The 144,179-nt window shown below is 32.3% G+C and overlaps 1 protein-coding gene across 1 annotated transcript; it reads left to right on the top strand.

The window, feature by feature from the left end:
• The first annotated feature begins 57,608 nt into the window (after nucleotides 1–57,608).
• LOC147079440 (proton-coupled amino acid transporter-like protein acs) lies at nucleotides 57,609–125,642 on the top strand. Its single transcript, XM_085960466.1, has 9 exons — nucleotides 57,609–57,762; nucleotides 89,895–90,007; nucleotides 105,122–105,214; nucleotides 111,560–111,710; nucleotides 113,323–113,529; nucleotides 115,598–115,870; nucleotides 117,127–117,305; nucleotides 121,896–122,071; nucleotides 124,175–125,642. The coding sequence occupies exons 2-9, from the start codon at nucleotides 89,946–89,948 to the stop codon at nucleotides 124,414–124,416; spliced, it is 1,383 nt and encodes a 460-aa protein (XP_085816592.1). The 5' UTR covers nucleotides 57,609–57,762; nucleotides 89,895–89,945; the 3' UTR covers nucleotides 124,417–125,642.
• The last annotated feature ends 18,537 nt before the right edge of the window (nucleotides 125,643–144,179 follow it).

Raw genomic sequence — 144,179 nt, 5'->3', positions numbered from 1 at the left:
GACACAGGACGCCAACATAAGAAACGGGTTTTTCGGCATATATATGACCGATCGTCATAGAGTCCATCTTCAATTTATATTCTTAGTTAAATAAGTATAACTGACAAAGTTTATTGTGTACTATTTATATTGGATTTCCACAGCCTATCTCCACTCTTCGCCACTGCTTTCTGTGTACGATCGTCTATGTGGTCTACATAGTTATTAACATTTTACCTGTGCGGTTCTCAGTAGATTGAATAATGTTCTGGTCGATCGCATTGTTTGTCTAGAAATTATCAGCATTATTGAAATATTTCGAATAAACCTGCAATATACCTTCAAAATACCTTTAAAACTGTTATGTGGTTTTGGTCATTCAACAATGTATATGGAAATCCTTTATGCATGCAACATTTCATTATGCACATATTATATAATTTTGAAAAACACTTTCTGAGAGAGTATATTATAACCAATAGAAAAGTAAGCGTCGGGCTGGCTTACTTTTTTCAAAAAAAAAAGATTTTTTTTCTATTGGTTTCTCTCAGAAAGTGTTTTTCAAAATTATATATGTTCAATTATCAGAATGATACCTTCTTAAATCTTGTGAATTATTCGTTGAATAAAAGAAATAGTTAATTACATTTCATTATGCATTTAAATGTAAATGAAATAAACAGATAGGTTATTCAAACATAATAAATTGTTCACCATTTAATCATAATTCTAATAATTACACGATAAAAAGAACTTTTTATATACAACGTTTTAAAATTTTCTGTTGAATCATTTGTAAACTTGACTTGACTAGCTTAAACGAACAAAAAAAATGTGTACTTGATAGAAATAATACTGAAATGTAATATTGATTTCCATAGTAACGCACGTATATATTAATATTAATAATTTAGTTGCTAGGACCCACTTAGCACCAAATAATAGTTTTACTTTTTACGGATTTCTTCCGAAATAACTTTTCATACAAAACAGAATTAACTGAAAATTAAATCAATTCTACTTAAAGATGGCTAAAAGTGTTTAAAAATGCATTGGCATCGTGTTCTGATATATTATTCTAAAAGTTTCAAATGTCTCTAGCTAGTCGGGAAGTTAGTTAAAAATCGATTGCGAGATTTGTACCGGATAAACAGCCATCAGTCAAATAAGAATACAAGCTAAGAAAAACGTTGTAAAAAGATTAAGAAACTTACCAACGTATATAGAAATCCTAGAAAAAGTTTTAGACTGAGTAGAATTCGAAAAAACACCCATCCCTTGATTGACGAGTGCTTTAATTAAGCTAAGTATTCAAGTATTTCTAAATTATGTCGAATAAAGAATACCTACTACACCGTGAAAACATAATATATTATTCAGTCTCGAATAAAAGAAAAATAATATTATTAATTACTAAACATAATTTTATTCGTTGAATAATTCACAGGACTATCAGAAACATACTTATTATTAGAATTACAATATCATGTTCGATCGAAAAGGGATCATAAAATATATTGGCCTCTCTCCACAGTGTGAAGGTTCTATTAACAGATTTTTCTACACGATAAATGAATATTACCCATTTGCTCAAACTATTAGGTCCATACTCTGGTTCCAAACACACATTGAAAAATAACATGTGAATTTTCGCTAGACCCGGGATTTGCACCCACTATATTAAAATCGGGCATCGTGAACGTGTAGGTGTTACCTAATTTAACAATGCTCAAAACAGATTTTCACCACTCTGAAATATGAAAGTATTAACACCTCCTCGAAAGATGGTCAATATATAGATCCGGAGTATGGTCAATTAAAAAAAATAATAACAAGTTAGAGCCGTTTCAGACGGGACACCCGTGTCGTGCTCGTATATAATAAGGAGGTCTTTGTATTCGAATAAAGGGGCCTTTGTATTATGTTTATGAATGCCCCAGAGCTAATGAGTCAACGCGTGTCCGGTACACTTTTCCGTCGGCCGCTACATTCTCAACTTGTTTTTATTACCGCAGCCAGTTTTATGTTATAATTTATAACGCGAAATTATGCGTTGACTCATTAGCTCTGGGGCGTTCATAAAGATAATACAAAGGCCCCTTTATTCGAATACAAATGCATCCTATATTATATGCGAGCGCGACACCAGTGTCCGGTCTAAAACGGCTCTTAGCCTCTACATAATTCTTTCGACATTCAAAGACATGTGTATTTACATTTAGGGGTACGTATTATTAGGCTACATATTTTCGGCTTTAAAAATCGGTAACTATTATTGAAATATTATATTTATATTGGTTGCTTTGATTTTTAATGGGAAATATCACCTTCAATCAAAAATAAACTATTTTTACCGTTATATAAAAACATAAAATATACTCCACGTGCCTAATAAATTAAATGTTTTACACGACTGTGTTGCATGGCAACCCACTTTTATTGACGAGACAAACAAAAACTTTACTTTTGGGCTTATTTTTTACTTATCCGAACTTCAGTGTTACTGCTGATTACACTAATAATTCCATTGTGTAATAACCAAAAAATAATATTTGTTTTCTTATATACAACACTGTTTCGTTCTTAGGAAATTAAACAAGTAACATTACATCACACACGCTGACATTTTCCACGTTTATATATTAGTTGTTTTAGTTCTGGTGTATCATATAAGGTTTTTGCTGAAAATCAATAAGTAAATAGTAATAATGTTTGTAATAAAAACGCAAATTTTATCGCACTGATTCCACTGAACCGGTTCAGTTATTTAATAAAAAAAATGTTCGTTTTTATTTAAATTAATAATACAATGCATTTCCACCATGAATCGATAGTTAACACAATACAATTAAAAGGTTATATAATATCACATAAATAATATACCAAATTGACTGGTAACAGAGTTATTTATTACAAAAATATATATTTGGTTTTCTTAATACTTTTATAATAGTACTTATGTATCAATCTATTGAAAATATAAAGTCAATAACATTTTTAATTCGCTACAGATCAGACTGTTTTATAATAACCAACTAGGATTGCAAACTTTTCCAACAAGACAATATCCGGAAGTATAAAATATTTTTTTGTATTGAATGACAATCTCTATATATATATAAAATCTCGTGTCACGATGTTTGTGGTCGAACTCCTCCAAAATGGCTCGACTGATTTTTATGATTTTTTTTATGTATATTTGTTAGGTATGAGAATAGGTCAACAAGTATATTTCATACCGCTAGGTCAGTGGTCGGCAAACCACGGCTCGCGAGCCACACGTGGCTCTTTGGCCCCTTGAGTGTGGCTCTACCACAAATGACCACGTATGGACTAAAACAGTGAAAGATAAATCAGTCAAAATGTCATCGATTATAACCAATCAGCATATCGAAGATCTTAAATTGGTTTCAACTTTATTAATAGTAGTTGATACAGGACAAATTTGCACGATTTATTTCATCTACAGGTAATAAAGAAGAACTTTTAGGACTATTGCCTCAAAGGTCAAACACGTGGAGAGGATATTGCAAATGCTGTAATTGAGTGCATGGAAAAATGTCATATTCCACTCGATAAAATTGTGTCAATTTCAACAGATAGGGCGAAAAGTATGACCGGTGTAGGAAAAGGGTTTGTTACTATTTTGATAGAAAAAAATAAGCATATTGCATCATTCGTCTAAAAGCGCTTTGTACGCAGACATTTCCGAAATAAATTTGCAAAGTTAGCTCTTAATGATCGCCTTTTTTTTTAGTTAGTTTAGTACGCAGATCTTCTGCTGCATAACAAGGTACTTTGGTTATCAAGAGAAAAATGTTTTAAAACGTTTCGCTTCCTTTTTAACAGAAATTAAAGCATTTCTCCTTGAGAAGGGTGTTTGTTCACTATCCAGAAATATGGTAACGGACAATCAGTTGATCCAAAAATTACATTTCATGGGAGACGTTACGTCTCATCTAAATTAGCTTAATCGTAAGCTGCAGGGGGAAGGAAACACATTTTTTCGATATCAGAAGAAGTTATTTCATTAGAAAACAAAATATCCTTTTTTGCTTAAGATTTAGAAAGAGAATCTTCGATTCATTCAAAGCCTGCTAAAACATCGCTACAAAAATAATTCTGATTTTGACATTTGCTATTTCAAAACAACGATTTTAAATATGAAGAAAGCTTTCCTCAACAGGTTTCAGGAATTCAGAAACAGCAAAGCGACGTTAGCCTTTGTTAAAAAAACCTCTTAATGCTACGGTAACAGAATTAAGTTTTCTCCCTTTGATGTTGACATTGGCAACTTTGAAATTTTGAAATGCAACTGCTGAATTTAAAAAATGAAGAATTATGGAGCTCTACATTTCAACGTCTCTGTGCTGATATAGACATATTGGAGAAAAACAAATATGAATATGGTTTATAGCACAAGTACCTAGTCTTCTTTGAAAGACCTGGAGAAGGAAGACGTGATGATTTTTAACACCTGGAATAGTATTCTTGACTCATAATATGTCCTATTGAAAAAACTAGCGTTTGCTGTTCTTTCCCTTTCCGGTTCTACATATTCGTGCGAACAATCTTTTGCAAGCATGAACCTTATCAAGAGCAAGGTCGTCTTATTGATTAAAACCTGGAATCGTGTCTAAAATTAAAAACAACAACATACAATCCTGACTTACCCAAACTTTTCAAGGAGATGGAAGGCAATTGTTAATTTAAAGAGAATTTATGACTTATATTTTTATCAATAAATTAGATCATTAATAAATAATACATCAATTTTTTTTCAGTGTACCTACCTATAGTTTAATTAAGACTTAAAACTTTAATTAAAGTTTATTAAGCTAATAATCAGTGTACCTACATCTATAGTTTAAGTTTAAAAAAATTGGCTCTTCAAAGAAATCGCAATCGTTGTACTGTTGATATTTGGCTCTCTTGACTAATGAGTTTGCCGACCACTGCGCTAGGTGATTAGGGTATCTCTATCCAGAAAAAATTTCTTTTATTTTTTTGACAATTTTTTTTTTGTATTTTTTTTATTATTTGGCATAAAAAATACTTATTACCCCAAATTTTCACTTTCCTATCTCCACCCTCCCATTTTTTAATCGCGATTTTATTATTTTTGTATGAACAAATTTAACCATCGTTTGTATTTCAAACAGAACGAAATTATTTATGTTGTTGAATGACAGATGGCGCTACGTCCGAGAAGAATTCAAGAGAAGCGTCGCGTCATTTTGACATTTCATTCGGCATATCACAATGCAATGCGTGCAAAATTTTGTATGATTTATTTTAATTTATCTATTTTTATGTGCGTGTATTACAGTGTACAATGCCAGCAAGACGCAAGGGGGGCCATTTGGGCCGTCGAACTAATAAAGCAACAAACATGCAAAATAGTAGAGTAGAAAGAACAGACGAACAAATCCAACAAAATAACAAAAACGTGCGTGTAAGCATGTCGCAATTGCGTGCATCCCAATCACAAAAGGCACGAGCTGAACGAAATCAACAACGACAATTGGAACGGAGCCAAACGCACCGGTTCATAGTTAACACACGCAGGGCAAATGACCGACATCGAACATTTACATCCGCTTCGTTCCTTCGTCTTGCATTCGAGTACAAGCCAGATATTGAATATTCCGCTCATCCAAAAGTGCTGATTGGTGCTATGGACAAAGAATGTCCCCATTGTCATGCGCTCAAATTCAAACATGAGTCAGCCGGGATGTGTTAAGCATCAGGAAAAGTGCAACTACCAGAAATTGAGATACCACCAAAACCATTGAACGGCTTGCTCATCGGCACGGTTCCAGATTCAAACCTGTTCCTGAAGTCCATTCGCACATTCAATTCATGCTTCCAAATGACTTCGTTCGGAGCAACAGAAATGGTTCACAATACTGCGGCAAATGGTCAACAATTCCATTATACGTTCAAAATCAAAGGCCAAGTATACCACAAAGTAGGCTCATTGCTGCCAATGCCAAACGAACCACATAAATTTTTACAAATCTACTTTATGGGCGGTGAGGACATCAATCATGTGGATGCACGTTGCGGCTACAGTAGCCTCAATTTGCCTAATGCCAGGCGCATCGTCGGCGAACTGGACGCCCTGTTGAATGAGCACAATGAATTATTGAAATTCATCAAAGCACACATGCACGAATTGCAAAGTGACAATCCCGCTATTGTCATCAATTCTGATAAAACACCAGCTGGAGAGCACGTGCGTCGATTCAATGCGCCTATTGTTGACGACATTGCTGGAATCATGGTTGGCGACCGCACATCGACGCGAAAAAATCGTGATTCGAAGAAGAAAAAATAATCTGGAGTTCATCGCTGACACACACCGTTCATACGACGCTCTCCAATATCCGCTAATTTTCTGGAAGGGACAAGACGGATATTGCATAAACATTAAGCAACGAGATCTTGTCACAGGTAATTCATTCATTATGAACATCATTACTCATTTTGAATTGAGAAAATGAATGGTTGATGTTTTTTTGTTTTTATCGGCGGTCATCGCCTACAGCGCTCTATTCCTCTTTCTGTCATATATCCCATCCCCACACACTTACGATACATTCGTTATTTCTTATTTAACAACCAAAATATTCACTAGAAATAATTTATATGGCAGAACAACGTTTGCCGGGTCAGCTAGTATTATCATATTTTAGATTTTTTTCAGAGATATCATTTTTCACCCAGAGAGATTTTTCCAGCTTTTATTACCATTTTTCTATTCCACCGGCCTTTCTGTGTGAATTTTTTACAACGTTTTTATTAGCTCGTATTCTAGTTTGTCCGGTGGTTGTTTATCCAGTACAAATCTTGCAATCGATTTTTAACTATTTTCCCGACTAGCTAAACATTTGGAACGTTTAGAATATATCAGAACACGATGTCAATGCATTTTTTTAATACTTTTAGCCATCTTTAAATAGAATTGAATTCATTTTCAGTTAATTCTGTTTTGTATGAAAAGTTATTTTGGAAGAAATCCGTAATCCAATCCACTATTATTGGTTGCTAAGGATGTGGTCCTAGCAACTAAATTATTAATATATACGTGCGTTACTATGGAAATCAAAATGACATATCAGTATTCTATGTTTGTTTGTTGCAAAATAGCAAAAAAATGATTTGTTGACAATTGTCTTATGTGTCATAAATTATTAATACATAGAATAGTCTAGTTTATATGATTCAACAGAAAATTTAAAAACGTGGTTTATAAAAAGTTCTTTTTATCTTGTAATTATGGTTGATTACTTCCTGAATTTGTTGTCCGTTCAAGCGGTTTTACTCCCTAAAAATCACGTTTTCATTTATTTAGATTTCTTTCCAAAATTATCAGGTGCTTCGTTTTGTTTTTACCTGTATATTAAGAAAAAATCCGGTAATATTCTAAAATTCGAGTTGAAGTTCCTGGAAACAGTAGCAGAGTCTTCTTTTCTGAAATGATTAGCAGCCCTTAGCCTTATTAGTATATAAATCACTGATATTAATTGTCATATTTTTACCGTAGTCACATTTCTTATCAGCGAGATTGTATCTACATTGTAACGTATCCGGAAATTTGTACGTAAACAGTTCACCGCAAGACATTTATTCGTGCGCCGCAGTACGTGAAACATGAGTTCGTGTAACATTTAATCAAATGATGAGTTCTTCGTTGAACATTTCACCGTGGAGTATATTTTGTACGTATGCTACAACATGTGGTGAATTTTATGAGATGTCTTTACTAGGTTAGGTAAGGGTTAATCTAATTGGAACAGTACTATTTGCAAACTATCGCCGCGTTTTGTAAGATACGTATAAATGTATTCCACGATTAAATATTCAACGAAGAACTCGTCATTTGATAAAATGTTATACGGACTCACGTTTCACATACTGCGGCGCACGAATAAGTGTCCCACTATGAACTGCATACGTACAACTTACATGTAACCACATTGTAAATATTGAACATTTGCAGTTAACTTGTTTTACAATATTATAACACTAGCCCTATGTTTTTAATTTTGGCCATTAGTGTATTGGATTAACAATGCAATCGATTATGCATAGAATATATTAATTGCATATCCACCCCGGTAAATCGAGAGTCAACAATAATGTACGTGCAAATAAGACAATGTGTTTTATTGTAGTCTGAATAATGTCCCGATCAGTATTGCCAACTGTCATTCATAAAAACATTATGGATAAAATGAGAAAATAGGCTAGATGGCAGAAAACATTTTGTCACAATTCAAGTGTCTAAAAACTAACCTTACAAAAAATGTGTCATAATTATTTACATTTTTTAAGCAATACAGATTTATTTATTTACATTAGAATTGAAAATAAATAGTTGAGAATTACATAGAGAATTGAAAAATAGTTAAAGTATAATATTAAAACAAAGTAAGTGTGAAAAGGTGTAAAATTAAACTATTTATTATAAAATTACTTTTATACTTACTAGGTATCCCAAATTATATAAAATACCTTCTTCAGTCCCCTGAATATTTCAAGAGTACTTAAAACAGCGACATTACCTCTTTGGATTTATATACTTAATCGTCGTCTCAGGTAGGTACTTAGTTGAACGGCACTCACCTGTTTTATCAGTTAAGCGAAGATCGATCTCCGGCTCAGCCACAGTCTTCAAATCATATTATTCAGATATTTATTGTATTTTGGTAGAGAAATTTCTTCTTTTACAATTACTAATAAAATAAATCACAAAATTAATACCTGCGTAGTTTTAGTAGTTTTTTTGACCATATCTGATACTAATAAGATCATATTATTGGCCTCCATAGAGTGTAGGTTTGTATTAAAAGATTTATCTTTACGAGAAATGGATGTTAGCCTCTCCCTCAACCTATTAGGTCCATACTCTGATTCCAACCACAAATTGAAGCCCACAATGACTGAGCGGCTTAAGCATCGATTTATAACGTCGTGGATCTCAGGTTCGAATCCTGGATCTGACAAGTAGTTTAGTCATCATATGTATTCTATTTATAAAATAAAACAAATCAACATGCTAATTTTTAAGAAAATCAGCTTTATTGGAATATTAGCTTTATTGTAAGAGTTTGGGGTGTGAAACACGCTAAATTTAACACCATACGCCAGATGTAATTTTTGCAAGCTAGATAGATGCTGGCAAAAAACGCTAAGTTGGCAACGCTGGAATCCCGATCGACATCGCTATTCTTGCAACAAGTTCAAATAAATCAAACGAGATGTACGTTTTTCACGACCTCTATCAGAGTCATAATACACTACTACCAACGATTGCTTACGCCGTCTTCGGTTATCAAAATATATCAAATAATAATTACAAGATAAAAAGAACTTTTTATTTAGTTACCACGTTTTTAAATTTTCTGTTGAATCATATAAACTTGACATTTATTCTATGTATTAATAAAAACTTTTTTTTATAATGTGTGAAAAATGTGATCAGCATTTCATGTAAAAGCTACGAGTTAACTTTGTCGTAATTAAGTACGACGCCAGTAACTTAATAGATAAAGCACATTGGCGCGAATCCAATGGTAACAGGTTCAAGTCCCGTCGAACGTCATATAATTTTAAAAAAAAATGCTTTTTCTAGTATATATCTTAAGTACTTTCAAATGATGTATATACTTGCGTATTTTAATGAAATTAAAAACTATTTAATAACGTTTTAGCCTTACACGCAAGATCACACTTAGCTTACCAAACGAGTCGTAAAATAATCAACTCATGACAAACTATGGTCACTCATTGAGAAAACACATAGGCGTTTAGCAGTAGCCAAAACGCAGACCGTACTGGCCTAAGCTATATTTAGTGCTAGTATAATATTTTCGACTATTATCTACTGACTACTTGCTAGGAACAATAAACCATATTGTTTTTCATATTTATCACAATTATTACTCAAGGATGACAACCCGGAAGGGATGTCTCAGGCGCGACTCATCGAATCGACTGAATGTCTCATCTCAGTACAAACGTAATCATTTTGAAGGTAGTTATTAAATTTTCGTAAGGTCAAAGTGAACACTGCAGAGTTTACTGTTATGTTTGGGCCAATAAGAAATAAACTACGGATTTCGGTTACGTTTATAATATGGGGAGTAATTTGATTGTTTGGGGGGGGGGGGGGAACGCGCAAATCAATATTATTTATTACATATTTTTTTTGTGAAAAATTTTTTGATATTGCAACCCTTACTTTCCGAGAAAAAGGTGGCAGCACTGTTATATTTGTACTTTTCCTAATTATTTTAAGTACATTGGGTAAAATGGCTAGTGACGTAAATGACAGATTTAAAAGACATTACTTTCCCACCTTGGACACCTCAACCGATGCTATTAGATATAACTGGGTCGTACAGTATCAAGAAGAAATATAAGAATTGCAAAATGATGAATCTTCTAAAACACTATTCAACATAAATAATAACAAGATAAAAAGAACTTTTTATAAACAACGTTTTTAAATTTTCTGTTGAATTATTATGCTCAATATGCTCAAATTTCTACTTGATAATAATATGAAGTAAATAAAAAACATACAAACAAACAAATATAGAATACTTACTGAAATGTCTTACATAGTAACGCTATGATTTACATAGTAACGCACGTATATATTAATAATTTAGTTGCTAGGACTACCCCCATAGCAACCAATAATAGTCTTTTACTTTTTACGGATTTTTCTGAAATAACTTTCCATACAAAACAGAATTAACTGAAAATGAATTCAATTCTGCTGAAAGATGGCTAAAAGTGTTTAAAAATGCATTGACATCGTGTTCTGATATATTATTCTAAAAGTTTCAAATATCTAGCTAGTCGGGAAGTTAGTTAAAAATCAATTGCAAGATTTGTACTGGACAAACAAGAATACGAGCTAATAAAAACATTGTAAAAAAATTACAATGGAGTGGCTTTGTGTCGAGACAGAAACAAAATAACCAATTATGACAAACTTAGCAAGTAAATTATTGCGGTTGCCATTTTCATCATCATAATATTATTAAGATGAAAAAGAAATCGTTTTGATATCACAAACCGTGGTGATAAAAGATTAAAATTTGCCAAATTAGTACATCACATAAAAACGTGCTTGATTTTAATCATGCACAAGGATCGCACTAATTTTCTTCCGAGTTGTACATGTAAATAATATACATATTTTACTTACGAGAGATAAATTAAATGTAATTACAAGGTAAAAAGAACTTTTATATACCTATCACGTTTTTAAATATTCTGTTGAATCATATAAACTTGACAATGCTATGTATTAATAAATACTTTTTTATTTACTTGATAGAAATACCGAGATTTGATTGATTTCCATAGTAACGCACGTATATATTAATAATTTAGTTGCTAGGACCCCCTTAGCAACCAATAATAGTGTTTTACTTTTGAATGAAATAACTTTCCATACAAACCAGAATTAACTGAAAATGAATTCAATTCTGCTTAAAGATGGCAGGGTGGCTAAAAGTATTAAAATAATGCATTGTCGCCGTGTTCTGATGTATTCTAAAAGTTTCAAATGTCTAGAGCTACTTAGTCGGGAAGTTAGTTAAAAATCGATTGCAAGATTTGTACTGGATAAATAACCACTGGACAAACAAGAATACGAGCTAAGAAAAACGTGGTAAAATAGTATTGCCTGTGCGCATTTTTTATTTGAAGCAATTCATTTATTTTTCAGAATTTGTTAGCTTACTATAAAAATTTTGATAGGCGGTTAATAAGGTTGCTAAACACTTCAATTAAAAACAGCTCATCTTAAAAACCGGGGATTAAGCAGAAAGTGAAATGTAAAGCATTTTTTTTTTATTATAAATATAAATATTTTTACCAACATCATTCTTTTATTTAAGATTTAGTAAAAAAAATACTCTTCTTTGACATAATACTGAAAACTTGGGATTAAGATATATATTTTAATCACGGGATTTTTGGAATTTTCAAGTTAAAACTTTATTATTTACATTTTTAAAATAATACATAAACCGTTCGAGTAAGTCAAGCTTAAGTCGGGTACGAGTTTGGGCAAAATTATTATTTCCCTTTCAGTGTCTAATCTCGTTCTTTGTTACTACGCGACGTATAGGGATTGCAATACCGGTATTTCAAAACCGGTATTCCAGTATTTATTAATACCGAAATACCGGTTTTAAAAATCCAAAATACCGAAATTTTCGGTATAAAGAAACCACACTCGTTTACGTTTTTGACGATGAATTTAATGTTATTTCTTCATTAGTTTGTACTGTATTCCTTATGCAATTTAGTATAAAGTTATGTGCTGATAAAATGCAAAATATTGACTGAATACAATATAGGTGAAATAGCAATAAAATACAATTCGTTAAAAAATATACCCATTTATAAAATTGTCTCGATAAAATAATTTCTTTTATTTTGTTAACTGGCAATTCATGGTGGAACTGCATTGTATTGTTGTTTTTATTTATTAAAACACATTTTTTTGTAGTACTTATTCCAATTTTAATCAAGAGATTAGGACTGGTTTCGTCCGCCTCAATGTCCCTCTAAGACGGACGAAACCGGTCCTAATCTTTTGATTAAAAGTGGAATAAATACTACAAAAAATTGCGTTTTATTAAATAAAAACAACAATTCGATAAAATAACATAAGTAATTATAATATTTCGAAATAAAAAACATTCGTGACAAATGTTCTATTATTATTATAAATGTTGAATTGAAAACGCTTTTCCTGTAGCCGCGCATATTTTTTTGAGGGCTTTAGTTGAAATTATCAATATTTTCAAAATATTGGTAAAAATTCTACAATATTGTGATTAATACATATTTTTAAATGTCACCATAATAAATGTAGATAATGGTTTTTTCCATAACATAATGTTTTTAAAGAGATTATAATAGCTTTATTTACTGATAAGTATATACTTGCGTTTTAACGAATACTGGTATTAATAAGAAATACCGAAAAACCGGTATTGATATTTTCATTCAGTATTGCAATCCCTAGCGGCGTAATTCTACGACCTACGCGAAATGCTACGGACCTTATGATACAATATCATAATTATTATTGTTGAGTAAAGCCGGACTTCGTGCAATCACTTTTTGGTTTGTAAGTGTTCGTAATACAGGATGAAATTTAAATCGCGGAGAACAGAAAGACTACAGGCTTTGGACACATTTTACCTCGTTTTTATTAGCTCTTATTCTTGTTTGTCTGGTACAGATTTTTTCTTGTTTGTCCATGATTTGTATTAGACGATTGAAGATTTTTAACAAACTTCCCGACTAGCTAGACATTTGAAACTTTTAGAATATATCAGAACACGGCGACAATGAATTCTTTTAATACTTTTGGCCATCTTTAAGCAGAATTGAATTCATTTTCAGTTAATTCTGTTTTATATGTTTCGGAAAAAAATCGTTAAAAGATATATTTACTGGTCACTATTATTAATAAATATGTCAATGAAATTATTATTATTATTATTAGTAATATAACAATAAACATAACATTAAATGGACGCGTGTTGACTTTGTATGACAAAGTATGTTGTGTTCTGTACGCGTCATTTGCACAATAGTTGCGTCGCGTAGTCACGATCGACTTAGACCGTGCCCCAGCTGAAGTATAGCCTTAATATATACGTGCGTTACTATGGAAATCAATACGATATTTTAGTATTACAAAAAAAGTATTTATTAATACATAGAATTGTCAAGTTTATATTATGATTCAATAGAAACGTGATAGGTATATAAAAAGTTCTTTTCATCTTGTAATTATTTCATAATACGGCTTTTCCAGCTAGTTAACACGATAACACATTTCTGTTATTTTTCTTGGTCCATGATAACACTAACATCGCTCGATTGAATTCTGTATAGGTAGGTGGTTGCCCAGGAATTGAAAAATTACAAGTTATTTAGGCAAATGGTGGAAGATTACCTATCTACTTAAGGGTTGAGGCATGAAAAAGATCGTGACTAGGCGATGCGCGGATTATGCAAATAACGCGTGCCGAACGAAATATTATTTGTCATAAAAATTCAACACGCGTCCGTTTATTGTTATATTAGTAATAATAATAGTATATTCATTGACATGTGTTCTTTTTAAAGTACATACGTAAAGTTTTTTAGTCATCTTTACACGATTTAAGAATTTATTCCTCCGACGCCATAACAAAACAAATTGACGTGCTCACATTTCGAGTGTCGGTCTCCGTTTGGCGACGAGTGCAAAATTTCGTCGCACCTACTGTTAAAATTATTTTTACTACAACTACTATTATTTGTACTAGTACTACTGTTAAAATGTTCAAACACGCGCGTTACCATGATCTTACTCCCTACTTCATTTATCGTTTGTCAATTTATGGTTACGGCCGTATGTTGTAGCTTAGCCACTGGGAAATGCCAATAGAAATGACGTATTTCAAAAAAACACTACCTTATTCTTAGGTCAATAATTATTATAAAGCAAACATTATTCGTAGAATGTTTATCACATTTGAATGGTCAAAGACATAGCTTATAATCAGTGTCTTTAGAATTATCTTCAAATGTGTTAATCTTGCCGATTTTATGAATAATAAAATGCATAATTCCTGTCAAACTTGGGATCACAGAGTTTATCAATATAATTTTTTATTGTAAATATTTCACTATAATAATGTCAACATAAATTTTACTAATGGTTTTATAAATGCTATTAAAAATTAATAAATATAAAAAATCTTAACACCACTTCCACGTTCCACATGGACGTACTGAAATATGACCATATTCTAAAACATCAGAGCGAGAGGTTTAAAAGAATACTATTTTATGTAATAAAAATACTTTACGCAGTCACGAAATATTTAAAATAAATATAAAGGATAATAAGGCTTTAAAATTATGTAAATAGATTATCTACAACGTTTAAGTAATGTCCAGGATCATGCTTTGAAAATAGCATAAAAGCTCCATTTTGATGTACGCTGAGCATGTCCCCCCTTAATTATCGAATAATCATAAATATGTGTTTGGTGATATATTGAAATATTATTGTAAGTGCTTATTGCTTCATATTTTGTTTTATGTTAATCGTTTTAGAATACTTTGTTTAGTGTCCTTAATGATATAGTATGAATAAATTATTAATATACAATTTCACTAATTTTAAATTAATTGTTATTGGCAAAGTATTATTGGATAGATAATGCAATTTATTGCTAGATTATTTGTATCGCCTTAAGAATTTGTTTTGGTAAATATCTGTTTTATAAATATTATCCAGTTGAAATTGCCCAATACTATTTCAAAACAAAAACAAAGATATACATATACTGCTTAATTTTTCCAGCTTGAAAAAATATAAATTTTTTGATGAGAATTAAAATATTGCATTAAAAATAAATAAATTTAGAAACAAACTAAAATTGTTGAAGTTAAATAATTGATTTCATTTTGAATCTAGCAAAGAGTTCTGTGAAGAAATGAAGGAATGTAATATATAAGTGAATTTCGATTTTTTTTTTACCTAAATTAGATACCCTGATTGAAGATTTTAATACAAGATTATCTCAATTTGATGACCGTGATCCATTCAACATCGATATTAGCTCTGTTGATCCTAAATATCAATTGGAATTATGTGACCTTTACACTGACCCAATTATTGCATCTAGTGGAGAAACTGGAATAGAAGTATTCAAACTTTTGGATTTAGAAAAATACCCAAAATAATGAGAGATTTTGGACTTCAAATCATTTCTATGTTCGGAAGTACATAAATTTCTGCGAGCTGAAATATATAAAATCAAAATATAGAAACAGCTTGAAGGACTCCACGCTTGAAAATATAATTAGATTTGCCACAAAAAATGTTGATGTTGACATAAAAGAAATTGTTGCTCAACAACTAAGGCCACAATACTCCCATTAAATAACTTATAAGTACGTATAAGTATAATCTTTGTTTTGTAAACGTAACTAATTTATGATGAATAAAAAAATTTACAAAAAAATCAATAAATAACTTAATATTATTGTTTTTATTATTTCTAGTCATGTGTTATTTTGGATTTTTTTTTATGAAAAAATTACTTTGACTTTAACTCATTTACCTATCCTCTCTGGCCCCGAAATGTTTTCTAAAGAAAAAAATGGCCCGCGGCCTAAAAGAAGTTGGAAACCCCTATCTAAAGCATTTTTTATTCAACGAATAATTTGTAAGATGTAGGAATTCAAACATTCTTTATTGAACGTACATAATTTTCAAACACTTCAAAAATACACAATATATTAAGGAGGAAAAAATGAAAACTGATATGTTGCTGGGTGGGACTCGAAGAATGTAACATCGTTTATTGAATATATGTAATTAAATAAATTAAACGTAACGAAAAATACATAAGTATTAAAAAATATATATGGTGCTAAACGGGACTCGAACCCACATTCATTTGATATCGAATTATGTAGGTATATTCAATAAAGAATATTAAATTCTTAAATCTTGTGGATTATTTTGAATAAAAAACAAAAGTAATTAACAAGTAAAATTTAGAATGACCGAATCAGGAGATCCGATTGCCATTATTAACTAAATTTGACAAATCATTCAATATCATGACTATTAGTTAATTTCGTCGTAATTATATAGGTTGCAGATGGCTAAATTTTTAAATCAAAGTGGCCAGAATCACATGAGTCTTACCCAAAACCATATTTTTTTCAAGGTAATTTGTAATATTATATTTCTGAGATATTTTCGAATTATGTAAACGAATTTTCATTAGAATTATATAATATTATATATATAGATCTTTACATTGTATGATATGTATACTAACGTATGTAAAGTATACGTCAAGTTATGATGATAATCACCAGCTTAAGCAGACCTCATTAAAAATGCATATGTTTATTTCATAGATAGACTATCTGTGTCTTAATAATTATTGATTCCATCCGTTGAAATTAATACGAACTATTTTTATTGTAAATTCGATCTCTTAGATTATACATGACCTACATATGTAATTTATTATCTATCTGATTTGTTTGTGAAATGGGTATAAGTGTCAATTTGCAACGTTACAGGAGAATTATTATTAATAATGCCAATTGGGCTGGCAATAACTGCATTTTAAAATATTGCTTTGGATATTGATGTATTCGAGGTTTTGGCATAATAACTGTTGTTTTATAGAATCTTAAAATAATGTATACTTATCTAATGTATACTTATCTAATAATGTATACTTATCTAATGTATACTTATCTAATATACTTCCATTTTACAACGTTTTTCTTAGCTCGTATTCTTATTCGTCACTGTTCTGGCAGAAAACACTAATTCGAAAAAATGACATATTGAGTTAGTACCAAAATGTTCATTATTTCAAACTTTACAGTCTGGAAACCTTCTTAATAAATAAACAGTCTTTATTTTAAAGTCACCCTTTTTACGATTACTTAATAAACTCACATGATAGACCATTGTTTCAAACATTTTAACAACTTCGAAGTCAAATTACTCAAAACTAGTATTCTCCAGTTAGTGTGTTCTGCCAGAACAGAGACGATTGTCCGGTGGTTTTTTGTCCGGTGGTACAAATCTTGCAATCGATTTTTAACTAACTTTCCGACTAGCTAGACATTTGAAACTTTTAGAATATATCAGAACACGATGCAAATACATTTTTTAATACTTTTAGCAGTTTGAATTCAATTCATTTTCAGTTAATTCTGTTTTGTATGAAAAGTTAGGTATTTCGACACCATTATCGGTTGCTAGGGGTCTGGGGTCCTAGCAACTAAATTATTAATATATACGCGCGTTACTGTGGAAATCAATATTACATGTCAAATACAAATTTTTTTAATCGTTTAAGCAAGTTTGATCGTTAGTCAAGTCAAGTTTATATGGTTCAACAGAATTTCAAAACGTTGTAAATAAAAACTTCTTTTTATCTTGTAATTATTTCTAATACTGCTTATATTTATTTATTTTTTTTATGACATGCTGTGAACGTATTGAATTTGAAGCCTCGTATTTGAAGAACAATTTGATACAATAATTTTATCGGTTACGTCATATTTATATTTTTCACTAACATTACCAAAGAAATAGTTGTAACTGCGTTACAGAAAATTCTTACTGACTCACTTTTGAAAGTGGATTACAATGGCGAATGGTGGAGGTGGGCTATGGAGATAGATAGGAAAGACTTAAATAGCGCACACTGAACGTTGTCAGTCATACGTATTTGTTTTCATTTAATGATCACTACAATATTATGTAGACAGTGTTTGTTAGTTTTTTTTTTTAAATTCAATTAAACCCTGCCTAACCTATGCTATAGTAGATAATACTAAAAAAATCGTTTATCTATAAAATATCTAAAATTGTGTATGTTTTAATGGCATAATTTAGATATTTTATAGATATAAAATATTTTTTATCGATTATGGTTAGGTTTAGGTCGGGGGCCTTTGTTTTTTTAAAAACTAACCAACGCCATCTATGAAATGTCTTCATTCAACAAATACAGTAAGTCTGACTGAAAAGTTTGCACTATTTCTGTCAGATTGGCCATAGCATATCTAAACTATAATGGTTTGGTTTAGGCACGGTTTAATGGAATTTTCAAAACTAGCCAGCACCATCTGCAAACAGTTAAGTATGACTGACATGGACTATTTTATTTAACAGTACACCACTGGATGTAATCGACTGTTATTTATAAATTATCAAAGTAATACATAAGTAGGTAACTATTATTTTGTGGTAAAACGAAATATGTCGTTTATTTATTATTATTTTCGTCAATATCACAGTAGGACGGTGGCATTAATATTAAGTTTGTTAATCTAGCCGTGTATCTAATTACCCAAGTACGGAAAATATGTATTATATTCATTATGTTATATACTTACATGATATTATTATATAAACATTATATTCACCTTGTTATTCGTTTGGGGTAATGTTTATGACCGTATTAGCTTTGCACGTGCGGTGAGGTATTAGTATAAATAAGCATTGTCACCTCAATACTACAACTAGATAACTTGATTTTTACTGTTTTTGATATAGCTATTGAATATGGTTCTACATATTTTCCTTCTCCACAAAAAGATAAAACCAGGTGAGTCAGAAGTTAATGGGAGCTGTATTAATTTTGTGTAAAATATTAGATAACTTTAAAATCTTAAATGCATTAAATAAATAAAATATTATATCTATAATATTTTTTTATACAATTGAACAATATTAATTAATTGTTCCCGATTTGATAAGCACAATTTCCCATTTTTATTTAAAAAAAATAATTATAGTCTAGAATTATGTTAATCAAGTCAAGTTTAAATTTCATTTTCCCAACAATGACCAAATCAGAGTTATCTAGTTGTAGTATTGAGTTGACGGAATTATTAAAATATACAGTGGCGATACTTGATAGAAAATGAACTCTAATTCATATGAGTATCTTTTTCGTTCCGTATAGATCTGTTTTAGCAAAATAGGAATTTTACACAGTTAACACAATACAGGCCGACAAACCACGGCCCGCCAATTATTTCTGTAGAGCCCGCGAGCTTTAATAGTATTTCTGAAAAAAGTTTACTTTTTTTCTACACTTTAACACCTTTTTAAAAATAAAATTTGAATATGCATAAATATTCAATAATTACACCTTCTAAATCTGCAATTTTTCTTAAACACTCTTAATTCGAACAAATTCAAACAACTGTATTCTGCACGAAAAATGTTATTACAACGTTTTTCTTAGATCGTATTCTTATTTTTCCGGTGATTGTTTGTCCGGTACAAATCTTGCAATCGATTTTTAACTAACTTCCCGGCTAGCTAGACATTTGAAACTTTTAAAATATATCAGAACACGATGCCAATGCATTTTATTATTATGATTATTCATTCTTATAACTATTATAACATTCTACACTGTTAATTTAAATTCATAAAACTTTATTTATATTGTAGTGTATATTTATTTTTCATTTTAAGGATTGTGTATAAAGATTTGAGGCTATATTTATTTATGAGTAAAATTATATATTAATAAATAAATAAATTTTGTGAATGTTGAGTTGCTAAATAATTCAAACAATGGTATGTTATATGTATTCGGACACTTCATACACAAAAATACATATTTTTACAGCTTAGGATAATATTTGTCATATATCCCATGTCAAATTATTTATTAGCGGTTTATTGAAGACAATAATAATTATTATGTTTCATCACGAAAGCCAATATCACGTTTCAGTTAAACCATGAAATAGGCTATTTTTTACTTTTGCTTTGTAAGGGGGAACGTTGCGCCGCGTATGTCAAAATGGAGCTTTTATGATATTTTCAAAGCATGATCCTGGACATTCCTTAAACGTTGTAGATAATCTATTTATATAATTTTGAAGCCTTATTATCCTTTATATTTATTTTAAACATTTGATGACTGCATAAAGTATTTTTATTACATAAAATAGTATTCTTTTAAACCTCTCGATCTAATGTTTTAGAATATAGTCATATTTCAGTACATCCATGTGCAGTGGTGCTAAAATTTTTAACATTTATTAATTTTTAAACGCATTTATAAAACCATTAGTAAAAATTATGTTGACATTATTACAGTAAAATATTTATGATAAAAAATATATTGATAATCTGTGTGATCCCAAGTTTGACAAGAATTATGCATTTTATTATTCATAAAATCGGCAAAATTAACACATTTGAAGATAATTCTAAAGATACTGATTATAAGCTTTGTCTTTGACCATTGAAGTGTGATAAACATCCGACGAATAATGATTGTTTTATAATAATTATTAAACTAAGGTAGTATTTTTTGTAAGTAAGTAATTACCCATGATGAATTAATAAAAAATCAAATTTGATTGGCGTGTTATTATGATTATATTCATTTCGATCTCAGGGGAATTTTATCGATATAGGGACAGTCAGCAATAATATTATGTATGCGAATAAATAATTTTATTGCAGAATGTACCTACTTTGGAAGTTACGTCGATTACGCTACATCGATTATATCCACTGTATGGCAAAGATGAGTTTTGGCCTAATACAATAATTATTTGTTTTGTTACGCCAAAGAAGTATAACTTCTGACGCGCATACATAAGTACACACACCGAGTTTTATTTTCAGTTTCACTTTCATATTTTTAAATGTCGTATAGGACAAATCATATAACCAAACGTTTTGCTTCTATTATTTCTAAAAATACAATTGCACTTCACCAGTCAGGATGAATTATCATATTGTTTAATATAATACAACTCAATTGGTACACCCACAAGTTTGTATCAAACGCCAATCATAATAAAACTTACGCAATACTAGCAATCAGTGTTGCCAATTGTCATTCACAAAAATATGTCAGATACGATAAGAAAATAAGCTTGATGGCAGATTTTATCAAAACTCAAAGTATCTAGAAACTACCTAGTATTTAAAACCAATATACTATAATTATTAATATTGTTTTTACAATGAAGAATTTCATATTTTACAAGTAATAAAATAACAGCTAAGACGTTTAGTTTTCGTTTTGTATGTAGCATTTATTTTAAGGTACAAAAAATCAATATGTTGGTTTTCAAGCGCAAATCTAGTATAATATTCTAGCCGGTGGCGAGGGATGGAGGTAGGCTGTTAAGATTCAATAATACACTTAGTAAACTTTGTCATTCATACTTATTTGTTATCGTTGAAGTAAGAATACAAATTGAAGATGGTGCTGGTTAGTTTTGAAAATAATATTAAACCCTGCATAACCAAACCATAATAGTTCTGGTATGCTATTGGCAATCCAACAAAAAAAGTGCACACTTTTTTAGTCATACTTATTTGTTTTCGTTGAATTAAGAATAAGATGGTGATGGTAAGTTTTTTAAAATTCATTAATTTCTACCTAAACCAAGCCATAGTCGATAAACGATTATTTTGATTATTATTTACTGTGACTTGGATTAGGCAGGGTTTAATTGAATTTAAAAAATTAACAAACACTTTCTATCTACACATTGTAGTTTTCGTTAAATGAAAACAAATATGTTTGACTGACAAAGTTCGGTGTGCACTATTTATGTCGGATCTCCACAGCATCCTCCACCCTTTGCCACTAATTATAACTTTGTGATGAGAAGTTTAACTGTTTGCTATGTCGAATGCTAGATTTAACGATATACTCGTACATCAGATACGACTTTTGGAATTTAGATGTCTATTCAAAAATGTTAGAGCTGGCAAAAAGTTGGCAACGCTGAAGTAATATTATATAACGATGCATTTTATTAAAACTATTTTAAATGTAAGAATTAATGCAACCAAATTGAATTATTTTATTAATATATATATATATATATATATTATAAATAACTTTGAAACTAATTAAATGTTATTGTGTATTTTATTTTACCGTTTTACAAATTGCCTACCAATTTTAATTCCCAAATAATGTAATGGAAAACGAAATCAAAACTTAGAGTTATGATTTTTCCCCTCAGTTATAGATTTCAACACCCACTGTAGCCGCGCGGCCTAAACGTGAACCTATGAGCCGTTTCAGACAGGACACCGGTGTCGCGCTCGTATATAATATAGGAGGCCTTTGTATTATGTTTAGGAATGCCCCAGAGCTAATGAGTCAACGCATAATTTTGCGTTATAAATTAGAACATAAAACTGGATGCGGTAATAAAAACAAATGTATCGGCGGCTTGAGAATGTAGCGGCCGACGGAAAAATGTACCGGATACGTGCGTTCACTCATTAGCTACGGGGCGTTCATAAACATAATACAAAGGTCCCTTTATTCGAATACAAAGTCATCCTTATTATATACGAGCGCGACACCGGTGTCCAGTCTGAAACGGCTCTATAACGTCGTGGGTTTCAGGTTCGAATCCTGGGTCTGGCAAGTACACATATAGTTTTTCAATTTGTGTATGAGACAGAGCATGGAACTAATAGGTTGAGCAAGTAGCGAACATCTATTTCTCGTAAAAACAAAATATTTTAATATAAACCTCCACTCTGTGGAGGCCCATATGGCCATATTAGAATCGGATATGTTAAAAAACTTAGTTCTTCATGAATGAATAAATTATTAAATAATATAAATACTTACTAAATCAATGTATATTGGAATGAAACTGTAACTATTTTGAATGGGAAGTAGGTATCTATCTACAAATAGATTAACATTCAAATCATCTGTTGTATTGTTTGTCTAAAAGGCGTTTTCCTTGAATCATTTTTGATTATGATTAGATGTAGGTGCATTCATGAATAAGCTTTGTCACAAGTTCAAGATGGCCTATTGTGACTGCTTGCGATATGTTATTGCATTTTTGTCCTTAACCTTGTCCCGTGTTTTAGCTTAACTATCAGAATAATCTGGAATTCATTTGTTTATTACATGCACCAGTGGTAGGCAGTTGAGATCTGACATAAATAGTGCACACTAAACTTTTTCAGTCATACGTATTTGAGTCCATTAAGCATGGCCCCTTCAAGGGTGGGGCTGACAGGGCTCAGAAGGGGGCCCGGCATGGCGGATTGACCGGATAAATGAGATAAACACACATCATACATTCGCTCTAAGAGGGCTCGCACATCAGAACTCGCCGCATGCATCTTACGACGAATTCGTCGATGTGACGTCATCGTAAACCAAGAAACAAACGTTATCAAATGGAGCGTCGCAGATTGGCCGATGCAACTGCGACGCTCCTGTATGCGACGAATTGCGTTTGCTAGAGCCTGCATGTCGATGTCGAAAAATGTCGACTTCGCGCATGCGCACAGCCGCACAATCGGCCATTTCTGTCTCTGTCTCTTTCTACACTGTCATTGCTCGCTCATCGATGGTCACCGCGTTTGACGTTTGTTCATACAATCAACACAATAAAAATGGCAGACGAGAGACTTCTCCTTTTTCGCGTTTGCCGTTTGCCGCTAGACAGATGTGCGAGGTTGTAGCATGCAACATTCGCCGGCGGTCTTGGAAATTTTGATTTATGGCCGTCAGGCACACAAGGCGAGTTGTGATGTGCGAGCCGGCTAATAGTAAAAAAGTCGCTTCGCTTCAAAGTTGTTACCATTTTAAAATATATCGCTGTGCGATGCATTGTTGTGTGTATACTCGATAACTGCATAATTCGATGTGTTAAAAAAATGCTAAAAATATACTGAATGCTATTTGACCTCGAACACCATTTGAAAAACACCACTGTAGAACGACATGCTGCCATTAACGTTAGCGATAGGTATGGGGGGCGCCAAAGGTCCTGGCCTGGGGGCCCGCTTCAAGATGTGGTGCCATGGATCTAAGACTACCAATAATTGCAGACAGTGTTGGTTAGTTTTTAAAATCTAATTAAACCCTGCGTGAATCTATAATAGATAAAAAACAGCAAAAAATATTCATCTATCACGGTCTATCGATATAATATCTAAAATTATGCCATTAAACCATACATGATTTTTATATATTTTATAGATAGAAAAATATTATTATGGTTTGATTTAGGCAGAGGTAACGAGCATTTTATCGGATCTCCACAGCCCAGCTCCATCATTCGCCATCGATATACATCAATCTATTGCTTACACGATTTTATCGTTTCTTTTATAACTAATGAATTTATTATTATTTATTAATCATACTTTTCACATATTATCCGCCGGAAGGAATGTCTTTAAACATTTTTTTCTCCTGAATCACATTTAATACAAATTACTATTCACATTCTAACCAACAAATTGTATAAATAATATATATATTGGTTTGCCACGGATTAGCAGCCAATTCCCAACGCATTATAATATAATACAGCTACTCTATACTATATGCATAAGCTTATTAGGAAAGACCAGTGACGTCCCGTGGGGGTAAACAGATTGACCGTCTCAAATTAAGAAAAATCATTAGGTATACAATATGGAAATAACTACCTAAACTTAGTAATAACGGAAATATATTTTCATTAAAAAAATCACCTCACTAGTTTTAAACAAAATGTATTAATTAACACACAAGGTTTAACAGGACTGTATTTTTTTGTCTGGTTCGCGATGTCTAGTTTACTTCCGTTGTCTTTGGAGGTGACGTCCTCGATGACCAGCAATGACACGTGTAGATTTTTGAACTACCTATAGGTATATACACACATGCCTAATTTAAAATGTATCCAAATATTTTTGCCGTTCACTCGCGAGTTTTGAAAGTTGCCAGGTGTATTTTTAAATGTATCTGAATTAATATTTAAAAAATTTAATTAAATTAATAAATGAAATTAGATTTAGTACTATATATTTTGTTGGTAATGTATCTACACAACACTTTTCTTAAATATTTTAGTCATGAAAGGGTGATGAAAAATACTGTATAAAAAATGGCGCGGTATTTTGGCGCTGCCTAGGGGCGGCATTTTGTTTAGGGACTTCACTGGGAAGGACCTACTCCCACTTGGTTTCTACGCTGGAAAATGTCTCACGTCTCTTTTCATCAAGGCTTGATAACAATTGATTAAGTCTGAATATAAATTACGCGCAGTGGAGTGCACGCCAATCAAGAATTTAATGGTTGCATCTGGGACACTCTCAGCTCAATTTTGATGATATGTTTAAAGCCAATTGCATCGCAGTAGCCAAGCCATTTCTAGGAAGACTCTAGGAGCATCTCTCACGGGCACGAGAAGTAGTAATATTTTAAAGCCCAGCTAATTTTCCTTGGGCCACGGTATACAACCGCGTAATATATCGGGAGATTTTTATATACGACATTTAAATAATAAAAAAATATATTTGCTTAGTCCAGGGATCAAAATATACAGGAACGCTGCTCCGGTTAATAAAATCCGCGAGATTAGAATACATTTATTTTTATAAAATATACATAAAATTAGATTTATATAAGTATGGAAAATTATCAAACGCTCCGGATTCGTAAAAAAATCCATTTCAGGCGTTGGCTTTGTCAATCTTTATAATTATTATCAACAGTGGCGGCTCGACGACTTTCTAGGTTGTGGGGCTTAGCCATTCATTATTAAATATACATACCTACCTACTTTCTCATATTATACATTATGTACCGAGTTACTTATAATAATATGATTTTAATAATGAGGAAATGAGTAATTTTTGAAAATAAATAATATGATTATCTGAGTCGTTACTAAATCACATCTAAAAAGCGTCCTTAAAAATATTAATTTCATTAATAATAATTAGTATAGACTTACCATTATCAGTTTTTAACAACGACATACAGCGAGCGTTTTCACTCACCTAGGGGTCATTTGATTCGTTCCCCAGTATGCGTATACTAACGCTATGCATTCACATCCTTTGTAGAACGAGATTTGTGCCGCGGCGACGGGATGGGACTGAGTGAACCCAGTCAGCACAAATAGATGACATAGGTTACTTAATTTGTACCTACATAGGTGTCCTTTTTTTAAATAGGGCATTTTCAATTTAATTGATTATTTTAATACCTATTGCATAATTTACAATCATTGCTTTATTTATTTGTAGTAAATATATCTATAAAATTGCGACTGGTTTAAATGGATAAGATAAAGTAATCATGTAATTAAGTAGGTATATTATGACAATGATAAAAAATATCGGACCTGTATTTTTGACATGATAATAATGTGGGGATGGTCCCTAAGAACCCTTAAGGCAGAGCCGCCCCTGATTATCAAGTCCTTGGATGATTCTATTTTTAATCAAGATTCTTAGAAAATTGCTCACCACGTATGCTTGATCCCACGCTTATGTTATTCTTTATTTAACTTCCATGATTTGTTTATCATTTGATTGTCTGCTTAATTCATATAAAGAAAACTCCACAGTAACTGTTGTAAACACGTGTACGTAATTGGCTGTAAACACGAACTATTCAAAATTCTAAAGAAAATACTCCAATCCAAATAAATTTAATTATCAAACGCTATTTGTGACGAAACGTGTTGTTATTTTGTTGATTTTAATACCATGATTATTACTTACTTTCAATACTTACTTAAAAAACGCACTCGATTGGATTCGAACCACCGATTGTTCGGTTATCAACCGAACGTACTACCTTTACGCCACAGTATGATACTGCAATCGTGACGATTATACAGTACAATATTATAGTTTAGAGTTGTTCCGTTGCCTAGGCAGCGAATATATTATTGTTGACCATTTGCAATTTCTTACGTAAACAAACATTATTGGTACTTTAAAAATAAAGACAACGAGAAACCATTATACAATTTAGTAATATAAGTTAAAGTGTATAAAAATAAACCAACGGCGTTCTAATAAGCGGTCCTTTTTCTTGAGTGTGTAATTTAACAAGATAATTAAGAACTAGTCAAAGGTTTATAAAAATGAGCAAAAAATATCATAAAGATGGAAATTATCTTAAGTAGCATCGATTTTACAACGTTTTTATTATCTCGTATTCTTGTTTGACCGGTGGTCGTTTGTCCAGTACAAATCTTGTAATCGATTTTTAACTAACTTCCCGACTAGCTAGACATTTGAAACTTTTAGAATATATCAGAACACGATGCCAATGCATTCTTTTAATACTTTTAGCCATCTTTAAGCAGAATTGAATTCATTTTTAATTAATTCTGTTTTGTATGAAAAGTTATTTCAGAAAAATCCGTAAAAAGTAAAAGACTATCATTGGTTGCTAAGGAAGTGGTCTTAGCAGCTAAATTATTAATATATACGTGCGTTACTATGGAAATCAAAATGACATTTCAGTATTCTATATTTGTTTGTTTGTTTGTTTTTTATTTACTTGAATTACAAGTTTGAGCACATTGAGCATAATAATTCAAGAGAAAATTTAAAAACGTTGTACATAAAAGGTTATTTTTATCTTGTAATTATTTCTTAATAATCTTGTGAATCCGCCCGTACGTTAAATTATAATACTCAATATACGATTTTTAAAATATCATTTATATTAATGAAAATTGATTAATTTTAACATGAAAGTGATTTTAGCGTCATATTTCAGTATTTTTAATTCGTATAATATGTACTTATAAATATAATCAATAACGTGAATCAAGACTTTCCCTCGAAAAGACAAAATATGAGCTCTTTTCATGCATGTCCGATCCCAATAAGATCATATAGGATCAACAAAAAATATACACAATATTTGATAATGTACATATTAATTTGGAAACACAGATAGCAAGATATTTAATATAAGTTTAAAAATATATATATAACGCCGGATAGGACTCGAACCTGTATCCATCGGATTCCGGCCAATGTTACATTCACAAACTTGTAAATTACTCGTTGAATAAATAAATAAAAAGTTTTTTAAACTTTTAAGCCGACGCGTAAGCCGCTCAGCTATCGTGGGCGCTAAAGCATGAGCAATAAATAAGGACAATCAGTAGAAAAACAATATAATTTAAAAAAAAAAATCAACGAAATTCAGATGATTTAAGAATGTAACATTCTTTTTATTGACACTTCTGAGAAATATAACCATTAGAAAAAATCTTTTATGAATATTTATATCGTCGCCTCAATACTACAACTAGATAACTCTGATTTGGTCATTGTTGGGAAAATGAAATTTAAACTTAATTAACAATATAAATCTAGGCTATAATTTTTATGTAAAATAAAAAATGAAAATTGTGCTTGTCTGATTGGGAACAATTAAATAATGTTCAGTTACATGAAAAAATATTGTAGATATACTATTTTTATTTATTTAATGGATTTATGGTTAGCTATCTAATATTTACAAACACAAAATTAATACAGTTCCCATTAACTTCTGACTTAGATAGATTTATCATTTTGTAGAGAAGGAAATGTAGAATCATATTCAATAGCTATCTAGTTGTAGTATTTAGGTGACGATATTATATATTTCCAAATAATCTTAATTTGTTTTATATATTACTAGCTGACCCGGCAAACGTTGTTCTGCCATATAAATTATTTCTAGTGAATATTTTGGTTGTTAAATAAAAAATACCGAATTTATCGTAAGTGTGTGGGGATGGGATCTATGACAGAAAGAGGAATGGAGCGCTGTAGACAATGACCGCCGATAAAAACAAAAAAACACCAACCATTCATTTTCTCAATTCAAAATGAGTAATGATGTTCATAATTAATGAATTACCTGTGACAAGATCTCGTTTTTTAATGTTTATGCAATATCCGTTTTGTCCCTTCCAGAAAATTAGCGGATATTGGAGAGCGTCGTATGAATGGTGTGCGTCAGAAATGAACTCCAGATTATTGTTTCTTCTTGGAATCACGATTTCTCACGTCGATGTGCGGTCGCCAACCATGATTCCAGCAATGTCGTCAACAATAGGCGCATTGAATCGACGCACGTGCTCTCCAGCTGGTGTTTTATCAGGATTGATAACAATAGCGTGATTGTCACTTTGCAATTCGTGCATGTGTGCTTTGAAGAATTTCAATAATTCATTGTGCTCATTCAATATGGCGTCCAGTTCGCCGACGATGCGCCTGGCATTAGGCAAATTGAGGTTATTGTAGCTGCAACGTGCATCCACACGATTGTTGTCCTCACCGCCCATGAAGTAGATTTGTAAAAAATTATGGGGTTGGTTTGGCATTGGCAGCAATGAGACTACTTTGTGGTATACTTGGCCTTTGATTTTGAACGTAGAATAGAATTGTTGACCATTTGCCGCAGTATTGTGAACTATTTCTGTTGCTCTGAACGAAGTCATTTGGAAGCATAAATTGAATGTGCGAATGGACATCAGGAACAAGTTTGAATCTGGAACCATGCCGATGAGCAAGCCGTTCAATGGTTCTGGTGGTGTCTCAATTTCTGGTAGTTGCACTTTTCCTGATGCGCAACACATCCCGGCTGACTCATGTTTGAATTTGAGCGCATGACAATGGGGACATTCTTTGTCCATAGCACCAATAAGCACTTTTGGATGAGCGGAATATTCAATATCTGGCTCGTACTCGAATGCGAGACGAAGGAACGAAGCGGATGTAAATGCGCGATGTACTTGTTGGCGTTGTCAGTCATTTTCTCTGCGTTTGTTAACTACGAACCGGCACGCTTGGCTCTGTTCCAATTGTCGTTGTTGATTTCGTTCAGCTCGTGCCTCTTGTGATTGAGATGCACGCAATTGCGACATGCTCACACGCACGTTTTTGTTATCTTGTTGGATTTGTCCGTCTGTTCTTTCTGCTCTACTATTTCGCATGTTTGTTGCTTTATTCGTTCGACGGCCCAAATGGCCCCGTTGCCTCTTGCTGGCATTGTGCACTGTAATACACGCAAACAAAAATAGATAAATTAAAATAAATCGTACAAAATGTTGCACGCACTGCGTTGTGATATGCCGAATGAAATGTCAAAATGACACGATGCTTCTCTTGAATTCTTCTCAGACGTAGCGCCATCTGTCATTCAACAACAAATAATTTCGTTCTGTTTGAAATACGAACGACGGTTAAATTTGTTCATACAAAAATAATAAAATCGCGATTAAAAAATGGGAGGGTAGAGGTAGGAGGGTGATATGTATTTTTTGATGCCAAATAATAAAAAAAAATACAAAAAAAAATTGTCAAAAAAATAAAAAATAAAATTTCTGGATAGAGATACCCTAATCATCTAGCGGTATGAAATATACTTGTTGACCTATTCTCATACCTAACAAATATACATAAAAAATCATAAAAATCGGTCGAGCCATTTCGGAGGAGTGCGACCACAAACATCGTGACACGAGATTTATATATATATAGAGATAATCAAACAATAGTGTCTCAATACACTGCCATTTTTTTTGTATTTTCCTCGAGATTCTTCTTCAGTAATATATTTATAAATAGATAATAAAATGGGCCTCCACAGAGTGGAGGTTTTTATTAACAGGTTTTGTTTTTGCGAGAAATGAATGTCAGCCACTTGCTCAACCTATTAGGTCCATACTCTGACTCGTACCGAAATTAAAAAACAATATGTATACTTGCCAGACCCAGGATAAGAAACCTGGGACCTACGACGGTATAGTCCGATGCTTAAGCTACGCGGCCATCATGGCCAATATAATATTACACTATTGTTTTTAATTATTCCAATACGATAGTAGTTATAAATTAGTTTGATAATCAATAAATCAGAAGGGCAATTTAAGGATTAGGAGTACCTAAGTGGTACTTGTAACTGCCGATGAGAGAAAATCCCTTGACATTTGCGTGTCTGTAACCATTATTTACATTGAGTCGATTACACTAATGAAATCAGTCTAATTTTGCAGCTTGGGTTTATTAAAACTAGATACTCCACTCTTATATTCTGTGTTCTCACTTTTACAAACATACAATATTTAACATGGTACAAATCCGTTTTCAGAAATCTTATGTATAATATGCACAAATATTGAAACATAAACATATTATATAATTTGAAAACACCTCATATATATACCTACTATAAATAATTACAAGATAAAAAGAACTTTTTAAATACAACGTTTTTGAATTTTCTCTTGAATTATTATGCTCAATATGCTTAAATTTGTACTTGATATGAAGTATATAAAAACAAACAAACAAATATAGAATACTGAAATGTCATTTTGATTTCCATAGTAACGCACGTATATATTTATAATTTAGTTGCTAGTACCACCCACTTAGCAACCAATAATAGTGGATTATATTACGGATTTCTTCCGAAATAACTTTTCATACAAAACAGAATTAACTGAAAATGAATTCAATTCTACTTAAAGATGGCTAAAAGTATTAAAAGAATGCATTGGCATCGTGTTCTGATATATTCAAAAAGTTTAAAATGTCTAGCTAGTCGGGAAGTTAGTTAAAAATCGATTGCAAGATTTGTACTAGATAATCAACCACCGAACAAATAAGAATATGAGCTAATAAAAACGTTGTATAATACAACGCCCGATGGGATTTAAACCTGTTAAGCTACAGGCATACTATCTAATAAATAACGACACAATTAACTAGTAGTTTTTACATGAAACACTTATCAAATTGCTTTATTTTTGGCTATCGGTTTTTGTGTTTTAAATTGAATACATAGTTAATTACTTTAAAATGATTTAGACAATCTTAGACTTAAATACATTTAAATTTTAATAAACTATTCTTTTATTCAACGAATAATTCGCAAGATTTATAAATGTAACATTCTTTATATGGTGCCGGTCGGGATTATTACTCGCTTCCATCGTATTTCGGCTAATATGAAATTAGCTAATAGTCATGTAACTGAAGTTTCTTAAATTTTGTTAATATTGGCTACCGGCTTTTGTGGTTTGAATCAAGGTACTAGTAAAATAGGTACTGATGATTCCTAGCCGGCATCCGGATCTCTTCAAATTTGTAAAGTACATTAGCCGGAATTCTGAATATGTTTTTGGGATATTACCAAACTATGTATGTTCAAAAAGGCTATAGTATAATTGTGTCGCTACATTTCAAAATCAGTCCACCTTTAGGTATTTTTTACTTTTTTGTGAATTACTGAAGAACTACTTGCTTTCTAAAATTTCTGCATTATCAAAATGTGGAATTTATTAATTTTAAATATTCTATACTCGAAATAATATAAACTTTCACTCTTGTGACTGTGTATTTGAGAAAACAAAAAGCTGTTTTTCTCTTATTCATCCTATTATGGACTTAGCTAGCGACTTACTAGCGACACAATTATTATTCTTTATTAAATCTGCACAGTAATAAATTATTGTATTCTAGAAATCTAAAGGTTTAAGGCTAGGCCACGCCCTGGGTCTCAGGTTCGAATCCTGGGTCTGGCAAGTACACATATTGTTTTTCAATTTGTGTGTGAGTCAGGGTATGGAACTAATAGGTTGAGCAAGTGGCTGACATCCATTTCTCGTAAAAAAACAAAATCTGTTAATACAAACCTCTACTCTGTGGAGATCTATATGGTCCTATTAGGATCGGACATGGTCGTAAAAAAGAAATCTAAACCGTATTTTTGTAAAACTAGGTTGGCAGACATACATTACTTACTTACTTATGTATGTATATTATGAAGTTAAAGAAAATCAGCAGGGCTATTCTAAGATAACACTTAACACTCCAAAATCATTAAAAAGGTGATAAATATAATGATATGTCGTATTCATACAGTTAATTATCCCGGAAAGTTAACTGTCAGGCGTGATATTTTTTAACACGGCCGCTCATGACCGCGTTAACCACGAGCTGTCAAATGTAGTTGAGTAGCACAGTTAACACGTCTTACTTGATTTCAAATTCATCCCATTAGAATCTCCATTTGATTTTTTTTCATCGAATTGGAGATTTTAATGGAATGCATTTATAATCGTGTAAGGCGTGTTAATAATTTTGTGCATTTTTTATTAACATTTTTTATCGCTTTGTTTATAGAATTGCTACGGATGTCCGTGTTATTTTGGAGCAATACAAATAAAGGAAACGTATTACCGTGTTAATTATTTAAAATAGCCCTGCTGATGTTGATATTGCCGACTTAACAACTTGAGTCTTCTCTCACAATTACACTAAGGATCCATTGATTGATTGATCCTTATTGCACTCTTGTGCACTCTCTCCATCCATATTTTTCGTATGCATCTGTCAAGTGCAAACTGGAGTTACTATTGTGGATAATGTGAGGATATCTCGACTTCTCGTACCTTATACGTAATCTTCCCATAAAAGTATTCACATGTTATAACGTTTGTTATGCAAGGCTAAAGAAATTCAGATACATTCTAAGAGCTTGGATTATAACTAGACTGACTTTACAGTAGTACAAAAACCAATGCTAGGTTACAGTAAATATTTTTAAATTATGCACATCAACGCTGTCTTAAAGCGTGGAAACTTGTACATATGCAGTTCGCCGTATCACACTTCATCGTGAAATGTTGTATTGGAAATATACGGCCGTATATTAAAGACTGTTCAGCCTCTTTGGATCGTATAGCACTGACATAAAATTAATATCTAAATAAAACATGGTTCTTGAAGGTTTACTCTTTACAGGAAGCCAGCAGCAAACAAATTTTGAAAATAGCCGATGTACTGGATTATTTGTTAAGTTACGTTAGGTTAGGTTTTCAATAATGATTTTTTTCCAATTCTTGTGATTAACACAAAAAATGCGTTTTTTAGTTGAGTATGCAGAATTGTTCTCTATAATCGGTTCTATCTGTAACACAAAGACGTATCTCCGTATACACTATGAGTAAGGAAATAATCTAAAAAGTACCTCAGAATTTAATCGAAAAAAATTAACACAAAAACGTATCAGCTCATACATTTTTGTGTTTATGTATTTTTTTCTCTGTCAGTTTGGAAACACACAAACGTATCGCCTTGTTTTTCAAATGTCAAACTGTTTCTTTTTCATTTTGAAGTCATTTTACATAGTTTGTATTCAAGAAATACTACATAAAAATAAAAAGACAATATTCGGTAACTCAAAAACATGGGATAATATTCTATTTTTTATAAATAATGAACATCAAGTAGGTATGATGAATCTCTAAAAACTTTTCACTATATTGAAAGGGAAAAAAATCATTCCGATGCATAAAAAAACTTTATTATCTATAGTAGTTTTTCTAAAAAGTCTAATCTTGAAAAAAACTTATTATTCCACCCATTAAAACTTGCCAATTTGTAGATAAGTTTTTGTTTTAGGTAAATAACAAACTACAAAGATAAATTGAAAATTTATTGGTAACACAAAAACGTAAGTGGGTCGGTTTTTTAAAACGGTATTTTTTTAATATAGATCATCAAAATTACATTTATTTTTCAATTGATTTTGAAGAGAAATTATTATTCTTTAAGAAGTTGAACATTTAACCTTTTTATCATTTTTAGTTTTGTTAAAAAAAACCTCTTGAAACATAGTTTGTTTTGCCTTTCCTGAAAAATCGATTTTTTGTAGATAGGTTTTTGTGTTAATCACACATCGATTGAACCGTATAATCTCTTCCCGATACGAAAGCTCACGGCGAACTGTGCCACGGTGAAATGTTGTACATACAATTAACATGTAACCATCTTAAAGGATATGCATGCATTTTAAATAGGTGCTGGAGATTGGCTTTTTTTCAGTTATTTGAAACACTGCTATTTTATTTAGATTGTAAAGAAAAAATGCATGCGCAATTTACTCCACTGCAGTTAATTTAACCAAGTTAAGACTGGGCTTCATTTGGAACATATTCTGCAAGACTGTTGATTTATTTTAATCTAATTTCTACACCCGAGCATATGCTAATAGTGTTAGCATTGTCATATAATATGTCTCTGACTTTGAGTTTTCAATTCATATTATCAAAAATTAAATTTTATTAGGTATTTTTCATCATGCTGTTCGATTCGAATATATTTCTTAAATCTATCAACAATATCTTCGTCTCTCTGTACTGATAAAGCAGCAACATAACATAAACAGAGAAATAGGCACTGCTGTTGATGATGGTGTGATGATTTTAAACTACATAGATAAAACACGTTTAAAAAAAATACTATATACAGTACATTGGATTTTTAATGGCCTATTTACCATAAATACGCAACATGGACTCTTAAAATATGTAAGATAAATCCAAAAATTACGACTAGCGCAACGTGGCATGGAAAGGTGCATGTTGGGCATAACACGGAAAAACCACTAAAGTAATCAATGGATAAGGAAGCAGACAAGAGTACGCGATGTGATAACGGTCGCTAAGCAGCTGAAAAGGCAATGGGCTGGACACGTCGCTCGGGTAGTGGAACACTCCTGGACAAATACCGTCATACAGTGGTACCCTAGAGCAGTACTTCTCAAAATCACAATCTCGATGTTGAATTTTCACACGATCACAACACTTTATCCGATATGGAAAAATAATCTACTAATATTTATAAATTATTTAGATTTTTAGTAGTTAAACAAAATATTACTTATACAAAAATTATATTGACATAATTGCGACAACATACCTATGCGAAACAGCATTTTCATCAATACTGGTAATAAAAAATAAACACAGGTCATGTCTTTCAACGGAGACTTTAGAGCCAACCCTACGAATTAGCATTTCAAACACTGTATCGGATATAGATTTATTATGTAAAAATATGTAATGACACCCCTCTCATTAATTTGTTTTTCTATGCTATAGCTGTAATTTTTTCTTAACTTTTTCTTTACACGCAAGTAAATGATATCTCTAATTCGTAGTAGATTTTTGGGTTTCTACCGTGTGTCCTTCTTTACTCGACGTTTCAGGCTCGTTGCAGAGGCCATTATCAAGATATGATTTGTTATATGATGAAAATGTAGTATAGGTATGTGAAAGTGCTCTAAAAATGACAAAAGAAATCCGTTTAGCTAAGAGCAAACGTTGCTCAGAGTAATCTGTCAATCGTTACGACCAGAGATACCGGCTCGAATATTGAATTTTACTGATAGTACCGGAAGCCATGACGTTTTTAACCGTAATCCATCATCCCTATTAATATTTTCAGGGTTTCTATGGATTTCAATGGCCTTCTTTACCAATCGTGCGAAATATCTTTTATTCCGACCCAATATCTTTCAATACCTTTTGACATTCTTAGAGCAATGTTTACATTCACATACCTACACTACATTTTCATCATAAAACATATCATCTCTTGATAATGGCCTCTGCAACGAGCCCGAATCGTCGAGTAAAGAAGGAAGAAGGACACACAGTGGAAATCCAAAAATCTACTATGATAAAAAAACAACCGTGAAAGCCTGAAACATTAGATATCTCTAATTATTAAAAAAAATGCACCTATAATAATAATTAATGGCAAATAAAATACTGTTGGTTCTTCTTCTTCTTTCACCCTGTCACGTCCCAACGTTGGGGCATAGGGCAAGCACAAGTTGGCGCCACTTCCCTCGGTCCATCGCCAACTCCTGCGCTTCCCGCCATGTCAGACCTGCAGCACGTAGGTCACTTTTGTAGCATCGCTGCAGGGTGAGGGAGGGCCGGCCACGGCGACGGAACCCTTGAGGCTGTGCCACAAGGGTACGAAGTGCCGCACTCTTTGGCGGCATCCGGAATACATGTCCCAGCCACGTAAATCTTCTCTTCGTGATAACTTCAATCACCGAAGGCTGTTGTGTCTGCTCACGAACTCAGGTGTTTGTAACGCGGTCGTACCAATGTACCCCTAAGATTCGGCGGAGACATCGATTCTCAAAGTTCAAAAGCCGAGACTCTTGAAGCTTAGTAAGATGCCATGTCTCACAGCCATACAGGAGCACAGGTTACTAAAGGTTAAAATTTTTAGGGAGGGCGGCCTTGGTATGAAAAAGTTGTATAAGCACTGCCCTAGAGGCACTAAATATCCACGTTTTACTATGTCCATAATTTACCTTAAATATCTATGTATGTAAAAATCTTGGAATTTTTATGTTATTTTATTGCTGTGTGACTGTTTTCTATAAATTTAAGGTGAATTGTCCTGCGACCAGTGAATTTTTCTGTATGGATTTAGAAAACATTTTTGTATGAAGACAGCGTGTGTGACATAGTAAGAATATGGGTTCTATTACTTGTATTAACAGGGTTTTGCTTTTTTTTTACGAGAAATGAATATTATCCACTTGCTCAATCTATTAGGTCTATACTCTGGGTCTGAAAACACATTGAAAAACAACATATAAATTTGGGATTCGAACCCGACATTATGAACGTGATGCGTAAACATAAAAACACGTTAGGGCTCAGACACACAGCACTGCTGTTGCAGCGCATCGACGCAGGTCTTACTTGATTCCAAAGGCAAGGACCTGTGTCGATGCGCTGCAACTGTAGTGCTGTGTATCTGAGCCCCTTACACCATGTTAGAGACGCTAACTCATATTTTCCGAAATTGTGGACTGACTGCTTTCTGCATAACTACGCTCAATTGTCATCTCACCAGTATGACTAATGTCTGGAGTTGAGTAAATACTAATTTAGTATAATATATTCAGTGACGAAGGGTGAGGGTAAGCTCTTAAAATCCTACATAAATAGTGCACACTAAACTTTATCAGTGATACATATTTGTTTTTATTAAACTAAGACTATAATTGGGAGATAATGATGGTTAGTTTTTAAAATTCAATTAAACCCTGCGTTAACTAACTCAAAAATATATAAAACATCTCAAATTATATATTTATAGATATGTTATAGATTGAAGAATATATTTTTCGGCTGTGGTTTGGTTTAGGCAGGGTTTAATGAATTAAAAAAAAATTAACTAACGCCATCTGTTAGTAGAGTTACTTAAACGAAAATATAAGTATGATTGAAAAAGTGTTTGTTTATGTCATTATTTTTGTCGTATCGCTTATCTTATATACCAAAACTACTATGGTTTGGCTTAATCAGGGTTTACTTGATTCTTTAAAACTTTTTTTCTTTCTTTCGACCATGTCCGATCCTAATAGGATCATATGGGCATCCACAGAGTGGAGGTTTGTATTAACAGATTTTATTTTTACGAGAAATGGATGTCAGCCACTTGCTCAACCTATTAGGTCCATACTCTGACTCATACACAAATTGAAAAACAATATGTGTACTTGCCAGACCCAGAATTGAAACCTGGGACCCTCGACACTATATACCGGCGCTTAAGCCACGCGGCCATCGTGGGTGTAACTAACCAGCACAATCTACAGTGTGTATTCTTAGTTCAATTAAAAGAATGAGAACTTACCAAGTTTAGTGTGCACCATTTATGCCGGATCTTAAGAGTCTAACCCACCCTTCACCACTGATATGTATTATGATTTCAGATATTATCTGATTTGAAACGTCAGGTTCCAATGTGTCAACGAATTCTTCAAATATACCTACAAAACAGAGATAAACATAATATAATGTTCCCATTTCTTCGAATTTGCTTGTTCTGAAACAGATTATAATAGTTACACAAAATAATTACAAGATAAAAAGAACCTTTTATATACAACGATTTTAAATTTTCTGTTGAATTATTATGCTCAATATGCTCAAACTTGTACTTGATATGAAGTAAATAAACAAACAAACATTTATAATACTGAAATGTCATTTTGACATTTCATTTTGATTTCCATAGTAACGCACGTATACATTAATAATTTGGTTGTTAGGACCACCCCCTTAGCAACCACTAATAATCTTACTTTTTACGGATTTTTCTGAAATAACTTTCCATACAAAACAGAATTAACTGAAAATGAATTCAATTCTGCTTAAAGATGGCTGAAAGTATTAAAAAAAATGCATTGACATCGTGTTCTGATATATTCTAAGAGTTTCAAATATGTAGCTAGTCGGAAAGTTAGTTAAAAATCGATTGCAAGATTTGTTCTGGACAAACAAGAATACGAGCTAATAAAAACGTTGTAAAATCGATGCTACTTAAGATAATTTCCATCTTTATGATATTTTTTGCGCATTTTTATAAACCGTTAACGCATAAGATCGCAAGTAAATTGTTCAATATGAGTGTCATAGATATAGTAAATACTGAGACGGAGTGTTTATATACAGGAATGCTAAAACAAAAAGTCGGTCTGTGTACTTATGTACGCGCGTTAGAAGTTATACTTCTTAGGCGTAACAAAACAAAAACAAAACTTGTGATTAACTAGATTCTTTGACTAGCTCTTAATTATCTTGTTAAATTACACACTAAAGAAAAAGGACCGCTTATTGGAACGCCGTTGGTTTATTTCTATACATTTTAACTTATATTACTAAATTATATAATGGTTTCTCGTTGTCTTTATTTTTAAAGTTCCTACCAATAATGTCAATCTGACGTTTAATCGTTTGTTTACGTAAGGAATTGCAAACGACCGACAATAATAAATTCGCTGCCTAGGCAACGGAACAATTCTAAGCTATAATATTATACTGTATAATCGTCACGATTGCAGTATCATACTGTGGCGTAAAAGTAGTACGTTCGGCTGATAACCGAACAATCGGTGGTTCGAATCCAATCGAGTGCGTTTTTTGTAGTGTGAAAAAAAAATGTGTTACATGTCACACGCCAAAAATACACTCTGATCTGATTTCCTAAACGCGCCAAAAGAAGTATAACTTCAAAAATTGTAGGCCATGAGATTGCTTTTATCGCTGAGATCTTCGAATCATGCGAGTGTACTAACATCCTGTTAATGCGATGTTCATACTAAAATTTGTGTAATTTTCAATAAGTATATTATGTTCTATGCTTGAAGAGCAATACAAGAATTGTATCGTGTATGGCTCTACTATCCCCCTCCCCCTTGTCATCACGCCGCAAATTAAGCCATGGAACTGAGACTTATTTGACTGCAGCTCGTGACCGTTCGTTGCATACGAATGAACTATGCACACAGCAAACAGTGGCGGATCCAGGAATTGAACAAACGATAAACTTTCATTAAAAATACTGTGGGACTCACAAGTAAATCACTTACTTACTTAATTATTCACTGGGTAAATAATTTTGGGACTCACACTTAATTCTTTCATTTTCCGAGTGAGTACTCTATCCTTTAAGTTTAAAGTGAAGCATATTAGTTCGAGTCGCGCTCGGTCCAACATTTTTTTTAATAGAATTTTCGGTTATCAATAATACAGCGGAAAACACATTTTTAAAATAGCCGAAAAACTGTATTATTTGTTAGGTTAACCTAACCAAACCTAACCTAACCTAAACTAACCCAAACTAACAAATAATCCAGTATATCGGGTATTTTCAAAATGTGTTTTCCGCTGTATTCCTCATAACCGAACAGTACCGAATTTTCTAAGATTTTTAAAATTTTCAAATCATTTCAATTTTCTATGAAACTAATAACAATATTTTCTATACATATTCTATACATGTTAGGAATAAAACAGTTATAAATTTTCATACAAAGCACTTAAATGTTTGAATTTTTTTCACTCACAAATAAATCTATCGTAATGTAAAAACTGTTTCTACCTCATATTACCCACTCGTTAAATCCTCTGCACCTCAACAACGAAATAAAAACTCAACATGCTGGTTCAATTCATTCACTCTCCACTACGGGCGACAATATTTTAATTTTCAAGGCCAACCAACCGTCCATGAATTGATTTAAGTCAATTTAGTTATATACTTGGAGTAAAATGGTTTGACACCAAGAAATTTTAATTTTTTTTTTATTTTTTGAGTGACAAAAGCAGATTGTGTAATTAAAAACAATCGTCGTGATATAATATACAGACAGGGCTGGCATGTTAAAAACTATTTTGTTACTGTTTTGAAAATGTGGATAAAGGATTTAACAAACGGTATTTCCGGGTTAGAATCACAAAATGAAGAAATATAACAACTATATATTTCTTCATAATCAAATCCATAATCCATATTGATGCAGGGTTTTTGAATGTGTGAGTGTCCTACGAAAATGAAGCACGCATTAAGCACGTGCAATAGTGTGTAATACACCAACATTAAATGAGCGTAAATGCATAAGCCGACATTAGTTTTCAGTATTCGATGTACAGCGCATTTTTGATACGTGTGTAAGTTTAACCCGGATTCTTCCTTACTCGAGTCGGTTACCTGCTATCGCCTTACCCGTCAGATATTTCCGTTCCCATTATTTCTGAGTTCCCTGGTATTTGCAGTATGCGCCGTAGTTTTCTGTTTCAATCGGATCAAAGCCCATGGGAGACGCAGCATGTTCAATGTGTAGTAAACACAAAAGTCGCAATGACTGGCTTTGGACCATAGACGTTGGGAAGAAAAAAAACATTAATTCTATCTGTGTTCTATCACTTTCATACGAATTTATTTAAAATAGATAATAAATAATAATGATAATGATAGATTCCTGTATAGTTTTTTCAGGCGAGAACACATTTTTAACTGCTCTTCGCCCTTCTCATAGACATTACGATCGGAAGTGTAATCAGATTTGATATCATTTCCGAATGAATAATCACCTATCTACATCTTTCACAAAAATTTAAAATAATAAAAGCTCTCCAAATACTCTCAATTCCAACAGTCCAAAAAAAGCTTAATAAAGCTTTCGCATGCAATTATTTTAAAGGGAAAAAAATGATTGACAGGCCAAGTCTACACGTTGCTAGCATGTTTGCTAGTAAATAAAAATCGATTAAACTCGTAGATAACCCATAATTGTATTTTGTATTATTTCTAGTTATACACATATACTATTAAGGGCACCGAAAAATCAAAGAGTTTGAAAACTACAGCCTTAGTCAGTAAGAGTCCGGCTCATCTATTCTATACACAAGGCTGCTATCGGCAAATACCGAGGGTAGTTTTTCAAATGTTTGTATCGAAGTATTATAATTGTTACGATAAGTTAGCCGTCTAAACAGTCAAAACTGTGTATCTCGCTCTAAAATTTAGCACACCTAAGAGAGGTGCTGTTAAAACATAGCACGTATTGTAATAATTACAACTAACAAACGTATTGTAATTGTTATATGATAGCAGTCTTGTGTATAGGTATAGAATAGATGCGCTGAATGTTGAAACATATAGCCATGGCCCCCACACCCTGAAGCGGGCCTTTTGATCTTTGACGGACCCCCTACCTATCACTAAAGTAGCTCCAAATGGTGTACGCGGTAAAATTAATGTGTATATTTTGTGTTTTTTGTATATTTGAATTCATCTATTTGAATTATGGAGTTGTCGAGTATCGATACACAATTAAGCATTGTTACAACCACATAATTTTAAATAATAATAATGTTTAAGATACGACTTTTATTTACTATTCGAGAGAATTTGTGATGTGTGTTTAAATCACTAATCTGGTCGATTCGCCACGCCGGGCCCTTCCTGAGCCCGGGCCCCGAGGCTAGAGCCCTGTCAGCCCCCCGCATTTGTGGGGGCCATGCATATAACACTCGCATTATATCGTTGTAGAAACTAGATGCATCAAGTTATCGTGTAGTAAAATATATAATTAAGTTATCTCAGTTCTTGAAATTTTCCTATAGAATACAGATTGTCCTTGAAGTTTGATAAACGAAGTAGGTTAACGATGGCTTGTATGTTTGGCACCCCTGCCACTAGCTACGCGGCACCATGTAATATTTTAATGGGCGACAAATTGGCGATCGCTCACGACGGCATTAATTCCAATCAGAAGTGATAACGCTCAAAGTTTCGTGAGGTTTGAGGTAGGAGAGGCCCGCATTTTAAAATATTAATTCTCAGTAAGTATACTATCACTCTCTGAAGACAGCATTCCGAATATTCGGATGGAAAACGGCATGATACAAGCCAGTGGCGAAGGGTGGAGGTGAGCTGTTAAGATCCGCCATAAATAGTACACATAAGGTAAACTTTGTCAGTCAAACGTATTTGTTTTCATTGAAATAAGACTACAATTTACAGATGGTGTTTGTTAGTTTTTAAAATACAATTTAACTCTGCGAAAACCATGCTATAATAGATATACTCGTCTATCCATAAAGTATCTATAATTATGCACTTAAATCATACATAATTATCTTTGAATATTTTATAGATAGAGTATTATTTTCTTTTTATATTATCTTTTATGGTTTGGTTGAGCAGGGCTTAATGAATTTAAAAAAATGAACCAACAATATGTGTAATATGTATTCTAAATACAACGAAATCAGATAGGTTTGAATGAAAAGGTGTGCACAATTTTGTCGTATTGCCCAAAATATACCAAAACGATTATTTTTTGGTTTATGCAGGGTTTAATTGATTTTTTAAAAACTAACGAGTACAATCTCTAAATTATAGTCTTAACTCAATAAAAACAAAGACGTATGACTAACAAAGTTTAATGTGCACTATTTATGGCAAATCTTAACAGCCTACCTCCACCCTTCGCTACCGATACAAACTGATAGGCGTCCGAAGAAAACTTTAGATCATGATGCCGCATCAAATTCAGCATGCTTCTTTCAAAAATAAACAATATATAATACCTACTTATAGATTTACATGAGTACTTATATAATTTTTGATCAATAATATTTTAATAATAAATTTAAAACTTTAGCTACTTTGAAAAAAAAAGTAATATTTTGCGATCTACCACTATTAATTTCCACTTTATTTTTATAATCTTTATATAAAGAAAAAAAAATGTCTTTCTTAGACTATTTTCAGCTGCCAGACACTGCAGTTTGCCTACGTCTACGCAGGTCATTACTTGAGTCCAAATGCAGCCAATTAGAATCTTAAATTAAATTGTTTTATCCATAAATAATAATTAGAGATCGGATTATATGGATTTGCATGTTTAGCCCATTCTCACCAGTTATTGCATATTTTACCTAAAATCTGGTGATAATCCATATTTTCGCTACATTTTAAATTTCGAGGCCATGGCGAGTAAATTACTTCGATAGTGCAGCTGTAGAGGCTATGGCAGTTTGTCAGTCCAAGTAAGCATTTAACGATTCTAGTACTTACTTATATAAAAAAAAAAACGTAGCTGTGATTAGTACTAATTTTTCACACATACCTGCGAGTATTAAAAAGCTAAGGTTTGGCGTTGACTGAATCTATTCAGTTAATGAATAAAATCCGCCAAATGAACTCCGCATTGCCAGAGGTATTCCCGCGTAAACTTGGAGGAAAGTTTGAAAACATTTTGAATTATAATCAAGGCTTTGAACCTTTGTGTCAAATTGACAGTGGACTTTTACCAGAAACAATAAGTGCTAACATAGCACCCAAATTTAAATACTGCCCAGTTACCTATCTACTACCTAATGTGGAACCATCCTTATCCACTTAAAAAAAAATTTGAGTGATCGAAGACACAATCTTACCACCGAACATTTGGAACAGTACCTTGTATTGTTAACGTTTACAAGAGTAACAAAATGTTAAATTTTAATTAATTACTTACGACTATGTACTAATTGTATGCTGATTTTGAAATAAAAAAACTAAAAATTACTATATTTTTTTTTTATTTAATGTTGCATATTTTGACACTTTTCATGCATATTTTAAGCTTTTTGCATACATATTTTTATGAATATTTAAAGCTTTTTATGTTGCATATAATCCGGTCTCTAATAATAATTAATATTGACTGCACGGGTTCAGTTAAATCTCAATGTAATGACTATTTTCAATATACGGAATGTCTACTGGAAGTGGATGAAAAATAAAACACGATTAGATATCTGTTGATGACGTGTTTGCAATGACAAAACGAAGTAACTTGCTCACTGGCTACTAGCCGCTGGAGACTAACTCTCCAGTAATAATAATTGTAATCCGAATCCTTCGAATTTATATATTTCAGATTAAATATTACACCTCAAAATGACATCAGGTAAAAGGTTAGGCAGTAGAATAATTACAGTTTCTCCGGCTAATAAATCCCAATATGTTTTATATAGACATTTCAATAAATAATATCACATTTTCAAATCTTGAATAATAATAAAAAAAAACGGTGTGTGTACTTAAGTACGCGCGTTAGAAGTTATACTTCTGTGGCGTAACAAAAGAAAAACAAAACTTGTGACAACTTAGATTCTTCGACTAGCTCTTAATCATCTTATTTAATTATACACTCAATAAAAAGGGCCGCTTATTGGAGCGCCGTTGGTTTATTTCTATACACTTTAACCTATATTACTAAATTATATAATTATTTCTCGTTGTTTTTATTTTTAAAGTAACAACAACCGTCACTCTGACGTTTAATCGTGTGTTTACGTAAGGAATTGCAAATGGTCGACAATAATAAATTCGTTGCCTAGGCAACAGAACAATCATACTATAAAACTTGCGTTTGTATACAGCTGACTGATTCGCAGCTAACTTCATACTGTCGCGCACTTTCGTAACGGTGTGCGCGCGCAGCTCTCAATTTCACTCTCTACCAAACGCCCAAAAGAAGTTTAACTTCAAAAAAGAGTTTTATACATTAAACATCGTTTGGCAAATACAAACATATTTCGCAATGTATACCCATAAACGATAAACAAGTGTTTTCTTTGACTTTTTTTTACTTGGCCTTTGATATGAATATTATGGATCATTAATTTTGTTTCAAATGTACCTATATACGTTATGATTAAATACTTTAGAGCAGTGGTCCCCAACCCTCGGTCCATGGATCAAATGGTACCGGGCCGCCCAAGGAACATTAAATTACTTCCATTTTATTTACTGTGCTGTATTTCTCCCGGGTTTGTGCGACTTGAAATGTTAAATCACTTTATATTCATTTTTTGGTGTAACTGTAAGTATTTTATTTTGAAGACATGTTTAAATACAATTAAATTAAAATTATTAAATCAAAACAATATAAACCCCCTCTATAAGTCCCCCCTTAGTGGGCCGCTGTAACATTACCAAACGTTGACCGGTCCGCGGCAAAAAAAAGATTTGGGACCACTGATTTAGAGTTTTTAGACCATAAGGATAATGAGAGGTCACTTTTGAAGAGACAAACCAAGTGTTCGAATATGCTCCATAAGAGATTAGTTCCTAATCACATATATATATATATGGATATTTTCACTCTGTTTATTTATAGTTGTCCCACTAAGGACAAATAATATATCGGAATAAATATTTTGTTGTTAAGTTGTCACCTATATGTATTACATAGATCCTTCCGTACTTGGAAAATAATAATCTATTTCTGAACGTCCTCGATACCTCGATATAAAATATCCGGGCCGTGATAACAAAGGATTTCTTTAGAGATACAATATAAATCCGGTTGTTTCCTTATTTCACATGCATACCTACGTAAACACTGACAACACATATTGATTTAATAATTTACGCTTCGGGCGTAACAGAATTACGTTTTAAACAAAACTGCTATTCAAACTATTTTACTGATTAATTTTAAATAATCTGGTGGCGCTTTTTGCAGTGGACTGTATAATTTTGAAGGTTGATGTGGATTACGGATCTAGGGGTGGGGGTGATTTAACCGGATGCCAGACACTGACCTTATATGATGCCGATGATGGCTCCGTGGTCTGGTTGCACTGTCACTCGCGCGGTACCTATTGTTTGATCGGATTACTCGGTGCGCGGCACTTGGCGGTACACAGTTATAATGAGGTTGATGAATGATGATGATTGGTTTTATGAATTATGAGAGCCGGTATCACGGCTTGACAGGTGTTCAGAAGTATCCGACGGTCATGCTATATCAAGCTGACGAACTACTTCTGAATCACTCTGTATTATGAATTGAATTACTAACGAGTAGCTTTGTGTTGATAGGTAGGTAATGGAGTTTTTACCTACTTTATTGTATTGATTTATTATATAAGCTAGAGTTAAAGAGTGTTCGTTGTCAGTGTGTGTTTACCTTTGGTGAGTGTACACGGCGCCTGAAGATGCCAAAAGGCGAAACCCAGGTCGCAAAAAAACGACCTAAATGGAATAGTGCCAAAACTTAAATCCATTAGAATTTAAATTCAAATTCCATAAAGTACCTTTGGTCGATAGTATTAATATTAAAATATTATGTGTTGTAACTTTAAAAAAACTTTGCGCCCACGGTGGCCGCGCGGCATAAGCGTTGGACTATAAAGCCGAAGGTCCCAGGTTCGAATCCTGGGTCTGGCAAGTACACATATTGTTTTTCAATTTGTGTGTGTCAGGGTATGGACCTAATAGGTTGAGCAAGTGGCTGACATCCATTTCTCGTAAAAAAACAAAATCTGTCAATACAAACCTCCACTCTGTGGAGGCCCATATGATCCTATCAGGATCGGACATGGTCGAAAAAAAAAACAAAAAAAAAAACTTTAATGCCCTATTATGAAACAAAGGTAAGTACATAATTTAAATCATTTGGAATTGAAATTCCTTTTTCATTAAGACCCCGAGTCGATAGTTTTAATTTTCTAATTTCTTAGTTAAGTACTCAATTAAAGTAGTTAATTTTTTTTGAAAACTTTATTTTATTTACACATTTTTTTGTATTAAATGATCAAGCTGATAAGGTCATATTCTGGAATTGTCGATCGCAAAAAATCAGCATGTGATCATTACTCACGGTGTTCACTGCAAGCAATTTTGCTACACTTTAAGTGTGTAGTGTATTTTTGTCACTATACATGAATATAGTGCGTGTAAGTTGCATCTACACTATTCTAAACTCCACAAACTATTATGCTCCCACAGCATTAAATCAGATGTCCTATGGAGTCAAAAAGCATAGTGTTGTTGTCTCTATTCAGTTACACAGAGATTTTCAAGAAACACCTTTTTTTAAGTGACTCTCAATCATTTTGTTTGTCGGAACCCTTCATTATTTTATACTGATTGATACATAACGATTAAGTTTACACATTATGTAAGTCAATATAGTAGGAAATGTCATTTCCTTCCATTTTCGAAAGTGAAAACATGCTGTCACTTTGCATCGTTGTATGGATTTTCGTCTGGATTCGGGACTTGGAGGTGAACAAATAACACACCGGAATTGTGTTGGAAACGGCAAGGTATATTTACGTTAATCTATTCTAAAGGTTACATTTTTATACAAATTCTTTTCAATTTATGGTTTTGTCGGATAGCGAGGTTAACACTGCTTACTGCGTTGCTGTCAAAAATCTTCTCCCGCTAAAACAAATGACCGCTTACGAGCGGTACAAATGCGACGTTGCCGTTCGTATTTTTTTAACGGCATTCAGACAATGTTGCCGGTCAGATATTTAACATTATTTAAATATTTTCGCAATCAAGCCTTACTATTTGTTGGATTTGATACCGACTCGGGCCTCTCCAGATACACAGAGACATTCCTAAATGGGGACTATTCGGGGGTGTAACAGTAACTAATACATTTATAGAGTCTGTATTCTATAAGCAGACGTCACATGGAAAGCATTGTGCCATCGCGTTAAACTGGATGCTTAAGCGGGAGGGGGGGGGGGGGGGGGAACCACACGCCAGCTTATAGAAGACAGACTCTAAGTATGAAATATTATATTGGAATACACGATAATATTAAGGTATTTTCATATTATCTATGGCTATCAATAGTTCTGTGAGAACCAAGCAGTGTCAGTAGAATCCATGACAAATGAATCGCTTTCAAATAAATGTTAATGAATCAATTAGTTTTAATAATTATTGTTTAGTATGTGTAATTTCTTTGTATACATTTGTATACACAATCGAATTACTACTTGGTAAGCACTTTGTTTACCTCGGTGATATTCATTAAGCGTGTATTATATTTTCTCACCAAATGGCTGAGATACTGCGGTAAGCATTTTCAATCGTGAGAGGTTCAATGAAATTCTGTCGGAAGGAAACAAATCAGTCCCTCCATAGTGCCGGGTCCACACTGGCAACATGTCGCGCGATAACCTCGTTAAATTTTACTATAATCATGATAATTGCTTAAGAAATTTTACGATAATTATCATACTTATCGTAAAATTTAACGAGGTTGTCGCGCGAGATGTTACCAGTGTGGACCCGGCATAATATTCACTTGATAAACTTGTATCTTGCTAGAGAACTTATTGCCTCAGAAAATAACACCTACCTTTGTTATATTGTACCCAGTGACGTCCCGTGGGAGTAGGTAGATTGAGCGTCGCTTGGAGGCGCCAGTTACTCGAATGGCGGAAAATCGAAGAGAATAATTAGGTATATTTAGAAATAGCTACCTACCTAAACTTAGCAATAATGGAAAGATCGTTATATTAAAAAAATCAACTCACTGGTTCGAAAGAAAATATATTAATTAACATACAAGATTTAACAAAACTGTATGTTTTTGTCGGGTTCGCGATGTCTAGCTTACTTTCGTTGTACTTGGGCGTTACTTCTTGATGACCAGCAATTACATGTGCAGATTTGCAAATTATTGGTAGTACATACTTACCTAATTTAAAATTTATCCAAATATTTTTACCAGTCATTCGTGAGTTTTGGAAGTTTTCAGGTTTATTTTTAAATGTATTTGAAACCGTGGACTCGCAGATTGTCTATTGAAGGAAAGATGACATTTAAATTAGATTTAGTAATGTATCCATACAACACATTTCTTAGATTTGGTTACTGATTGTACCCTTGTATTTATGTAACCATAAATAAACTCTCACTTCTCCATCATCACGAATAACCAAGATCGTCTTTCATCTACCACACCATTGACCACGCCCACATATCCAAAATAATTAAACAGTAAAATAAAACACACATTACATTTTTTTTAAATATACCAATAAAGCGATAGTGTAATGTCTGTTTACTAATTCGTAGTGCCGTGATAGAGTGTAGTTAGTATTCAGCGACTGTTCATCAATACCTTTTTGCTACAAGATTCGTCCTACCATGTAAATCTCTCGCTCAGATTTTCTCCCCATATATCTACCATTTTTATAACATGCATTTAGCTTGTAAAATATTTATATGGCTCATGGTGTTAAATATAACGTTTTTCGTCACTGCGAATAGCTTATCTAATAAAAATACTATATTACACCAGATTTGTTTAAAATCAACATGCTAGTATTTTATACCTTATTTTTACCGATAAAATAATATTTACCTACAATATTTAATTGACTACCAAATTTCACACTTCCGCCAGTATTAATTGCCAACCGTACTATCATTATAGTATTTGGCTCGAAGAGGTTTCGATGGTTTCAGTCGGAATTTAACATATCAAAATAATTTAATCTTTACTTCGATAATTACTATGACGCGATATCTAAACAAGTTAAACTTTCAAAAACCCTCGTGGTTGAATATTCGTTACATTTTTGCTGCATTACATAAAAAATTCGTACTCATTTGCGAATTCTCCCGGAACACCGATTCGGAATCACTGTTCTATGCAAATGGAGCTTTTATATAATGAAACTGAAGCTATACGGGGATTACTAATGCTAAAGTATTCTGATAGTCATCTTGCAATGTCGATGGCGATGCAATGAGATAAAAAGTCTTGCATTTGTTTCTTTGCACAAAAAAGTTTTTAAATTTAAACTTTTTTATATAAATCCTGTATATATTTAAATTTTCCCTGCCTCATACCGATACCAGGTAACAGCTTCAGAAACATTCCCAGATTTTAAAAAAAGCCGATGATGCTTCAAATTAAAACGTAGATTTCGTGATACGCCCACTTATGACCGGATGTGATGTGGAACGCTTTGGTTTAGAGTAGTGTTTCCCAACGTGTGGCGTACGCCTCACCGGGGAGCAATTTGAATGTTTTGGGGGCCAATGTACGAATCGTTAATATTTGATACATATTTTTGTTGTTGAAAAACGCATTTTCGAAATATTTTTTTTACTCAATATTTTTACTGAAAAATGGCAGGAATATTAAAGAGAAATTTGAAAAAAGGTCAAGAATATATTCATTATTCTCTTGTTAGGAAACAAGAGAAGATTTTTGAAGCGTAGAAGTGGGGCATGGCACAAATAAGGTTAGGATACACTGGTTTAGGGGGATCTATGCCTATCTGTGTTGTGCATAGGGATTGAAATATCGAATGATAAAATGAATGAATAAATACCGTTATTTCGGTATTTCCAATTGATACCGGTATTCGTAAAATAATTGAAAAAAAATAGAAGTATCTACCAATACATTGAATTAATATGTTATAGCGCGTAAGCCAGACATCCTGTAACCCTACAAAAAAATACACTCCTGTTAAGCTTTTTATGTTAATTAATAAATTTTGTTTGGACTTTCAATACCGAATATATCGGTATTGTCTGATTTTTAAAAAAGATATTTCGGTATCGAAAAATACTGTTATACTAGTTATGAAATACCGGTGTTGCAATCCCTAGTTGTACATGATGTATATAGTCGCGGAACCAGAGCCTGTATGTCATGTTATTGGTCTTCTAATGTATATATATATCATTATTCGATGCATAAGCATAATATGTATTCCTATGTAATCCTATGGAAAATTTAAATACCCAATTAACGTCGCACGCAATGTGATATTGATATGATATAATAAATATACTGACTCGTAGTACGAGCTACATGACCACACTTATGATCAGATTTTACACATTCATAATATAATATGACCGACATCGATAATGAATCACAGACAATTTGTCAAATGACAAGGCATCAATATTTTTTTTATTCGCAGTTCTACTTTAAGAACACCGAGCAGGTCAAGTGTTCTATATAATATACAAGAATTAAATATAGAAACCATTTTATAAATAATGTACCTACTCAACTGCCGTTTTTTTAACCGTCCCATTGTTTTTTCTCAGGGATTATATTTTAAAGACATCCACCTTTCTCTGATAGGTACTGTTTGCCGAATGGCTCATACGTAAACACTGAGCACAGGAGATATTTTGGGATTCTTTGTGCTGCCCCGGTTCTTCAGAGCTTTCAAAAACTATACCCCGGTTATTATTTAACATAAAAATCTTCAATTGTTATTATGCGTATATTTTCAGATAATATTAATTAATCAATAAAATATATCAAAATAGCCCATATAAAAATATACAAATAAAACATATCTCAACCGGACAAAACAGAACATGACAAAACAGAACAGCCAGGGGAAAATGAAACATTAATTTTTGTGGAATCTATGCAGGTTAGGTTAGGTTAGGTTAGGTCATTATTTCGTTGTACCTAGTCACTCAATCAATTTGAACATATTATATTGATTAAGATGAGATGTCCTAAGCTTGCCGGCAACACTATAGGTATATTATATACAGTAAGGCAACACTGTATATAATTTGATTTATTATGGCGTATTGAAAATTTCTGCTATTAAAAATCTATCAACATAATAGAGAAAGGACAATTTCAATACTAAATTTATATTTTTTCTGAAAGAGCATAGTAATATTTATCGTTGTTCTGTTTTGTCACTGTTCTGTTTTGTCATGTTGTGTTTTGTCATGTTCTATTTTGTCACTGTTCTGTTACTCGGTACTGATATAATATATTATTATAATATATCACAACGAGATTAAGTAGTTTGTAGTAACATGTAATTAAATGCAGTAAATGCAGCCTATATTGCAACTTTTTAATATTAATACATATTAAATCTAATTTATTATAGGTAAAACGTTATGTCATATTATTAATAGGTATTTAAATGTAAAAAAGTTTATTTATATTATATTATAGATATTGAAGAAACCTTTATAACTACTATAGAGATGTACCCTAAATATATAAAACTAATAAACCATTTCTTTTACTCAACAAATAAGGCACAAGATTTGAGAATGTTACATTCTATATTATAATATATTGAATATACATAATTAATTACTTTGAATATTTGATAATTAGTAGAAAGGATTTTTTTTAAATACGACTTCCGACAGGACTTGAACAACCACTAGACTCGTGAGTCGTGAGTGTGCTTTTTGTCAAAAGAACCTTTTGGATTGATTACTTTGTTTTATCAAATGAAATTTATTTATTTTGCATATAATAACAAATTAAAAATTCAAAGCGTTCACGACATGACATAAAATAAGTGTTAACAATTTTTAAAATAAAAATACAGAGAAATGCGACTTAATAATACAATAAGTAATAAAATAAGAAACAAAATAAGAAAAGATATAAAATAAAGCAATAAAGATAATAGTCGATGGAAGCACACAGAGTGAACTATCGATTGACCCTATCATAAAAACTTATAAAACAACGTCCACCTAAATTCACCCTCACGTAAGAGGAATATATCAATATCCGAAGCGATTTCATTAAGCATGGTTATTGCCCTTCATAGATATTCTAAAATGAGAAGTGTTATTAGTACTGTTATATTTTTTTAATACAAAAATATAAAAAGAAATACTTCAAACTGAAAATTGCGTCAATGATTTTTTTAAAGAGAAAGCGAAGAAGGTTGGAATAAAATTCAACATCTTTGATATTTACATTTTTTTATTGTAGAAGGGAAAGGTTGTTTTATTTTTTTATTTACATTTACATTACAATGCAAAGTCAGTTGTAGATAACTCAATCAGACCAGAGATCCTTTGTTTACTTCAATTGTATACAGCTTCTGTTTCGATTTTCTCAAACTATTCAAATAATATATTTTACTCGATGAAAAATCCTCTTTTATAAAAATATTATCAATAAATATCCTGTACAATATATTTTTTTTCGACCATATCCGATTCTAATAGGGAATGGGACGACTGGCCTCCGGACAATTGGACGCCGCACTGTCGAAGACACGTATACATAACGTAGACGAGGTATTTTAATCAATGTCTATCTACTAATTAGTAGTTTGAATTCATTTTACTCTAAACATAATGTATTCTTTATCGCGGATTGAGAATTACCATGCCTAAGGCTTTATATAAAATAAAAAACTCTTTTTTCGTTAGAACTTAAACATATGCACGATTAAATCATTGTTTACGTCTGCATATTTACATTCTCACCAACTATTACATCATAATATAATCATTTAAATTTAAATAATAATATTTAATATAAATAAGTAGCTATAATTACCTAACGTCTATTTACTTTCGAATTCCGTGGCGTCCAGTTGTCCGGTGCCAAATCGTCCTAGACCCTCCTAATAGGATCATATGGGCCTCCACAGAGTAGAGGTTTGTATTAACAGATTTTGTTTTTTACGAGAAATGGATGTCAGCCACTTGCTCAACCTATTAGGTCCATACCCTGACTCACACACAAATTGAAAAACAATATGTGTACTTGCCAGACCCAGGGTTCGAACCTGAGACCCACAGCGTGATAGTCCAACGCTTAAGCCGCGCGGCCTCTGTGGGTGTCAATAGAATACTTATACCAAATAACATATATTTGGGGTAATATCAAATAATGTTAAATCTTCGTCCCCTTACAAAAATTTTCTGAAAACAATAATTTTAGCTTGACATAAGTGTATGAAAAAACAAAAGCGATTCCTGAACCGTGTTCGAAGTTTGTATGAAAATAATTACAAGATAAAAAGAACTTTGTATATACAATGTTTTTAAATTTTCTGTCGAATTATTATGCTCGATATGCTCAAACTTGTACTTGATATGAAGTAAATAAAAAACAAACAAACAAATATAGAATAGGTACTGAAATGTCATTTTGACATTTCATTTTGATTTCCATAGTAACGCACGTATATATTAATAATTTAGTTGCTAGGACCACCCCCTTAGCAACCAATAATAGTGTTTTACTTTTACGGATTTTTCTGAAATAACTTTTCATACAAAACAGAATTAACTGAAAATGAAGTCAATTCTACTTAAAGATGGCTAAAAATATTAAAAGAATGTATTGGCATCGTGTTCTGATATATTCTAAAAGTTTCAAAAGTCCATCTAGTCGGGAAGTTAGTTAAAAATCGATTGTAATATTTGTACTAGACAAACAACCATCGGACAAACAAGAATACGAGCTAATAAAAACGTTGTAATTACCCCTAGTGATTCGAATGTGTCCTAGTACGATATTATTATACGTTCAGGTTCCATTTTTACACAAGAAGATTTCATCAATATCTTTGTATAGTAAGTATAAATATGCCATATTATTACTGTCGACTGATATATCTAACTTGATATCGTGTAGGTACTATTAAAACTTTTAATTAACAATGTTAACCATTTAATTAGAATTAGACTACGTTACGTTAAATCGCTCTGACGTGTGTATAATTGCTATTTCAAAATTCGAGTGCAATTATGTCAGCTGAAAATCAAACTGCTAAACGAACTTTTACCTCGCAACTACAAAATTTCTAGCTGGTGAAATTAAACTACGGTAAAATATCTAGTCTGTTATTTTGTGAACCGTCTGTACTGCGAAATGTTCTATTGGTCAGCCCTCCTGTATTACGAGACACCCATTGGATCACCTAGGGCAGCGTTGGCGAACATTTTCCAGCATGTGTGTAAAAATTAAATTCAACTACTTTTTAACCTCAATTTGGAGATCAAATATTTAATTAAAAAATCTAAACAATACACTGTATATAAGACGATTTTTATGCAGATTTAATTAAATTGTTTTTAATATATTATAAAACTATTTCAAAACTGTGTAGCAATCATACTACTCGGCATTAAATTAGTGACACACATGTGTAGGTTTTTTTTGTGTAAACAAAATATTAGAACAATAATAATTGTCATCGTTTCCTCAATCATGACTAGATCAGTAGTGTTGGTGTACGACAATATGTGTACTGTAATATATGTATAGTATTAAGAGCGTACTTCAGTGAAATGGCAAATAATTTTCAACAGTAGGTGCGATGAAATTTCTCACTATTCGCCAATCGGAGACCGACAGTAGAGGTGTCTGCACGTCGATTTGTTTTGTCATAGCGTCGGATAAAAATATTCTTAAATCGTGTAAAGATGACTAAAAAACTTTACGTAAGCACTTATAAAAGAAAACATGTCAATTAATATACTATTATTATTAGCAATATAACAATAAACATAACATTAAATGGATGTATGTTGGATTTTTATGACAAATTATATTTCGTTGAGCACGTGTCATTTGCACAATCCGCGCATCGCCCAGCCACGATCTTTTTAGACCATGCCTCAACAAGCCAATAAGAAGGTCAATCTATAAATCCTCACTCGACCTATCGAGTCCGTCGCGAGACGTGCTGCTATTATCAAGAGTTCTTTACTCGACATGGTACATCCGTTGTTCTACTCGAATCAAGTCTCTCAGTACATTCTTATAATAATATTAATATCTTGATCATATTGATCTCACCAGTACATCATTGTTATATTATCTCAATTATTTTATATAGTATAGAAGTATGGATGCTAAACCAAGAGATGTCACGGAGAGTTGAAGCTTTCGAATTGTGGCTGTATAGACGCATCCTCAAAATTCCTTGGACTGACCGGGTGACAAATGTTGAAGTTCTCAGTCGAATGGGAAAGGACCGAAATAACAAAACCAGAAAATTACAGTACCTCGTCCACATTATGAGAGGACAAAACTACAGAACTCCTCAATTTGTTATCCAAGGAAATATCAACGGTAAGCGTAGCAGAAGACGACGCCGCCCTTTGTGGTTTTAGTACCTCCGTGATTGGTACGAGTGCAGCTCCACTGAACTGTTTCCGGGTTGCAGATGACAAACCTAATATCACCCAGATGGTTACCTACCTCTGCTAGGAGATTGCGCAATAAGAAAGCGAATAAATACTATGTATCTTATATTATTTTACTTGGAATCAATATTTTGACATAAAGATGTAAGATATTATTTGAGGATAATATAATATAGTTATTAACGTTAAACAATGTGATATTATACTTGTCACTATCAATTATATAATTATAAAACCTTTCTAAATGGGCATCCTGAAATCATGATGCGGGTTGGCCACCACTAACTTAGGGAGAGTAGAGACGACATTATTATCACCGTCCCGGTAGAGAAATCAGTTCGTTTCCAACGGCCTTACGATAAACACATCTTCACTGCGATCGCTCTCGACAAAGTTACCCAGTGCCTACTTTATCTGACTGAACTTTTGGAGATCCGGAAGCGGGGCAGGACATCAGCATCTCGTCTCCGCAAAGACTTCTTGCGCCAGCACAGCAAATAATCAAGGTAGATTGATTTATATTATAATAAAACAAAGTTTATCCGTAAATTAATATTTTTCTAATTTATAGCTAGGATAGAAAAAAAAATTGGTCTCTTCTAAAATTATTATTTTAATAATAATTTACACGTTCACAAACTAATAAGCATTTATTTGTTAATATTATGACACGTTACAAGATATATGAAAAATAATTACAAGATAAAAAGAACTTTTTATATAAGTACAACGTTTTCAATTGTCTGTTGAATCATATAAACTTGATAATTCTATATATTAATAAATACTTTTGTTTTGTACTTGATATAAATATTGAATAAATATATAATAATGAAATGTTATTTTGACATTTCATATTGATTTTCATCGTAACGCGCGTATATATTAATAATTTAGTTGCTCGGACCAAGCAACCAATAATAGTGTTTCACTTTTTACGAATTTTTTCCGAAATAACTTTCCATACAAAACAGAATTAACTGAAAATGAATTCAATTCTGCTTAATGCTCAGCGTAGGTCAAAATAGAGCTTTTATTGCATTTTCAAACCATTTTCCTGGACATTCCTTAAACGTTGTAGATAATCTATTTATATAATTTTGAAGCCTTTTTATCCTTTATATTTATTTTAAACATTTAATAACTGCAAAAAGTTTTTTTATTTCATAAAATAGTGTTCTTTTAAACACCTCGCTCTAATGTTTTAGAATATAGTCATATTTCAGTACATCCATGTGCAGTGGTGTTACAATTTTTAACGTTTATTAATTTTTAAACGCATTTATAAAACCATAAGTATAATTTATGACGAGATTATTTTTGTAAAATATTTACAAAAAAAAATTATATTGATAATCTCTTTGATCCCAAATTTGACAAGAATTAGGCATTTTATTATTCAAAAAATGGGCAAGATTAACAGATTTGAAGATTATTCTAAAGATACTAATTATAAGCTATGTTTTTGACCATTCAAGTGTAATAAACATTTTACGAATAATGATTGCTTTATAATAATTATTGATTTAAGTATAAGGTAGTGTTTTTTTGAAATACGCCAAAATAATGACAAAATAAATGGCGTATTTCAAAAAAAACACTACCTTATACTTAGATCAATAATTATTATAAAGCAATCATTATTCGCAGAATGTTTGTTACACTTGAATAGTCAAAAACATAGCTTATAATAAGTATCTTTAGAATAATCTTCAAATATGTTAATCTTGCCCATTTTTTGAATAATAAAATGCCTAATTCTTGTCAAATTTGGGATCACAGAGATTATCAATATAATTTTTTATCGTAAATATTTTACAAAAATAATCTCGTCATAAATTATAATTATGGTTTTATAAATGAGTTTAAAAATTAATAAATGTAAAAAATCTTAACACCGCTGCACATTCATGTACTGAAATATGACTATATTCTAAAACATTGGAGCGAGATGTTTAAAAGAACACTATTTTATGTAATAAAAAAACTTTTTGCAGTTATCAAATGTTTAAAATAAATATAAAGGATAAAAAGGCTTCAAAATTATATAAATAGATTATCTACAACGTTTAAGGAATGTCCAGGATCGTGGTTTAAAAATGCAATAAAATTTCCATTTTGACCTACGCTGAGCATGTCCCCCTTAAAGATGGTTAAAAGTATCGAAAGAATGCATTGTCATCGTGTTCTGGTATATTCTAAAAGCTGCAAATGTCCATTTAATCGGAAAGTTAGTTAAAACAAGATTTGTATTGGACAAACTAGAAAAAATTTGTACTGGACAAACAAGAATACGAGTTAATAAAAACATGGTAATAACTTATCAAGTTTAAAAATATTAGATTAAAGTGCTTTACGCAGAAGTGCTGCTACGATTTAAAAAAAAACTTGCTTAGCAAAATGTTTAAAGTGGGATGGAAAGAAATACATAGTTATGGAAGATATTGGGGTAACTTTGACCCGAATGCTTTGCAATAAAAACCGTCTTTACAGAATAATTTTCTAGAGTTTAATAAACTCTGGGCATTTGCAAGAGCAAAGTGAAATAAAAATAATTAAAAAATATATTTTACTAACGATCAGGAACGGTAATTTTCGAGGGAAAATATCAACTCATAAGTACTTAACTAATAACTGATTAACTATGTGGAATATGTACATAATACTTTATTTTGTTTAATTGACATACGCTTTTAACTTTTACATAATAATTTACACAATATAAGTGGTATCTTCAAAAGTATTGCATTTATAGTAACATTTTTTTTCGACCATGTCTGATCCTAATAGGATCATATGGGCCTCCACAGAGTAGAGGTTTGTATTAACAGATTTTGTTTTTTACGAGAAATGAATGTCAGCCACTTGCTCAACCTATTAGGTCCATACCCTGACTCACACACAAATTTAAAAACAATATGTGTACTTGCCAGACCCAGGATTCGAACCTGAGACCCACGGCATGATAGTCCAACGCTTAAGCCGCGTAGCCACCGTGGGTGTTAAATATTATAGTAACATATTATATTAAAATTCAATTTATAGTAACTATTACAATATAATGTATCTACAGTAATTGGGCACAAAAAATATTAGCAGTTAATATGGTTGGGAAGGAATCAAATATAATTAATATATTTTAATGTTTAAGGCTATACTTCAACTAGGGCACGGTCTAAAGCGATCGTGAATACGCGACGCGAAGATTGTGCAAACGACGCGTGCAGAAAAAAACATAATTTGTCATAAAAATTCAACATACGTCCATTTAATGTTATGTGTATTGCTCTATTAGTAATAATAATAATAATATATTAATTGACATATTTTCTTTTTCACGTAAGTGGGTAACGTTTTTTAGTCATCTTGGCACGATTTAAGAATTAATTCCCCCGACGCCATCACAAAACAAATTGACATGTTCACAGCTCTACTTTCGCTCTCCGATTGCGAGCGACTCCGAAATTTCGCCGCACCTATTGTTGAAAATTATTTGTCGTTTCACTGAAGTATGCTCTTAACGACCCACACACTCAGCGTAGGTCAAAATGAAGCTTTTATGGTATTTTCAGAGCATAACACTGGACATTCCTTAAGCGTTGTAGATAATCTATTTATATAATTTTGAAGCCTTATTATCCTTTATATTTATTTTAAACATTTGATGACTGCATAAAGTATTTTTATTACATAAAATAGTATTCTTTTAAACCTCTCGCTCTAACGTTTTAGAATATAGTCATATTTCAGTACGTCCATGTGAAGTGGAGTTAAGATTTTTTAGATGTATTAATTTTAAACGCATTTACAAAACCATTTGTAAAATTAATGTTAACATTATAATAGTTGAATATTTACGATAAAAAAATATATTTTATAATATTTTTGATCCAAAATTTGACAAGAATTAGACTTTTATTATTCGAAAATGGGCACTATTAACACATTTGAAGATAATTCTAAAGATACTGATTATAAGCTACTTTTTTGACCATTTTAATGTGATAAACATCCTACGATTAATATTTGGGGTGCCTGACGAAATCCGAAGGCCGAAATCATTCGTAGGATTATTATTCGTAGGAAAATTATTCGTAGGATTGAATGGACAAAGACACAGCTTATAATTAGTATCTTTAGAATTATCTTCAAATGTGTTAATCGTGCCCATTTTTTAAAAAATAAAATGCCTAATTCTTGTCAAATTTGGGATCACAAAGATTATAAAATATATTTTTTTATCGTAAATATTCAACTATAATAATGTTAACACTAATTTTACAAATGGTTTTGTAAATGCGTTTAAAAATTAATACATCTAAAAAATCTTAACTCCACTTCACATGGATGTACTGAAATATGACTAGGGAATCCAATCTTGAGCCAAAATTCTGATCCCGGGATTTCGGGATTACAATTTGACAATCCCGGTATCCCGGGACTGGTCTCGGGATTGACATTTTTTTCCATTGTTAATATAAAATTTTTATATTTACAAATAACATTGATAAAATCGGTCAAAAATAAATCTAGTATAATTTATACTATTTAAGACATTTATTGTTAATATTGTATACGTTCAATTTTGGACGTACATAAGTTTAATGGAGTAAATAATATTGTAATATAAATAATAATGTGAATTTATTATGAGATTGCTGTTTCTGATAGTAAAGACATAATGGATGGATTAGCGAGATTTAAAATAGTAAAGCAAATAATCATGGCGTACTTATGGCCTTTCCGCTTCATAAATCTAATTAGTCAGCCAAATATGAAACTGCCGTAAAACGTATGATATCATGGTGGAATTACTTTGTTAAAAGTGCGAAGCATTGTTTTGTTCCAATCTTTCTCATTATTAATAATTTATATGAAAAAAATAAAATGAATCGGCAACCTACACATGGGTATAAATCAAACTTCATTCAAACTCAATTTATTTCTAATGTAGTTATTTTTTATTAAAAGTATTTTTTCTGTTATATTTTCGCTTTTATTTTATTTTCCATAAAAATTGATAAAAAAATCAATCCCGAAATCCCGGGATTAGGTTTATCAATCCCGGGATTCATAGGTATCGAAAATAGCTCGAGATCCCTAAATATGACTATATTCTAAAACATTAGAGCGAGAGGTTTAAAATAATACTATTTTATGTAATAAAATACTTTATGCAGTCATCAAATGTATAAAATAAATATAAAGGATAATAAGGCTTCAAAATTATATAAATAGATTATCTACGACTTTTAAAAAATGACCAGGGTTATGCTCTGAAAATTTCATAAAAGCTCCATTTTGACCTGTGCTGAGCATGTGGGCCGTTAAGTACATCAATATTTAGATATGCATGCAAGAGTTGATAATCTACGTAAATTTATATATCTACTTAATTTATTTTTTTAACGAAGATTTTTTTAAGTTTTATTATTATACATATCTTCAATAAATAATTTTGTCTTTAAATTTTGTTAGTATTGTATATTATTTATAGGTTAACTATTTTCTATTGAAACAGTAAATAATATTAGTAGTAAATATTGCATTTAACCACGAGTATAAAACATAAATAATAATATTACAATATCCCTAAATTTTCTGTGTTACAATGTTAACAGATCAGTATATAATTGTCTGACTTTTTACTTATCTTACATTCGTAGTCTTATTATTGCATTCGGATTCATATTGTGTGATAACTGAGCTTTGTAGTGTTTTGTATGTTATGTAGATTTTAGTTGTCTGAGACAGAAATTTAAACTTAAAATTACAAAGTAACACACTTGTTTCCATGTCATAGGCGGTAACGATGGAAAGTTGACATGTAGATGAAGTTATCGGTTTTCCGAGAGAATTTATTCCCAATAGTTATATTGTCAAGTAAAAGCAAAATAAATTACTAAGTATATTAGTTACTACAATTTTTTTTCCGGCAGCAATTTGGTTTAATTACACCTTTATCAGGATATGTAGTAGTAAAATTATAGATAATCTAAAAAATATATTTCTAAAATTTTATTATTAATATACTTTCGTAGACTCGGTTCTCTCTCCGTTACCTATTTTACATCGTTTTTCTTAGCTCGTATTCTTATTTGTCCGGTGGTGCTTTGTCCGGTACAAATCTTGCAATCGATTTTTAACTAACTTCCCGACTAGCTAGACATTTGAAAATTTTAGAATATACCAGAATACGATGCCAATGCATTTTTTAATACTTTTAGCCATCTTTAAGTAGAATTCAATTCATTTTCAGTTAATTCTGTTTTGTATGAAAAGTTATTTCAATACCATTATTGGTTGCTAACAAAATTATTAATATATACGTGCGTTACTATAGAAATCAATATGACATGTCGAGTACAAATTTTTTGATAGTTTAAGCTAGTCAAGTCAAGTTTATATGGTTCAACAGAATTTAAAAACGTTGTATATAAAAAGTTCTTTTTATCTTGTAATTATTTTCCATAATTTAATTCAAATTTAAAACTATTTATTTAAATATGATATAAATAATATAGGAATACTATTAAAGAAATAGAAGCAGTATTAGAAAAAGAGTAAGTAAATATAAAAATTATTAAGTAACCTGAAAACCTGAGAAAGTTTCCTTCGTATAAACCAAGTGTGGGTCAGACCCACTCTAAGAGCTTTTCTACATGGTATAGAGTGACTGTATTAATTACTATAATAAATCGTATGACAAACTGAGAGTCAGACTGACTTAAAAAAAACTTTTTTGAAGTTATACTTCTTTTGGCGCGTTTGGGAAAACAGATCAGAGTGTGTTTTTTGCAGTGTGACCGGCCATGATGTAACACATATTTTTTATAATTTATATTACATTCGGGTTGCGTAATACTTTAAAATATTTATCGTTGTGTTAGGTGGATTCAAATTTGTTTCTGTTGACTTTCCTAAAGTTATTCATAAAACTTTATTTATATTGGAGTGTATATTTTTCATTGTAAAGGTTGTTTATCAAGATATGAGGCTATATTTTTGTAAGTTTTATTTATGAGTAAAATTAAATATCAATAAATAAATAAATTTTGTGAATGTTGAGTTGGTAAATAATTATTATTATGATTATATTGAAGTGATATGAGTTAAACCAGCGGCGCTCCAATAAGCGCCACTTTTCCTGAGTATGTAATTTATCAAGATAATTAAAATAGCAATAGTAAAAAATATTAATAAATACGGAATGAAGCAACAAGATAATTTTAAACCAGCAGCACTCCATTTCAACTTCCTACCAATAAGAAAAACACATAATTTGGATAGTTCGATGAACCAAAGAAACACTTTTATTTATTTTGTGAACCTGATTCTAAATCACCACACTACAGCAAGTCAAGTTTTATTTTTGTTTTGTTACGGCAAAGAAGTATAACTTCTAACGCGCGTACATAAATACACACACCTATTTTTTTTAAAGCAAAATGTTGTAATTTACGTTACATTCTAAATGTTACCCACTGAAAGCTTTCATAATACTAATTATATTCATAATATAAGTAACCAAAATCAGGATAAATATTCAAAATGACAATTAATGGCATTATTTTAATTCATGTTCGTTTTTGAGTGGAGCATAAGGGTCTCCACGGTGTGGAGGTTATATTTATAAACATCTTACGAATAATGGCTATCAGCCATTCGCATATGCCCATCCCAGTAAAATATAATTACACCTTATTTACCCAGTCCCAGGCTTAGAATCCATGACCCACGGCTGGAGTTGGGTGTTTCCCGAAAAAATCTCAATCTCGAGATTCGGAATTTCCCGAAATGATGAAATTTTTAATTCTCGAGATTCGGGATTTCCAGAAAAGAATTCTCAAGAATTCTCCAGATATCGGGAAATTGAAAAAAAACCTGTAAAAATCGTTTTTTCAGTGTAAAAACAGACAAATTCGAAAAAATATGATTTTTTTATTATTTATGTAAGAAGATAAACAAAATAGAGGTAGGAAAACAAAAATAATTCAAAACATACTGTCAATCGCTGCGTCTGACAATCGCGTACGCTTTTGAGACACAAAATTCCCTGATGTTGCAAAAATTTTGCTCATTTTGAGTCGACGTTGGCTTCATTGTGTTAAATGCCCCACCAGTCTTTGAACGTTTTGTGTTTTCTGTCCACTTTTTCCATATAGAAAATCGGTTTTTTTTTATTTATATTTGATAATGAAGAAATCCCGAATCCCGAGAAAAGATTCTCGAGATCCGACATTTCCCGAAATGTTAAAAATTTCAATTCTCGAGATTCGGGATGGAAAATCTTGAAAGTTTCTCGAGAATTCCCGTCGGGAAATTCCCGAAACCCAACTCTACCCATGGTTACATACAGCATCTATGCTTACCAACTAGGCAACCATGTGTACCACGACGACGGTACAATTGAGATGAATTATTTAATAAAAATTATAATATCACAAATTTAAAAAAAATGCAAGCGTCTTAAGATTCACAAGCTTATTCAAAATACTGTCTACTTAATTTGATATTAAATAAAAAATAATAACCACTATGAAATTATAAAACAGTAAATGTACATTAACAACATTCTAATGGATTTAAGTTTTGTGCTATTCCATTTGAGTAGTTTTTTTGTGATACCGGTTTAGCCTTTCGGCATTTTCAGGCACTATCCGCACGCATTAGAATTTAAATTCAAACTCCATCAAGTATCCTCGGTCGATAGTATTAATATTATTAACCATATTGTTTCACCAATTAAAATTGTATCATTTAGAATTTTTCATTATTCTAGTTTATATGCAATAATATTAGTTACATCAGTAGATTTTTTGTTTTTATTCATTCCTAAATAATATACCGACTTTTATAAAATAAACGAAAAAATACTCGTAACTTTAAAATCCTGGAGATACAATATGATAAAATTTTCATCTGGGTTAATTTTACTACATTGTCCGAGAGTAAAATTAAATTTTCCATGAGCAAAAGTTAAAAGTTTGCAACATATGAAATTAATCCGAATATTTTAGCATGTCTATACTTTCATAACAAAGTAACTTTGATATTTTGAAATAACATGTAACTCCACGGTGGATCATGATAAATTAAATGACATTGTTTTAACTATGTTGCGCTTGCATTAACGCAAGCATTAATTATTCATTAATTCTTGCGTTAAAGTCACTTCTCTGATTTCAAAACAAACCGGATATGGTCAACGGATAGTAATTAATAAGGGTAGGTGTATTTTGTTTCTGGATTGAAATATAATAAAACCGATTTATAAAATGCACACACACGGAGTTCAAAAAGCTTAAATCACTACATGTATAATCATTATTAAATACTGATTCAATTACCAAAGAAAATCATCAGCTTAAAAAAAATTCATTGTTTTTTTTTACCATTTTACAATTTATTATAAGATAGTTAATTAAATCACAGCGTTGAAGGGGAGCACAGAACAGGAGCACGGAGCAGTGGAGTAATGGGGTTTTACCTGGAGCAGGAGCAGCGCTAGAGCACCGAAAATTTGTAGTACTCCACTGCTCCGGACGTTTTTTTATATTATTAAATTTTCGTCCTAAAATCCAATGAAAATATTATATTTGACACTTCGCAACACTGGAATTATTTGAAATATAGCAACACTGCCGAATGATAAATAACCTCATTATTTTGACAGAAGAGGCAGATAATGAAATACAATTTGCTGTCATATATTTTTTTAAATAGAATTAATAATGAAAAGTACAAATAATAATAAACCTTATATCGAAACTACTTATTGAAGTTATACTTCCTTTGGGGCGTTTGGTAGAGAGTAAAATTGAGAGTGGCGCGCGCACACCGTTACGAAAGTGCGCGACAGTATGAAGTTAGCTGCGAATCAGTCAGCTGTATACTAACGCAAGTTTGATGGTAGAATTGTTCCGTTTGTTTGTTAATTGTTTATTATTGTTAACCATTTGCAATTCCTTACGTAAACGAACGATTAAACATCAGAGTGACAGTTGATACTTTAAAAATAAAAACAACGATAAATAAGTATATAATTTAGTAATATAGGCAAATTAAAATGTATAAAAATAATTCTTCAATCACAATAATCACATAGATTTTTTTTTGACAGAAGAGGCAGATAATGAAATACAATTTGCTGTCAGAAATTTTGTTATTTAACACAATTCGAGCCCTTCTCTGCTGCTGCAGCGTTGCAAATGTGTGCAAGAAAAAATCAATATTGCGTTCCTTTCTACTTCATCCCTATTAGGGATTGTAATATCGAATTAAAATATCAATACCGGTTTTTCGATATTTCTTATTGAATACCGGTATTCTTTAAAACATAAGTACTTATCGGTAAATATAGCTAGTACAATCTATTTAAAAACATCATTTTTATTTTTAATTTAATTTAATTTAATATAAATTGAATTATTTTAACAAATAATTTGAATATATTGACAATTTCAACTAAAGTCCTCAAAAATGCTAGATCAGTAAGTGTAAAAAATAAGCACGGCTGCAGGAAAAGGTTATTCAATGCAACACTTGCAAAATCATCAATAGTGTTTTTTATTTCAAGATAATATCAGTATTTTAATTTATCGAGACAATTTTATAAATGAGTATAATATTGTGAATGGTTTCTTAACACCAAAAATTTCAGTATTTTGGATTTTTTAAACCGGTATTTCGGTATTGATAAATACTGGAATACCGGTTTTGAAATATCGGTATTGCAATTCCTAATCCATATATCTATTTTTGATAAGGTATATTTTGCAACGTGGTAATAGTTTGCGTAATATCACAATAGCGGCGTCGGATGGCGTCTAAAAGCTACAGGTGGAAAACGATGATGTACTCGTATAATCATGTAGGTTGATTTCCAACTCTGACTTTTAATAGTAGCCTCCGTGCTTCTCCGACGCATTCTTAAAAACATAAAATTTATTTGCAACCTCGTATGCTAGAGAATAACAACTGTAATTATAGTTCATTGAATGTGTTTAAAAAGGCTATAACCATTAGGATTTAAAACGCTTTATATAATGACATTTAAACTGAGAATGTAGGAGGAAAAAAATTAAGAAAAAAAATGAATCTGACGAGTAAAATAGCTTTCCATAGGCGGATTAATATTATTTACAAGAGATAATTATCGATGAAATATTATTTTATATTTCGATGGTATTTTATATCATCATCATCAGCCTGAATCTATCCACTGCTGGATGAAGGCCTCTTCAAGCTGCTTCCACTTCTCTCGGTCTTGTGCATTGCGTTGCCACGTACTTCCGCAGAACTTTATCATTTCATCGATCCCGCGGCCTCTGGGTCTACCTTGCGGACGTTTTGTACCTCTTGGATACCACTGAATGACTATATTTGTCCAACAATTGTCTCTTCTTTGAGATATGTGTCCAGCCCATCTCTATTTAAGGCTTTTAATAAACTCTATTACATCGCAAACCCTTGTCTGCTTCCTTATCCCCTCATTCCTCTTCTTGTCCTTTCGCGTTATTCCCAGCATGCACCTCTCCATACCACGTGGGGCTGCTTTAAGTTTCTGGATCTCTCTCTCTTACTTAATGTCCATGTTTCACACGCATATATGATCACGGGAAGCACATACTGGTTGAACACTTTGCGCTTTAGGTAAAGTGGAAGGTCACTTTTGAAAACATTATTCAGGCGGCCAAAAGCACTCCAGCCTAGCTTTACTTTGCGAACAATTTGATCAAATATACTTCCATCTATAGACACTTGTTGTCCCAGATAGATGTAACTTTTCACCTGTTCGAGCTGAGTGCCATTGACGAGGATCTCTTTTTGGCCCGCAAAGCAGTTGAACATGACTTTCGTCTTTGTTACATTTATTTTCAAGCCTACTTTGTTGCTTACTTCAGCGAGTTCCTACATTCTGGTTTGAAGGTCTTCTGAGTCTTGCGAGAAAATTACTATGTCATCGGCAAAGCGCAGATGACTCAGGTATTATATGGGGATCCCTTTGTCATTCCACTCAAGTTGCCTGAATAAGTCTTCAGGGGTAGCTGTATTTTATATAATAATTACTAATTCACTACTTTCTCAAGCTTAAATTTTCTAAGGAAGATTAATTTTTTCATACCAAAAACTTATTGTCTCATACTATAAATCAGTGCCCATATAGCTATCATTAATAAATTGAGATAATATTAATTATCTGTGCCATAAACGGTGACATATGATATAATTGATATTTATTTGATTATATCCATTCATTTTTCATTAATTAATTTAGCATTTAGGTATTTGATTTACAAAACGATAATATAAATTATTATATAAAACTCAACATGTGTTTTATAAGACGGTAGCTATTAATATAAATAAATTAATATTACTTATTCCACATAGTTTGACAATAATTGGCACCGGTTTTGTCCAATTCAATAGCAAATATTCAACCGATGTTCAGTTGAATATGTAGTTTAGTCTTGATTATTATTAAACTATTTGAAATAAGTATTAGTACCCCATTTATAAAGATAAAAAAATAGTCGATATTTTGGCTGTGTTCGAATGAAATATTGAATATTTCAAATGATAGCATATTATGGCGCCCTCTCTCAGCAGACAACTATACTGGTGGATCTACAATACGATTATCAAGATTACAAAAATAAACGACTTATCCACACTTAAGTAGGATAATGTCAAAGTCATATTTTCATTTTATTTTCTCGTAAATAAAATTCTTACAAGAAACATGTTGCAATTTGTTGGGTTTTAAATTAAATTAACAAAAACCAATATTGAACATACATAATTTTGAAAAATATATATAAATAGAATAGATATTAGAAAGAATCTTTTTGAAAAAAGTAAGACACCCCCGCAGGAATTGAACCTGCAATTAGATACAATTGTCGCAATTAGGTATGACTCCTGTAGCATTGTAGTCAATGCGCGTGGGAGCGATACGTCTCTTACTTTGAAAAAAAGACTTTTTCCATTGGTTATAATATATTTTCACAGAAGTGTTTTCAAAATTATGTATATTCAATAATTAGAATGTTACGTTCTTAAATCTTGTGAATTATTCGTTGAATAAAAAATAGTTAATTAAAAACTAATTTAATATACTTACTTATTGTTGCGGTCTGATCATAATCCATATTGTGTTGATGTACCTACTATTTTATCACAGTTTTAAAGATCTATCATCTCTTAAATGATTTTATATCACTGTTTTATAATATGGTATTGATAACTAATAATAATCTAATATTTTGGTGTATAATGTGCCAACCCTTAGCCAGTTTTCTGGAACTGCTAGTGTAACCTTCATTGAATTAATTACTTAATTAACATTTGAAGAACTTTTCAGCTTACTTACTTCTTACATACCATTCAGGTCCATGGCCGACCGTCTTCCAGATGTATCTATCCCGACCTCACTCTATCTCTAATCGATCACATTCAGCCTCTCTGCGTCCCACTTGACGTTATATTGCCTTGCACTTTCATATATGCACGCCTTAACGTCGTAGATTAAGGTTACCTGCAACGTCTTTGGTTCCAACCGGTGAAGCAGATGATCTCATCAGAGTCACTCATAGAAAATACGCAGGCTTATTATGACCTTTCAAGCAATACTGCAAGCGTATTTACTACCGCTCATAAAATAAATAGAAATATTTTTAAATGCACAATGACGTTATCTAATACAACAATAAACTTTATAATTTCTTCAACATACATAATATTTAGTGTGTTTAGATTGGTATCCATAAAAATTAATATGTACATATTATGCATGTTATATTAAATTTACAGTATTTTGATGTTGTATTATTGCGATTTTTGTATTGTTTTGGTGTATGTATTTGAATGCTATTATAAGCTAATCGCATATATATTATAAATTGAACATACATAATTCTGAAAACACTCATGAGAAAATATAGCCAATAGAAAAAATCTTTTTCGAAAAAAGTAGCGCTTGGCGTGGAGAGCGCTTATTAGCGGGTATTAAAAAGGCCAATAGTTAAAATTTGTGATAATGCACATAGGGGGCGATACTCAAAAGACGCAGGTTCGATTCCTGCCGGGTGTCTTACTTTTTTCGAAAAAGATTTTTTCTATTGGCTATATTTTCTCATGGGTGTTTTTAGAATTATGTATATTCAATAATTAGAATGGTACATTCTTAATTCTTGTGAATTATTCGTTGAATAAAAGAAATAGTTATTTAAAATTATGAATTAAACTGGTGTTTACGTAGCAGCAGTCCATTATACTTAATAGTAATAGATCGTAGTTTTTTTTTGATGGCTTAGTTGTCAATACAAGCGGATCACATTTTGTATTTGAGATGTAGTAATTTATCTTTAATTTTGGAACATAATTTTAATTATATATATATATATATATTGTTTTTAACACTACATCAGATCATAAAGCCTAAGCACAGCAGTGTCGTGAAACAGTTTTGTAGTAGTAGAAGCATGGCATCCACATCCTGAAGCGGGCCCTCAGGCTAGGATGTTTAGGCAGGCTAGACCCCTACCTATCGCTAAGGGCAATGACAGTGTGACGCACTGCAATAGCGTTTTCCAAATGGTGTAGGTACGCGGTAAAATTAGATGTATTTTTAGCGAATTTTTTTGTATTTTTAATATGTACCTACCTACATCCATTTCAATTATGGAATTGTTGAGTTATCAGCACACAGTTAAAAATTGCATCGTACAACCAAAATTTTTAATTATTATTAATATCGAAGTCAAATAGAACCGCAGGCGACTTTTTTTACTATTAGAGCAAATTTGTGATCTGTGTTTATCTCACTTATCTGATCAACTTGTCACGGCGGGCCCTTCATGAGCCCGGGCCCCCAGGCAGGAGCCTTGTCAGCCCCCCCCCCTTGTGGGGGCCATGAGTAGAAGCGAACATATAATCACCCAAGAATATGGTATCATTATCATTATAGATCATGATTTATCCGCAGCTTGATGAAATCCTCCGCTATCGATATGCACTCCTCTCGGTCTTCGACTTTTTAGCAATTTTATTTTTATTATTAAATTCATGAATAAATAGGTTACAAATCGAATGATTCTAATCATATTCATTCCACGTTATACCAAACGTCCACATTTCGTTTTTTTTTAAATTCTAATTACATAGGTACTAATACATCATGTGTGCTTATATATAAGTATTAGCATATTATACTCAATTATTTTTCTTAGTCCATGTCCTTAAATACATGCATGGACACCACGCGGCACCTACAAGAATCCTTGCCAGTATAATTTTACACACATGTTCGCATTAGATGTGCATGGCCATCTCTTTTATCTCCACGTATCTGTTAAAATCATACCATAATAACAAGCAACAATTCTTTAAGCTCATCGTCATAACAGCTCATAAAATTCAACGTAAAAAAAACAGTAAAGCACACCCAGTACTCTTCGCAAGCATCTGGCCATAAAAAGTGATAACTCGGTAGTTACTTAGTTTACTTAGTTGACTTTGTCAGTAATTCGTATTTATTTTCATTGAAATAATACCACAATAATTTACAGATGGTGTTGGTTAATTTTTTAACTTCAATTAAACCCTGCGAAACCCAGCCATAATAGATAATAGTCAAAAAAATACTCGTTTATCTATAAAATATGATGATGCTCAAGTGAGCTTTGACTGAGTTTACCGATTTTACTCTAATTAAAATTAGAGTAAAATCTTCTCTAATTAATAGAAAAGACACAAGGAAATTAACAAAAAAGAAAGGAATTTAATAAATATAACAAAAAAACGGATAGCAAAAAATATGTGAAGAGATCTTCACGCCCGCAGTAAGACACCGCAAATTTTTAAATGCAAGAAAATTGGCCTTTGTGGCGACCAAGCCAGAAGGCCCGATCGACATTCTTGGATAGAACCCAACTTGTAGACCATAGATAATATACAATATTCTTATAGAAAATACATAGTGCCAACCACTAAAAACAAAAAACACGTGAGAAGGCAAGTAGAAAATGAAAAAAAAATGTTCATTGACTCATGCGGGTGTCGATGTAGCGCGGTACGCGTGAGATGATCTCATTGTTGTTCTGGTGATTCCGGCATATTTTCTAAGCGACAATGTTCACTTAATGGTTGAAATATGATGAGAGCATGCCTGATAACATTTTAAATAACAAGAAAAACGACATTATATACTTTTTTCCCGTAGCGGCAGCTTACTGTGACAGCACTTAACGTGATCATAATGTATTTGAACCTTTAGATCAGCGATACTCAACCTGCGGCCCGCGGGCCGCATGCGGCTCTTTGAGCTTTTATGTGCGGCCCGAAACACATTTATTATCAGGAATTTCGTATATCTTGAGATTCGTTTCGACTTTGACGCACAGATAGTGACACCCGAAGAGGATTGTCATTATGGTCCACATCAGATCTGGTATAAGAGTGTTGCTATTGCACACGATTAATTTAAAAAACACGCATAATTTTTAAAATCTCAAAAACGATTTGTAAAAAAGGGGGGTTTCATGATTTTTTCGTCACACCAGTAGTGATGCGGCCCGCGTTACGAACAAAAAATAGGTTGAGTATCATTGCTTTAGATGCTACTTCAAGGTGCATCTATCTTTTATTAAAAATAATGTTATGCGGTTTGTATTATATAAAAGGCGACCCGTCATTTAAATTGTCATCTTGTGACCCAATTGATTTACGAGTAATACAATATAGCCTCGTAACGTAGATGCAGTTTGCAAACTGACCTCACTTCGCAAACTTTTTTTTTTTTTCATTTTTCCACTTCACTGACCGTTATTCTCAACGAGCTGTCCAATATCAATGCTTCTCAAACTTTTTGATATTACCACCCCTAATCACAACGACAAATTAATATCAAAGCTTTAAAAAATAGATTTTAGTGAAAAACAATAAATTTAAATTAATAATTATGTCAATATCACGTTATATTATGCTTGTTTATAATTCAAAAATAGTAAATTTTCATCATAAAATATACTTATACAGGGAGGGGCCAAACTGAAAGCAATAATTAAAAACTTAAAAATATGTTTAATACCATGTGATCACATTTTAAAAATATTAATACAACTCAAACAAACGTGGCATTTTATTTTTAGTTTTATTTTTTAAATATTTGTGAGAAGGCTATACGAAAATTACATTTCTCTTATTTTACATACTAAGCGCACTGAAAAACTGACTAAAATTTTATTAAGCTTCTTTTTTAAATAATTAAGTAATTAAATGATGAAATTTCACATCATTTTGTGATCACTGCACTGATTTATTGCGAGAAAATTAATATAATATAATATTATGATACACACCATTGTCAACCGCCCGCCAATATCAGACCGTCCAGTTCTTCTTACATTGTTTTCAGTGAAAAGGAAGACTAGAATAATTATATTATATTAACAAGAACAGATGACATTGATTTTTTTTACTTTACATAAAAATAATTACAAGATAAAAATAACTTTTTATATACCACGTTTTTAAATTTTCTGTTGAATCATATAAACTTTACAATTCTATGTATTAATAAATACTTTTTTTGTACTTGATAGAAATACTGAATAAATATAGAATACAGAAATATCATTTTGACATTTCATATTGATTTCCGTAGTAACGCACGTATATATTAATAATTTAGTTGCTAGGACCCTCTTAGCAACCAACAATAATAACTTTCCATACAAAACAGAATTAACTGAAAATGAATTCAATTCTGCTTAAAATGGCTAAAAGAATGCATTGTCGTCGTGTTCTGATATATTCTAAAAGTTTCAAATGTCTAGCTAGTCGGAAAGTTGGCTAAAAATCTTCAATCGTCCATTATAAATCTTGGACAAACAAGAAAAAAATTGTACTGGACAAACAAGAGTATGAGCTAATAAAAACGTGGTAATAATAAAGATATCTATGTGTCATTTATTTGTGTGGTAATGCGAAAATATTCATCTGTACTGATATGAGTATTAATATAATAATAATCCCAATAATATGAAAAGTCTCTCGAGAAAGGACCTTCAGAGGTAAACATTTTTACAAGAACTGAAATATTGCATAATATTTCTTACCGCAACAGATTTTCACCCCATTTCCACGAAATATATTCAATTCTGATGCATATTAATTTCCGGAAATCTCCTCTCGGGGCCAGGTCATGAAATTACTGAGGTAAAGTTTACTTAATTTTACTGTAATTCTTATTAACCTTTTTCTTCTTATTCTTATTGTACCATCCCCTATGGGAGGTCGGGCACTACCAGGACGATCTTAACTTTGTTATTTGCTATTCGTGATAGTTCAGTGGAGCTGCACTCGTAGGAATCACTAAGGTTCTTAAACCACAAAACCACGCCTTCCATCGATTTTTCCTTGGTTGACACTATAGAGGTATTAAATAAAAAGAGGGGTAAGAAATCGGCTTTTTCATACAACTGAATGAAGCAGGCCAACAATAGCCGACATCTTTTGAGAAATAACGACGCGATAAAAGAAAATGCAGGGCACCACAGAGGATTTACTTTGGTCATTATAACGTACCCATATAATATAATGTTAACGTGGAAATTTTACCGCAAATTGATTACCAGCCTGCCTCACCATACTTTTTCACCATACTTGCCTGCTTCACCATACTTTCATATAACCTGCCGCCCCTAGGTTGACACGTTGGGGAATACTATACCTTTGTCCTCTCATAATGTGGCGAAGGTACTGTAGTTTTCTGGTTTTGATACTACGCATAACTTTTCGATCCTCTCCCATTCGATTGAGAACTTCAACTTTTCAGATTAACCTTTTTACTACCAATTTTACTAGGTGTATACCTAGTGGCGAAGGGTGAATTTTGGAAAGAGGTAGGCTGTGGAGTAACACGCTTGTCAGATATATTTACGGGAAATAAGAAGATAACCCAATATTACTACTAATGAATAGGTACACTAAATCGATGAAATTTCTAAAGCTCAATTAGTTTGATATAATTAGTTTATAAATAAGCAATTATTTTGAAATATGTATTTTCCTTAACAATTATAAACGTAACATACGCTCAAAATATATAACCAATCATATTTGAAAATATCCGTTGTTGTGCATAATATGTTCCATAACAATTCATAATTTAACCCGTAAAACTAGACATTTTAAAATACTTCTATATTTAAAGCACAGACTTAGGTATAAATAACTGATAAATAAAAATAGCGAGATAAATTGTTTAATATTTTTTAACATCAATCAATATTTAAATGTGATTGAATCCCATAGAAATTATTTTTTAAATTATCTTCTTATTAATAATTATTTTGAATAAATGTGCTCTTGTGTATGTAGGCGCTAACTAAACAACCTATGATTTCGGAATAAAAAGCAAGACTGTGACTAGCGTCACGTGACTGAAATGCATACAAGCCACGTTATCTTAAATTCCCATCGAATATTTCATAATATAGTTGAATCCAGACGGCGCTACTCGCGATAGTTATGGTTATAAACCTTACTAAATAAAATAAAACTATGTACTTACTTCTAAATTCTGACGATAGATGACCCTCAATTATCTTGGATTTTTCAGTGTGTTTATTTATTTTTTAAATTAAATTATTTACTTGAAGATCCATTTTTCTTAGAAGATAGGCTTTAAATAATCGCCGACTATGAAGCCTTCGCCACTGGAGTATATCTCTAGGCTAGCTATTTTTGGAATGAATAATCCCGTGAAAAATATGAAAAAAGCATAAAATGATTAAAATTTGTGAAATCTAACCAAATTAACACGTTTCTCATTACTTATTTCAATAACAACTTATTCCATAAAAAACGATTTTAAAAGCTCGGAAAAAATAAAATACGATAATACAGGTATGTATTTTTTGTTTTCATATATATTTGCATGGAAAAAGATAATATTGTGTACTGTAAATTTAAATAAAATATATATGATGCATATTTGCATCATTATGCATTCAGGCCATTTTTACCGCGTTTTTCTTAGCTCGTATTCTTGTTTGCCCGGTGGTTGTTTATCCAGTACAAATCTTGCAATCAATTTTTAACTTACTTCCCGACTAGCTAGACATTTGAAACTTTTAGAATATATCAGAACACGGTGCCAATACAGTTTTTTAATATTTTTAGCCGTTTTTAAGTAGAATTGAATCCATTTTCAGTTAATTTTTGTTTTAAGTTTTGAATGAAAAGTTATTTCGGAAGAATTCCGTAATCCAATCTACTATTATTGATTGCTAAGGAGGTGGTCCTAGCAACTAAATTATTAATATATCGACCATATCCGATCCCAATAAGATCATATATGGGCCTCTTAGAATGGAGGTTTGTATTAACAGATTTTCTTTTTACGAGACATGGATGTCAGCCACTTGCTCAACCTATAAGGTCCATACTCGGACTCATACACAAATTGAAAAACAATGTGTGCACTTGCTAGACCCAGGGTTCGAACCTGGGAACCAGTCTAACTAAAATGGATTATTATTTTTTATAGTAATTTTAAATAATAGAAATAGTCAATAATTATCTTCATTTTTTATACTTACTGCTTCTACTTAGACGCCATATAGAAAGTAGCATTTAAAAAATCTTACTTTCGTTGTTAAATTCCAAAGTGGAAAATTAACCAAAAATTAATTATTTACAAATTGATTTAATTATTACCATTACACGTGTATTAATTATCCAATCACACCTATCAATTATACATAATAGTATGTAAGTAACATAACATAATGTTCTACTGAACCATATTATTTAATCATTAAGCTCACATACATTGTAAAGTGTAAAGGCAAAAAAATAATAAATTGGTATACATATGGAAGTAGGGAACAATCTGTTGGCTTTGTAGGAAATATAATATTGTGTATGTTTATAATATTATGTTATTGCGTTTTCCTATCGTATAAATTAACATTACATCAGCATGCAAAACAAATTCATACCATTAAAGGGATTTGTGTAGCTTCGTCGTTCAAAATTAAGAAAAGCACGTAATTAAATAGGAACTATGTGTCGAATATTCCAAAAATTCCAAAAAATAAATATTCATAAAAAATGTCGCAAATCTTGAAAATTCAAAAATTGATTCTTTTTCAGTGAATTCTAATGTCCTTAATTATTTTATTTATTTTTTTTACAACGTTTTTCTTAGCTCGTATTCTTAATCCAGTGGTTTTTTGTCCGGTACAAATCTTGCAATCGATTTTTAACTAACTTCCCGACTAGCTAGACATTTGAAACTTTTAGAATATATCAGAAAACGGTGCCAATGCATTTTTTTATTACTTTTAGCCATCTTTAAGTAGAATTGAATTTATTTTCAGTTAATTCTGTTTTGTATGAAAAGTTATTTCGATACCATTATTGGTTGCTAACAAAATTATTAATATATACGTGGGTTACTATAGAAATCAATATGACATTTCAGTATTATTTTTATCAAGTACAATTTTTTTGATCGTTTAAGCTAATCAAGTCAAGTTTATATGATTCAACAGAAAATTTAAAAATGTTGTAAGTATATAAAAAGTTCTTTTTATCTTTTAGTTATTTCTAATATGATTATTGCTCAATTATAGCAAATAACTTTAAGTATAGCGATTTGGAGAAAAGTATTATGTCATTTGCACTGATCTCTAAAACACGAACTGAGTGCCACCCGAATTCCTCTGTAGGTATAAAGACTATGAGCCTGTTTCATTTTCATACAAATTTGGCACTTGTTGCCAATTTTATTTCGCGTATTCAAAGATGGCAGTGGTTTTACCACCTTTTGAAATTATTCTATTGATAATATAGTAAAATATATGTATTAAGCATATTTTACATTAGATACTTTGCAATACTTGCAATACTTTGCAATACTTTGCAATACTTTGCACATACTTTGCAATTTTGAATAAATTTTAAGTTCGGTATTTATCACAATACCTGTATTGTATGATGGTCCCACGATGGCCGAGCAGCTTACGGGTCGGCTTATAATGTCATGGGTCCCAGGTTCGAATCCTGGGTCTGGCAAATACACATATTATTGTTTTTAAATTTGTGTTTGGAGTCAGAATATGGACCTAATAAGCTGAGCAAGTGGCTAATATCCATTTTTCGAGAAAAACAAAACGAAAATCTATTAATACAAACCTCCACTCTGGAGAACTCAATTTTTATAAAAATATAGATGTGTATTACTTGAAATCCTTTTTATTTATATCAAATTTAGATTCAATATTGGGACCATACCTAAATAAGATTTGATATAATTAAAAAGGATTTCAAGTTATAAATACATTTATATTTTTATAAAAGTCGATGCTTTTTTTTAAATTAATATAAAAATATTAAAACTATGAATTAGTTAGAAATTTTAATAATAATAAGATAGGATCTTTTAACCAATTCACAGTTTATCTTCGACTTAAAATAAAAAATGTTTTACTTTTTAATGTTTTCAGATACTAATTTATATGTTCCAAATTCCAAGCTTCGCATTTTTTCGCTATGTGCATCTGGTATATAAAGAATTCGCTTTAATGCAATAATATGCTTAATACAAAACAAGGGACCAATGGAAAATGCGTGGATGGCTAACAATCATTTTCCAGAGAAAAAAACATCAATATAACTTCCAGCAGTTGCGAAAATGTCAATTTAATTTTTATTTTTACCGACACTGTGTCTTTCCGCATATAATTATTAACCTTTGACTCTATAAACATGAGATGTTACGAAGATAATAATAGAATCGATGCTCTGAGGAGCTCCTCAAAGTCTTGTATGCCTCTTTGTACTCTTAATGTTATATTGGTAGTTGATGTTCTCAGTGTATGGAACAGAAAATTGAACAACCCACCTGTTGATTGAAGATAACAGGAAAGTATTCCAGTGGGAGTCAAGTATCACTCCATAAAAAATAATCTAAAACCACGAAGAAATTAAATAAAAGCTTCTTCTTCTTGTTGTGCCATCCCCTAGCCTAGGCGATCTTAGATTTGTCGTCTGCTACCCGGAACAATTTAGTGGAGCTGCACTCATACCAATCATGGGGATTCTTAAGACACGAAATGCGGCGTCGTCGTAATATTGAAGTGAGAATATTGAAATGACATTTTGACATTTCATATTGATTTCCATAGTAACGCACGTACATATTAATAATTTAGTTGCTAGGAACCCCCTTAGCAACCAATAATAGTGTTTTACTTTTTACGATTTTTTTCCAAAATAACTTTCCATACAAAACAGAATTAACTAAAAATGAATTCAATTCTACTTAAAGACGGCTAAAAGTATTAAAATAATGCATTGGCACCGTGTTCTGATATATTCTAAAAGTTTCAAATGTCTAGCTAGTCGGGAAGTAAGTTAAAAATTGATTGCAACATTTGTATTGAAACAAGAAAAAATTGTACTGGACATACAACAATACGAGCTAATAAAAACGTGGTAAAAGATAGAGGTGCATTTGCATGTTTTTACATAACAATTCTATGTCCGGTACGTTAAAAATGCTAATATGTACAGTTCCCTCCAAAGTCCGTGTTGAAAGGCGATACCTGTAGGTATTTATTCTAACTAATAATGACGAAAAAGCTGTTTCATAAAGAAATATTTGGTCAAAATACGATTTCCAACGCAGCAAATTGCGATTTATTCTGCCTCATTAATTCATTCTGCCGCGGTATCTAATTATTATTAGAAGGGCGGGATACATATACCCAATGTATAATCTAAAACAGCTATGTTATGTAATTGTGCAGTATTTTTGAAAAAAAAATACAATTTACCAGTGTGCACTATTGATGTCAGATCTCCATAGCTGACCTCCAATATTCGCCACTGACATATATTATTATGTAGGTTAGTAATTTGAGTATGTACCATTTCTAATTATAAACCCATTACCAGGGAACTCAGACATAATGGGAACTGAAATACATAACGGGTAAGGCGATAGCAGGTAACCGACTCGAGTAAGGAAGAACCGGGTTAAACTTACACACGTGTCAAGAATACGTTTTACGTCGAATACTGAAAACTGCTCTCGGTTTATGCATTTACGCTCATTTAATGTTGGGGTATTTATTACACACACTATTGCACGTGCATAATGCATGCTTCATTTTCGTAGGACACTCACACATTCAAAACCCTGCATCAAGATGCGGTGTATTGAATATAGCCTATCGGTATTCTATTTATTATCTGTTCTGTGCCCATTACACTTTCCACCCTCTGATAAAGTAACCTATTATATCATCGCACGCTTAATAATAAAGTGACCTAATCCAAAAAATGCGATTTTTCACGAAAGCCAAAAAAACAGATTTATGTACACATCAATTAAATATTGATTTTAGGATGTATAGGACTTATAATGATAATTTGTCAAATTGAGATATATATACTGAAGTAATTTAATCAATTTATTAATTATTTGTAGGGATTTAAACAAATATAATATATTATTTTAAGTCAATTCATTACAAAATATTCCAAATTGTTTTGAACGTTGTAAATTGTAAAACGACCTACATAAAAAAAACCTAAATGTATATCTCATATTTTGTATTATGTCTTAATTAGTCATAACACATTTAAACATTTTTTTGTAAAAAAGGGACATAAGTACGAATAAGTCACTTTATCATGAAATATTCATGTTAAAATTTACCTTATTTTTTTTAGAAAAACGCCATAAACTGTAGTGAGTCCATAGAGGTATTAAATAAAAAGAGGGGCAAGGAATCGGCTTTCTCATACAACTGAATGAAGCAGGCCAACAATACCGACAACTTACGAGAAATAGCGTCGCGATAAAAAAAAAATCAGTGCATCACGGAGGATTTACTTTGGTCATTATAACGTACCAATATTATGTTAAGGTGGAAATTTTGCGGCAACTTGATTACCAGCCCGCGTCACCATACTAGCCTGCTTCACCATACTTTCATATAACCTGCCGTCCCTAGAGTGAGTCACTTTATTACGCAGGCAGTTGATGAAAACGGTAAGTGTGAAAGATACCCATGTATTGGTATTTCACTCTTTCGTTGAAAGAATCTATGTTTTTACATTTTAGCCCAATACCTAGATGGTGTTTTATTAACTCGGTTTATCATTATAACCCAAAAACTCAAATTTTGAGTTAGGTCACTTTATTATTGAGCGTGCGTCGTGTCACCATTATTTATTATTATCACTTATCAGAATACTCAGCTGGAATTTATAAATAATTACACAATTATAATTATATGATAAATATGTAATAAAAATATAATAATTGGAATGAACTCTTCTATAATGGCCATCATTGGCCCATTGTTATGATGGGTTATGACATTGATTTTCTTTGTATTATAATAGTCACCTTAAATCTCATTGAACAATACGTAATGGATTTTTACTTGAGACTATTATAAAAGGATATATTTCACTGCAGTAATTAATACACCTTTTTATTCTTCATGGACATACATCAACATTGACAATGCATCGACATTGACATTACACCACTGCACATTTATGTACTGAAATATGACTATATTCTAAAACATTAGAGCGAGAGGTTTAAAAGAATACTATTTGTATTATGCTGTATTATTATTATATTGTATTATTATATTGTATTATGCAGTCATCAAATGTTTAAAATAAATATAAAGGATAATAAGGCTTCGAAATTATATAAATAGATTATCTACAACGTTTAACGCTTTCGCTGCTGAAGAGATAATGAGATTTTAATTGCCCCCTTTAGAATGCACGTTAATTACATCGATCGGCCGCCTGGTCATTACGCGCCGTGTGCGTCTTCCGCGTCCAAAGTATTAAGGAATGTCGAGGATCATCCTTTAAAAATAGAAAAAAAGCTCCATTTTGACCCACGCTGAGCACGTCCGCCCTTAATCCAACGAAAACAAATAAGTATGAATGAAAAACTCTGCACAATTTCGTCGTATCGCCCAAAGTATACCAAAACTATTATGTTTTTGGTTTAAGCAGGATTTCTTACGTTTCTTTAACGTGCAATCGTGACTGGCGGAAAATCTGCAAGTAGAAAAATTCAGTCGACTTGGTTAGGATAGCAGTCGAATCGATATTAATAGCGAATACCTGTCACCTGCGGATGACATTATTGTATTTGCGAGTAACTCAAAAGACCTCCAGAGCAGTAATAAAGGTAGGGATTGCAATACCGGTATTCCAGTATTTATCAATACCGAAATACCGGTTTTAAAAACCCAAAATACCGGAATTTTCGGTATTAAGAAAGCACACTCGTTTACGTTTTTGAAAATGAATTATAAGTTATGTGCTGCTAAAACGCAAATAATATTGAGTGAATACAACATACTTGATTACATATTATTTAAATTCGGTTTCACGCATAAATATGTGGTGTCTAAAAACTACCCCTTGCTATTTTTAATTATATACCCACCACTTGTACTTATTTATTCCTTAGTACGTCGATTATTAACTTTTATTTGTCAATAATTTTGGTGTCATATCGGACTCTTGCTCTAGATCATGGGTGGCCAACCTTTTCAGCAGCCGGGCCAGATTCTATAAATGAGATTTCCTACCGGGCCGCAAAACCGATTTTTTTATAATACAAAACAAAAAAGAAATATATATTATATATATTAATAAAATAAAACAGAATCAGAATCAGAATCAAACATATTTATTAGATTAGACTTTTTTAAATAATAAAAAATAAACAAAATAATATTAAAATAATCAATTTTAGTGAGAAGTTAGTTTTTGTGTGGCAAAACTAAGTGCATCAATATCGATATCGAGTGAGGTTGTTCCTTCACCCAAACAGTTTTCCAAATACACATCAGTGATTCGTGTTCTCACTCGGGATTTGATATGCTTCATCCGACTAAAAAGCTGTTCACACGTGTAAGTGTTTCCAAATAGCGAAGTCATCATTAGAGCTTGTTTGTAAAATGTAGGATATGTCTCCTTGTCCAAATATGTTTTGTAAAACTCTTCCAAACCAACCTGATGGAATTTCTCCTTTAACTATTCATCGCAACATATTTCACAGTGTTCCATTTGTAAATTTCCCGGTAATAAATTCACGTCTACGGAGAATGGCGTTGCAAATGCAGCAAAAAGCACACGGTGCTTTTTGAAATCTTGAGCCAGTATTGAATCTCAATTTGCAAAATTAGCACATCTAGTGGCAGCATTTGATATTATTTTTATTTTCTCATTGCTCCACGGGCCACAAGTTGACACCCAGTGGGCCGCAGGTTGGCCACCCATACACTAGATTAAATAAACATGCATTTTATCCAGTAATGAGCTTGAGCTCGACGGTATTGCTGCTCTACGCTTTAGGTATTATGTACATACCTTTATATTTCTGATGTTGTCTTTATAAGAATATGTATCAACATGATCTATATTATGTATATAGTATATCCAGTTACTTGTGAATTACGTTAAGTTGATTAAATGGAACTGCAGGACGCGTGCAGCTATGTATACAATCAGAGTTTTGGAACGGACCCTTTTTTGAATTACTCCGCTCCAGCTCCACTCCGGGACCTAATACTTGCTCCGGCTACGCTCCGGGTAAAAAGTTCTAATAAGTAGGTTAAAATAATTGTCATTTTCATTATTAATTCTATTAAACAAAAGCTGACAGCAAATCGTCTCTCATTTTTTGCCTCTCCTGTCAAAAAAGTTAGGTTATTTATCACTCAGTGATCACGGCAGTGTTTCCATATTTCAAATAATTCCAGTGTTGCAAAAATAAATGTCAAATTATACTATTTTCATTGGTTTTTAGGACGAAAATTTAATAATAAAAAAACATCCGGAGCAGTGGAGCGCTATAAATTTCCGGTGCTCCAGGTAAAATCCCATAGCTCCAGTGCTCCTGCTCCGAGTTCCGCTCCAACGCTCTGTATACAATAGTATCCATGACGTACTAAACAACTGTTCTACAACCCGCAGAATCGATGAAATCGGTACGTGACAGTGTATAATTTGGGACCTAAAATAGTATAGCTAAGGGAGGTATTCATCGAGCTGTAGATCGACCTCAGCTGATGGTGATGGCATTTGGTGGCTTTTGTATGGCGTAGAGGTCTACGCGTCTACGCCATACAGCGTAGAGGCATCAGGTCAATCAGTGGGTCTATTCTATACTTATCGACCGCTAAAGTGATAAAGTAATAAATATTATCATACTGAGGGTAGGTTTGTATCAAAATATTAGCACTTATTGTAACAATTACACGAAGTTGGTTTTTATTGTTGCAATAAGTGCTATATTTTAACAGCACCTATCTTGCTGCTGTTGAAATATCGCACTTATTGCAACAATAAAAACCAACTTCGTGTAATTGTTACAATAAGTGCTAATATTTTGATACAAACCTACCCTAAGTTTGATACTATTTATCACTTTAGTGTTCGATAAGTATAGAATAGACCCACAGGTGGTGGCCCACATTCACATTATAGAAAATAAGTCTATTGACATCCCACAGTTAAATAAATAAGTCAGGTTTTATTTTATTCATGTGTCATAATATCATTGTATAGTAGAACCTCGATTATCCGGATTTACTTATATCCGTACTTCTTTATACTTCTTTAGGCGCGTTTGGAAAATCAAATCAAAGAGTATTTTTGGCGTGTGACATGTAACACTTAATTTATTTTTTCACACAAAAATAAACGCACTCGATTGGATTCGAACCACCGATTGTTCGGTTATCAGCCGAACGCACTGCCTTTATGCCACAGTATGATAATGCAATCGTGACGATTATACAGTATAATATTATAGTTAAGAATTGTTCCGTTGCCTAGGCAGCGAATTTATTATTGTCGGCCATTTTAAATTCCTTACGTAAACAATCTATTAAACGTCATAGTGGCAGTTGTTACTTTAAAATTAAAAACAACGATAAATAATTATATAATTTAGTAATATAAGTTAAAGCGTATAGAAATAAACCAACGGCGCCCTAATAAGTGGTCCTTTTTCTTGAGTGTGTAATTTAACAAGATAATTAAGAGCTAGTCGTCGTAGCTAGTTATCTCAAGTTTTTTTTTGTTTTGTTACGCCAAAGAAGTATAACTTCTAACGCACGTACATAAGTACACACACCAATTTTTTTTTTATTTAATATGGAACATGTTTTACTCATGATCTCCGGTCCGGTCTCAGGTTCGAATCCTGTGTCTGGCAAGTTCACATATTGTTTTTCAATTTGTGTCTGTCAGGGTATGGACTTAATAGGTTGAGCAAGTGGCGGACATCCATTTCTCGTAAAAAAAAATCTGTTAATACAAACCTCTACACTGTGGAGGCCCATATAATCCTATTAGGATCGGACATGGTCGAAAAACAAAATTGTTTGATTCGGTTAAGTACTTTGACAAATAAATTTTCTTTCGAATTCGGACAACCAGCATTCAGAGAATCAGTAGGCAAAGTATGTTCCATGTTTAATAATTTTAGCCGTCAGGGTTTAAGTAACCGTCATCTGAGAGGCCCAGGGGAGCGAAGTTCCCCCCCCCCCCCCCCCCCTCCGCAAGGCGCCAAGTTTTTGAACAGTTAAAAGTTCGTTTATTATTAGGCGACAGTAAAAAACCTTAGGATCAAAAAGAAAAATAAAATCCCAGAACCAGTCACAAAACATATTGTTAGGCTTCAATCCACGCAATTTCCTCGGGTTTGGACTGATGTACGGCTGAAACTCCTCTAGGTAAAACAGACATGCAGCATGACTCCACGATGTACTTCATGTTCTGAATCTCACCCCACTCGCAATGTACCTATAGACTCTATCAGTCCCCACTTCTGCCTGACGGTTTCGAAACCGTAAATAGCTTAAAACTTATTGTAAAATATTTATAATAAATTCGCCTCAAAATCAATATGCTGGCCTTTAGAGCCTTATTTCTTTTAAATAATAAAATAAATGTAACGTACGCTATTTAAGCGATTACAAAATTTCCGAGTAAAGTTGGTTTTCTGTGGTTTGTTGGTTTTTAAATTTTAGTTTGTTGATAATTTACAAAACATTCAAAAACATAATAATCTGATTTATCAGAGAAAGCCAAACGTACAAATAGCTGCCCTGAGAATTAATTGATATTTTTAGACTTACCAATATATTCACGCTATACACGAATTTAGGATTAATTTTAGACTTATTAATTTATTAGTTGTAAAACAAATAATTAATAAACTCATTTTAATCTTTCTTCTCATGGAAGGAATATTAATAAGAATAGCTTTTTTGAAAATGCTAGTTCTTATGTAGGTTTTTTTTTAATTACAAAAAACTCTTAACATTTTTTCTGCCGACTAGTATTTTTTCAAATCCGTGAAACCCCACTGCTAAAAGTTGGTAATTCGATAGTTTAGGTATTTAGAGTTAACAACAAAGTGTGTATGTGTCTGTATATATCTAAATATATATGCTAGAAAAAAAATCAGGGACATCCGATATAAAACATGTACATAAAGCACAAAGAAATTAACATTATGCCTGATTTTATAGGGATGTCAAACTTTCAAATTGCAATTACTACATAAAATGATTTTGAGACTTAGCAACATTTGGCAGTAGCCTCATGACGTGGGGCTGCTGCCAAACGTTTGTAAGTCGATAATTTAGGTATTTAGCGAGAACGGACTATGTATGTATATTATATAAATTTGTATGCTAGAAAAAAAATCTAGGTCATACGATATAAAGAACATGCACATAAAATGCAAGGAAATTAGCATTAAGCGTGATTTTAGAGAGCATGTCAAACTTCAAATTGCAATTACTCGATAACCTGATTTCGAGACTTACCAACTTTTGGCAGTAACTTACGATATATCATGATCAGCGCTGTCCAACTTCTTTTAGGCCGCGGGCCATTTTTTTTAGCAAACATTTCGGGGCCAAAGAGGATAGGTAAATGAAAAGTTAGTTAATATCAATTCAAAACTTATTTTTTTATAAAAAAAAAAAAAAAAAATAACTCATAACTTTACTAGAAATAATAAAAACAATAATATTAATAAGTTAAAATTTTTTTTTGGAAAAAATGTTATTCATCATAAATTAATTACGTTTACAAAACAAAGTATATTATACTTATACGTACTTATATGGTATTTAATGGGAGCATTGTGACCTTAGTTGTTGAGCAACAATTTCTTTCTATGTCAATATCAACATTTGTTGTGGCAAGTCTAATTATATTTTCAAGCATGGAGTCCTTCAAGCTGTTTCTATATTTTGATTTTATGTATTTCATGACATAGAAGGCAAATGAGGAAATTAATAAATATACTTCCGAACATAAAAATGATTTGAGATGCAATAAATAGGTCAGCCTGAAGGTCGCATAATTCCAATTGATATTTATGATCAACAGAGCTAATATCGATATTGAATGGATCACTGAATAAATTAATACTCAGCTTAAGGTCATTAAATTAAGAAAATCTTATATTAAAATCTTCAATCAGGGTGTCTAATTTAAAATTAAGCAGTATTTCTTTGTTTTGAAAAAGTATGTTTAATTACTAGTATTATTAATTACTAACACAATTTTATATTTTCTTTCACCGGACATATTAATTATTATCAAATATTAATTCTGACAAAGTTTTGCTCCCCAATGCTTGATGAAAAATTTGCTGTACAGCTCGCGGGCCGCAAAAAAAAATGGCGGTCCACCAGTTGGACAGCGCTGAGTTAGATCAACAATATAGCCGCTCTCTAAAGTGCTTGACGAATGTTGAATCAGCTAGCTTTCCTGTTGCGTACAAAATTATTAGTATTTATCAGGGAACTCAGAAATAATGGGAACTGAAATACATAACGGGTAAGGCGATAGCAGGTAACCGACTCGAGTAAGGAAGAATCCGTGTTAAACTTACGCACGTGTCAAGAATACGTTTTACGTCGAATACTGAAAACTGTTCTCGGTTTATGCATTTACGCTCATTTAATGTTGGTGTATTACACCATGGATCCCACATCGTAAAACGGGCCCCCAGGCTAGGATCTTTGGCGGGCCCCCCTACCTATCGCTAAGAATAAAGGCAGTATGTACGCGGTAAAAATAATCTGTATAGTGTTTTATTATATATTTTAATACATCCATACGAATTATGGAGATGTCGAGTGTTGATACACAATTAAAAATTGTATCGTACAACCACATAACTTTAAATAATATTATTGAAAGAAAATAGCACCCCAGGCGACCTTTTTTTACTATTAAAGCAAATTTGTGATGTGTGTTTATCTCACTTATCTGGTCGATTCGCTTCACCAGGCCCCTCCTGAGCCCGGGCCCCCAGGCCAGAGCCCTGTCCGCCCCCACTATGTGGGGCCCATGTATCACACACACTATTGCACGTGCATAATGCGTGCTTCATTTTCGTAGGACACTTACACATTCAAAAGCTTGCTTCAACATGCGGCGTATTGAATATAGCCTATCTGTATTCTATTTATTATCTGTTCTGTGGTATTTATATACATATATATTATAATATATTGTTATTGTATTGTTTCAGACATTTAACAACTCGTGTTCTGCGTAAACGGCAGCTGAATCTTTGCAGAAGATGTCCGTGAAAAATGGAGAAGGTATCACTCTGCAAACTTTTGGCGCCGCTGAGAAACCCAAGTAAGTAAACATAATTATTTATCAATATTAATACCATAAAAACATAAAATTATACTCAAAAATTAGCTGTAGTCTTGAAATTTATTAAACTTACGTTTTCATAATTCATATACCGTAAATATTAAAATATATTTATCGCAAATATAGATATAATATATATATATATATATATATACAGTGGCGGCTCGACGACTTTCTAGGTGGTGGGGTTTAGCCATTAATTATTAAATCTACATACCTACATACTTTCATATATTATACAATATGTACCAAGCTACTTATAATAATATGATTTTATAAATGAGAAAATGAGTAATTTTTTAGAATAAATAATATGATTATCTCAGTCGTTACTTAATCACACCTGAAAAGCGTACTTAATTAATTATAATGATTATTTTAGACTTATCATTATCAGTTTCATATAGGGGTTATTTGATTCGCTCCCCAGTATGAGTACACTAACGCTAATCCATTCACATCCTTTGTAGAACTAGATTATTTGTACTGTGGCGACGGGATAAGACTGCGTGATCCGGTCAGCGTAATAAAGTAGGTATATTATGACAATGATAAAAATATCGGACGTGTATTGTTGACATGATAACGATATGGGGATGGTCCCTACTAACCCTTAAGGTAGAGCCGCCTCTGTATATATATCGACGTTGTTTAGGAATAAATGCGTAACCCTCACAGAACAAATTTTACATGAGAGGCAAAAAACGTTTTTTGAATGATTTTGGTACAATATTACTTAAAAAAAGGCACAGACATTGGGTGCAAGATGATTGATGATTTGGTGTAATATCTATTTGATCTAATAATAATTAAAGAAAATTATTACAGAAAAATCATTCAAATTAAGGGTTATTTTAAGTTTTTATTTTAGTTAATTTAATTAAAGCTCAATTAAAACCTGAATTTAGATAATAATTCGGCATTTGCGGCTTACTTCCTTTTTACAGAACGTGTATTTAGATACGTTGTTAATATCTAATAAAAGCAAAGTTTTTCGAAAAATCGAAGGTTACGCCCTTTTTCCTAAAATACAGTCGATATAATATATATATTAATATAAACAATCTATACGTAAAACAATAATATTCTTGTTATAGATATTCTATTGTTATTTTTTTAGTAGTGTAAAAGTCGTGCTATTGTTTTAGTAACAAGTATGTAGATAACTAACATGTAAATACTTTTACTAGGTTTACTAAGTGTTCCTTTGGCTAATAGGTATATACTATATATAGTATATAATATATTGGAAACTCCAAACATGTTATTCAAACGAAATTTTAAAATAATTGACAATGCTCTTTTTTTGTTCGCAATTCTTAATTTATTATTTATTTAAGATCTGTTATTTTTAACATTTCTACCCTTATTGAAAGAGCCGTTCTACACGAGCGGGTGAAACGCCACGGTTTACCGGCTACCGAACGCCTCAAAATTTACTACACGTGACTATATAGAAACGGCTAATCTGAGCGAGCAAAACACAAGCACTGTGACTGATAAGTGATAACACATGACGAAATGGCATGATATTGTAATCGGTGCAATAGGGTAGCCGATCGCTAACGCCTCCCGACACGTTCCGGTCGTCGCCCGTTTTCCGAACCCTTCCTCGTTCGTGTAAACAGGTTAATTATTATAAACTATTGGTTTTGTTTGATTGTGCAGTCTGTAGTTGCTAATCCGTGGCGCTTCACGTACTCGTGTAGAATGGCCCTAAAGCAAATGACCTTAATCGAGTTTGGCAAACGGTATCGCCTAAATACATTTTTAATTCACGTCAATGGTCTTTCCCCTTTGTTATCAATTGCAGATTTAAAGCTTTTGATAGAGATTTTTCGTGAAATATTGAGACAAGTATGTTTTTATTTCTCGAGAATCCTTAAAGCGCCGGCTTGACGCTCATGCCTTACGACAAGCTTACCTGCGCAAACCGGTTTGTATCCGGAAGCCCGTGTGTAGGGAATCCAATCCCGAGCCAAAATTCTGATCCCGGGATTTCGGGATTACAATTTGACAATCCCGAGATCCCGGGACTAGTCCCGGGATTGGCATTTTTTTCATTGTTAATATAAAATTTTTATATTTACAAATAACATTGATAAAATCAGTCAAAAATAAATCTAGTATAATTTATACTATACATTTATTGTTAATATTGTATACGTTCAATCTTGGAAATACACAAGTTTAATGGAGTAAATAATATTTTAATATAAATAATAATGTGAATTTAATATGAGATTGCTGTTTCTGATAGTAAAGACATAATGAATGGATTAGCGAGATTTAAAATAATAAAGCAAATAATCATGGCGTACTTATGGCCTTTCCGCTTCATAAATCTAATTAGTCAGCCAAACATGAAACTGCCGTAAAACGTATGATATCATGGTAGAACTCCTAGTAGAATTTCCAATCTTTCTCATTTTTAATAATTCATGTGAAAAAATAAAATGAATCGGCAACCTATACATGGGTATAAATCAAACTTCATTCAAACTCAGTTTATTTCTAATGTAGTTATTTTTTATTAAAAGTATTTTTTTGTTTTATTTTCGCTTTTATTTTATTTTCCATAAAAATTGATAAAAAAATCAATCCCGAAATCCCGGGATTATGTTTATCAATCCCGGGATTCATAGGTATCGAAAATAGCTCGAGAACCCGGGATCCCGGGATTGGAATCCCTACCCGTGTGTATGGACGGGAAACGGAAGCTCGCACAAACCTAAAAGCGCTGTAAAGTCTATACCGCGCAGGCAAGTCGCTGACGTATAGCCGGCGCATAAGAATCTAATATCCTTTAATTCAAAAATGGAAAATTAGTTATACAGGTGCACTGAGATAATTTCTAAAAGCGATTTGAAAGTTTCAAAAAATTGATAGAATGGGGCCTACCATAAAAGTGCACACAGCGTTTTCTTTTGACTCTATATTTTTTCAAATTATTTTTCAGACCGTAGGGTTTCTATCAAACTGGGATTGTTTGGTCTTAGCTTTCTACGGTATTTCCAAAGTGTTATTTCATAGGATTACACAAAAATAATGACCTTTGTTGGATGCATAATATTATAGTTAAAACAAGTTAACTTTTCAAAAATATATTTATTGGCGCGCGACTTAAGCGTCAGCCTACAGCGCCGTGAGTTCCAGGCTCAAATCCTGGGTCTGACAAGTACACATATTTTTTTTCAATTTGTGTATGGACTTAGTAGGTTGAGCAAGTGGCTGACATCCATTTCTCGTAAAAACAAAATCTGTTAATACAAACCTCCACTCAGTGGAGGCACATAATATGATCTTATTATAATCGGACATGGTCGGGAAAAAAGTTTTAAGCATAAACGCTGTTGGCACAGTGTGTACAGATTGAAAGTTGGAAAAATATAATGTTATTTTATATCCCACGAACTCATTTCTTCTGTTAACCCCACAATCTTTTAAGGTCGTCCACGCTGTATAAATGCTCTTCTGGATTAAAATAAATGTGCTTTGTTGATGTTATGTGTAATTTTAAATATATTTGTGTCTAAAAATACAATATGTCAGTTCGACAGCTTTCCAGATTAGATTTGACACATGCCCGTCCTTCTCTTCTGATTATTCATAGAAACTATTTGGCCGTCTAGGTCTCTTATTCGTACACCGTCACTATAAGTCGTTAACGTCTGATTGAAACCTTGAAATCGAAATGGTTTGACGAAATCAAAATTTTATTCCTTCAAAAAATTCAACAATTTCTGTAGGTATGTCAGAAGTAAAAGGTCGGGTGACACATATTAGAAATTGTTCATACGAGGCCAAAAAGTAAAATAATGAAACTTTTTTGGCACATAATATGTATTCAATTGCTAAATTTATGTATACGTTGTCTTAATACTTTTAAGTCGTTGACAGAAGACTATTATTCTGCTACAACTCAATGAAATGATTTTCGGTGATCAGGTATACATTAAAAACATAAGGTTTGCCAAAAGAGAAACATTCATTTTTTCGAGGCCAAATCTCTACTTACAAAATTAATTTATTAAATAAATGATTGGACAAAAACAATTCGCCGTAGTTCAGTTATGCAGAACGAGTGCGTTTCGGCACACGCGTATTCGCGGATCTGTCACACTGATTTGATCTGAAGTTATATGATGATATACGACTTGCAGTTAAGTGTTCGCAGTTGCACGGTAGGTACGGTACACTGGATGTTTTAAATGGGTTAAGTGTTGTACTGGTGAATTAACTACTGAAGCTAATGTTCAATCGGCGACAAGGCGTCACAGAAGGTCTCCGCGTGGCGGTGATCCGGGTAGGCTCCAACGTCAGCTTCGGCGTCGGGAGCGGCGGGCCGCACGACATGCAGAGGCTGCGAGAAGCCTGACCGAAGACTTCGCGGCTGCACAGTCTATAGAAGCGGCGCCCAGACTGAGCATCTACATCAGGAGTAGTCCTCAAGCAGGACAATCCAGGTAGGCGGCGGCTTCCGTTTCGGCCTCCAGAGCCACTAGGCATCGGGCTGAATTCTGGTGGTGGCTGGATTCTGTGTCTTGCTGTGGCTTTGGCTTGCGTCTTACGGGTCGGTGACAATGATTGTCTGGTATGATGGAAGCCTCCGCAGTTCCTTGATGTTTATATAACTCGGCCGTGCGACTGTCGTTAATGTGAAATTCACTTTGCAGTGGTCCTTCGGATGCCTCTCATCTCGTAAGAATACATTTGACCCGAGTTATAAACTTGGCTCTTGAGCTGTTGCATGCTATTAATCTATACGGTATAAATTCTGATGTGTCTTTCATCTATAAATTGGCTTCGAATATCGTAAACCTAAAAGACGGCCTTTAATCCGAAGGTACTTTGGCCCGTTTCAGACGGGACACCGGTGTCGCACTCGATATAACATATGAGGCCTTTGTATTCGAATTAAGGGACATTTCTATTATGTTTATGAAAGCTCCAGAGCTAATGAGTCAACGCATAATTTCGCGTTATAAATTAGAACATAAAACTGTCTGCGGTAATAAAAACACTGAGCACTGTCGGCGGCTTGAGAATGTAGCGACCGACGGAAAAGTGTACCGGACACGCGTTGACTCATTAGCTATAGGGCGACAAAGGCCTCCTATATTATATCGAGCGCGACACCGGTGTCCCGTCTGAAACGGGTCTTTGTAGATGCGGGCGTCTCCTCTCCGTAGTGGTCTTCGAGCAATTGGACCGATTTGGCGCTATCACTCGCTCCTAAGTAACTTCAAAAATCGCAATAAAAAAGATCGAAACTATAGATTCAAGATGTTTTTTAAATTCAATAAAGAATTCTATTTAAACGCGAAGCCCGTGTGGAGTGGAGTGATTTAATGCTCGGACTAATCTAATTCTAATAACGCTATCCAGAACCAGTATTTAAGAACACTTTCAAAATTAGCTGATTCGTATCATGGGAGATTTAGTACAAAACAATAATGTTAGACGAATAAAAACGGCCATTATTTTTCTTTCTTGCAATTGTATCTGTTAATTATTTAATCTTCATGCGTTTTTAATAGGTTAATTGTGTGGATTAAACCCAGACTTGTCCAACCCACAAATACGAAAAAACTGAGAAAGACATCTCATCGCTATTAAATATTCATTTTTTGTCAGGTTCAAACAATATCTAAACTAAACTATCACTATACGCCCACGGTGGCCGCGCGGCTTAAGCGTTGGACTATCACGCCGTGGGTTCCAGGTTCGAATCCTGGGTCTGGCAAATACACATATTGTTTTTCAATTTGTGTGAGTCAGGGTATGGACCTAATAGGTTGAGTAAGTGGCTGACATCCATTTCTCGTAAAAAATAAAATCTGTTAATAGAAACCTCCTCTCTGTGGAGGCCCATATGATCATATTAGGATCGGACATGGTCGGAAAAAAATATATATCACTCAAAATTGTCTTATTATTACAACACAACATACAGTCATTTCTTACAATCATATAAAATAATTATATTTGTATATTCCACATAAAAATGGCGGACAAGTCTGACAATCGTGAAATGCTGGAAGAAAAAGATTTTTCAACAGATAACAGTGAATACAAGCCTTCAAGGAATTCATTTGATAAATTGTCAGGTATTTCGCTGAAACAATATTGAGTTTTTTTTTTCAATGAATCTATAACTTTAACACTAATTATCTTAGAACTGAATGGAGAAGTCTGGTTCTGGTCCAAACAATTAATAGTATACGTAGAGGCCTCGCGCGTGTGCTACAATCGGGCCTAGCACATGTTAGGACCTGCCCTGGTTATAATATTATTTTGACGCCTCTCGAAATCCTCAAACTAGGACCATCGTATTAGTTAGACACCGTGCCTAGGCTCTACAAACCTTTTAGGACCTACGAACTTTTTACACGGCATTATCTAATGTGCAAATTTGGCGGCTTTCGTGGTGCAGTGGGTAAAGCGCTGGCCTTCCGCCCGAGCGTTCTGGGTTCGATTCCCAGTCATGACAAAAACATTTATGTGTTTTTCTCAAAGCCTGGGTGTTTGTGATTGTTCAAAATTACTAACAACCACCTTGTACGAAAAAGCAAGGACATGGTTATTAATAATTCAAAAAAGAAAAAAAAAATGTGCAAATTTGCAAGTTATTTTATCGTTTATCCCATAACATTATTTTATAAATTTATCATTGGGGATCTGCTTCTACGTTCGCGCTTGTTCCTAATGTAGAGATAAATAATTCTGGATGCTATATTAATTTTATATTCGGAAACATATTACACGCCGTCACGCATCAATTTGAGTGCGAATCATGACTACGAGTACTATAGATTTTTATCGTCATATATTCTCGAAAATACTAAAAACTCTTCAATAAATTTATTCAGTAGTCCCTTTGCTTTTTGAATAATTTAATCTGTAGTTACTGATTTGTCCAGTAAGACATTGAAACATTTGTCAAGAGCATTATAACTTTCGCGTTTTTTGTTATCTCACGTATTTATCAATTCTATTTAATTCTATTAAATATATATATATAAAGTACTACTTAACTATTTACCCACAATTTGAAAAGTTCTCGTTAAAATATTAAAATAAAATCGCATTTAAATTTTCTCGGTAAAGAATTATGTTTGAAAGTTACTCTTTCAATCATCGACCAAGATACAAAAAAGTTGTATCTTCTTAAACAAGTAAAATAATTGTTATTAATCACCGATAATTTAACTTACTAATTATTTTTAATTACAGCTCAATATCTTAATTCTAACTAATTTCATTAATACCCACAGTTGGTTGTTGACTCTTTTTTTTCTACGTATCGAAAAGTTTTTTATTTGCCTATATCCATTATCTATACAATTCATGGTGTTACTGCCAAAAGTTGGCAAGTCTCGAAATCATATTATAAAATAATTGCAATTTGAAAGATTAGCATGTCGCCTAAAATCAGGCATAATGCAAATTATGTGTGCTTTATGTACATATTCTAAATATCGGATGATCTCGATTATTTTTCTTCCATACATACATATAGGTTGCTGCCAAAAGTCGATATTTTATGTATTTAAAGTTAACAACGGATTATGTGTCTGCTTAAAAAAATCAAGGTCATTCGATATATTATAGAACATGCAAATAAAGCATAAAGAAACTAGCATTATACCTGATTTTAGAGGGCATGTCAAACTTCAAATTGCAATTACTCCATAAGACGATTTCGAGACATACCTACTTTTGGCACGTAACCCACGATATTGTGATAATATCGTCACTGTTCTGGCAGAAGACACTAATTCGAAAAAACGACATATTGAGTTAGTTATACCAAAATGTTCCTTATTTCAAACTTTACCGTCTGGACACCTTCTTAATAAATAAACAGTCTTTATTTTAAAGTCATCCTTTTTACGATTACTTAATTAACTCAGATGATAGACCATTTCAAACATTTTAACAACTTCAAAGTCAAATTACTCAAAACTAGTATTCTCCAGTTAGTGTGTTCTGCCAGAACAGAGACGACATATTATCATCGCTATTACAAAGATTTGCAGTTTAATTTTTCATTTATACATTTATGTATTAGGTGAAAATACTGATTGGTTGCTACGTAAATATTTTCACTGAAGCGTAAATTTTATATTTTGTATGGTATCCCGTGACGCGAAAAACGTTGTAAATCGAGAGATTGTACATATTATATTAATAAATAAAATATCACTAAAATCAAAATTTTCTAAATGTTCTTATAAAATAATAGTACATCCATATCGCCGTTCTCCGTGTTTGCGTGACAGTGTCAGAGTCGGCTGACACCTTCGATTTAATTTACCTGATTATTGTAACAGCGATCTGTCGGTCAGTATGTCAGCGAATCCTAGTTTGTGTGTCCAAAAGATTTGTGTTTTATGCATTTTGGTAGGTCATTTCTTCTCATTCGCTTGATCATTGAGACCAGTGACGTCCCGTGGGGGTAGGCAGATTGAGCATCGCTTGGGGGCGGCTGTTACTCGAAGGGCGGCAAATCGAGTAGAATCATTTGGTATAAGTACTTATATAGAAGTAACTACCTAAACTGAGTACCTACTTAATAACGAAAATATCGGTACAGTTCGGTTATGAGGAATACAGCGGCAAACGCATTTTGAAAATAGCCGATATACTGGATTGTTTGTTAGGTTAACCTAACCAAACCTAACCTAACCTAACCTAACCTAACCTAACCTAACCTAACCTAACCTAACCTAACCCAACCTAACCTAAACTAATCCAAACGAACAAAAAATCCAGTATTTAGGATATTTTCAAAATGCGTTTTCCGCTGTATTCCTCATAACCGAACTGTACCAAAATATCTATCCTTTCAAAAATTCAGCTCACTGGTTGGAAACAAAATGTAAGTAGGTAATTAGCATAATTGGTTTAATAAGACTTTAATTTTTTGTCGGGTTCGCGATGTCTAGCTTACTTCCGTTGCCCTTCGACGTAATTGGTGACTAGAAACGACACGAGCACGGATGATAAAAAATATTGTATAAAAAATGCGGCGGCATAATATGGTGCTGCCCAGGGGCGGCATTTTGTCTAGGGACGTCACTGATTGAGACCGTCCTCGGATGGTTCACGCGTATGTTGGTTTCGACTACTTCGATTGAGGAGGAGTACCTATGTGTTGGGGCCGAGCCCTTCCTGGCATGTTTTGTGAATGTCATATGTTATAGTTTTTTTAAGTTTTTGGGTACCTGGACTACAGAACTTAAGAATGCATACGTTTTAACTAATTTGCTTTAAATCATGGGTGGCCAACCTTTTCAGCAGCCGGGCCGGATTCTCAAAAAGAGATTTCCTACCGGGCCGCACAACCGATTTTTTTATTATACAAAACAAAAATGAAAAATATATTAATAAAATAAAACAAAAATGAGAATCAAATATATTTATTAGATTGGACTTTTTTTTTAAATAAAAAAAATAATCAAAATAATATAAAAATAATAAATTTTAGTGAGAAGTTTGATTTTGTGTGGCAGAACTAAGTGCCTCAATATCGATATCGAGTGAGGTTATTCCTACACGCAAACAGTTTTGCAAATGCACCTCAGTATTTATTCGTATTCTCACAGTCATCTTTAGAGCATGTTTGTAAAATGCAGGATATTTCTCCTTGTCCAAATGAGTTTTGTAAAACTCTTCCTAACCAACCTTATGGAATTTCTCCTTTAACTGTTCATCGAAACATATTAATTAATTCACAATATTCCATTCGTAAATTTCCCAGTAATAAATTCTTGTCTACGGAGAATGGCGTTAGAAATGCAGCAAAAAGCAAACGGTGCTTTTTAAAATCTTGAGCCAATATCGAATCTCAATTTGAGAAATTGATATATCTAGCGGCAGCATTTGATATTATTTTTATTTTCTCACTGCTCCACGGGCCATAAGTTGACACCCAGCGGGCCGCATGCGGCCCGCGGGCCTCAGGTTGGCCACCCATGCTTTAAATCGAACGCATATATTTTTTATTGTTAAGTGTTTATTTTTGTATTACCAACCATTGATATATTAACAGCATCCTTCAGAAAATCTATGATCCGAAAGCGTAATCGTAGTGATAATCATTATTATTGTGATACTAGTGATACATATATTTAAATTCCAATTAACTGGAGATATTGATATACTCTGGTTTAGTTGGAATACAAGACCAACCAGTTAGTGTGGTATCATCGAAGAATTATGTTTATTTTTTACCACGTTTTTCTTAGCTCGTATTCTTGTTTGTCTGGTGGTTGTTTATCCAGTACAAATCTTGCAATCGATTTTTAACCAACTTCCCGACAAGCTAGACATTTGAAACTGTTAGAATATACCAGAACACGATGCCAATGCATTCACTTTTAGCCATATTTAAGTAGAATTGAATTCATTTTCAGTTAATTCTGTTTTGTATGAAAAGTTATTTCGGAGGAAATCCGTAATCCAAACCACTATTAATGGTTGCTAAGGAGGTGGTCCTAGCAACTAAATTATTAATATATACGTGCGTTACTATGGAAATCAAAATGATATTTCAGTATTCTATATTTATTTGTTTGTTGCAAAACAGCAAAAAAAATGATTTGTTGACAATTGCCTTATTTGTCATTTGTAAAGTTTATATGATTCAACAGAAAATTTAAAAACGTGGTATATAAAAAGTTCTTTTTATCTTGTAATTATGCATATTATGCAGCGTATACGAATGGATTTAGCCATTCAGGGCCCTACTCGTTGCACCAAATATTAGGCCTCCCATATAAAAAACACCACATACTAACAACCTACTAGTTACCTAAAATGGCGTAAAGTTGGCATTTCATAATAATTATTATTAATTTCGTAAATGTAAATTTGCTGAATGGATGCGCGAAATATTTTCTGAGTATTCGTTAATGTTTATTGCTCCCATTTTTACATGAATTCATTCAGTATTTTTTTAATTATTGATTCTTTTCACATCTAAAATCCACAATTAATATATCACAAGTCAACGCTCTCTACAAAGGGCCCTGTCGCCAACTGTATTGATTATTTTCACTACATTTTTTTATTACATTGAAAATAAGTATGTTTTATGTTTTGTTGCACGTTTGTGTTTTTAATCGTAATTGAGACTATCAATAAAATTTATCAAAGACAGTTTAAAAATACTTACATCATTCGGCAATAACTGTTTTGCGAGAATACCATTAGTAAATTACTATTTTGAGTGCATAAATGTATTTACAATTACATAATATTGTAAGAACATCATTGTCATTTTTTTTCAAAACATTGATGACAGTAATTAAGCTATTTTTACATTACATTTTATTTCGGGGGCCTTATTCCTGGACGCATCGGTAAATCTGCCCCTGGTTACAGATTCCGTCAGTGCTGAGAGAGCTGGAGACGATGTATCTCGAGTAATACCCCGTTTACACGTGCATGGATTCACTGTACACAGTAAGAAAATGTATGGGGAAATATGTATTATCCTGCAGTTGGCAAGATTGCGTGCATGAATCAAACAAGTTTGGAAGCTTCCGAATTGTGATGATTTATTACGCGCAAGTAAGATTATTTTCGATCTGCGCCTGCGCAGTAGAGCGATAGGCGCGGGGCGAACATGCCTGTAAAAATACGAACTACTCATTTTGAGCGTAACCGATTTTCAATACGACCTGTCAGATAGTAGAATAAAATGACAACCTCGCATCTCGCGTACTCTTGAAGAATGAGATTGGAGAGACAGTCAGCACTTTTACGTGTAAATAGTTATTGTCATGACAGTTTAAAATAAACACGATTGCCGATAGTAATTCCATGCACGTGTACAGGCGCTATAAGGCCCTCTATAATCCGGTTGGTACTTACCCGGGACGCACGATATCGAATTTCGGAAAAATCTCCCGGAATTTTCTAAAAGAAAGTTGGCAACCCTAATAGTCAGGCTGCGTCGTAAAATTGCAAATTCAGATCATCGCGCTGGTTACTACTTGTAGGTACATACTCTGAATTTAATTTACTAAGAAAATATTCAATCTCTTTGTTTTAATTTTGTAAACCATAGAAGCAATAATTAGCAGTGCGCATGGTTTTCGCTTTTTCACGCCAAGGCCCGACTTTAAAAGAATTTGGTTATGATATAGTCTGTTGAACAGACTAGTTGAAGTAATTCATTGCCGACTCAAGTAGAAAGCCGATACATTCACAACGACTGGTCTTACTTTTTCCGCCCCTCCCGTCTATGGATGACCTGTCATTGTTCTATAGAGTGCTCATACTGACGCGTCTGTCGTATTCACACAGGGGATGGTGTGATTTGGATAGATAAGTTACATGATAAATAATACACTAGCATTAATACACCTTCTACAAATGCAATGCATAGATCAATGGTATTTATTTTTTGGATATCGATATTACCACCAGTTTTTGTGTGAAGGACTAGTCTGACTTTGACAGCTGATGAATAACAGGAATGTATATTATTTATAAATAACACTGATAGTTAATATTATATTTGATTTGAGAATTTTTTGTAATTCAATTTGAAACGAGATAGGGCGAATCAATATGTCAAGCAATCTGCGATCTGATTTGACAGCTGAAAAGCGGACCACTCGTTGCTTGTGCAAAAAGTTATGGTCAGGCTTTATTAATCTAAAGATGGCGGTGAGTAATTACAATATTTGACCTACATAGGAATCATGGAGCATTCCCGGGCGCGCATATTTATACAAACCCTTCGTCATGAAGTCGCCAATACTTCATCTCAGAGTAATAGATTACCAATGAATAAGATCCCATCGATATGGATCAGTTCCTCATAAAGAGTGCTACTGTGTCGTCAACTTTAATGAAGTGAGCAGCCAAAGTGGATGTCTGACGACACTTAGAAATCCAGCCAGGCTGAAAGCTCCGAGAGACGAGAAAACAGACCAAGACCGAACCGAGTACTTATCGCCGGATTGATTACCAAACCTGAGATAGGATCTGGATACTCCCCGAGTGATCGCCATTTCTGAATGCTAGCCGATGGCGACAGATGGGAATGGCTGGACCAATATTCAACTCGAGACGAAATGTCTGAGATCCTAGACTGTACGCTATTAAAACCAAATACTGCAGCTACCTGTGTTGCTTTACAGTAGCGACTCATACCACCTTACGAAGACAAAGGGTTCAAAAACATTATGATGCACGTCGCGTACTATCATGTTGTCACGGCGACAAATTTAGTGTATTATTTCGTCATTATGCAGAATATATTGAATGATCACTATATCTATAAATACAATGATGAAAAGTGCCAACTCTAATGTAAGTATTAGTATTTTGAATTATTATTCATTGTTCATTAATGTTTTAAACTGTTTCTACGTGTGTGTATAAATATGAATAATTACTTGAAATTTTGCATCCATAGATAATATTTTGGACAGACCAACCTGCAGACCATAGATAATAAACAACATTCTTATAGAAAATACATAGTGCCAACAGCTAAAAACAAAAAACACGCGATTTTGACATGAGTTGAAAATGTGTAGGCATATAAAAAATGATAAAAATCATTCATTGAGTCATGCGGGTGTCGATGTAGTGCGGTACGCGTGAGGTGACCTCATTGTTGTTCTGGTGATTTCGGAAGATTTTGCTATGTTTGCTATATTTTAAACACCAAGAAAACGACATTACACAATTTTTCCCGTAGCGGCAGCTTACTGTGACACCACGTGACTGTCCGCGATGTGCATCACAATATATTTGAACCTTTGAGTAGCCGTAAACTGTACTTCGAGAGAATTATGCTTGCGACGGATACTTGGTATAACTTTAGGAGAAACAAAAAGATAATAGATTGGACCATACAGCCTATCATTACATTTTGAGTCAAGAAGTGATATTAGCTAGGCTTCACTAAAATTGCAACCTGCTTCCGGCATATCGGAAAGCCGCATGCGTGTATACGGCGGATATACAAGATACTAGTATTCTCTAACGCAAGAGACTGGCTAGCGATAGGGATTCTTGCGCCATGTGGTGTCTATATGGTCCAGCTGATGAGCGGACATGGTCACAGTACCTAAGTATTTAAGCTCACAAACACTCATATTTTTATACCGGTATGTACTACTTGATTTTCTCTCCACCACTCGCCACGTTTCCACATCCATTATGCAGGCGTACCTATATTATAGGCGCCTTTTAAAGTTGTGCTAAGAGGGGTCTTGGACGATTTGGCGCCAGGAAAACTGGACGCCACGCAATTCGAAAATAAATAGACGTGAGGTAGGTACTTAATTAAGTACTAAACTATTTAAAATTATTATTTAAATTATTATATTATGATTTAATAGTTGGTGAGAATAATGATTTAATCGTGCATATGTTAAGTTCCAACGAAAAAAGAGTTTTTTTATTTTTATATAAAGCCTTAGGCATGGTAATTCTCAATCCGCAATAAAAAAAATATTTTAAGAGTATAATGAATTAAAACTATTAAGCAGTAGATAGAAACTGATTGAAATTCATCGTCTACGTTCTGTTTACTTGTCTACGACAGTGAGGCGTCCAATTGTCCTGTCGTCCAGTTCTCCCATTCCCTGCTAAGAGTGTCTCAGGAGCAATTTCCCAAGATCTCGGTTGGCGTGCACTAAAATGTGCGTGATCCCTACTTCGATATAATGTATTACGGTCAATTCTCGATGAGAAAAGAAAGACCTTCTCGCTCGCCGTTAAATGTTGCAAACTATTTTAAGGCTGAGAAATTTTTCCTTGTAGCTACCAAGTCGTAATGACCAGAGCGTTGGAGCGGACTCTTTTTTTAGTTGCTCCGCTCCAGATCCGCTCCGGGACCTAATACGTAATACTAACTTAATATGGAGACAGACACTCATAGAAGATGTGATCGGCATCATTCAATTCGCCACATAAGCGACTCAAGCTGACAGAGCTTGGAGGAAAAACCACCGTGGCTGGTTAAGAACCGAGAAGCCCAATGGTCTGGAGTCATCCTGGCTATCTCTACTGCACCAGTGCTACGTATATTATTTTAAATTTAAACAAATCTATTTTTAGGGAGAGGGGAGACATTGAAGCATCACCGTCGAGCTCCGCTTCAAGCGGCGATTACGACCCGCACATACACCGTGAGCTCGCCAACCCAACAACGTAAGTCCACTTACCATCATTTATTATCATTGCTAGGGATGGCAATACCAGTATTTCACAACCGGATTGATACCGAAATACCGGTTTCAAAAATCCAAAATACCGATATTTTCGGTATTAACGGCCCACGTGCTCGTCGTAGGTCAAAATTGAGTTTTTATTGTATTTTCAAACCATGATCCTGGACACTCCTTAAACGTTGTAGATCATCTATTTATATAATTTTAAAGCCTTACTATCCTTTATAGTTATTTTAAACATTTGATGACTGCATAAAGTATTTTTGTTACATAAAATAGTATTCTTTTAAACCTCTCGCTCTAATGTTTTAGAATATAGTCATATTTCGGTACATAACTGTGCAGTGGCGTTAAGATTTTTTACATTTATTAATTTTTAAACGCATTTATAAAACCATTACCTAACCGAATTTTTTTTATTTTTTTTAAACGGTACATGTTCAAACACGCGCGTCAATATCATTTTACTCCCAACTTCAATTATAGTTTGTCAATTTATGGCTACGGCCGTATGTTGTAGCTTAACTACTGGGGAATGACAAAAGAAATGGCGTATTTCAAAAAAACACTACCTTATTCTTAGGTCAATAATTATTATAAAGCAACCATTATTCATAAGATGTTTATCACACTTGAATGGTCAAAGACATAGCTTATAATAAGTATCTTTAGAATTATCTTCAAATGTGTTAATCTTGCCGATTTTTTGAATAATAAAATGCCTAATTCTTATCAAATTTGGGATCACAGAGATTATCAATATATTTTTTTATTGTGAATATTTTACAAAAATTATCTCGTTATAATTTATACTAATGGTTTTATAAATGCGTTTAAAAATTACAGAAGTAATCCATAATGCATGACATAAACTCGTTACTTGATACACCCACAGAACAGATATTTCTGCACAGCATTATGCACGTGCAATGGTGTGTGTAATACACCAACATTAAATGAGCGTAAATGCATAAACCGAGAGCAGTTTTTAGTATTCGACGTAAAACGTATTATTGACACGTGTGCAAGTTTAGCCCGGATCTTCCTTACTCGAGTCGGTTACCTGCTATCGCCTTACCCGTTATGTATTTCAGTTCCCATTATTTCTGAGTTCCCTGGATACACCCCTATTTACTTCATGCCATACGTACAATGTTACTTCTTTATTATTTAATTTATATATGGTGAAGTTATGAACTTGGAGTTTTTGCTTGTAATACATGGCAGAAGCATCTGTTTTGGGGCACAAAAGTACACTTTGGAGATCCATTGTAAATACCAGTTTTTTCATAACTTGCACTCTCTTTTGAAGCATTTTTGGTAACCCTATAAGAGTGTTTTTTTAGAAGAGTTTCAACCGAAAGTTCCAACAACTAAGCTTGTTCTATAATATCTGAAGACACAGATGTCGTTCCAACATGTCGTTCTTGGATTCCAATATATTTTTTATTGACGACCGTAGAAGGATCATTATTTGTGTGTATAATATCATGTTGTTCACCTGAACGAAATGTTCCATTTAAAATATGAGTAAGTCCGTCGTCAGGGGGTAGCAATGTGATATAGTCTAGAAATTCGAAGGTATCTGCATTTGAATTTGTGAATTCATTTAAATTTCTATGAACATCTACGGGAGTTAAAATAAGATCTCCAACATCGCTATTATCCGATGGAGGAGCTCCATTAAAAATCTGAAGGAGCTTCTTATCAGAGCCAGAAGCTGTAAAATTATCTAAAAATCCGGAGCATCAGATTCGTGATACTTTTTGTGTAGTGCTAATTCAAGATTTTTTTTCCTCGAAACGACATCTGTAAAAAACAATGTTATAAAAATTACATGTCAAAAAAACCGTAAAGATAAAACATTTCACTTTTAATTATTGTAAAGATATGTAAGTAATATTTAAATATTGGCTATTGAGGTGGTGGTTATTAATATAAGTACTTCCTTAATGTAGATTGTAGCGGCTCAAATCTTTTTAAATAAATTGAAATTAACTACTATGTTACTATTACTATGTTGATGTTACAATAACTTTACACCTAAGAGCGGAATGCACAATCTAAGATTTCGTTCCTAAGGATAAGTCGCCGAAAAGCATGACTTAACTATAGACAATCCTGAGTATAGAGTTAAGGAATCCTTAACCATAGACTACTTTTGTTATGAACACGCCCCCTTCTGTATTACCATTTACCACTGACAGCTGCTGTCAAAATAAATTCACATGTCTATAACACAGTCCATACACTCAAATTCATTTGACAATGTATCTCAATATGGATATTGATAGTGTTAATTCGTTTGGCATGTACTTGCAGAATATTATTTTATTTTTATACGCCAGCCCGCAGAAATACAAAATACCAGATGAAGAATGACACTTGATGCTAGTGTTAGCATGTTAAAAAAAATCTTGTGGTGCCTGTGGAATCACGTATAATGACTTATAACGGAAACATAAGAGTATTATAATTAAATATTAATATGTATTTATAGTTATTGCATTTATAAAATGCAGTTGTCATATTTTTATCATCGTTTAACGATTATAAAATAATTTACCTAATTTACCTAACGAGAATTTTTAAATATGGTATTATTTTCAATAAAAATGATCTTAACTAAGGACAGTGTTTCTGCATAGTGTTTTCTGCTAAGGAAATTTTAGTTATGACAAATTTTTCTGCATTCCGCTCTAACAGAGTAAATAATAAAAATTATCTCAACCTTACCCACTAAATGTTAAACACTTTAATTCTTGAATACAATTATATAATTATAGTAAGTAGAAGAAATAATATATTTCTTACCATGCAACTTTCTTTAAATGGATAATTATTGTCATGTGACTGACAAGTATTAACTTGACTCATTAAAATGTGTGACGAGTCATATCAATGTTTGTTTGTATTTCACATAACTGTTAATTTCATTTAGTAATATCTGCCATGTGATTGATGTCATAAAGGTGATCTTAAGAGCGTACTTCAATGAAACGGCAAATAATTTTCAACAGTAGGTGCGATGAAATTTTTCACTAGTCGCCAATCGGAGACCGATAGTCGAGGTGTCTGCACGTAGATTTGTTTTGTCATGGCGTCGGATGAAAATATTATTAAGTCGTGTAAAGATGACTAAAAACTTTACGTATTTACTTAAAAAAGAAAACATGTCAATTAATATACTATTGTTATTAGTAATATAATAATAAACATAATATTAAATGGACGCATGTTGGATTTTTATGACAAATTATATTTCGTTCGGCACGCATCATTTGCACAATCCGCGCATCGCCTAGCCACGATCTTTTTAGACCATGCCTCAGCTGAAGAATAAATAGCCTTAAGTTAATTACTGCTATGTGCATTTATATCACATAGCAGATATTACCATCACTGAATTCAACACTGATAGATGACAGCTTTTGTTTTTATTTATTTAGAATATTTTCGTAATTCTAATCACATAGCATTATATATTGATGGAGAAAAAAATAACCTATCCAACGATGTAAATAACCATTGCCGACTCAAGTAGAAAGCCGATACATTCACAACGACTGTTCTACTTTTTCCGCCCCTCCCGTTGTTGTATATGTATGAACTGTCATTGTTCTATAGAGTGCTCATACTGACGCGTCTGTGGTGTTCACACAGCGAATTGTTTGATTTGAATAGATAAGTTACATGATAAATAATACACTAGCATTAACACACCTTCTACAAATGTAATGCATAAATCAATGCTACATAATTTTTGGAAATCGATATTATCACCGGTTTTTGTGTGAAGGACTAGTCTGACTTTGACAGCTGATGAATAACAGGAATGTATATTAGGTATTTATAAATAATACTGATAGTTAATATATTTGATTTGAGATTTTTTTATAATTCAATTTGAAACGAGAAAGGTTGAATCCAATATGTCAAGCAATCTGGGATCTGATTTTGACAGCTGAAAAGTGGACCACTCGTTGCTTGTGCAAAAAGTTATGCTCAGGCTTTATTAATCTAAAGATGACGGTGAAATAACTCAAAACTGACAAAATGTGCACACATCAGGTATTGCAGAATCAACGACGATATTCAGTACTGAAAGCTGAAACAGAATCTATAAATTAATTATGATTTAACAGGGCTGTATTTTTTTGTTGGCATGCGCACTGTCTAGTTTACTTCCATTTCCTTTCGATGTCATTGGTCAAAAGCAATGACACGTGCAGATTTGCGAAATAAATTTTCATTATAGATAGTTACTTCCGTCATTTAAAATTTATCCGAATGTCTCGCCAGTTGCTCGCAGATTTATGAAGTTGTCAGGTGTATGGAGAAATATAATTTAGTTGAGCAAAAAAGTGAGAAAAATTGTTTTTACTTCTCACGGGATAAAAGTAAACATATTGCTAAGTGTAAAAAGTGCAATAAACTAATAAAACATGGAAATATCAGTGGGTCACATACATATTATCGAAGAATACTTCATAATATTATAAATTGATTTAAGGATCGTTCGAAAAAAAGTGACAATAGTTCAACTACTATCTAAATTTCGTCACTGTTCTGGCAAAAGACACTAATTCGAACAAATGGCATAAGTATTGAGTTAGTTATTCCAAAATGTTCCTTATTTCAAACTTTACCGTCTGGAAACCTTCTTAAGAGGACGTTCTACAGAATTGGCCTTGAGAATTGAAAATATGATTTTTTAACATGTGGTCCATAATATCTGGTCTACTAGTTAATATAAAAAGGTCGTGTCAAAGTTGTTTGTGTTAATAAATTTGCTCTGTGACTGATCCGACTCATATTTCACATTCATTTCATCAGGGCTGTCGAAGACATAAATCATAATATATATTTATAATTTTAAATTTTTATTTATAATATATATTATTTAAGTTTTGTGCATCTAATGCCGGGTCCACACTGGCAACAAGTTAATTTGCTGGCAACCTCGTTAGATTTTACGATAATTATTGTAAAATTTCTTAAGCAATTATGGTAAGTATCGTAAAATTTAATGAGGTTGCCAGCAACTTGTTGCCAGTGTGGAAATGGCTTAATATCCAGTGTGGTTCACGTAGTGGCATGGACCTGGGGTTAGCTAATTCAGGAAGTCAACACCCATGATAGAATTTTTTCCAGTTTTGGTTGCATTATATTCCAAAACTCTTCTGTAAAAATCGTTTCCGAGTTTATAAATGGAAATTTCTCGGTGTACATAGTAAACAAACCTACGAATAAAAAAAGACAAAAAGGAACATACTGATTCATCGCAGTAAAATCTGGTAATCAAATTCGCCATTTTGAAAAGCGACGATTTTGCGTAAACAAATATCACGTGGTCTGTACGTGTGCGGCAAACTTCGATTGTGTTTGTAATTTTGTGCAAAGTGCGAATGTAATGTTTTCAAATAATTGATATGGATTAATTATACCATCGTATTATTTTCTCGAAATCATAAACATACTATAATAGTATTTGAGTATCAACCTATGTTCAATTTGAATTGGGTTATAATAATAATATACCCGTATATATATCAATAGTATGTTTGCTACAAAATCCACCCAAGTTATCAGTACGTACTTGCACAGGTTTGATTAAAAACCATGATGAAATTAACATTTAAAAAATATGAATGCTTAATATTATTTTGACAGCCCTGTTTTCTGATCGGCTTCATCTAGCAGGTGTTCATAAAATAATAATAATTCTCCGCGCGGCAGAAATTATCAGTAATAATAATAATATTTCTTGAAATAAAATCTCCGATGATTAGTGATTTTTGCGAAAAGATCGATTTAAATTGACGTAGTTACGACGCCGAGGTCCTTTTTATACTAAATTATATTTGAACGGCGGGCTCTTCAGCGGGCCCTTAATAAATAAACAGTCTTTATTTTAAAGTCATCCATTTTACGATTACTTAATAAACCCATATGATAGACCATTTTAAAAACTTCAAAGTCAAATTACTCAAAACTAGTATTCTCCAGTTAGTGTGTTCAGCCAGAACAGAGACGATTTATTTGTACATACCTACTGTTTTTTTCCTCGGATATTTTTCACGAATATCGGTATTCAATAGGAAATACCGGTATTAATATTTTCATTCGGTATTGCAATCCCTAGTACCTACAGAGCAAAAGCCAAATATAGCTAACAACATTACACATAAAACATCGTAACTGGTAAGATAACCTCTACTCCATGGAGGCCGCTACCTTAAAGGGTAATACACATATAATATGCTGATTCTGTATAGTGATTTTATTTATATGTTGTAACAATACTTAATAATGTTATTTCTAGTAATACTGAGACGCTCATTCATCTGCTGAAGGGCAGCTTAGGTACGGGAATCTTGGCGATGCCTCAAGCCTTCCACAATGCGGGTCTAATCAGCGGTACCATCAGCACGATCATCATCGGTATACTTTGCACATACTGTCTCCATATCTTGGTAAGGCACTCGATTTTTTCTTTCACTATATCTTCCAGAAACGAACATGTACCTATACCTATATTGTATTGGTAAAACTCCCATATTTCAAATAAATTATAAGCAGTGACGACCCTAGAAAAAGTCCCGCTCTTTAACAGACTTAGGCCCGTTTCAGTGTCAGTTCCGGTGTCCATGGCCCCCACATCCTGAAGCGGGCCCCACTACCTATCGCTAAGGATAAAGGCAGTGTGACGTTCTACATTAGCGTTTTCCAAATGGTGTACGCGATAAAATTAATGTGTATATTTAGTGTTTTTTGTATATTCTAATACATTCATTTGAATTATGGAGTTGTCGAGGATTGATGCACAATTCAAAATTGTATCGTACAACCATATAATTTAAAATAAAAACATTATTGAAGGCTTACTATTAAAGCAAATTATTTGTAATGTGTGTTTATCTCACTTATCTGGTCGACTCGCTTCGCCGGGTCCCTCCTGAGCCCGGGCCCCCAGGCTTATGCCTTAATGTTCCCTTATGGGGGCCATGCCGGTGTCGCGCTTGGCCGCTACATTCTCAAGCCGCCGATACACTTGTTTTTATTACCTCAGCCAGTTGTATGTTCTAATTTATAACGCGAAATTATGCGTTGACTCATTAGCTCTGGGGTGTTCATAAGCATAATACAAATACCCGTTTATTCGAATACAAAGGCCTTCTATATTATATCGAGCGCGACACCGGTGTCACGTCTGAAACGGGCCTTACGAGTAGAAATTTTCTGAAAATTCGTTAGGTACTGTTACACCCCCTTATGGTCCCCATTTGGGGATGTCTCCTCTGGGGGGGGAGTATAAAGAGGCCTGAACCATTTTCAAACCGACGATAGTAAAATGGTTGATTTCAAAAAAAAATTAAAAATACGTGGCAACGTTGCTTGTCTGAATGTCAAAAAACGCAACGCCGCATTTTGTACCCACTGACAGCGAACGATTTTCCCGCGAAGGAGATGCTCAGACATCTAAATTGTAAACACATGCATTTCGACCTCCGCAAAAATTATAACAAATTGTATAAAAATGTAGCACTAAATAGTATCCCCCATAAAAAAAAATCGCCGTTTTCGACCATTCCGGTGTTATTTTGTTCACTACCAGGTCCCAAATGACAGATGATGATGAAACATGACCATACTGAGCGAGGAAGAGAATGCACTCCTCGTTCCCGCTTTGGACGGAGATGTCAGTACCTACTTAATTATTTTTGGCTGTCTTAAGAAAATACAGCATACATCTTTAAAATAACATATTATACTTACAGCATCTACTGAGGATTAGAGCATTTCCACGAAGCCTGCTCTCAAATAATGGTGGTTTCTGGTACCCTTGTAAAAAAAATGTCTGCGATTAACCGCCATTACAATATGTTTGTATACACTGGCGAGGGGTGGAGGTAGGCTGTTAAGATCCGGCATAAATACTGCACACTAATCATTGTCAGACTTGCAGTAACTGTCATTTGACCCTAAATGCGCCGTATGAAAAAGTCTGCAAACCATCCGGATACAGGATCAATCCAATACAATGTAGTCAATATAGCAAAGTAATTTTAATGCATTTGATTTCAGGTGCGATCTCAATATGTCCTGTGTAAGAGACGACTGGTGCCTGTCCTTTCGTATCCTGATTCGATGAAATACGCATTACAGGGCGGCCCAAGTATCTTACGGAAGCTCGCTCCTGCTGCACCCGCCATCATCAACACGTTTATGATTCTTTATCAACTGGGAATCTGTTGCGTTTACATAGTTTTTGTCGCAACGAACATTAAGCAGGTGGGATATAATTATCTTGATAACAATATTACAGTCGAACTTGATTATTACGAGGAAGATGGGACCCACTGAATTTGCTCGTTATAAGCGCTACTCCTTATATCAGAGAATAAGTAGTTTTAAATGAAGGTTCACCTAACAAAAAAAGTCGAAATTAAAAAATCTTAAAACCATTGTAAAAATCCCCGAAACAAGCATGGCATTCATATACTACAAAAGAAGTTATTTATTGTGATGAACGCTGGTAAGCACCTACGGACTTCACAAACCTTGAATTTTTCAACCATATGCGTGGGTATTTTTTCATTATTGTCGGCAAAAACAACAATTAGGTAGGTACTTAGATACTTAACTGGTGTCATAAATGTAATCCGTCCTCAGCGGCATCCTGTCCGATCGGATTTTATTGTTTAGGGTCGAAATGTTTTTAAGCGATCGACACATTCACAGTATATCGGATAAGTTGCTCGCTATCACAGTGAATAATATAATATGGAGAATATGGAGAAAATCATAAACCAAAATGTCAACGAATGTTTCCTCATCCGAATGTCCGAGATCGTAATAACTGAGTTCGACTGCTACTATTCTCACTTGCTAACACACATGGATTTAACATAATATTATTATACATTGTAACATTTTATACTAATGGCACTAGGTATATTGTATATTATAATAACTATGTACTGCTACTATGACCACTACATAATGTTATGTATATCACTGTTGCATTGTCAGAGTGAACTTTAGCGCCAGCGATTATGGGAATCCTTACACATTACAAAAGATCACATTTTACATTTTCTTGTCAATACATTGTATACGTAATTGGTTTCTGAATGTTAAATGTACAAAAGAAGAGTAATGTAAAAAAAACCTCAAAAAGTGTACCTATAGTACTTAATATAAATATTTATATATCAATCAGTATTATTTAACGAGGCATATTATAGAAAGCATGTGTTTTTTTATAAACTTGTCAAGAGATAGTTTGAATACCACCTTTTTTTCTTTGTGGAGAGAGGAGAGACTGCATGGAAGCGCACAGTTTCTGCATTATCAACAAGAAATCTATATTTTAAGAAATGTACGAAACAGCGAATTGTACGAAAGTAGAACGTACAAAAGCCAAGGGCCGCCTGTATACACATTCACAAGGGCATTACATAAAATAAAATACAAATAAAATAAATATTATAATATCGCATTTTTAAATCAATTCTTCTATGAAAATAATTAAGTATTTCTCCACAACTTGGTAAATCATTTTACAGTATCACCATAAGATTTGCAGCTGTAGTGATTCTTGTTTAGCATATTATATAGCTTTACCTCTACCTGCTGAAGTTGCTTACAATCTATATTCAATATTTTTTTTAATTTTACACTCAACAGTAGCGTGCGGTGTCTTTTACTTGTTTTAATAATTATCATACTTTTTAAATGAAACTATTTATTTATTATAAAATGAATACACAAGATTGAAGAATCATTTGAACACACTTCCAAGTATATAGCATTGATACTCTGTTCGGTTTGTGATGGTAGTGTGTTCAAATGAAACTGTGCGTTCGAAGTGTTTCAAATGATGAAAATTGTGTTGCAATTTGCTGGCGATTGGTGGTATACCTAATATGTTTTATCAATTAAATATTAATTGTACTAGAATAATAATCATAGTTGAAAAGTTTTTATAATGAAAAAAGTTAAAAAGTTTAATAATAATTTATCTATGTAACTGATAAAATCACGTATTGTGTGACTAATATTTTATTACCTACATGATATACATACACTATTATTTGTGAATCCAAAAAGAAGACATACTTGCTAATATTGACATCACAAATACATTACAATATGTATATAATGGTATTCATCTATTAATTCAGTATATTTTCTGTATTATGTAATATGAAGGTGTTATTATTTGTAGGTTATAACTTATTCTATCTAATCATTTATATGAAAATTATTTCTAATTACTAGTCATTTTTATTAACTGTGTAAATGAATCGTCAATGAAATTTCTCGAAATACTAACAGAATTTCATTTTGTTTTCAGATATGTGATGCTTACCTAGCCCCTCTGGACCTGAAGCTGCACATGTGCATCCTGCTTCTGCCACTGATTGCCATTAACTGCATCAGAAACCTGAAACTCTTGGCTCCATTCTCATCTATGGCCAACCTCATCACCTTTGTGGGCATCGGTCTCATCTTGGTGTATGTGCTCAAAGATATCCCCGATATCAAGGAGCGGGATATGGTTGGAGAAGTTCACAACTTCCCCCTCTTCTTCGGGACTACACTCTTTGCACTGGAAGCAGTGGGTGTGGTAAGTTATTTTATCGTTTATGCCATTAAATAACATCCACTCAATTTACCTTTTATTTAAAAACTGGCTGAAGTAACCAGCTTTGCACGAGGTCACTTCGTTGATCGATATACATTTTTTATCTTACTTAACAAAACAATAATAGTTTCATTTTTCAATATAACAATATATGTATCTAGGCATACAACATGTCTAAATAAAAATAATTCTGACGCCAAGTCAAACAAAAAAATTTAAATCTAATTCATAATAATATGCAAACTTCATTTGTTGTGAAAATTTTGAATTAGAATTGGCAGGAAATATAATTTAAACAACAAACTTTCTGTATGTAGATGTCAGTTGAGACCAAGTAGAAAAGAGAAAATTAAACAAACATTTTGACTTCTATAATATACTAGCGAGTACCAGGCATGCGTTGCAATGCCACTTAAAGAAATAAAGTGTTTGTGTTTAAATTATTCTGTTTATTGAAACCTTCGCGACAACTGACAAAAAACAACAACTGACGAAAGTTTCATCGCAATCGGATAAATGGTATGGGAACGCATACGGGACACACAACCAAACATTCATTTTTATTAAGGTTTATTTTTATAGAAAGAATAGAAATATAGATATTATTCGATATCTTTGACAAGAATAGGAATTGCAATTCCATATAAAATTATTCATACTTTTTTATTAATTTCCAAGATACAGAGATTATCAATATGAAACAATAATACAATTTACTCCATAAAAGTGTTTTTTCGGTATTCTTACCAAAAACAACTCTGACGATACTAAAAAATCATAATTATGACAAAAATGGATACTTTTTACTACCTTTGTTTCTTTCTAAATCTCGGGATTTTAGCATTTTCAATCTTAGGATTTAAGAATCAATAAATTGAATGAAATCCCGGAATTACACACCCTATCACATTCTGTAAATGCATCAATTGAGACTTTTTACTGCGATACAGAATCTTCGTTATGCTCTTCTTCATAGAGATGTATAGAAAACCACCTAGTTTATGACAGAATCAATGCAAAAATGGCGAGAAATATGTTTGGATAGAAAAGCTCAGCCGGCGTCTGACTTTTTTCAGGCGTTCGCTCAGTATTTCACTCCGGTTGGGTCTTTTCTTCAAACATATTATAAGTATTTCCTCCTAAAACTATATTTATATGCCCTTTTCTCTGTGTTAAGAACCTATTGAATCGATGTTTAATGTCTGTCGGTTCTAGTCTTCCATTTCTTATTTTTCCAGATCATCGCTTTGGAGAACAATATGAAGACTCCTGGATCATTCGGTGGCTACTGTGGTGTCCTGAATATCGGCATGTCGGTGATCGTTGTCCTGTATGTGGTTATGGGTGCTCTTGGATACATCAAATATGGATCTGCCGCGCAAGGATCCATCACCCTCAACCTGCCAAATGAAGAAATGTAAAATCATGTTTTTATTATACCTATATAATACTGTTATATTTAGGTGAATGGAAGTTATGTTTACTTATGATGGGGTTGGGATGTGAATGTAGTTTTATTTGTAAAATAAATAGGATTCCATATTATGCGGCATTCGGAACAAGTAGGTTATATCTCGTGTCGTAGCTTGCCTTCAGGTCAGTAGCTTGTCAACTCGCTACCACCATAATGGCAGGAATAGAATGACATCTGATGTAATATTAGAGAAGTCCAATAGTTAGGGAATCTCTAGGAACGGAAAATAGGGAAATGGGACAGATATACATGGAATCGGCTAACTTTAGGAGAGCAAGAAACTAACACAGCGTGGATTCTTTGTTTCAATACACTATTCTGCCCGCTATGGACAACAACGTGAAGTATAAAATGAATAGAAAAGCGTTTCTGAATTGATTTACACTGTTATATGTTTAGATAGAATAAAGCTAGAAAGAATAATTGTTTAGAAGGAAACCTGGGCGCCAATTCATCCTCAAGGATTGAGTAAGATGAAACTTTAAAGCACAGGCTCTCAAACTTATTTCAACCACCGCCCACTTTGAGATTTAATAAAAATCTAGTGCCCCCCATATTGTTTAACTTACCTTTTTACTTCTGTTGCGTATCTTAAAAACAGTTATTGCAAACATAATTTTTAAACATGCATTATTATATGGATAAGATAGATAGAGTGTGACCAATGACATTAATATGAACGAAGCATCTAGACAAAAAAATGACACTCACTTTTTTGTCGGGTCTGCCGAATGGCATAATCTGTTCTAACACCATTACAATAAAGGTGATATTGCTATAAATTCCCGATGCTCTTTGTCGGGTCTGCCGAATGGTTTGGTTCGAACGGGTTCGCTCAAATGAATATTGACACTAGAAACACTGTTCTAACGCCATTACAATAAAAGTGATATTGCTATAAATTCCCGGTGCATGATATCGCATAATGGAAATTGCTTGACGTCTACCTATACATGTGCGAATGTCGCTATGAGCGAATTTACTTGCTAGCTACTGTACTAAGTGAGTTGTCCATTAATAATGTCATTGGGTGTGACCCATATCATATTTCTATATAAATCCGTATTTAATATAGTCCGCACTGTACTGTCGTCTCTTCTTTTTTGCTTCCAACATAGTTTTTAGACGCAAGTAAAATGTTTTACAACCTCTTGTTAGCTGGAAAAACAATTAAATATTAATCTAAAATAGCGCACTGCTTGCCGCCTATACACATATTTCACGTAATTCACGACATCGAGCTTGACAGATCAAAATGCCATTTTGGTCAACTTTCGGAGATGCCAGATTCATGAAATAAAAAGCGGGAACGAGACTAGTGCATGCGACACTAGTTTTTTCGTCTATACGGTTCTAGATGCATTCAAGCCTAAAATCGCATCTCAAGAATTTCGGATAGGGATGGGATCGCCGCGATTTGTCAAGAAAAGCAATGCAAGTTGTAAATAAAGTACTGCTACCATTCGTAACATCATATTTATGCGAAACGGGATTTTCTGCATTAGTTGCAATGAAATCCAAATATCGGCCCCGTTTGGTAGAAAAAGAGCACTTTGTGCTAATAAACAAGCACATCCATCGCATGAAAAATAAATTAATTAAACAATGAATATAATAAAAGTAGTAAAAGCTTGTTTATTTTTAAAATTGAGTTTTTTTCATTGTTGTATTGAGTAGTACATTTTTGGGAATTCAAAAAGGTGTCTATTATTTAATGAAATAAAGGGTGGAGAGGCGCCAAGATTAGATTTTTTAAAAGGGAGGCGTAGTAACATAAAGTTTGGAAACCACTGGTCTACGCAGTGATATATTTTATTGTTTTGCTGTGTTTACTTCTTCAAAAGTTATAAGCGATTGTAATGTAATATTTTTGGACATCACTACCGATCAGTTGACGGCCTACCTATAAAAATGTTTCAAGATGACAATTATTTATATTATGTACTGCGTTAAACATTACTTATATTGACACCGAAGCATCTTTTTTGCGATTGCTTTCTAATAAATGGTATTGCCGCTATAATAATTATAACTTTGACATTTGTGAATTTTTACCTTTTCTTTGTGCGATATATTATTTATCGGTGAAAACAATTTTACCAATGTGTGTAGTTGTGAATATTTAGTTAACTTATATTTACAATGAGTGTTGTATGATTTTTGTTTTGTGAAACAAACTTGTATGTGATTTCATTTATATATTTGTGAAATCATTTAATATGTGTGAAAACTACTTTCCAAATGTTCAAGTTATTTTTTTTTTGTGAATATTGATTATTGCAATATGCGATTAATTCCCACGTTATTTTAATATTATTGTCATGTCTATAAATATAAATGAAATCACTTACTCACAAAGTTTTAATTTTGTGGGACTGGTATCTGGGGAATAAAATAATTATAAACCATGCACTATAAGCAGTGGCGGCTCGTCCATATGCACTGCAGAACAGCAGCACCCCCAAACAAATTGAGAAAAATGTATTATTGTAATGTACATAAATTTATGTATGTTATATGAAAATATCAATATTATTTAAGCTCACCCTCGCACCGATACATCCAATAATTATTATCATACACCGCGGTACTAATATCGGAAAGTGACCATCTTTATGATTTTATGCACTACCATTCTCAATGGAATATGCTCGAAGGTGGGGCGCGGGGAGCGGGGCTCGCAGCTGGAAGGTTGATCGGTACTGCCGGTCTGATAGTATTTCGCCGTTTCTGCATTCGCACGCGAGCACGCGCACGACAGCTAGGATAGAAATATAGCTTTAGTGATTTATTAACATTGTTAAAATTTCATTCTGTAAGCAATTTATGCAAAGTTCTTTATTTTAATTAATAATATATATTTAATTTTGATGTTAATAGTAAAATATAATCCAAATAAACATTTTTTTATTTTAATTAACCGCAGCACCTCCAGATATCTTATCCACGAGCCGCCACTGACCATAAGTATAATAATATAACTTAAGAACCTACCACCTCCAAAAGCTTCTTGCGCATACTATTTAGATCAACCACAAGGTTACACCGTGGCCCGCACCTCGTACATGACACTGCAGAGATGGCCACTCTTCTATTATATCTGCACTGTAGACGGACAGCTGGCCACAACAACGGAATCCAACCAACTGTGCCCACGGGCTTAACTTAACTTAACTTAACTTAACTAGGTCAAGCGTTATTATTAACCATATAACCATAATACAAGCGACAAACTTATAATGTTGTTACGCTGCTCTATGTTCTGTAATAATGATGTGAAGCATAAGCGCGAAGGTACTGTGTGTACAGAAGTGGCAAAGGTTGGCGACACTTTCTGGTGAATAGATTGTATGAACATGTACATGTGTCAGACGGTCCAAAACACTACCAGTCTCTTTAATTTTTTTAATCAGCTTGCGAATACACCTTTCAGTTAGACGATAATTTCTACGGAATTCTGACCATAATTTTTGAAATATGATCGTCAAAAACTTGCCATTTTCATTGTATGGTTATATGATTTTTATGCATTGTGCGGTGGAGAAACAACCTATTGTGTAGACTTTCAATTATTATTGACGATAAGTCAAAAAATACGCGCGAAATATTTGACTCGTATCACAAGTTGGATAACCCTGTATATATCGCACCGTGAGTTTGAAACCAAGGTAACTGCAAAAGACATATTTTGGATATATTAGGGTTTGAAGTCTTCGTTTTGTTAGGAGAAATAGAGTTTCTAAAAAAAAACCATAATATTTGGTTTATATCTACATTATATTGCATGTTTTTTCAGTTACTTCACTTTTACATTATCAAGTTCACGACTTTTGCAGTTGTTTTGCATTTATTCTCGAAATTGAAAAATTTGCGGATGCCTTGGTTTAGTTTATATATGATATATAAACTAAATCAAACTAGATAAAAGGCTTCTCGATAAACGCACCCAAACTAGAATAAGTATTTGATTCTTATGACACTGTTAGCTATTTATTTGTGATGTTATCGGCGACATTGCTTAAGATTTTTTATGGGTGGAGGAAAGGCTGCGATAATCAAGATTTCACTAAATTTTACATAAATACTATTTTTCTATCATTTCTATCATTACATTTTAATATAACTTCGCTGTAGGATTGGTTTGTCGAATAGACCAAATGTAAAATGTTTTGGAGATGAAAAACCAATTACATTATCCTATATTTAAATACATGGATGTATTTAAATTGTTGTTTTTACAGCATATGAATGCTGTTTTCATTACAAAGCAATTTAAAGAAAAGGATGATTCTGGTCCATTTAGATACAAAAAAATCATTCTGCATTAAAAGGTCGATTTCGACAAAAACGGATATTCGACAAACCAATCCTATAGCGACGATAAGTCAATGTAAATGTTAAATAAGCGTTTGTTATCAAGTTTTCGGTATTAAACTCTAATAAATATGATTTATTTTTATTAAAATATTTATTAAGGTAAGCTCTAAAATATGTTCCCGTTAATCCATTATCAAAAGTATCTCTCTTTTTCAGAATGGCCCAGTGCGTGAAGGCTATTTTTGCTGTAGCCATTTTCATAACGTACGCTCTCCAATGCTTCGTCCCAGTTGACATCATCTGGAATACATACCTGTTGAAGAGAATCGGTAACTCTAATCACGTGCTGGCCTGGGAGTATCTGCTACGTCTTTTGGTTGTTCTCGCTACTTGTGAGTTGACAAATATTTATTTTTTTCAAAATTCCATAACATAATATGTAATATAATATAGCTTCTTTCAAAACATTTATATTTAACTATACATCAGCAGTTACTGCTCCGAGGACATCCCGGTGCTGCTACTCCAGCCAAAATGTACATCATTACCACACAAATAGCATTCAGGTAGTCTTGCGAAATGAGTCACTTGATATGAACGTAAGTTTTCGCGTAATTTAGATTTCATGACTCGTTCACTTCTCCATCCCAGATCATAAACCAGTAGCGAAGGGTGGAGGAAGAATGTTAAGATCCAACATAAATAGTGCACACTAAACTGTGTCAGTCAAACGTATTTGTTTTCAATGAACTAATGGTACGTTTACATTTGACACTTATATTGTCATATTTATGTATGACACCATATTCACTAAGTGTAAACAGTAATTATATTTGTACCAGCCACTTATTTTGCGTGTGTCGACACTCACCTGTCACTTATTCAATCTACTTATATACGCAAATGTAAACACCGCGTAAGACTACAATGTATAGATAGTGTTTGTTAGTTTTCAATATTCAATTAAACCCTGTTTAATCCAAGCCATAGTAGAAAATAGTCAAAAAATATTCGATTACCTATAAAATATCCAAAATTATGCCATTAAACCATACTTACATCATTTTAGATATTTTATAGACAGAAGCATATTTTTTATCGATTATGGTTTGGTTTATTAAAAAATTAGCCAACACAACGGTAATAATATGAATTCTTAATTCAACGAAAATAGATACCTAAGAATGACTGAAAAGGTGCGCACTTTTTTATCGAATCGCCCATAGCATACCTAAACTATTATGGTTTGGTTTGAGCAGGATTCAATTAACTTTTAAAAACTAAGCGTGTGCATGTGCGTTTTGCAAATTGCCAAATTGCAAAAATGACATTTCCAATATTCACAAAAGTTTTAAATATTAATAGTTAAAAAAACCGTGTATATATTTTTTTTATAAAGGACATAGTCATAGTGTTATAAAATAGGAATTTAATTAACCACTATCGGACTGATATCTAGGGCCCCGTGCTGTTGGGCCCTGATGTACATTTAGTTGCTATAAGATTGTAACGCCACTGTCACATTTGTCTGACTCGTTTATAAGACATAAGATCGTTCATAATGAATGCTATTTGAAAGGATGTTGTTGATGTTTAGCCATGACATCATGAGTCAATTATGAGGCATCCGCATATAAGATGGTGTACGACTGACTTATGGGCAGTCTCTGACTCACGTTTACAAGTCAGTTGTACGTACATGAACGTTGCATGTCTAGGGCTGTCATATCCAAAGAAAAAGTAATGATAATGGTATCGTAATGAAAGATACTATCAAAACTTTTTTATATTACAAAAAATGCAATATTTTCATAAAATAGATGAAAGATGACCATTTAACAGAATTTGAGGTTAAAAACGTAATAATTAAATAAAGTAATTACAAAAAATAGCATTTGTCTCATCTCACCCCATTTCAAAGTACAGTAAAAACGAAACAATGATGCGGTTCGTCGATTGTATATGTACGTATGCGTACGAATACGCGGTCATCGGCTGCCAGGCATTTATCACAGCTCCCCATACGCACGCACACTATCGACCAACCGCATTATTGTTTCGTTTTTACTGTAGGTAAATAATATTTATTTCACTGCGCATTAAAAAAGTAGTTTGTATTACTGAGTACATTGTAGGGGTTGGATGTTTTTGTACTGGTCTCCCACCAAAAGAAAAGTCTCTGTCAAAAGTATAGAGTTAACAATCAAAAAGCTTTGAAGCTTTTTTGACTGCCCTACGCATGTTTGATCTAGTTTCAGATATCCCATTAGTATGCTATGACAGATACTATTCAGGAATGCATCCACCCTTTCTTTCATGTTGATCATCAACACCGAAATTACGGTTGAAAACACCGTACATGAATATTTAATTTATGGGGTGATTGAAGAGTTTAAAATTATAGTGGATATGACCTTTTTTTCTTGTACCTATTATGTTGACTATCACATTAGTCATGGCCAACATTTTTTTTTAAACCATTGTATTAATTTCAGTTGTTCTGGCAATCGCGATTCCTCGTCTGGGCCTGTTCATATCTCTGTTTGGAGCGCTGTGTCTTTCCGCCCTGGGCATTGCTTTTCCAGCCATTATCGAACTCTGCGTCAACTGGCCTGACAATCTTGGCCCGTGTAAGTGGCTCCTCATCAAAGACACGCTGTTAATTCTGTTCGGAATCATTGGGCTCGTCGTAGGAACGTATACAAGTATGGTGGAAATTGTGAAAACTTTTATGTAAATAGGAGAGTATTGATATATCGACGTTTGAAGTTTACTTCGATGTAAAGGGTAAAATTTTGCAAATTATCTTTGACTCATCAATGGGGGGTTTCGCACTCCTTTGATCATATTTAATTTCTTTATTCCAATATTGGAACTGGAATTGAAAACTTTCTCAGAATCTCGAAAAATATTTTGTTGTCAACTAACAAAGTGTAATAAGAAGAAAACGTTTGCTTTATAAATAAACATATTAAAACAAAACTATTCTTCTCCTAAAATTCATGAAATGGGATCGGAACTAATATGCATGATTATAAAACTTAGTCCAAAGTAGATCACTTAAAATAAAGATTTTAGTAAATGATGCGCTATTTATTCAAAATAACCAATCAGGGAAAAGGGGATCTGATCATATTTTGCTAGTACTGAGATTAAAAAGAAATTGATAGTTAATAAAATGTTCATTTAGGAAACGAGCAATTGATTTTTTAAAAGATTTGGTCCATTGTACATCATAAGAATCTTTATAAACATTTTGGTCTCTTAAGGCTTAATTACATTGGCAGACGCGTAGACCCAATGATCCACGCCGACCGTTGTGGCCAACGTTTTTACACTATTTGCAATTACACACAACGATTCAATCGCGTTGCTCCTTGTTTTTGATTGGTTTAAAATAAACATAGTGTTGCTATTATTAAAAATATAGGTTGACCGAAAACTATTTCTTCGTTAGATTGGTGGAAACACTGAACAATATTCCCACGCAAATTTACATCAAAACTGAGGTGTCAAACCTAGTGGGCGGTGTTCGGATATCTGGTCCTTGTTTTTGATTGGTTTAAAGTAAACATAGTGTTGCTATTAATTAAAATATCGGTTGACCGAAAACTATTTCTTCGTTAGATTGGTGGCAACACTGAACATTATCCCGTGCAAATTTACGTCAAAACGATCAGGACGACGGAAAATAGAGTTTTTCCCACTTTACTCACGATCGCTCCCGATCCTTGAAAACCATGGAGAATAGATTTTGACAGTCGTGGCAGACGATCGGGCCAGACACAATCTGCCAATGTAATTTGAGCTTTACATCGTTTGAAAATTCCAGCGTCGATATCAAAGAACATAATGCAAAATGCCCTAAGAAATAATTTAAAATTGGCAGAATTAAATAATTATTAAATTGATTTCATCCATATACATTTATATTTCACTAACGCAATATATATAAAAAGTATCTGACGACAATTTGAAACACTTAAATTTAAATCTTAAACAATTGAATGTCGTAAGTAACTCATTTTCGCTGAATTTGTGTTCTTACGCTCTACATTAAAAATCTGTCTTTTAGTTAGGTCCGTGAATTGTTTTAATTTTTTTGGATCGTATTTATAATTTTAAATTGAAGCAAGAAAATTTTAAGTTTGAAAGAAAAATGTTTGAGCAAGTAGGTACTTTGTTTTATAAATTTTGTGTAGTTTTTGAACTTTTTTGTTGCCATATCTAATTAATGCCATCATTTAATTATAGCAGGCCAAATGTTAGCTACTTGGAACCAAATAGTAAATAAATTGTATGATTTATTTCGCAGCCTACAATGTATGCACCCACCAACAAAATGTTTTATGTTAATTTTAGTCATAATCATTGCTAGATTACAACCATCCTGGTTTGTTTAAGAAATTACTTTTTCTTATAAATTTAATGTACAATAGCTACCATATAAAATTTATTCACTGCATTTCTACGATAACTGATTAAAATAAAATTATGTACATTAAAGCTTAAAGCCAAAGAGAAAATAAATTCATATATTTTCAAGTGCATGATATTATGACATACATATTATTATATACTGATGTTATAGAATGCAGTATAGCTACATGTGATAGGTATACTTGATTAAATAATATATATTATAATATAGATGATCAAACTGTATGATTAGTATCATTTTTTTATATAAAAACTATATCTACACTGAAATAATAATATAATATTTTATTAAACATCTATGTGACGAAAAGAAAAGTAAAAAATCGGTTTTTATAAATTGTTCTATTTTTAAATTACTACTATTGTATTAACTTTACTTGCCCTAACATGGAAAGTCATGGAAGAAATTTCTGCCATTTTGTCAATGTGGAAATGTTGAAGACTAACATTTAGGCAAATCTATATAACATTGTAATATTGAAGTGTCATGTAAAAATGTGGCCAACTGCCTGTTAAATTATGATTGTGGGAATGCTGCTTTAAAAAATAATGTATAATTTGCCTTTAAAAAGAATATAATTCAGGTTTAATAATATCATCTTCATAATTTCATTAAATAATTATTACCTTCTTTTGAATAAAACAGCGAATAGGTATGTATAGTGAGCCAACGTTGGCTTGTGGCTATACCTAACAATTATTTAAGCACTTTTCCATTATGTATAGTATTATGGTATTCATTCAGCAGAGTGCTCACTATGTCAATCATTATTTTGCCATTTTAAAGTTGTTATTCATAGTAATAACAGTATAAAAATCAAATAAAATCTGCACCTGTGAGAAATGTCTTCTGAATGAATTTTGTAATACTGTTATTATACTGTTAATGTAATGTTCATTGCACAAAGTAATTAATGTATTTTAAGGTTAAATTGTGAGGAAAAAATAATTTTAAATACTTTGTTTTATATGTATAAAATATCTGTGGTTTTTTTGTCAGTTTATGTTAATTGGAATAGGTACCGATATTTTTTACATTCACTTTTAAATTCTCCCAGTAAACTGGGAAAATTAGCTGTAAAAGTAAATGTTTTAATTTCAACTATCACGCCAACAGTTAATCGTCTATTCAATTCTAAACTATCCTAAACGCCAATTTTTCGAAATACGTTTTTTACATTAATCGATTCTCTATGAAATTTCCAACATTTCTGTATAAACCTAAATGCATAGGATTATATTGAATTTAAGAAACAATTATTTTCATGCCACTTCTTATTATCTTAGTATCCTAAGTGAGATTATTTGCCAATGTATTGAATTTTTCATAAATTTGAAATTGGTAAGGTTCATAATTTCTAAATTTCGCTTTCCTTTTTCCACATTTTATGATTTGGCGTTTAGGATAGTTTAGAATTGAATAGATGTTATGTTTGAAATTAAGAATTTTTTTCACTTATCGTAAATTGACAGATACCATAGATATTTATTATTGTGATGTTCCTCAAATCTTAAGTATATTATTACGCTAAATATAGCCTGGCTATAGGATAAAATAAGCTGTTAAGATAGTTATCGAATTAATACTGTGTTATTCAAGTTTTAAATAAATATGACGTAGTCTGAACTATATTAATACAGAAAACTCAGTAAATAATTTTAATCGTTAGTTTTTCAAAGTTTCCTTACTCTATCGCGAAAGCAAATACTTTTATGTTAACTAATACATCTTATAGTGAACAAAACATTCACTTATCTACCGATACGATTACAAAAAATCCAAAGTTTTAACTTCAAGTTATATTCGACTGTTCCGAAGATGGGTTTTTATAGCCCGAAATAGCTGTCAGCGTAAATAATTCAATTAAAGTAGAATTAACGATAATAACTTGGTTTCAAAACCATTATAATTTCCAGTTCAATTAATACATATCTACAACACGGATTAAATGAAAAGTTCAATATACATAAATAATAAACATAAGGAATTGTCAAAATGATGAATAACTTCATCCTAAAAACGTTTTATAAGCTATCAAAAAAATTACATTTATTTACACCTTCAATAATATTATTGAAACTGAAACTATACATATATTTTTTAAGTGCTCAAATTTTTCAGAAAACAAAACAACCATAACTTATTTATACCTAATTATTATACAAAACTTCCATTATAAGTACTACTATATTATTATACTATATTATCATTCATTTGGTTTACTTTTTCATTAGTACCCCCACTAAAATAATGGAATATCACAATACAATTTTACATTAATCTATTTCTTCAATTGATGAGGTAATAAAATGAATGAAATGTGGTTTTATTTCAGGGTATTTTGATTGCAGATACATACAGATTGCAAGACTTTGTATAGGTACTAACCTAACCAGTTTAAATCGTATATTTCATTCAGCGAAACGTTGTATTCAGTTGAAACAAGTTCACATATATTTTCCGAACCACTGAAAGATTAAGGTAACTAGTTGCAAAGTCAGTTTACCTATCTCCAAAAAGTTTTCTTCTAAAATATTCACAAAAACCGCCAATTATAATATTGACTTAAATAAAGAAATCAATACTTCCACAGAAGATATTTTGTTTAAGTTTTGTACTTTTCCGTTTGAATCGTTTTTAGCAAGTGGGATTCACCGACACCCTGCCACCATACGAGTGATTGCATTAGAAAACCACATTACGTCGCTATTGATCATATTATTTATTTATTATATATTCCAGATAGCCGACGCATCAAATAAGCTATAGAAATGCATGTGATCTATACATATTTCTGATAACTAAAGTCAATTCAAAAACTCATTTTTTTCGTCACAGATAATTAGTCAGAAACTGGGTACGTAACAAAATTACAAAAAAGTGGAGGTGTCTGACTTGGTAACTAATGCCCTCAATCATGAACATGGTAAAACTGATATTTTTTATGTGGAGCACAATAATTTTAACGCTTCTGATGGTCTGGAAGATCATCACGGAACCAAGTTCCATTGTTGTGAAAATGTATTAAGAGTGTTAGGATTAATAATTTAATACAATTATTCTTATCTAGTAAGACTTGTCTTCGAGACTTTAGAGTAAGATGCAAAATGATGATGTGGCGGTGAAATGTTAAACATTCCACTGTTTTTTTTTTTTTAATATTTACAACATGCTTAATTATTAATTACATGCACCTTCCGAGCTAGGCAGGAACTTCCCAAAGGGTATACGAGAGATAAATGCGAAAGAAATAAAATATTTTAGAATAATTCAAAAGTAGTTATTACAATTAACCGCGCAACACTAAACACATGGACACAATGGGTCTTATCTATTTGATTATTAGGATTCAAGTGTAGTGGTTTACTCATAGATCATACGAAAATGAGAATGAGGTTCTTTGCTATGCTGTTTTATTATATCTTTCTAAAATAATCATAAATTGTGGGAATTTATAGAAATTATTGTATTGTTTTATGTAATAATAATTCATTTGTTCTGCAATATGTTAGGTAACTTGGCAGTCATTTTATTTTATAATAAAATACTTCCATTCTGCAGAAGAGAAAAAAAAATGGTACTCTATTGCAATATGTACTGCCAATATTATTATAATAAATAAAAAATGTTGTTCATCATATTTAATTTTAATATCAAGTATATTATATTGTGAATTGAAATTAAATATGTTTGTATTTCCATTTGTTTACTAAATATTATTTTCCAGAAGACCACATGTATTACGCAACAGATTGATACATTGGAATTATAATATTATCATAGTTAGTATATTTTCTTCCTACCAATAAAATCCATTTTGATTACATTATTTTTTATTTTATATTGTTTAGAAGCAAAATACTATTGATAGGTAAAATAATATTATACCTAATAGAGCTTTTATTAATTATTACCTATTAAAAGATACTTGACCAGTGTGCTCATTTATTTAACATTAAAGTATAGTTATATTAATTACTATGTCATGAAGACCTAAAAGAATCAACTATTTTTAAAAATCCCACCCATAAAAATGTCACTAATAAATTCTAAATTCACTACTCAATATATCAATGTCTAAAGAATATAAATAAATGTTGTAATTAATCATTAAGTAATATATAATCTTCTATTCAATGTTGTCAGAGATGAAAAATCTCAAATAAAACCCCCTCTACTTACAGAGTCCATTATTCAGTCGCCAGACATCACTTTTTATATAAATAATAAATGTTTCCCTTACTGTTAAGTAAATTATTTTTGCTTGAAACAGAAACAATAGTCTTAAGTCATTTTACAGCAGGACTGTTTTCTCGGATACTCGACAAATAAATTCATTATCAACTGATACATGATGTCATCATCTCACAATTCGTATTGTTTTTTCAATGTAAAATAAGGATTGAATTGTTGTGGTGAATGACTAATAATCGTTCGTTGTTAAAAACATTCTATTATAATATAACCTCAACTGTGTTGGAAAAACTGTAATGACAAAGCTCTAAAAATGATTCATTAGGTACACGTCTTGATTAAATTAAATTTAAAGTCTGCTGTACTTAAAGAAAATAAATATAAAATTTAAAGTCAAATTTACTTTATTTAACAACTTTTGAAAATGTCAGTTTCGGCCTCTTATTTGCCCGCTAATTTAATTAAATCATGTGTCATATAATGTAAATTGCGTTACACTATATTATTATGACCAAAAAATACTGTCACTATTCCGTAAAATAAAATTTAATATTATAGGTACTTACATAACATTCCATCATTTATGGTATCTGTGTTCCGTATAAACAATTTATTATTATTATTTTAATCTTTATCAATCCAACACTTTTTCATCCCACATGTGTTGTCAAGAATGAAATATCTATTTAGTATACAAATTTCTCAAAAAATTATGTCAATTATTAATGACAAAGATATTGAATAACCATGTAGGGAAATTTTTATATAAAATCAAAAGCAGGATGACAATTTATTTGCATGTATGTATTTATTTATTAAAATAAAAATAAATCTTTTTGAAAAAATAATGTGTTATTATTTGAGGAACTTTATAGAAGGGTGCGTAACTGTTAAACTGTAGTTTTGAGAAAAATGGAGTACACTTACAAATCGATTACTAGTGTCACCTGAAGTCGTCATATGGCATTGATTTTTGGTGACATAGTAAAGGAAGGATATGAGGAACGCAAGAGTTTTATTTAATGTTTTAATTGGTAGTTTTGGTAATTTAAATAAACTACCAATTCAAGTAACTTTCATAATCGGTCTAATTGGAGCCCACTCTATTTTCTCTTCCATTTAAGCGACAAATCAGTTTCCGAGAACATTTCCTCTCCGTTGACACAACACTCGATCAGAGATTTAATTATCATTGGTTCTAAGATCCTAAGGATGGGTTTATAACCTGGAAAAATATAGAATCAACAAGAACGTTATTTCAAAACCATAATATACCAATTTCTTGTCTTATTCTTACCTGGCCAACATGGCAATGTGGCGGAGAACTACGGAATGCATACCACATCCTCTGGGAATGTCCGAGAGGAAAGTCGGTCCAACAGCTGTTGGGTCCATCGGGCCGGGCCGTCCGACCTGGTCGCCACAAAGGCCAATTATATTACATAAAATTCGCAGTGTCTTATTGCGGATGTGAAGATTTCCTCACACAGTTTGGTTACCCGTATTGTTTTTTGTATCTTATATATCATTAAATTCATTTGTTTCTATAAAGACTCAATGCCTTTTTCTCCTGTGGCACTTTTTATTATATTACGTCTTTCAACTCAGTCAAAGCTCACTTGAGAGCGTGGCGATCTTAGTTTTGGGTATCTGCTCCTGAGACATTCCCAGGTGTAAAAAACTGCTGATGCTTCACACCAAACATAGGGCCTCATGATACGCTTGATTAAGACCGAGTCTGGTGCGGTATGGGTTGGTTTGTAGGGTCCATGTTTGTGTTGTCTTATACTTACACATTTATTCTTCAACATACATATTGTCATGGCTGCGATATAAAGTACTGTATGAAATGGATGGAAGCGGAGATTGAGGACATAAATATTTACCTTAAAGATCGGGGGAATTTTGTAGTTCCACAGATCGCAAAACATCCGCAATGCTCTATTAATAATGTAAAATCCTGGAAAACAATATACATATTACTGTGTTCAAAAATTAGCACTTGGGTTTACTGAAAAATAAAAGAAATATTTTACTTCTGTAACATTTTAATTAGTATAAAAATAATGAGTATGCTCCTCGACTTGGGAGAAACACACCATTTCAAAACAGTTAAGCTTAAATACTAAAATATAAATCTTCAAATAAAACATAGATAGAAATTTTACAATGGATTTGTAAGATTGATAATATACATTTTTTGAAAGAAAGAAAAATAGCAATGGGAAAGTTTACTTTTAAAGACTTATTATAATGGCTTATAATATGTATAATGTATATCCACACTACGCATTATTTCATTCATGACCTAAAAATCAAAATGGTTATATTTGACATGTGAATACATTTTACAGAATATGGATAATTTTTAAATTTTACAAAGATATTCTCACTGACTTAAACATTGTTTTACTATACCACTTACTATTATCATTTTGATTTAAAAATATAGTGCAATTGAGGGTATGAGGCCACCGATTGATTGCCATTCTAAAATATATCGACTTCAAAGTAAAAAGTACCGATTTGATAAACTAATTTTAAATATGGCGTTATGTTCCTATACAAAAGATAATATTACAAGGAAAAATCACTGTGTCAAAATATGTTTTTTAAATGTCAATTTTGTCTTTGTGTTTTCATCCCCTCAATTATTAATCGTAAACGGATTCTACTCTCGATAAAAATATATATATTAGTACAATCTATCATGCAATTCTTTTTAGAATCATAAAAAATGTTCCATACAAATCTATCTATAAGCGGTTCTTTGTGATATTGACATGTGAGCAAAAACTAGACAAATCGCAACTAAACAATCAGTAATCCTATAGCAAAAATAAAACTCATTGTTGAAAGCTTATTATTATAGAAAATGGAATGAATAAAAAAGTTTGTTAACAGTGTTACAAATTATCTTAAACTATGAGACTGACTATTAATAACAATATGGTCTTAATTTTAATTGAAGCGTCTATTATCAAACATGGCCAAGTCATGTTTTTGCCGATGTTCACTTTTTGATCGATTTCGGTAGGGAATTTTAATGTTATGTTGCAATATGAAATTCTTTACTCTAAATAATATTAAAATCAACTTTAAATTATGGTTTTACTATTATTTTGGCCAAGTCATTGAGAGCCAATCAGATTGCCGCATTTGAATCAGCTGACTGAACATCGTTCAGTGTTTCGTATGGAACTACTCATGCCTGACTTTAGTGCCTGCGTATTTCATGTTTTTTAAACTTAATTGGCATTAAAATGGAACAAAATATTACATTAAGTTAGTCCGGATAAAACAAGGAAACAATTACTTAATACAGCTCAATGGAAAAGAGTGGTTAAATTTTAATATTTATTTTATTGTTAGGAAAACAATTATTCATTATGGATAATTTTATTTTATTTAAATATACCATAAGTCAATATACCATGAGTGAGAATTGACTAAAACAATTTACTGCTATATGACGGTATTGCATTACATAAATTATATTGTAAAATAGTTATGTCAACTCATTTAAGTTTGAAAAGTACTTTGTTTAAACCAAATTTTCTGACGAAACTGGGAATGTTTATTTGAATTTTATTTTTTCAATAGTATTATTTACAGTATATGAATCTGTAAAGCTAAAAAAAAAACATAAAAAGTCGTGAATAAGAAATTAAACAAACTTTCGTCTCTCCTGAAAAAAAGTGACACTGACCGGCGATATCAGATAATAGACGCATCAACTGTTGTAGTCTGAAGTCTGTAACACAAGACGATTGAACCGTTTCGCCGCGGACCATTTAATTACCAAATTTAAATAACATGCTAATTATATCTATTGGCCCCTAAAGAGGCCACAACAGCTGTGCCGTCAGCGGTCAATGAGTTAAGAAAACATATAACCAATGAAAAAAAAGAATTAAACTAAAAAACATATTATGATATGGTTTTCAATCCGACGCATTGCATATAAAATGACAGTCGGAGGATTTATCTCAATAATAAAAGATTTAAAAAAAATAACCAGAGAGCTTATAATAATATTATGTAAACATTAATGAACTTTATAATATGTACTCAAAGAAAGACAGTTGCTTGATAACCAATCATTGAAGTTATACTTCTTTAGGCGCGTTTGGAAAATCAAATCAGATCAGTGTATTTTTGGCGTGTGACATGTAACACATAATTTATTTTTTCACACAATAATCAACACACTCGATTGGATTCGAACTACTGATTGTTCGGTTATCAGCCGAACACACTACCTTTAGGCCACAGTATGATACTGCAATCGTGATGATTTTACAGTATAATATTATAGTTTAGAATTGTTCCGTTGCCTATGCAGCGAATTTATTATCGTCGGCCATTTGCAATTTCATACGTAAACAAACGATTAAACTTCAGATTGACATTTGGTACTTTAAAAATAAAAACAACAAGAAACCATTATATACTTTAGTAATATGAGTTAAAGTGTATAGAAATAAACCAACAGCACTCCAATAAGCGGCCCTTTTTCATGAGCGTGTAATTTAACAAGATAATTAAGAGCTAGTAGAAGAATCTAGGTTATCACAAGTTTTGTTTTCGTTTTGTTACTCCAAAGAAGTATAACTTCTAACGCACGTACATAAGTACACACACCGTTTTTTTTTGTTAGTGCATGTCTAATCTATTCATCCACCCACTTGTCTTGTTATAAACTTCATTATTTACCATGACCATTAATTTAAAAAATATTAGATTGACAAAATCCAACTATACTACAATACATTCGCTCTACGTCTTGCAATATTTAATTAATTCGACATGACACAGATGCAAAATGCAATTCAATATAGACGATTACTTAGGAATTGACCTTAAATTACAAAATAAATTACCGCCAATTGTGAAGACTGCCTGTTGGACAAAAAGTAAATTATCATAACCAACGAAAAAAATGTTAATATATAAGTAGACAGTAGGTATGAATGTATTATAATAAACCTACATTAAAATGGTAATGTATTTAAAATAAACTTGTTGAAATATGTTCAGTTTATTTTAAATATTATTTCTGCATCTGAATAAAGTGCGGCGGCAACTATCTTTACATAAATATTGAATACGATTACAGACCGATAATTGTATACTTATTAAGATGTCACAATGTAATTTCATTACTTACGGATGGAATAGCAAATCAATTCACACTGTTTGTAACAATTGCATTTTATTTATTTAATAATTGTTTTTATAAAGTATTTTTTACATATCGTGGTAAATGTTAAATAACCGTTTAGTACCGAGTCTTCGCCACTGATATCCACTAATGTATAACTTTATTGAAAACTATTTTAATTTTGGACTTTTCGATATACAGATCAAGTGTATTTGATTTTATTTATAATTTACATGTGAATCGTCAATAACCAAAAACTATTCCAAAGCATTAGTTACAAAAGTAAATCATAATATATAATAATTCTATAACTTTATTTTGCAATATTTATGGTTTAGTTTTTACTCACGTACATTTGAATGGAAATTTTTAGTAAAAAAAAATGGAAACTAAAAAATTTGAAAATCATTTAACTTTTCCTTGTGTATAAAGTGAAACACAATGCTTTTTAGAGGATTAACAAATTCGTATACCTGAGTGAAGACAAGAATATTTCTTGTACTAGGCAACAAATATCGCTTCAGAGTAATGAAGGTGCTACATTCTACGGTATTGTACCGACACTTAAAATGCATCTTGTACAAAATACTAATAAGATCAGTTGCAATATAGGACTCAGACCTGGTGCATGACCAAAAACATGTAAAGAGTTTTGGACTCATTTGAGCGGAGCTTGCTGTGTGGAATTTTCATACTCATCAATAACACAGCCGGGATGGAAAATACAGGAACCTACACATCGTACTCTATCAAATCAGGCAACCTTAGATGGTTGAGCCATGTACACAGTATGGACGAATCACGCATGACAATGAAACAGGCATCTGGGAAGCCGGAAAACAAACACAAAGACCTGGTCGACATCGCACAAGATGGAGGGATAGTGTTGAGTTGGATTTAAATATATCACATCGTAAACTGGAAGGAAACGACTTTGGGCAAACCTGGATGGACAGCAGTATCGAAGGGTGGAGGTAGGCTGTTAAGATCTGCACATTAACCCGATCGCCGCGGATGGGACATATGTTGTTTTTTACATAAGCTCTGATACTGGGCGGATGTCGCAACTGTTGATATCGAAAATTGAAATGTCGGTAAAGTAGGAAATACTTCACGCATAGTATTGATTGTTGTATTGAAAGATGCTCTGATTCGTGTTCGTACCGCCATATCAATAACTTTGTCAAAAATATGTTGTTTTAATTTCATAAACATCGATCTTTCGAACCCCCTCGATCTATTGAGATTCACCGGTACGATTGCATCAGTTCAAATCTACGCGGTATTTTTCGCGGCTGCGCAGTAGGTATACAAAATATATTTCATTCGAGTTGAGTGTGCGCCGAGTATTTACCGTGTAAAGTTGAATTCACCGCGATTTTTACATCATGTGCGGGAATACGAAAAAGACAACCAAAAAACGAAAAGCAATTTGTCGTAATATTTCTAAAAATGTACTTGAACTTGTGTTCTGGATTATGTCATTTATTACTCATGTGTCTCCCCAATTGTTTCAAAGTCATAAATCGAGCTCATTATTGAATGTCATAAATATTTAGTAAAGATGCGTCCACACGGAATGAAAAAATATATATTATTATATTTTAGATGATTGCAAGTTTTACCAATAAATTACGAATTACTATGAAGGAATATATAAAACGTATAAATTTTTGATAAAAAAACACACGGGTATGTATACAATATAATATAAAATATAAATCATGGAATATAGACTTTTCAACTATATTACATATTGTCTTCGCGTACAATTTAATGCTTGTAAATTTTTAAAATCTTACCCAAAAAAAAGTTTTTATAGCACTTGGAAAAATTTACGCAATTTAAAAAATAAATATTATTTTTTTTACAAAACATAAAATGACAATCACTAACATAACACAATGCTCAATAAAACTGAAAAGTAATCTACAAAATCCAAATTTCACTAAAAAAAAAATAACAAAAAAATTATTATAATATTTTCAACCAGTGTGGACTCACCTTTAACGCTTAAATTATAATGGCCCATAAAACATGTAAAATGCTGACACAGTCTATGCCACGAAATAAAACTGGGTACTAACATCCAATTTTAATGGATTTGTCATCAATAAAACTGACACTAATTAACAATAATTCATAAGTCACAAATAAAAGCTATTATTTTCAATAATTTTTATGGCATTTTTAAGTGTTTTTAACACGAGTAAAATAAAATTAGTCAGTGATTAATTGTCTTCATCGGCGCACTTGTTTTGAAGTCGAGTGGTATGTCATCGAAAATGGCAACAGAGTTTATCCGAACAAAGCAATACAGTAGTTTTGTTAAAGTAAACACAGCTAAATTCAACACTTCATTATGTGTTTTAGTGTGGCACTTGGATCCTTATGTATCTAGGCATGATAACAGTTGTAGCCACAATTTTTAACTGCCGTATTTATTATTATACAGCGAAGAATAACATTTCGAAAAACCGACCGCGGACAGTACATCTTTTGTATGGAAACTTTACGCGCCGATCGGGTTAAACTTTGTTAGCTATACGTATTTCTTTTTATCGAACTAAGACTACAATTTACAGATGGTGTTAGTTAGTTTTTAAAAATCAATTAAACTGTGCCTAAACCGAACCATAATAGTTTTAGTATATTTTGAGCGATACGACAAAATTGTGCACACTTCTTCATTAATACTTATTTGTTTTCGCTGGATTAAGAATACTTATTGCACATATTGGTGGTTCATTTTTTTAAATTCATTAAGCCCTGCCTGAACTGAACTATAATAGATAAAAAATATTATTCTATCTATAAAATATCCAAAGTTATGTATTATTTAATTGCATAATTTTAGATATTTTATAGATAGACGAGTATTTTATGACTACCATCTATGATGGCTGGGTTTCGGGTTTTTCAGGGTTTAATTGAATTTTTAAAACTATCCAACACCATCTGTAAATTGTAGTCTTACTTCAATGAAAACAAATACATATTATACAACTTGCAAAGTTTAATGTGCACTATTTATGGCGGACCTTAACAGCCTACCTCCACCCTTCGCCACTGATGGACAGAGATGCTGGAGGAGGCCATGACCCACATAAGGTTGTAGCACCAGGAAGAAATGCTTCTTAGTTTCTATCAATTATTTATTTTCAAAACAGGTATATATCACAAATGTCAATGATATTACGTTTACTAATTTTTAACAAAAATTCCCAGGAACTGTTTGTGATTCTTGACAAATTCATGTAAACCATTCAGTATACAAAAATAATTGACAATATTTTTTAACAAAGAAATTGCTTTGATTCATTATATTAACAAAAGATTGTCTCTCACACCATTTTTTTTTATTAAAACAAGCGTTAACAATTTACGCACCTCAGACTATCAGTTATTTGTGATAAACCATTTTTAATACACCGATTAACAATTTAAATTTAATAATGATAGTTTCTATAAATCGGTGGTACATAAAAAATATTAGATCGGTATGAGAAATCAATCTCTACATTTTATATTCCTATAGTTTAAAAAATACAATGTCATGCACAACCAGAACGGGTATTTTTTCCCGCCGAGAATAGAAATCACTATAAATTAATGAAACTAAAAACATATTTAACTAACAAATTGAAAACACACTGTAGTAAGTGAAAAAATGATAACAGTAACAATGGAAATTTCTATACATATTTATTAAAATGTAAATATTAACATAATTATTCGTCGTTGAAACTAGAATATTGTCTAAATCCAAAAATGGTACTTTACGGGAGAAACAAAAAACATTAATAGTTTCGTATACAAATATATGGTTATGGAGTTAAATCATAAATTTGCAAGACGGGTAGATATTAACAACAGCCGCTAGATGGCATTCAAAGTCAATTTTTGATTATAACAGAGTTACATATTTTTCTAGTTTCAACGACGATATGTATTAAATTATGTTTATAGTAGACAATATTTTTGATCCATAAAAGTAATACATTAAAGAAATCAATAGAGTCATCAATATAATGTTACAAAAATCAATCAGGCTATAGTTAAAAACATTTGATAAACATGATTATATGATTAGAATTATACTTCTACATTATTATAATATATTATGCATAATGATAAGCCTAAGTGACAAAAATAAGCAAAGTAAAAAACAGTTCAGATGAACGTCAAAACGAGATAACTTTTCAGTTCAAATATGCATAAACAAAACACAAATTTGTAACTGTTCTAAAAAGTCATTGATACCTCAATCAATTCAATACCAAACTAAATTTGAGACTGATATTTAATAAATCTATAGTGTATAATGTCATCACAACAAATGTTCATTTATAACATATATACATCAGTCTCAATAGTTTTGGATCTATTTAATAATAAAACAAATGACGGCATAAAAAAATCTCAATAAAAAAAAATCTGACAAGACTTTTGGCAAATAATTTTCCATACCTACATCTAATAACTTAATAATAATAAAATTATCTCAATAAGTGAATCTAGATGTCATTGTGTGATTCAATGGTTTTATTGACGATAAATTATCATCAAAAAAAAAAAAGAAACTGAAACTGAAAATTAATATTGAGGTGTTTATTTTTCAACTGACTTAAAATCATATAATACGTTGGTACATATTAATTATAATATTGAAAGTGAACTGAAATAATGACTAATGATAAATGCTATTTACGAATAAATATTTTTTTAATTACCACTTAATATAATATAAAAGATAGTTTGTATACGGCAAACAAAAATATAATGGCACAAGTTTCATTGTAGGCCAACGATATCAAATAAAGTGTTCTATATAGGGTCCCGAAGATGACTCAACCTGCTCTAGCATGATCAAGGTACAATACACTATGATGCTAGGCATATTTAAATACTTAATTAATAATATATCATTAAATTTCCACTAGAATAACCTCATCGTCTGTGTATTTGTCCAACCGTACAAAATAACTTTTGCAGTAACAACTCCTGATTCTCCACACTCATTTTGTTTATACCACACTTCTCTTCTCTGTACTTATTAATACTGTACAATTATTATATCTTACAAAGCGTTTAAAGAGTTATTCATGACAAATTTTTTGCTCACTGTGACCATTTTGATTAAAAGTTATACACAATATGTTTATGAAAATATGACGATTCGCGTTAAGGGAAAACATGTTTACTTCAGATACAGATACCATAATGCCTGAATTACCAGGTAATTAATAGTCCTTTTATTTGTATCCTTACTCAAGTGAAAAATATTAATGCAAAATTGTTAATAGTATGTTATGGATAAAAAATCAGTGACTTACAGTGGTTTGACTAAATCTTTCAGACATGAAATTTTACTTTTATATATGTTTTAGTTTTTTTTTTATTACATCTTTGAGGTATTTGTTAAAATTATTACAATAACAATATGCTATTTGTTATACAAATCTAGAACATGTAGTTTTATTTTAAATATTTATTCATTACTATTAATAAGAAGGCTGAGAATTTTAAAATGTGGTTAAACCGACGTTTTCAACATCACTTAGTGAACAATCGAAAAATATATTTTTATTAATGCGTAGGTATATGAAACATTTCTATACTTTACTGATGCACATTTTTTATGAAAAGGTATTACACAAAAATCTTAAATCTATAGAAGAGCGTGTCGTCATACTGAAGAGGAATATATTTTTCACAGATTGATTAGTATTACATGCAGAATAATGTGCACAGCTAATTGTCCTATTTTTGTATCTTTACCCTCTTGAACAAAAAAAAAATATGAAATGTTCAAAGTCCTTCATTTATACAAATTAAATGATTTTTCAAACAGCACTGTCTAGTAGTCAAACTAAGTGTCACAATTTGTTAAAACTACAAAAAAATTGAAACATGTTACATTTTGATAAATTTGAAAACACTATACTGAGAGGCATGTAGTGTATAAAAATAAATAACACTTAAACTATCATGAAATTAATTGTACAATAATACGTTAAAACGTTCTAAACATTAATTTTAGAAAATAAATGAATTGAAAGGAAAGTGAAGAAATTGAGATCATAGTCAATATCTTAAATTTCAGAAACAAACAATCAAGATTTATCACTGCAGAAAAGATAGTTTTATTTCAATTTGGGTTTGCAATGCCACCAATTTCTTCATCTCAAAATGCCTAAATTGAAAAAATTTGCAAATTTACTTGTATTCAACTAATTCTGGGATTTAAAAATACCAATACCATGACGGCAGGATTCAAAATTCTGGCCGGGTTTGCAATCCCTACTTTCTCAACACAAACTTCTACAAAGGTGCATGTCGATTATATGACTGTCACTAGTAATAGTTTACTCAGACGATATTATCATCGATAGAAGTTTCTGTTGATGGGTTAGAACCCCAAAACACCTGTCAACATATAAATCAATAATTATTTATATATGCTACAAAATCTTTATTTTAAAACAGAATAGTTTTACAATACTCTTTGAAGTGCTTTCTAAATTGCGTTAGTTATTGGTTACGGAATAGTTTTAGATCATTCATATGGAAAATTAGGCAAGATAAACCATAAGAAAATGATAATAACATGAAGACCTGTTATAAAAAAGTGCCAAAGTGTCGCAAGCATAAGAAATATTCATAAGTTTAATTATTAGCTGATAAGTTCGAAAAAGAAGCATGCTATAATTAATTTAGTATCGAAAAGGACAGCATTGCCATGAAAATGGTATTTTATTTTCTTTGGCCATTATCATCTCCAGATCAGTTTTTTTTTTGCACCTAAAAGCATTGTCATCTTATTTGAAGTCTTCTTGAATTGAAAATGTTGACATGCCAAATTGTCGATTGGGAAAATATTCCATTATTATTCACTCATTTTATTTTCTTTCTTCCGAAGCTCGTGTTGTATTATAACTAGGGACAGGATTTATATGCTAGTGAATGTTTTGTTAGGGTGTATGCACAGCTTAGGTAAAACTGACAAAAATTGTTTATTTACCATAGTTATAAGTCATTTATAAAGAAAAGATACGTTAAGTGAATAAACATTTTCACACAATCTAAAATTTCTGTATCGGAAAAATTAAAAACATTTTGTGATGGCATATTTTGTGTGTTCGATTTTTGTGATTGTTTTAAAATGGATATCCCTGCTAATCTGTGCGATGAAATAGGATAAGCAATTCATGATCCTGATTCAGATTATGAGTTGAGTGAAACTGAGTACTACGATGATTCAGATACTTCCAGTGCCCCATCAAATGTAAATAGTAATGTTGACGATCTGTCTTCGTGGACTTACTAGGTCTTTCATACCGGTTGTTCACGAATTTGATGACTGCTTCTCTGGAGTCAGCCCGCACACAAATTTATCAGATAGCTCTAAAGAAATAGATTTTTTTGAACATTTTTTGAATTCAAATATTATAATGGACCGAATCGTAATCGAAACAAATAACTACTTATTATACAAGAGACATTAAAAGACAAGATCCGTCACCGAAATAACGAATGCATAAGTTTCGGAAGTATTCAAGTTACATCTGTTCCAAGTGCAATGTGCCGTTATGTGTATACCCATGTTTTCGACAAAATCATGTAAAGCTTAATAATTATTGAAATTTTGAAGTGATAAAAAATATTATTACGTAGAACATTGGTGTTGATTTTACATGTTCTGTTTAGTGTAGGTATAGTATCATGACTAATTATCAAAGCAAACTAATAATATTTAAAATTGGGGCGTAAAAAAAAATTTGTCGAAATTTTTCAAGTGGTTTGGGTAGACTGAATACTGAAGTGTCATCGGCGCATTTGTCCAGCGATGATTAGCATGTGTCATGGCGGCACTAGGGTAAGCCGGTATTTTTTCTATGAAGAAATCTTGCTCGTGATTTCTTATCGGATTTAGGCGATGAATGTTTATTTTTAGAGTCTCATAAAATATTACAAAATCATCTTTGAACATGACACCGATTTTTTACGACTCTATTTGTGTATGTTTGACTGACATTAATTACGATTTATTAATACTTGAAATCACAACAGCGCACTGTTGTATTAAGCCGGGATTCGTAATGCTTTGACAGGGTTAGTATATTTCTTTGTAAAACTTTTTTGTATAAAAAAATAATTAAGTATCTAATTTTTTTCTCTTCAACATAAAACATTTGCGTGCTATAGTTTCGCCATCCCTGCGTTAGAGCATATTTGAGATATTAGTACATATTTCAATAAATAAATGCATATTTTAGGGCTTTTGTATTTATAATTTTAATATTTTTAATTATTTTATCGAAATATTACTAATATATGGTAGGTATGAAGTTTAGATGCACTTGCATTTTTAATGGCATATCCGAGCTGTGGATTTATCAGAAAAAGTGAAGTCAACTCGGGCACCTTTATTTAAATTTTGCGCAATCACCTCTGTGGACGTTGAGAGGTTGTTTTCTGCATATAAACAAAATATTGACAATTTTCATGCCAGAGCACAATATTGAAAAAAATATTGTAACTTTTTCGGACAAAAAAAACAGTAAATGGTATTTAGGAATAGTTGAGTGTGTCGTTTTTATTTTTTTAAGTTGTGTATAGTTTACATTGCATTTCTTATTCAATTATTTGTACTTGTAAACAAACTTTTTTGAAAATTGTGATTGATTATTCATGTTTT

The sequence above is a fragment of the Rhyacophila brunnea genome, unplaced genomic scaffold (genome assembly GCF_057557595.1).
Source record: "Rhyacophila brunnea isolate RB1 unplaced genomic scaffold, BYU_Rbru_1.0 scaffold_1, whole genome shotgun sequence".
Classification (NCBI taxonomy): Eukaryota; Metazoa; Arthropoda; class Insecta; order Trichoptera; family Rhyacophilidae; genus Rhyacophila; species Rhyacophila brunnea.
The sequence above is the reverse complement of the archived record's forward strand: the minus strand, read 5'-3'. Positions and strand labels throughout refer to the sequence as shown.

Excerpts from the sequence above, each read along its gene's own strand:
- LOC147079440 (XM_085960466.1), top strand. The coding sequence starts at position 89,946 with ATGTCCGTGAAAAATGGAGAAGGTATCACTCTGCAAACTTTTGGCGCC. Across the intron at positions 115,871-117,126 it reads CACTGGAAGCAGTGGGTGTG|ATCATCGCTTTGGAGAACAA; the intron begins GTAAGTTATTTT and ends TTATTTTTCCAG. Across the intron at positions 117,306-121,895 it reads AACCTGCCAAATGAAGAAAT|AATGGCCCAGTGCGTGAAGG; the intron begins GTAAAATCATGT and ends TCTCTTTTTCAG.